At 40.4% G+C, this 136,776-nt stretch overlaps 2 protein-coding genes across 5 annotated transcripts; one reads left to right on the forward strand and one right to left on the reverse strand.

Annotated features, from left to right (window-relative positions):
* Nucleotides 1-21,304: 21,304 nt before the first annotated feature.
* Nucleotides 21,305-62,089, reverse strand: RBM17 (RNA binding motif protein 17). The gene is made up of 12 exons (XM_037065993.1): nt 61,904-62,089; nt 48,286-48,423; nt 43,165-43,281; nt 35,692-35,858; nt 33,687-33,784; nt 30,426-30,482; nt 28,636-28,777; nt 25,064-25,215; nt 24,016-24,089; nt 23,461-23,559; nt 21,709-21,781; nt 21,305-21,583 (listed from the first exon to the last, which is right to left on the reverse strand). The coding sequence occupies exons 2-12, from the start codon at nt 48,406-48,408 to the stop codon at nt 21,480-21,482; spliced, it is 1,206 nt and encodes a 401-aa protein (XP_036921888.1). The 5' UTR covers nt 48,409-48,423; nt 61,904-62,089; the 3' UTR covers nt 21,305-21,479.
* Nucleotides 62,090-77,342: 15,253 nt separating this feature from the next.
* Nucleotides 77,343-135,829, forward strand: PRPF18 (pre-mRNA processing factor 18). 4 transcript variants are annotated; one of them, XM_037065994.1, is made up of 11 exons: nt 77,345-77,516; nt 100,891-100,968; nt 101,084-101,110; nt 103,642-103,746; nt 107,764-107,877; nt 114,665-114,811; nt 116,454-116,522; nt 117,966-118,106; nt 119,672-119,743; nt 122,545-122,700; nt 135,222-135,829. In XM_037065994.1, exons 1-11 carry the CDS (start codon nt 77,451-77,453, stop codon nt 135,300-135,302), a joined length of 1,056 nt encoding a protein of 351 aa, XP_036921889.1. In that variant the 5' UTR covers nt 77,345-77,450; the 3' UTR covers nt 135,303-135,829. The 4 variants fall into 4 exon arrangements, with proteins under 4 accessions (XP_036921892.1, XP_036921891.1, XP_036921889.1 ...); XM_037065997.1 differs by lacking the exon at nt 119,672-119,743 and having other exon boundaries at nt 77,343-77,516; nt 117,966-118,111; nt 135,222-135,306; XM_037065996.1 differs by lacking the exon at nt 116,454-116,522 and having other exon boundaries at nt 77,344-77,516.
* The last annotated feature ends 947 nt before the right edge of the window (nt 135,830-136,776 follow it).

A 136,776-nucleotide genomic window follows, 5' to 3' on the forward strand; every position in this document is an offset into this window, starting at 1 on the left:
GCACACTCGTGTGCAGTGGGACAAAACACGCGGGCCCTGGTGACGGTGGCAGCTGCGGCACCTGTAGCTGCGGCGGCAGAAGGTGGCAGACAGGTCGCCATTGCTCCTCTTTGACCCCGCCCCCACATACAGTATCACAACCTAGCCATGTGGGTTGCCCCACCCTGGCAGACACCTAAGGCTCCGATCCTTCTATGTAACAGGCACAAACAGCCCAAAAGATGGCGCAAGAAGAACTCAAAGTCCCAGAGCCGATAACTCTAAGCAACCAAGAGATTGCCAGCCTCTCAGATGCACAGTTCAAGACACTGTTTATCAGGATGTTCACAGAACTGGTTGATTATAGTCATAAATTAGAGGAACATATGAAGGCTAAACTAATTGAAATGAAGAGATATGCACAGGGAACCAATAGTGATGGAAAGGAAACTGGGACTCAAATCAATGGAATGGATCAGAAGGAAGAATGAAACATCCAACCAGAAAGGAATGAAGAAATGAGAATTCAAAAAAATGAGGAGAGGATTAGGAACCTCCAGGACATCTTTAAACGTTCCAACATCCAAATTATAAGGGTACTAGAAGGGGGAAAGAAACAGCCACAAGTGGAAAACTTATTTGAACAAATAATAAAGGAGAACTTCCCCAGTCTGGCAAAGGAAATAGACTTCCAGGAAATCCAGGAAGCTCAGAGAGTCCCAGAGAAGTTGGACTCAAGAAGGAACACACCAAGGCACATCATCATTACATTAGCCAAGATTAAAATGAAGGAGAGAATCCTAGAAGCAGCAAGAGATAAGGGGACAGTCACCTACAAAGGAGTACCCATCAGACTGTCAGCGGATTTCTCAAAAGAGACCTTACAGGCAAGAAGGGGCTGGAAAGAAGTATTCCAAGTCATGAAATCCAAAGACCTACAGCCAAGATTGCTTTATCCAGCAAAACTTTCATTTAGAATGGAAGGACAGATAAAGTGCTTCTCAGATAAGGTCAAGTTCAAGGAGTTCATCATCACCAAGCCCTTATTATATGAAATGCTAAAGGGACTTATATAAGAAAAAGAAGATGAAAAATATGAACAGTGAAAGGACAGCAAACACACAGTTATTAACAACCACACCTAAAACAAAAGCAAACCAAGAGGACAGCTAGATCAGGAGTGGAACCATAGAAATGAAGAACACATGGAGGGTTAGAAACAGGGGGGTGGGAGGAGGAGAAGGGGGGAGAAGGCACAGAAAATAGCATAGATGGTAGGTAGAAAATAGATAGGGGGAGGGCAAGAATAGTAGGTGAAATATATAATCTAAAGAACTTCAGACACGTGGTTATAAACTAAGGGGGGCAGAATGGTGGGGGAGGGAGGGTGCGGGTTGAAGGGATTGAATGGGGGAATAGAACAACTGTAATGGTATAATCAATAAAAATATATATATATAAAAAGAAGAGAAAATATTTTCAAGACATTAGAAAATCACTTAACAGGATTGGCAACTTTTGGAGATTTATTTAAGGAACTACTTTCATTGTATAGTGTGGGGAAAAATAAAACAAGCCACCTGACTCGGCAACATTTCTGCTTGCCTACCTAAAATCCATTCACTCTGTTTTTTACAGGAAAATAAATTCTAAGTTTTAGCAAGACACAAAACTATCTGAAAAAAAAGCTACAAACCCAGCTGGCTACGCATTTGACAAAGTTCTGTACAATGCAATGTAAGTAGAAATACTATATTACAGCATTAAATAATAGCTGAAATATGCCTTGTAAACACTCCTTCCACCCTTCTTTGTCCTTCTAGTAGGTGGAAGGCAGGGGGTAGATAAGACACTCGGAAATTAAGCAGCCTTCGCAGACCATAAAACAGACGGCTCTGCTAAGGATGTCAGAGCAAGTGGACAGCGTCTGTGTTCCTGGTATTTTCCCCCGCCACATCTGGACTGCTTATCTTGGAACTTTCATATGAGAGATAAAAACACTCAACCTTATTTAAGCTACTCTGTGAGGCTGAAGATTGTACCCCCCAAACTTTTTACCATTCTGGAACCTTGGAATGTGGTCTTATTAGGAAATAGTGTCTTTGCAGATGTAATTAGTCAGGGTGAGTCATACTGGGTTTCGTGTGGGTCCTGAATCCAATATGACCAGTGTTCTCATAAGAAAAAAAGGTGGGGGAGAGGGAGAGAGGACACTGAGACAGAACACCAGGTGACAACTGGAGTGATATACCTATGAGCCAAATAATGCCGGCAACCACCAGAAGCTTAGGAAGAGGCAAGAAAGCATCATCTCCTAGTTTGAGCCTTCAGAGAGCATGGCCCTGCCAACACCTTGATTTCAGACTTGTAGCTTCCAGGACTGTGAGAAAATTCATTTTTTCGTTTAAAGCCTCCTGATTTGTGGTAATTTGCCATGGCAACCCCAGGAAACAGTTACCGCTACTGTTATGTTTTGTTGTCTTTGTTGTAAGAGGCCTAACCTAACCCTTATATATTAACTGTGCAGAATGCACTGTTTTTCCCACTTGACTCTAATGTCATTGCTCACTCAGGAACTGGAAACTTTGCTGGCAAATGGCTGATTTTTTCCACTGATTTATGGGAAATAATGAGTTTCATTACCAGGTCCACTCTGACTCTGCCCCAAACCTTCCTCTCTTCAGCCGCCATTGAGAATCAGCAGTGTTCTCTGTGACCGCCTTTCTTCACAACTTGATAAAAATGCAACATAAGGAGGGCAGAGCAGGAAAACTGATAAATAGGATTACTCAGAGCTTACTTTGTAATACAGAGGTTCCCTTTCATTCTTGTTCTGTCTTCCCTCACCACCCTCCTCCCCTGACTACCCCCTGACCCATCCATTCCTAGCAAGGAACCTTTGGCCCATCCCAGAAACAAATCTCAACGTACTAGCTGGGGAGTATATTTTAGACCTGAGTAAAGTAGCTATGGCCTATACTACATAATACGGCCTATACTACAACAATTACCACCAGTTTTAGTGGAGTAACTGCCGTGTCAAGTTAACTAGGTAAGAGGTGCTTTCAAGGCGACTAACAAGACCCTTGCCCTTCACTTCTCCTCGTGATGTGAAGGCCAAGTGCCAACCTAAAGAGCAAGCACCAGCTTTGCTGACAGTCTGATCCATCAATGCCTCCTGGATGTAGCAACAACGAACTTATGAGAATGTTACATTTCTCCTTTTCCAAAGCTGTATGACTCCACTCCTCTCTCAATTTTCATTTACATGAATGCCTCAGATGATCCGCTGCCACACTTCAAATGTCTCCTTAGGTACAGAAATCCTTTTTTAGCCATGACAGAGGTTATTAAGAGAGGCTGCAAAATTGTTTTTTAAATAAAATCAAAAGTTTCCTTTGAGTTCACTGTTACATAGTATTAGTTCTCTTAAAATATCACACACCTTGTCCTGGCTGTTGTAGCTTGAGTGCCAGCCTGCAAACACAAAGGTTGCTGGTTTGATTCCCAGTCAGGGCACATGCCTGGGTTGCAGGCCAGGTCCCCAGTTCGGGGCATGTTGCATATAGATATTTCTTTCCCTATTTCTCCCTCCTTTCCCCTTTCTCTGAAAAAAGTTTTAAAAAATCTTTTTCAAAGGTTTTTTAAAAAAGTCACAAGGCTTAACTTACTGGTTTAAAAAAGGTCAAGAATGGGGGGTGTTGGGGGTGAAGGTATTGAGCAAAATAGGGAAAAGGACCATGAACACAGACAACAGTGTGGTGGTTGTGTTGGGGGATGGGCGGTCCAGGCAGAAGAAAGTATAAGGAGGATAAATGGTAATGGAAAAAATACAATTTAAAAAGGTCAAAAGAAATTATTTGTCCAAAAGCCACACCAAAAATGTTCAGAGCTCACAGAAGTTGTCATTCACTCACTTAATAGATATCTGAGAACCTACTATGTGCCAGCTGGTACTGGGCATATTGGTAGGATAAACTTTCTGCACTGCAAACGTATGGTCTGGCGGGATACAGACTTGCAACCACACAATTTCCACAGTGTGGCAAGTGCTATGATGTAGGCTGACAAGGGGTGTGATGGGAACAGAGCCCACACCTAGAGTGGAGTATACTTACATGTATATGTGTAGACATACGTTGGTATATATGCAGGCAGACAGACACAGGTGATCGTAGGCGTTAATACCCTCAGCACTAAAAACCTGAAGAATACGCAGAAGTTGGCTATGGTGAGGTGGAACAAGTGCCTTGAAGCCACATGAGGAGGAACTACAAGAAGTTCTGCATGACTGCCCTGGAACAGGCATGGGGGGTGAATGGCGAGAGGTGAGGAAAAGTACCCAGGGCATGAGATCAGGGGCTTTGCAGGGCAGATGAAGGAAAATCAGGGCAGCTCCGAGTTTGAGGACACCTTCTCACCTAAGGGGTAAAGTCTAGGCCTCAGTCTGAAATCAGGGAGTTAAAAAGGTTTGCTGAATTAAATTGGTGGAGGGACCCAAGCTCACCTCCCAAACACCAGCTGAGGGATGTAGCCTTTTTTGGACAGCTGGTGTCCAACTAAAACCTGTGGGTCTCCTTCCAAGGAGAGGCTGTGAGTGGATATCGGGGTAAGCAACCAGCTATCTTCCGTAGTCAGTGTGGTTTCTCTGATTCTTTTGTTGTTGTTTATTTTGGCCACATACAGTCATACCTCAGTACTCACCAGCTTCAGAACTTGTCAAACCCTAAAATCATTGCATTTTAAAAATTTCTTAAGAAGATTTTATTTATTTTATTTTTAGAGAGGGGAAGGGAGGGAGGAGAGGGAGAGAGACATCAATGTGTGGTTGCCTCCCTCTCCCCCTACTGGGGACCTGGCCCACACCCCAGGCACATGCCCTGACTGGCAATTGAACCGGCAACCCTTTGGTTCACAGGCCAGCACTCAATCCACTGAGCCATACCAGCCAAGGCTGTGATCATCACATTTTGACAAGAAAAAAATGTTTCATCCTTGCTCAGTACTTGTCAGTTTCAGCACTCCTCACAAGTTGTGGAATGAACTAACGATGAGTACCAATGTACCACTGTATATGTTTCAAGTGCTTAGACAACTGCTCATACATAGTAGCTATTTGATAAATATTTGTTGAAATAATTTTTAAAAAACTCATTAATATCCTCAAAGACATAAGTATAGGAACAAAAAGACCAGGATGCCATGTTAAAAAAAGACTGCAAGGAAGCAAGGAAAGAAAGAAGGAGGGAAAAAGAGAGGGAGAAAGGGAAGGATGGAGGGAGGGGACCATCCAATTAAGAGTTTAAGGCAATATTTGATTAATTGGAGTTTCAGAAAAAGAAAACAAAAACTAAATTATGAAACAATAATAATACTCAATAAAACATAATACAAGATTAATTTCCCAGATTTTAAAGACACAAGTCTCTAGATTGAAAAGGGCCAACTACATCATGACATTTTTGAGCATTGGGAATAAAGAAATGATCCCAAATATTTCCAGAGATAAAAGAACTAAACTAAAATGGAGTTCCGATGGAACATCAGTTTAAAACCCAGCCTCTTATATAGAAATTAGAGATGAGAATAGAATAAAAACATTTTCAGACATATGAGAAACAACCCAATTCTCATGAAGTTCCCAGGGAGGGTGGATGTATTTTTTTAATGCAAGAACAAAGAAGACAGGAGACTCTAAAACAAGGGACCCAACACTGGAACACAGTCCAGAAAAGTCTCAGGATGGCGATGTGCAGCAGACCTGGAAAGTGACCAGTGCAGACTGGGACAGAAGGCCAGGGCACTCTGGAGGGAGAGGTCTGCAGGGGAACGCAAAGCTGGGGGACTAACTGATAATTGTAATGTGTTACCTGGATCATAAGAGAATCATATTTGTGTACTAGTAAGTTAGCAGTGACTATTGCTTTACCAAAAAATTTTGACATAAGCATTATTAAAACTGAGGAGGAGGAATGGGACTTGAAGAATTGGGAATGGGACATGAATAAATCCTCCTCACTCCTGTAACAGACAACCATTAGGAAACTGTTTTGAAATAATAAATCAAGAAATAGAATTAGGAGCAATGGAGTAGCAATGGGGCAATAATGCCATACAAAGACTGTTACAGGAGTTCAATGTGTTTTCCTTCGGGAAACAGAACTAGTGTGGGGTGGAAGGCTGTTGTAATTTGCTACGAGTCTCTGAGCACTTATTTGACTTTATAATTATGTGCATATACTACTCTGACAAAAATTAAAGCCTGAAAATAGGAATTATAGCTCTAAACTTGCTTTTTGACCCAAATTTTGGTAATGATTATGTAAAAATCCTTTTAGAATGACTCCACAGAGCAGGCCCCTCATAAAATACCCACACCCATGCTCATCTAGGATGGGTTAGTGACTGGCCACCAGTTTACTTCTGAAGTGATGTAGCATCGGTATGGTTTTGTTTTCTCTTTCTTAATCATGACCCTATAAACAGTGTTGCAAACAACTGCAAAGTGTCCTCGCTGGCTTAAGATTTTTTTTTGCCAAATTATCAGACTTTGGTTCTATTTGTTCCTTCTGTTTTTCCAAGATGAATCAGTATAAAATTCCCTTATCAACTCCATTATTTTGGACCCATTTCCTCCCACATGTAAGTTCTGGAGTGCAAAGGCACACACCTGCCTCACACGCTCTGTTACAAACCCGTCCTTATCAGAAACTGGAAACTTCAGGTGCTCACTGCTTAGTCAGGACACCTAAGCGGTGGGAGAAAAGTACAGCAAGTACAGCAGGCAGAGGGTAACGGTAGGGAGGAAGGGGTGTTTTTAATATCGTGTAAGAGAGCAGAGGAGGGGAAAAGGTGGCTGCTAAAGGAAAAACCCAGCTGTTACCAAATCCGGAAGTAGCTAGTATCCTGAAACACATTAAAAAATATCTTCAGGCCATATAACTTTTAAAGGGACAATAATGTAACAACACAGTTGTTCTTTGTAATCATACTTTTATAAACCCAAGGCATTCTACATGTAAAATGTTTCCCTAACCTTTCCCTTTTTCACACTTACAAAATAAAGTTTGTTTTAGGTTACTTTTAAAACTAAATATATTTTGTGGCTGTCTAGATGATAACAGAAACAAAGGAAACTTACTAAATAGCATTTCACAGAAGGAGATACAATGAAGGAAGATACTATGAAAGGAGAGGAAATTATCAAAGAGATATTGTGAAAAGTTTCTGGGATATGAATTCAAACAACGTGAATTTCCAGATTGAAAAAGCCCGACCCCAGTGCCTGGCATCATAAATTAACAATGTTCACCAAGACAGAGAATCATGAAACTTGAGAAAGATGGTTCTAAAACCTCACAGAGAGAAGAAAAACAGCTAATAAAGGAGGGTATTGATTTTCTAAACAGCAATGGTATAGGAATAGGACAATGTAGCAATACCTTCAAAATTCTGGGGGAAAATGGGTTTTAACCAAGAATTCCATATTTAGTCCAATTATCAATTAACTATGATGACAGAATTAAGATGCTTTTAGATGCACAGCTTCAAAACAAAAGTATCTCTCATGTGTCTTTTTTCAGGAAACTACCAGAGGGTAAGTTTCACCAAAAATAGAGAGGAAATTAAAAAGAAATGAAGACATAGGATGCAGTGCACAGGGTCCAACACGAGAGGGAATTTTAACAATCCACTCACGTCTACAAAATGGGAAGTTCAGCCTCTGAACACTTCTTCCTACCCCTCTCTATTCATTCTTTCAAGTCAGTCAGAAATCAACATTAGAAAACAAATTAGTATTTATATTATTACATTTTATTTATTTATTTATTTATTTAAAAATATATTGTATTGATTGTACCATTACAGTTGTTCTATTCCCTGCTTCATTCCCCTCCACCCTGCACACTGCCTCCCCCACCATTCTCCCCTTTAGAATGTTGGAATGTTTATGACCACATGTCTCAAGTTCTTTAGATTCTATATTTCCCCTACTATTCTTGCCCTCCCCCCATCTATTTTCTACCTACTGTCTATGCTACTTATTCTCTGTACCTTCTCCCCCCTTCTCCTCTTCCCACTCCCCTGTTGTTAACCCTCCATGTGTTCTTCATTTCTATGGTTCCACTCCTGATCTAGCTGTCCTCTTGGTTTGCTTTTGTTTTAGGTGTGATTGTTAATAACTGTGAGTTTTTTGTCCTTTCACTGTTCATGTTTTTATCTTCTTTTTCTTATATAAGTCCCTTTAACATTTCATAGAATAAGGGCTTGGTGATGATGAACTCCTAGAATTTGACCTTATCTGAGAAGCACTTTATCTGTCTTTCCATTCTAAATGAAAGCTTTGCTGGATAAAGCAATCTTGGCTGCAGGTCTTTGGACTTCATGACTTGGAATACTTCTTTCCAGCTCCTTCTCGCCTGTAAGGTCTCTTTTGAGAAGTCAGCTGACAGTCTGATGAGCACTCCTTTGTAGGTGACTGTCCCCTTATCTCTTGCTGCTTCTAGGATTCTCTCCCTCATTTTAATCTTGGCTAATGTAATGATGATGTGCCTTGGTGTGTTCCTTCTTGAGTCCAACTTCTTTGGCACTCTCTGAGCTTCCTGGATTTCCTGGAAGTCTACTTCCTTTGCCAGACTGGGGAAGTTCTCCTTTATTATTTGTTCAAATAAGTTTTCCACTCATGTCTGTTTCTTTTCCCCTTCTAGTACCCCTATAATTCGGATGTTGGAACGTTTAAAGATGTCCTGGAGGTTCCTAAGCCTCTCCTCATTTTTTTTTGAATTCTTGTTTCTTCATACTTGTCTGTTTGGTCATTTCTTCCTTCCTTCTGGTCCACCCCCTTGATTTGAGTTCCAGTTTCCTTTCCATCACTATTGGTTCCCTGTGCATTTCCCTTCATTTCAATTAGTTTAGCCTTCATTTGTTCCTCTAATTTGTGACTAAAATCAAGCAGTTCTGTGAGCATCCTGATCACCAGTGTTTTAAACTGTGCATTTGAGAGGTTCGCTATTTCTTTTTCGCTTAGAGTTATCGGCTCTGGGGCTTTGAGTTCTTCTTGAACCATATTTTGGACTGTTTGTGCCTGTTACATATGAGGACTGGAGCCCTAGGTGTTCACCAGGGTGGGGCAACTCAGTCGCTGGGTTGCGACGCTATATGTGGGGGCGGTTCAAAGGAAAGCAATGGCAGTCCTCTCTGCCGCCTCCTGCCGCTGTGGCCCGCGCAGTGTCCCACTGCACGCCAATGTGCGACCACGGTCAGCCTGCCCTGCACTCTCACTGGGTCCGCCTGATGCTACCCTAGTTGCCTGGGCACCTGGGGTCAGGAGATCCTTCCTGCCCGTCCCTGCTCCGCTGCTGGCTCTGCCCCTCTTACCGGTCCAGTTGAAAGGTTCATTGTTGTTGGACTTCCATATAGTTCAATTTTCTGTTCTTTGGCTGCATCTTTGTTTACTAAACCTTTGTTGTATTCAAACTTAGTTGTGAGAGAAGGCACAGTGTTTCCACCTATGCCTCTATCTTGGCCAAAGTCCCTATATTATTACATTTTATATATTATTCTCAGCTGAACCAGTTGTAGCATATATCATTGTTTTCATAATACAACTTTTCTTGGAATTGTTTTTTTTTTTAATTTCTCACCTAAGGGTAAGTTTATTGATTTGGGAGAGAGGAAGGAAGGGAGGAAGGAAGAGAGAAAGAGAGGGAGGGAGGGAGGGAGGGAAACACCCATCGGTTATCCCATGTACACACCCTGAAGGAGGATCAAACCCATGACATTTAGGTGTATGGGATGATGCCCCAACCAAATGAAACATCCAGCTAGGGCTCCTGAAATGAAGTCAAGTTTTACTGGAATTGAGTCAAAGCACGTAATAAACTCTTTCCCCCTGTGGAGACATCCCTCTGAGGGCCCTCATCTTCCTGCTCCCATATGGACTGAGTTCTCCAGGCCTTTTGCACAGCTACTGGACCACAACTTCTTCTCACCATCTATCTTGGGAATTACTTTTCCCACATTCCTGTATTGGGTGCTCTATTTGCCGTGATTGATGTCATATTTTACTGGATTTACTCCTTGAATTGTAGTGGTTGAAGAATGAATGGAAATTAAGGTGGCAGACATGACCAAATTCAGAGCATTCTTGGACACCTGTTTAGGAAGGATGATGATTGGGGGCAGTGGTGGGAGGGGGAAAGTAGCCTTAGGAAGGCATGTTTAGACCACCATGGACTTAGAGACCATGGGCAATCCAGCTAAAACAGTTCAAAGGAATTACTGTGAGAGTAGAGCAGAGGGCTATTGTTTTCTACTACAAGGCTTGTGGTGCCAGTGAGCCTGGCATGAGTAGCAGTCACTAGGTGCAACATAACTGTTGGAGAATAGGAGGGAAGAACTAATTCTCCAGGCATAGGGCAGAACATGAGAAAAAATAATCACCTGCCAATGTTTCTACCTGCTGGAACATAGGGTAAAGGTGGGGTGGGATAAGAGTGAGCTCAGGGAAGGTGACAACTCCCCAGCCTATTAGCTTATGAAGCCTGGACTTGGCTACGGAGAAGGACTGAACGACTCTTTTCGATGGGAGTAACTTGAACAGCTGAGGCATTACACTGGCAGCTAAGAGGGGTGCTGGGTTAGTGCAGGAGACTAGTCGGAGACCACAGTCTGTTCTAGGCAAGAGATGATGAGGGTCAGAGATCAAGGAACTTTTGGTTAATATGGAAGATTTAAAAAAAAAAAAAACAAGAACAAACAGGCCTTAATTCAGATTGGGTTGGGTTATAAGGGAGAGGAATCAATGATGATTCCTAGGTTTCTCACTTAGGTGATTGTTTCCAAATTAGAGAATTTAGCAGGAGGTTTGAGAAGGGAAGAGCAAGTGCACTTTGGGATGTTTGAGATAGGAGGGGAATACCTAATAGGCATTTGCATACAGACACCAAGCTTTTTAACGAGGCTGCAATGAAAATGTGTGTTAGTCACAGCAGAAAGTAAAGGCCAAGAGAGTAGGTCAACTCACGTAGGAAGGAAGTGGAAGGTGAGGCAAAGGGAAACACTGACAGGGAGAGTGGTCACAGGCCTCAGGAAAGGAGTGGTTACTGATGTCAAATGCCATAAAAAATGAAGAGAACTGAATGGATACTGTTAGATGTGGGTCGTGATGATCTTCAACAATGAGGCCTGGTGAAAGCAGAGGTCTAACTTGTAGTCTGTGACAATCGCCATTGCTGAGGCGTGGGGTGAATCTGAGGGGTGATCGAAAGTAAGGAGGTGGTTGTAGTACAGGTGAGTCTTTGAGAAGCCTGGAGGTGACAAGATAGAGTAGGGACACGGGGAGTAGGGGATGGAGCTAAAAATTCAAGGGTTTGACTTTTCTCCCCTAAAGAAGGAAAAAAGTTGAGAGTGTTTAAATGCTTCTGAAAAGCAGCAGTACGGGGAGATTCGAAAATATGGGAGAGGTAAATAAAACTGAACAGTTTTACCATACGCTCCAGCAATCACATTTCTGGACATTTACCAAACTAATACACAAATTGACATCCACAAAAACCTACACACACATTTACAGCAGCTTTGCTCATAATTGCCCCAAACTGGAAGTGACCAAGATATCTTTCAATAGGGAAATGAATAAACCATGGCACATCCAGAAAACAGAGTATTAGTCATCAATAAAAACAAGCCAGCAAGCCACAAAAAGATGTGGGTGACTCTAAAAAGCACAAGGATAAGTGAAGGAAGCCAGTTTGGAAAGGCTGTGTACTGTGTAATACCAATTATACAACATTCTGGAAAAGGCAAAACTGTAGAGTAGTTGGGAGGGGAAATTTTGGTTGTTTTTTTTTAAATTTTATTAAATGTATTTTATTGATTATGCCATTAGAGTTGTTCTATTTCCCCCTTTCATTCCCTTCCACCCTGCACACCCCTACCGCACCATTCCACCCCCCTTTTGTTTATGTCCATGTGTCACAAGTTCTTTAGATTCTGTATTTCCCATACTATTCTTGCCCTCCCCCTGTCTATTTTCTACCTACTGTCTATGCTACTTATTCTCTGTGCCTTATCCCCCCTTCTCCTCCTCCCACTCCCCTGTTGTTAACCCTCCATGTGATCTCCATTTCTATGGTTTCGCTCCTGGTCTAGCTGTCCTCTTAGTTTGCTTTCGTTTTAGGTATAGTTGTTAATAACTGTGAGTTTTTTGTCCTTTCATTGTTCATATTTTTATCTTCTTTTTCTTAGATAAGTCCCTTTAACATTTCATAGAATAAGGGCTTGGTGATGATGAACTCCTTGAATTTGACCTTATCTGGGAAGCACTTTATCTGCCCCTCTATTCTAAATGAAAGCTTTGCTGGATAGAGCAATCTTGGGTGCAGGTCCTTGCCTTTCATGACTTGGAATACTTCTTTCCAGCCCCTTCTTGCCTGTAAGGTATCTTTTGAGAAGTCAGCTGACAGTCTGATGGGTACTCCTTTGTAGGTGACTGTCCCCTTATCTCTTGCTGCTTCTAGGATTCTCTCCTTCATTTTAATCTTGGCTAATGTAATGATGATGTGCCTTGGTGTGTTCCTTCTTGAGTCCAACTTCTTTGGGACTCTCTGAGCTTCCTGGATTTCCTGGAAGTCTATTTCCTTTGCCAGACTGGGGAAGTTCTCCTTTATTATTTGTTCAAATAAGTTTTCCACTTGTGGCTGTTCCTCTTCCCCTTCTGGTACCCCTATAATTCGGATGTTGGAATGTTTAAAGATGTCCTGGAGGTTCCTAATCCTCTCCTCATTTTTTTTGAATTCTTGCTTCTTCATACTTTTCTGTTTGGTCATTTCTTCCTTCCTTCTGGTCCACCCCCTTGATTTGAGTTCCAGTTTCCTTTCCATCACTATTGGTTCCCTGTGCATTTCCCTTCATTTCAATTAGTTTAGCCTTCATTTGTTCCTCTAATTTGTGACTAAAATCAAGCAGTTCTGTGAGCATCCTGATCACCAGTGTTTTGAACTGTGCATCTGAGAGTTTGGCTATCTCTTGGTTGCTTAGAATTATTGGCTCTGGGGCTTTGAGTTCTTCTTGAGCCATAATGTTTTGGTCTGTTCGCACCTGTTACATATGAGGGGCTGAGCCTTAGGTGTTCACCAGGGTGGGGCAACCCACATGGCTGGGTTGTGACACTGTATGTGGGGGTGGGGTCAGAGAGGGGCAATGGCATTTGTTCCACTCTGTGAGATTTCTGTCCCCTCTGCTGCTTCGCACAAGCAAATCGGGCCCTTCTGGTGCTGATTCCCAGGTGTGTGGTCTTGTGTACCCTCCAGGACCCTGTGGGTCTCTCCAATGAATTCTCTGTGAGCCTGGGAGCGTCTCCCGGGAAAGTCTTTCCAGTTGGTGCTTTCAGGCTCTAATTCCCATTGCTGGGGCCCTAGCCTGAGCGATCTGTCTTACTGTTCGCTCCTTTGCTTGGTATATCTGCACTAGAATGTGTGACCAGGGCCAGCCAGTGGCCCTAGGCCCTCAGTAGGTCTGCCTGTTGCCACCCCATGTCTGGGATCCACCAACCACCTTCGCCTCTGCTCCTTGGTCGGTAGGGAAAGATCTTTCCTGCCCGACGCCCCCCCCACCCCCCCACCCCCGCTCCGACACTGACTCCGCCCCTCTTACTGGTCTGGCTGAATGGTTCGTTGTTGTCAGACTTCCATACAGTTCAATTTTCTGTGTTTTGGCTGCATTTTTGTTACTAAAACTTTGTCGTCTTTCACTGTGGTTGTGCGAGGAGGCACAGTGTTTCCTCCTACGCCTCCATCTTGGCCAGAAGTGGGAGGGGGAAATTTGGATACAGCACAGGGGATGTTTTTTAGGACAGTGAAACCATTCTGTATGATACAGTTATGGTGAATGCAAGATATTAAAGCATTAGTCAAACCCCATAAAACTTTACAGCTAAGAGTAAACCTTAATGTATACACAATTTAAAAAACTCATTTGGGAAGTTGGGGGATCCCAGGTGGAAATGCAGAATGTGACAAATAATGCTAAATGGTACAAACACATAACCTTACTGAAGGCTGGGATGGGGGAATAGAGTTGACTAAGGAGCTCTGGAAACGAGTGAAGTCTGGCCGACTGTAATGGTATGATGAACTGTACATAAGCGCTGTACTCAGGTTGTTGCCCACAAGGATATGGATTAACAACTCTGAAAGTGCTATGTAAGTATGTACGTACATATGTATTGGAATTGAACGATAAATAAAGGTGAGAGATGGGTTTCTCTGTTGGAGTGGGAAGTTACACATGAGCAAGGGGGAGGGGGCAAGATCATTCATGTAGTAAGAAATCAAATTTGGAAGCATCTGTATGAACTCATGTTTACCTTAGTATAATAGATGGTTACATATACACCGGTTATTCTACTTATGCGTATTTCTTTGCTGTATTAGCTGAGTCTAGAAGCAACAATACCCCCATGGCAATGGGCACACCTAATCCCAGATCTTGGTTCCTAATACCATTCTTCAGCCTCGAAGAAAATCTCATTCTGGGACTGGGACTGGAAACAGACAAGAGGAACCTGGGGTATCTTATAGTTCCAGATAGTGAGGAAGAGCTAAGAACAAAAAACCACCACCAAACATCACACAGCAAGGGGGAATGTTAAAAGCCAAAGGGATTCAGGTGCATACTGAAAAGGCTTCCAGTAGCCAGAGCTGAAACAATTATTTTAAGTATACTTTATTAATTATGCTATTAAAAGTTGGGGAAAATGTCCCAATTTTTCTCCCCTTTATTCCCCCTCCACCCTGTACCTCCCACCCTCTGGTATCCCTCCCACCTTAGTTCAGGCCCATGAATTTTATGTTCCTTGGCTTCTCTATTTCCTATACTATTCTTAACCTCTCCATCTATTTTATGCCTACCAATTATGCTTATTCCCTGTACCTCTCTCCCCCATTTCTTCCCCTTCCTCCAATAATCCTCCATGTGATCTCCATTTCTGTGACTCTGCTTCTGTTCTTATTGCTTCATTTGTGTTTTAGGTTCAGTTGTTGATAGTTATGAGTTTGCTGTCATTGTACTGTTCATCGTTTTTGATCTTCTTGGATAAGTTCCTCCTGTGCACTGTCTGCGGGGGAGGGGTCAGAGAGAAAACAATGTGGCTTGTTGGCTCTGCTCTAGCCCCGCTTTCCAAGGAACTCTCCCATGAGACTGGGTGTTTCTCCTGTCTTTGCAACCCCCACAGTATTTACAGCTAGAAGTTTTGGGTCTTTAGTTTCCTGGTCAGCTGGTCCCACCTGGCCTGCATGGCCCTGCCACCTTGCAGCGGCTCCTCTCTGCCCGGCTGCCCATCTCTGGCACTCCTACCGGTCTGGATGAATGTTTAACTCCCTGGTTGTCGGAGTTCCATGCAGTTTGAATTTGTGGCAGTTTATGGTTTTTCAATTGGTTGTTATCCTTCTCTTGGTTGTGCAAGAAGGTGATGCATTCCTACCAGTGCCTCCCCTCTTGGCTGAAACTCCAAAGCTGGAACAACTTGAACCAGAAAATAAAGCAACATTGGATTATAACCTGGAGTATAAGACGAATATCCATAAATTCACACTGATGGAAATAAATGGTTGTATAAAAAAACAAATGGGGGGAAATATACAAACTTTCCATGTAGTTCAGATTATTTACGTAGCTACACCACCTTAAGGAGTAGCCCACTCCTAAAGTGTGAGTTGCACATAGTAACATTCTTCCAAAAAGTAGAGAATGTAAAGAAAAAGTAACCTCACAGTAGAGCAACTCGAGAAATACTGCTCAGTCAACTGACCAATGTAAACAGCCATAGTGTAAGTCATGTTTATAGTGCACATTCACCTTGATTTTACGTGAGCAGAGTGGCACTTCTCCTCTGTGGTCTCCTCTCACAAGAAACAGAGTAACCCCCCAAAACATTATCCTGGTCTAACCACGAGAAAAACATCTGACAGACAACCCCAGTTAAGGGGCATTTTATTTGCTATCAAAAGAAGGAAGTATAAGAAACCATTGTAGCCAAGAGGAGCCTAAGTAAGACTAAATGGAATGCAGCATCCTGAATGGGATCCTAACTCAGAAAAAGAACTCGAGGTAGGGACTAAGATATGTACCATATATATTCTATATGACTATGTAATACAGCAATATTGGTTCATTAATTGTGGCAGATGTACCACACTAATGAAAGATACTAGTAATAGGAGACATTTGATATAAGGGAACTGTACTATTGTCACAACAATCCTTTATAGCTGAAACAGTTTATTTAAAGGAATATGGTAGAAGAGAGAGAGAGCTGGGACCAAATCAGAACTAGCCCAGTGTTCAAAGGCCACAAGGCAGCCATCCATCCTTTGTCCTTCCCTTGCACTTCTGCCTGAAAAGCCCTTCTCCTGCCTGTCTACCTGGTAATCCCCTTCTTCCTTCAAGACCTAGCACAGCCCTGGCTGGTGTGGCTCAGTGGATTGAATGCCAGCCTTGGAACCAACGGGTTGCCAGTTCAATTCCCAGTCAGGGCACATGCCTAGGGTGCAGGCCAGGTCCCCAATAGGGGGCTTGGGAGAGGCAAGCACACATTGATGTTTCTCTCCCTCTCTAAAAATAAATAAATACAATCTTAAAAAAAAATAAAGAATACCTGGCACAAATCACCTCTTCTTTACTGCCATCTCAGACTTGACCAGTCCTAACAAATCTGCTGAGTCATATGTAAGCTCTCAGTACTTTATACATAATCATCAAACTTACTGCCAATTTTTTGTGTATCAGATGCTATGACCAGAGACAAAAACTATGTCATTTACCCCAGAGCCCAGTCACACATCTTGCCTTGTTTTAGCAGGATTTACCTTGTACTGTTTTGCTTTTGTATGTTTCTGAAATGAACTACAAACTCTGAAACCAAGGACAAATACCTTATTCATTTTTCATTCCCAGTACTAAAAATAATACTTATACATAGTACATGACAAAGAAATGCTTGTTGAATCCACTGAAAAACTGAATTCTCTTTCAGTTTATGTAGGAACTACTTGTAGTAGTAGTAGTAGTCGTCCCTACTACTTAAAAGCAAACTATGAGAAAATAGTCTGCAAGGTTTTACACTAATAGGTAATTTTTAATTATGTGCAAAAAAACCCTGCCCTGGCCCCCAGCTTCTGAATATATTATATATGTTTTTGAAGTCGGCTGACTGTACCAGCAAGAGGTAAATTTGCCTTCAAGCCAAAGAAACCACCAGGCAACAGCAGTTTCTCCACTCAGAGGAGTCACACCTTGGGCATGGGAGCGCCTCACTGATGTGACCGGGCCTTTCTTCCTGCTCTCCTTGGCACGTTGGCTAATCACCTGAAGTTCACTAAAAGGCTGCCATGGCTTGGCTGGGCAAGTAAAAAGCACCTGTAGAACTATGTAAATATAAACTACATCGCCACTTATATCTCACTGACCCCAAATGACACACAGCCACCCCTATCTCCACATTAAGAATTTTCCAGCTGTTAAAACAAGAGGCATACAATACAAAGGAGTTTGGGAAAGGGAATTGGGATGGGCGGTAGGTATTTGCCACACAAACAACCTCCCTGGCTCTCCCCAAAGTATGCCTTGTTCTCCCCACACTTACACTGTAAGAGCACTGACCCTCAATCTAAAAAAGATGACTTTTCAAGACTCTTCCAGTTATGATCCCAGTCCAAAATCTGAGTGAAATGCGGTTTTCTTTGAGGTCCACATGTGGCCCTACCTGGTGCAGACCTACAGCTAAGAAGCCAAGAAAACAATCGGGATGCTGCACACTCCATGCTCAAGTCAACACAAACATCTCAATAACGTGGTCTTTGAGCTGAGCATTTTGTCTTGTAGCAGCTGGTCTCTGGGGCTGTCTCCAGTCCCTTCTCCCTACCTTACTGGCAGCTATTATCTTAGGGCAATCCAAAGCCACCATGTGAAGTGGGAAAACAGCATCTTTAATTCCATTTTTACAAGACTACAATCTCTAATCTCAACTCCTACTGAGGCCGCTGGTGGGCCCCTCGGTTGAGTCTCAGCGAAGGTAGGTTTTCCCAAATCAGCAGGACTAAGCCTTGCAACTTTTCACCCACTGAGACTTCTGGCTGCAAGCAGAGAAAGCTTCTCTTAGCAAGGCTGTTTTCTTCCCTCTGCTTTCAAGCCAGGTTCCTTAAGTCTGACTTAATTGCTCTTTTACAGGACTTGGCAGGTTGCATTTTTTCAATACTTCTGTGATACTGCTTCCTGTGTATGAGTTGTTTAATCCTCCTAATATTCCTAAAAAGTAGGTATGATTAGCATTTTCATTTTTAACTGAGGCACCTGGCCACACAGCATGTCAGCAGAACCAGGGTTTGAACACATGCAGTCCGACACCCACACACCTGAGAAGTGACCAAACACATGCTACCATCCTGCAGTTCCCCCACCATTTCTCTTAACACCAGTCTGGTCTGTACCGAGGTCCAGTAACAACTGTACAAAATGTTTTGCTAACAATTAACTAGCTTCGCCAACTAACCTAAAATAGTGGGTTCCCTTGTTCTACCTCTCCATGTTCTAGGATTTGTCATTTACAATTCCAGTATCAACTTGTTTATCAGTCCGCTGTTTCTAGTTGCAAATGAGAAAACTCACTCTGGCCTATTTAAACTAAAAAGGAATTTACCACGCCCCACCCAAAACAAACAAACAAACTAGTCAACAGAATCTCCAGAGAGGCCCCAGTCTTATCTGGAGGTTTTATATAAAGCAAAAAACCCCTCCCAAATCACATCCAGAAACTGCTCCAAAAACTGCCCTGCCACACACGTGGCCCCACCACACGGTTATGGAATGACAAGGTCTCTGCTACCACCACCCAAAGGCTAGACAACACTGTGACTGCCACAGATCCTGTATGAGCTCTGCTCCACGCTAAAGCCTTGGGGTGGCACATCTTAGGTAAAGAGCCCAGGCTGGGATGCCTGCCTTAGCTGCAAGACAGACTGGGAGTTTCTAATCTGCTTTAGGGGGAGGGGTGAATGCAGGAAACTCCCCAAACACAGGAAGGGCTTTCAGAAGATCACAGGTAGGCCAGGAGGGCCAAATGTCTACAGAACCTTTAATTCTTATTTATATTGCAATTTTTTACATTGAAGTTAAATTTGAATTTTAGTTAATATTAACAATTAATTTAAAATTTCTCAAGCACTATCTTGCAGGAGATGAAAAAGTAATAACTAAAGACTGGGGAGAAAGCTATTCACCAAGTTGTGTCCATGCTACTAAAAATTAAAGTAGTGTTAAGTAACTTGCATTTCTCTGGTTGTGATCATGAGAATGTAGGGAAAGGCCACCTAAACGCAAATAAATGATGTTATTATGCAGCAAAATAATTATAAGGCAGACATCACAGGCTGTTTGGAACTTATACTTTAAGAGTATTAGAGGTTATAATACAAATTAAACTAAACCAGCATAATACCCAGAATAAGCACATTTAGTTGGTAGTAAGTCCATAGGTAGACCTACGCAAGTTTCAGGGCTGCAGATGACTCTTAGTCCTGCAAAATGTTCAATTATGTACATTATGTACTAATGTACATAAAATTATGTACATTGATCTTTTACATTAAAATCTTTAACCCATTGACTTTAAAAAATAATCTTTAACCTAAACTTATTTTACAAAATATGTGTACTTGAATCACAAAAACCAAGTCTCAATTAAATTTTACTCAGTAAAATAACACCACAAAAGAGAAAATGTATTCTTTTATTTAGTTACGTTAAATAAAAACATGAGAAAACTCTTTTTTAAAAAGTCAGAGTATTCCCTGGGCCCCCAAACCAAGTCCATGGACGTGAAGAAATGTCGAGTGCTTTCCTTTCCTGAAGGGGCGCAATGCACTTTCCAGTCACAACAACCTAAGGAGACATGGGTCCATGTCCTTCAGTTGCCACCTCAGGAAAATCAAATGCAATATTCCCGCAAGCAAGGAACAGAACACAGACACATGTATATTCTGGAAACACTTCCTGCTCTGGCAATGAATCCCAGTACCACATGTTCACATTTTCTTTTTTGTGGCTCTGCTAAAATTTGAAGCCACAGACATGACTGTGCTTCAAGGGTACAATTTTTCATAATTCTGAAAATATGCTAGTTGGCAGTACAGTTTAAGTAGCTAATGCAGCTGAATTTTATAAATTTTAGAATTACATATAAGAATTAACACTCTTGCTCTGGCTGCTACAGATCAGTGGACTGAGCGCTGGCCTGAGACCTAAAAGGTCGCAGGTTCAATTCCTAGTCAGGGCACATGCCTGGGTTGTGGGCCAGGCCCCCAGTTGGCGCCATGCCAGAGGCAACTGATAAATGTTTCTTTTCCTTTCTTTCTCCCTCCCTTCCCCTGTAAATAAAAAAAAGGGTTAAAAAAAACACTCTTGCAAATTTTGCCAGTAGAAATGTGACCCCAAGGAACCACCATTCCCACAACATTACGGGCATACACATTTACAATGTACCTGTGAGTACATTGTACATTGAATTAACATTTTGAATTAACTTGTCATTTCTGATCTATGGCAAAGACTATGTTTGAATATCTAAAAACAAATGATAGATTCATGACTTCTATACCCTAAATCCACCACAAATCCTAGAGTCTGACTTAGCTTAATTGAAATGATTCATCCAAACAGGCATGGTTAAGTTCACAATTCTTCAACCATTGCTCACATTGTAAATAATTCTTTCTATGACTAACGTCAATAAGAAGAATTTCTCTGTTAGAGAAAGCAGGTATTTTCACCCTTGGCAGACTGCCAAGATGATACTTTATTATAGAATTATTGAAGCTAGAATAACTCGGTTTTATTAAAATGATTAAAAAAAAGGAAGACAACTTAATGCAATCCCTTATCCCGAAACTTTCTAGATTTTAATTTTTTTTTAGTGCAAGAAATACTGTATCTCTGAAGACTTGAGAATTGTCATGAAATCCTAGCAAAACAAAATTAATTACCTCAGAAGTGGTAATAAAAAAGAGAAACAGCTCTGGCTGGTGTGGCTCCATGGACTGAGTGCCAGCCTGCAAACCAAAGGGTTGCCGGTTCCATTCCCAGTCAGGGCACACGCCTGGGTTCTGGGCCAGGTCCCCAGTTAGGGGCATGTGAGAGGCAACCAAATCAATCACACACCAATGTTTTTCTCTCTCTCTCTGTCCCTCCCTTCCCCTCTCTCTAATGGTAAATAAATAAATAAAATCTTTAAAAGAAAAACAAAGGAGAAACAACCAGAGAGGCACACAGATTTGTTTTTTAAAAGGATTTTTATACTATATTAAAAAACCACAAAATAAAAAAGGGATTCATCAACATATATCTTAGCAGTCCTTCCAAGAATCTCTGCACCCAACAGCCACGCAAGCTGGCTGTCGCCTTCTTCTTGTCTGCTCAGTGTGCAGCTTGTGCTCTGGTCCTTAAAATCAAACTTGTTCGGCCAAATCCAAGACCCTGAATTTATCCAAATTGTAGAAACAAGCTTTTACCACCCGTCCACCAAAATACCTCCCATTCAGATCAACAACAGCTAAAAGGCAAACAAAAAGACAGTCAGTTAATACAAGTTCCTGTAAAACATTACAAGAATGTTTTAATTGTAACAAGATAACAAATTCAACTTTTTAATTTTTTATACTTAGTTGTACAACTTACCTTTAATTGCTGATTCAACCCGCTCAAATTCCAAAAATATTCGTACTGCTTCATCATCAGGGGCACCAGGAATCTGGAAAGAAAACAGTATAATAGGAAAAGTTATTATTTGAGATGTCACTCACGTGATTTCTGTTAAGTGTTCCAATTGTCATCATATACAAAAAAGTAGTAGTCAAATACCAAGGAAATGGCCATCAAACATTTCCTAAACAGCTGTTTACAACAGGCACAGTGTTAGGTGTTGGGAATGCACAACTAAGCAAAGCAGTGTAGGGAACCACTTCACAAGCCGTGGAAATGTAGCTCAGCACCCACATGGAAAACCAGTGGGGAGTGAGTTGGCGCGCAGGACCACACCCACGGATCAGTTCTCCTGTGGGAAATCAGGCCTGCATTATAACTAGGCTGCTTTGTTACTTGCTCTTGCTAAAGCTCCCTCACCCTGAGTTCAGGCAGAAAAAGCTTACTGCCTATCCTTAAAATAACTTCCTGAAGTTAAGGAATTTGTGCTAAATCTGTGCTAATTCTCCCAAGGACTGAAGTGCATGTAACCAGGCCTGTTATTCTTAACATTCCCCTGCATTTGCAACATTTTTCTTTGTTAATCTGTAAGAAGTAATCAGTAACATCCCTTCCACTCCTATCTATAAAGTAATTACCTAAAGTAAACCTAAGTATAATGAATGAAAACCTTCTCTGATGTATGCTATTAAAAAGCCAATAAAAGCTTGTCAAGGCAAGGGTCAGCGTGCTCTTCTCTTGAGAGAGTGGCCGTGCCATCCTTTTTCCTCCACAGCACCTGGTAGTCGATGTGAATTTATCTCATCTCATCCATAATGCCTCAGACACTGCGGGTTGGTGTCCACCTCAAAGCAGTCTGACCTTGTGGAAGATCTATGACAGCTGACACATTATGTGGTAAATAAACAGCAATATGATACAGAAGGGAAGCACAGGAGAGAGCAGAAATTTAAGATAAAAAGTGTTGCATTCTTTTTGTCTCTCATAATAGGCTGAATTCCTTTGCTGTGCTTTCTATGCCTTGAAGAATATGGCCCCATCCCATCTACGTAAGCATGCCTCTGATTAATCCCAAACATGCCCAACCATCCCATTTTGTACCCTTTGTCAGTCTCTCAGAAGCTGCGACCCTAATCTGGGTATTTTTTCCTCCTATCTAGATGCTACCCAGTCATTTCAATGCTTAGCTCCGTTTGATAGTCACCAAGCCTTCCCCCCGCCTTTTTTTTTGTTGACCTAATCCTTTTCTCAACTCCAGTGCTTAGAGTCAATACTACTGAGTCTAGCAACAAAATAGTGTCTGGTTTCTTCATGTACTTGTTTTGCTATGTCATCTGAACATATCACTGAGAACACAGAACATTCCAAATGTTCTCAACACACTACTGGATATGTGGAAGGCACTAAATATATACTTGTAAATGAGTGAAACCAAAAGCATGTCAAAGTAACTAAGTTATTGAGCCTATTATTTATTATCAAAGTCTTTAATCACCAAACTAAACCTTAAGCATACATTTTTTATTTCTTCTCCAAATAAAATTTGAAGTCTTTCTTGTCTTTATGTTTAAAATTATCACAACCAAGTAAGAGAAATATAACTAACACCTGTCACCTTCCATAGTAAGACACTGTTATTTCAGCATGGCACACCTGTCTCTTTGTAGAAAATGTTTTATAAGCTGTCAATCACAACACGTTATAAATATCAAAAGAAAAGCCTCTTACTTCAAATATCACACATTTTCCAACTTTGCCATATTTCTCACATTCTTCCTTGGTTTCAACTTCCAAGTCTTCATCTACCTCTCCTGCACCAACCATGTTCTATAAACAAAAATAAATAAATTCAAGTATCAAGTGTAATTTATAAATACATAGATAAGATGTATAAATAACTTTATGATAGCAAATGTTCTCCATTCCAAATAAAACAATGTTTATCCTTGTAGTACCCCCAAATGCTATTTCTTAAAAAGAAAAGAGAATAAAAATACACACTAAGCTTCACAGTTACAAGAGCAGTTATGCAAGCATCAAAATGCATAAACTAAACTAAGCGTCTAACAATTTCAAATATTTTAAAGTAATTATTGTAACTAAACATTAGTAAAAATATCACATATATGGAGTCTATCCAAAAGTACTGTTTGCCAAAGTGTTATTTTCTGTTTTCTTTACCCATTATGGTCTCAGTGGTGCTGAATACATGCAGGGATAGGTTAGGGTAGAGTGACACACAAATCAAGGTGGGCAAACAGATTTCTTCCTTCTGCTTCTTACCCTTAGTAGGACCACTTTAGTAGGACACTTAAGTATTTCGGTTAATGGATTTGAGTCTGACTTCTTGGCTGCATCTGTTGGCAAGCAAATCATCAGATGTAGACGTGTTAGAGCACTGAGTCGAAGTTACAATGAATAATTTAATTTCAGTAGCAACCCCCTGATATTCTAGAGTTATCTACAAGCACCTACAGCTGAGCAAAAATGTAGCCTTATCTGTAATGAAAGCATTCGCTCTGCTTTGGCATACCGTATTTTTGGACTATTAAGACATAGCCCCCCAAATTTGGGGGGGAAATGTGGGTGTGTCTTATAGTTCGAATGTAGCTTACCTGGCTAGTAAATGTAGTTTACATTTATACTGGTGAAATATTGTGCTATTTATGTTATTAAATATATTACATTTTTTTGCTTCAAAATTTTTTTCCTATTTTCTTCCTCTAAAACCTAGGTGTGTCTTATAGTCCTAAAATGGTAGGCTTTTACTATAATGTCTGGAAGTTGTTAGCTTCCTGGTTACCTACAATTTTCACTTAGTTCACTTCTTAGGGTTGACAGAGCACATCCGTCCCATTAGCCAGCCACTGGCTGCTGACTGCAGATACTCCCCACAAATCAGGGCGACTCTTTGCTGACTGACTGCTTCCTAATGCTGTGTACTGACAGAACGAAAACAAAACACTAACGAGCCATCTTCTACCAATAAGAACCCTTATAGGATGGAAATATAGCAGATATTATCACTGATAAACTTGTATGTGGTTCTGTCTTTCACGCTATAAAAACATAACTGATCTTATCAATGTAGTAAGATTCTTTGCCTAGTAGAATTAAACATGAACTTATTTTCTTAAGTACTGTTTATTTTCTGGGAAAGTCACTGTCTTTCTTTCCTATGGGCCGTCCTAGCTCTACATCTGTTCTGAATAAAGATGAGGCACAACACAGAACTGAAATGTATCCAATGAGGAATTCTCTTATTCTACTCAAGAGAGGGCCATTCCTCTTCCTCTGGACTGCATTTCCCCTGCTTCTCAGGAAGACCCACCTTTCTCTGTGGCTTCGCCCACGATGATCTTGCCTCCTCGCTTGCTCGTCTTCTCCACTGACAGTGCTGTGCTCAGCCCTTGCTCATGCTTCCCAAGACCCTGGCCTTCCCGGAAGCCATACTTCTGCATGATTTTATGTGCTACTGTGCCACTGGCAGGAAGAAAAAGAGGAAGTCATTTATACTTGAAGTCATCAGCTAAAGCATAAATTGGACTTTATATTGTAACATTCTTCTACTTTGGGGAGAAGAGAAATTCTATAAAGGCTTCAATGAGGTCACATATAATTAACAATGAGCCATTAGATGAAGTTATGTGGATGTTCAGGATGAAAGAAATATGAAAAACTAATGCCGAAACCCTGGACATCTTGAGATTATCTCTTAGGCAAGGAAAATATTAAGTTTCCCTAACAAAATTTCCCTAGTACTCGTTAGGAAACAGTAGAGCTTTTCTAACAGTAGACCAGTGTGTTCTAGTATCTGAATTGCAGTACATCTTCAATTACAGTTTATATTTAATATTATTTCGTATTAGTTTCAGGCATACAGCACGGTGATTAGACAGTAACATTCTTTACTGAGTGTCTCCCTGAAAATTTCCAGGACCCACCTGGCAATATACACAGTTATTACAGTATTATTGACTATACTTTCTGTGCTACACTTTACACGCCCATGGCTCTTTCATAACTACCAATCCGTATTTCTCAATCCCTTTACCTTTTTCACCCCGCCCCCCAGACCCTCTCCCCTCTGGTACCATCAATCTGTTCCCTATATCTATGAGTCTGTTTGGTTTGTTTCCTTGTTTATATTGTTCTTTTGATTCCATGCACTGGTCAACCACTGTTTGTTTTTAAATGTGCCTGTCAAGGAAGTGCAGAGTCCCAAACAAGTTTCACCCGAAGAGGCCCAGCCCACACCAAAACATACCATCATTAAAACACCAAAGGTTAAAGACAAAGAATCTCAAAAGTAGCAAGAGAAAAGCAGATATGTACAAGGGAGCTGCCACAAGACTATCAGCTGATTTTTTTCAACAGAAACTACACAGGCCAGAAGGGATTGGCAAGAAATACTCAAAGTGATAAAAAACAATGACCCATAATCAAGACTGCTCTACCCAACAAAGCTATCATTTAGAACCAAAGGACAAATTAAGGGCTTCCCAGACAAGAAAAAGCTAAGGGAGTTCATCACCACCAAACCAGTATTACAAGAAATGTTGAAGGGCCTTTTTTAAGAAGAAAAATAAAAAGTATGAATAATAAAGTGGCAATAAACACATATCTATCAACAATGGATACTTTAAATGAAATGATTTAAATGATGAAATGATTTACTTTAAATGATGAAATCTTGCTATTTGCAACAGTGTACATGGATCTATGGGGAACTGTGCTGAGTGAAGTAAGTCAGAAAGAGGAAAACAAATGCTGTATGATTTCACTTGGATGTAGACTCAAAAAATAAATACACACATAAATAAACAAGCAGAACAGAAACAGACTCATAAATAAAGAGAACATTTTGATGGTTGCCAGATGGCAGGAGGATTGGGGAGATGCGTAAAAAAGCGAAGGGGTGAAGAAGTAGAAACTGGTACTTACAGAATAGTCCTGTGGATGGATGTAAAGCACAGCACAAGGAATATAGTGAACAATGCTGTAGTAACTATGTATGGTGCCAGATGGGGATCAGATTTATCAGGGTGGTCATTTAGTAAGTTATATAATGTCTAATCACTGGGGTGCATACCTGCAACTAATGTAATATTGTATGTCAACTGTAATAGAAAAATAAAAATTTAATAAAGACCGTCTTTTCCTAAATGGTACAGTAGTTTCCAATGAAAGCCTTTACAAATAAAGAGCTCCCAGAGATCATCGTTTAACTGATGGGAAAATAAAGAAACTGAGGCCCAGATTAGCTGACAAGCTTAAAGCTGATTAGAAACAAAAACAAACACAACCATTAGAAATTATTTCTGTAGGTGTTAATGGCAGAATCAAAACCGGAACCCACAACTCTTAATTCTCAGTTCATTGCTTTGTCTAATACCATAACTTTCCTCTTTAAAAAAATTATTTTTATTTATTGATTTTTAGAGAGAAAGAGATACATCAATTTGTTGTTCCACTTATTCACAAATTCATTGGTTGCTTCTTGTGTGTGCCATGACCAGGGATTGAACCCACAACCATGGTTCACAGGGACAATGCTCTAACCAGCTGAGCTACCTACCCAGCCAGGCCCGGGAGGTGCCTCACAAGTCTCCAGGGTGACCCCTAGCAACCACTGCTATCTAAGGCTTGAGCCACAAAACCCTGCTTCAACTAGAACTGTACTCACTTCACGTTTTGTGATTTTCTTAAAAATTTCATTTGAAGCTGTTCTAGGGCTAAAGGCTGAAAACTGCTGAAAGGCACCACACTGCATCTTCCTTAAGTATAAGTTAAAGATTGAATTCCTGTTCAAAAGGGGATTTAGCAAAAAAGCCAATTTTTATCATGAGCAAGAAAAAAACCAACCCAGTTGCATGTCTGTTCATCCTCTAGCATACACCATAGGGTGGTCCAATAAACCTTTCTGCAGCGACAGGGGTGCTCTCTCTCTCTCTACTGCCCAGTACCGTAGCTGTTTAGCCTTGTGTGGTTATCAAGCATTTGAGATGAGACTAGTACAATTGAAGGACTACATTTTAAGTTGTATTCATATGGTAGAGAACAATACAGGTCTTGGGGATGGCTACCAAGGTCAGAAATTCAAAATCCTCTTACACTGCAGGAACCCCAGCCATCTACTCTGACTCTTGACAAGTCACCTCTTGAGGGCTCTAAGAATCAAAGCATACAAACACAGGCAAGGGCAGATCGGTATAATTACTACGGACATAGCATTTCTGTCATAGGCAGTGTCCTTTTAAAGGACACAGAACAAAGGCCTCACTATAACGCTTCATTTGATAGTACCTCACTGCATGAAAGAAACACAGAAACAACATAAAACATGCTTTTAACCAAAATGCATGGCAAATCCAATGGTGTTTAAAAAGAAATTACACCAGCCCCCCCCAAAAGGTCAATGCTAAAAAAGATTTTTACATGTAGGTAAATAAATACTCTAATTTAGTTTAAATGACTGTTTTTAAACTAAAGGTGTAGAACCATGACCTTAAAGCAAATGGCTCATTTTATCAAGAAATAAAGAAGTCATTCACCCTTTGGACATAGTATAAGTCAGCTGTAATTTACATGAGCTATTTTATTTGCAAATGTCATGAAAATAAACGTAAATAATGATCAGAAATGGTTCCTATCTAGGGAATATAATGTGCAACAATGAAATCATCTAAAACTTACATTAGAAGGCTCTGTTTATATCCTCCATGTGACTCAAGCACGGATTCTCAAGAATGCTGTACGTGACCGACACACCAAGCACCTCCCTACAAACCAGAGAACGCCCTCACTACCAAACAAGCTGCGTCTACTGAGAGCGCTGCCTAACTCCACACTGAGTCTCACCCTTCTTATACCTGCTGAGACAATAGCACTGGGAACCATTACCCCATGTTGGCGAGGAAGGAGTTGCCAGGGCCCGGTGGAGATCTGGGTCTGTCCTGTTCCTCATACATGGGGGGAGGGATGGCAGCTTTGGAAGACTGTGAGCGAGGTCTTGAATCCTCTTCATAAGGAAATTCTCGGGGTACTGTTAGATAAAAATGAAATAAGTTTACTGAAATACTACAAAAAATTCCACATTGCACTGCATAAAATCAGTTCTTTTAATTAATTTAATTAACATTTTTAGTTTACTATATGGAGTAAGAAAAACATTTTACAGCCTCTACAAGACTTTTTAAAGTCACAGAGGTATGTCACAATTTTTAAAATTTTAGCTTTGTTACAACTGTTTATCTTCTCAAATGTCCCTTTGTATTTTACTGAAATGTTATCCTTTAAAAGTGCTCTTAAATGACAATTTTTGTCTGAATCCTTAAGATTTCTGTATGTTCCAGATAGATCCAATCAAACTGCCTTTCCATTCCCATAGCCTCTTGTATACCTGTTTTAGAACTCTAAGCTTACTACTTCATTAGCCTAGCACAGAATAAAGGTCTTTGAGGATATGGACCATATACCAGAGATTTTCAGCCCTAGCTACATAGTAGAATCAACAAGAACACTTTAAAAAAAATCCAGATGCCCTAGCCAGGTAGCCCAATTGGTTAGAGCATCTTCCTGATACACCAAGGTTGCTGGTTCAATCCCCAGTCAGGGCACATACAAGAATCAACCAATTAATGTGTAAATAAGTGGAACAACAGCAACAAGGGATGTTTCTCTTGCTACAAAAAATTATATATTAATTTAAAAATCTACACGCTTGGGCCCCACTTCCAGAAACTGGTTTCAGTTGGGTCAATTGGGTTTATAGTTTGCCAGGTGTTTTCATACAAAGTATACTTAACAATACTTTCTGAGTTATCTTTTTTAAAAAGATAAAACAAATAGTGTAACAGCTATTAAAAAGCACTAGGGATGATTGTATTTTCTTGGGATTGTTTAGGTATGGTCCAACTCAGAGGACGGGAAAATGACCTAGAATGATAGGATATATCAAAGTTCAATTCTGGTCCCCAAATTATAGAATAGATCGCTGGGAAGAGAAACAGTGGGTGGGTGTGTTCTAGCAATGGAAGCAAAGGCACACAAACTGTGCACTGAAATCGAAATAAATGGCACAAAAATCTAATCAAGAAGGCACTGCCACCTTGTGGAAGGTAATACATTTTACAGCCTCTAAACTACTGAGTACACAAATTGAAAATTGAGGAACTATTGTTTGTTTTAACCTAATTCCAAATATGATATGTTGGAGCAAACAAAATAAATTTTAAAATTTTATAAAAGAATCTCACTGTATAAAAATCCAAGTCTCAGAGACTGGCATTACAACTTCTAGCATACAAGGGGTGGAAGGGAGCAGCAGCCTCAAGGACCCATGCGGGGTCTCAGGGTTAGGACCAGAGGACAGCTTTGCTCATGTGGCCATCAGAAGCTAAGATTGAAGCCCTGGCTGGTGTAGCTCAGTGGATTGAGCGTGGGCCTGCGAACCAGAGGATTGAGGTTCAATTCCCAGTCAGGGCACATGCCTGGGTTGCAAGCCAGTTCCCTGCAGGCCAACTCCCAGCAGGGGACCCATGAAAGGCAACCATACATTATGTTTCTCTCCCTCTCCTTCCCCTCTAAAGATAAATAAATAAATAAAATCTTAAAAAAAAAAAAAAAGAAGCTAAGATTGCCCAAAGCAAGACTTTTACCAACATAAAAGAGAGGAAACACCAGATACATACACTCTTTGTCTTTCTCTACAAGAGAAGTGGGTGGTGCAATGGCGGCTCCGCCCATACCTGCAAAAACATAAATTCCAGTGTTAAAGGGACATTGTAGTTGCCAGAGTCTCCAGGACTGTGACACAACCCCCTCCCCGAAAGAAAGGAAGGAAGGAAGGAAGGGAAGGAGGAAGGAGGGAGGGAAGGAGAGAGGGAGGGAGGGGGAGACAGGGAGGGAGGGAGGGGGAGACAGGGAGAGAGGGAGGGGGAGACAGGGAGGGAGGGAGGGGGAGACAGGGAGGGAGAGGGGGAGACAGGGAGGGAGAGAAAGACCTGCTACTTCATCCCTCCAGCTAACATCTAAAGAATTTAGTATCTGAATCTAGGATTAAAAATGTAGAAAACTGGGAAAAGCCAGACAAACATAATTATGTTTTTCACAGCAGGCATTCAAGATCTCCAGAATGTAGTAAATAAATGAATTTTAAGATGAAATAACTTAAGCCAGAGAATTAGCAGTTACAAAAAAATAGTAACACAACTGTTTACTAAGAGCCTGTTAACCACCGGGTTCTTTCACAACATCTTACTTTTACTCTTAATAAACCTTTAAAGTAGGTATTTCTGTGTCCATTTTTCAGAGGAGAGTTAGTGGGCAGAGAGAATAAAACACAGCACCCAGTGACGCAAGCTTTACCCCACAATATTCCACACTCCCTTCCAGGATGCAAACTGCTGGGACGAAACACCTACTTGAACATGTGGGCACTTCTACTTTCTATACAGCTTGTTTTGTGTTGTTACCATTCCTATTCATGTTTCCTGGACAAAGAATAGTGAGCAAAAACAAACCAAAGTGACTCCACTCGCTATCCAACACAGATAGAGAACACGGATGGACAATATAAAAAAATTTTCATTAGGTATAACTTAATCACCCAAAAAATAGTCCAAAAAATAATAAAATGTAAATAAATAACAACCAAACACTGACTACAAAGCTAGTGCTACACCACATGAAATGTTTCACTAAAGAAATTCCTCCAAAGCCGAGTACAACACATCATGATGAACAAATCTGGAACAGACAAATACTTAAGGAGAAATAGGAAAAGAGATTTCTTATATTTCTTTTGAAATACCTCCTATTATTTTTCAGTCTTATCACTAAGACCTGAGTGATCACTGACTGATTCTGAGATTAGCTCTAATGAGTTCAATACAAAAAATTCAGGGTGGGCCCTGGCTGGTGTGGCTCAGTGCACTGAGGACCAGCCTGTGAACCAAAGAGTCACAGGTTTGATTCCCAGTGAGGGCACATGCCTGGGTTGTGGGCCAGGTCCCTAGTAGGAGGCACACAAGAGGCAGCCACACATTGATGTTTCTCTCCTCTCTCTCCCTTCCTTTCTCTCACTCTAAAAATAAATAAAAAATACTTTTAAAAACTCAGGGTGATTACTTAAAATTTGCTACTGATCAGGTTCAGATATAAGTATCATCTGCTATCAGCAGTATACATAGCGGGCATAATGCCATTACTTCCCTAATATTCAATGTATAGTTCCTGTTAATGTTCAACAAAATGAATGGCTTTCAGAGAGAAGGCCTACCTCCTTACGAAAAGGGCAGCCAATTTGTAAGCTGAAATAATGAGACCAATAATTATTCAACCTATATACTGCATTCCAAAAAGTTAACAAAAACCAAACATTTGTTGATTAATGAGATAATGGATATAAAAAGTTTAACATTAGTATCTGAAGCGTTGAGCACACTCAAATGGTAACTTTCCTCCCATTGGAAAAACAATGTGGTGCACAACAATATCAAGTATGTACCCAGTACTCTTCTGTTGTTGTTGCTGAGGTATAACTGACATCTGATACCAGTTTCAGGAGTACAAGGTAATGATTCAATACTTGTATATACGGCGGAGTGATTATTACACTCAGTAACATTTGTCACCATACTTAATTACAATTTTTTTCTTGTGATGAGAACTTCTAGGATTTACTCAGAAACTTTCAAATATGCAATACGGTACTATAAACTATAGGCAGCACGCTGGACATTACATCCTCAAGACTTACTTATTTAGTTTATAACTGGAAGCTTGTACCTTTTGACCCCCTTCACCTTTTTCTCTCACTCCCCACCCCTGGCAACCAGCAATCTGTTCTCTGTATACAGGGGCTTGATTTTCTTTGTTGTTGTTGAATATTAAGTATTCTACAAATACATTTAATCCATACCTTCATTGAAAGATAAAGAATTCTAAATTATTAAAAACTCACTCCTTTCCAACTCAATTAGTATTTTAAAATTTAAACCCTAAGACATTCCTGGCTATATATAAAATAGGGTTCATAGATACAGAAATACATTCCAGCTTCATGATAATATTATTCTCAGGTTGTATGTTAGAGATGAGTACATTACAATGAGGTTTCAGGTAGATGAAGGTCCTGAATAAGACGAACAGGGTACCTGTATCTCATGAAGTGCTTCTTCCCTCTGTGCCTCACATTTCCCACCATTAAAATGGGCATAACCACAGAGCCCACTCTGCGTTGTCGTGTGGCGTAAAGGACATAATCTACAAAAGTGCTTTAGAACAGAGCCTGGTACAGGCAAACAAGCAGAAGACTTAAATTTCTCACTTAAATCTCAACCTATTGGCCAAATTCATCAATAAATCAAGGAAATCTCAGCAATCGAAATACGACGATGCTAAAATAAGAAGCACTCAACAAACAGGGCTTAACTGTCTAGTGATCACTAAGGATTTAGCTCTTACATAATTACAACTCTGCTTGTAAAATTTTAGAGCTAAAAGGAGCCTTATGAACTAGTTCAGATTCTTGTCTTCCTGCTCTCCAAATGACATTGAGAGAAACCAACGTCCAGGAAGGCACTTGCTGCCCTCAATTTTATGCATGTCAGTGGCAAATGTTCTGGAAACAAGTGCCCTGACTCTCCTGCATTCAGTGTTTAATAGAAACGAAGCTGGACAGAGAATCAGTCACTATGATTGTGCTATAAGTAAAAAAAGTGTGCGTGTGTATTTTAAGATATGCTCAAAGTGCCCACTTAATAAATGTTAGAAAGTGGTTGGGAAGCTCAAAGAAGAATATAGGTGAAAACTTAAAATAAATTAAGGATGTATGCAAATGTGGATGGTTAGGATTCCTGAAAGAAAATTACCTAAAATTACCTAACTATGAAAAGCAAATAGTGGAAATGCACCATATTGGAAATGTAATATTTATGTTCATGCCTTACTTCTTTTTCTCCTCTCTCGCTCATAGTCTTCATCTTCATCTGAATCTGGATCTGGTCGTCTTGAAAATCCACTAGCTTCATGTCGGTCCTTACGCCTCCTGTGACAATAAAAGAACCCACGTTCATCACAGACAAGCCAATTTAGAGATGTGAAATCAAAAGACATTATTTTGACTTTCTTTTGGCTAGAAATACCCAGATCCTCCCCTTCACACTAAACTATTAATGCAAGGAGGGGTGTGCACAATCAACTGGTTAATGTCTAAAGTACCAAAAGTATGAGAAGTGAGAAAAATTCAGAAGATAAAGTGAACACATTTCATAGGTATACAAGTGCAAGTACCAAGAAAAACTCTTTTGACATTTACTGATTTCAATTTTAAAGCATATCAACATAGGTAATAGTTTAACGATTCTGATTCTCCAGAACAGTGATTTTCCACCAGAGTCCCCAAAGAGGCACCCTGTTGTGATGCACGAATGCTTAAAACATACAGTACCTGACTATTCAGTCAGGGGCACTGACCTCTTCTCCCTCAAATAAATTTAAAAAAAAAATGACAACAACCAACATAACAATAGCTGTCTGGTGTGAATGAATCAAAACTATACTTAATTTTTTGTCACATTGGCAAAAAATGAATATGCCTTAACTTCATGATAAAAATAAATGAGAAATACTGTATTAATATTTTCTAAAAGATTTAACTGATATTCAATATTTGTATTTGATTTTTTAAAAACATTTTAATTATTTATTTTTAGAGAAAGGGAAGGAGAAAAAGAGGGACAGAAACATCAATGTGTGGTTGCCTCTCACATGCCCCACCTGGGGACCTGTTCCACAACCCAGGCATTTGTCCTGACTGGGAATCAAACCGGCAACCCTTTGGTTTGCAGACTGGTGCTCAATGCACTGAGTCACACCAGCCAGGGCTGATTTTTTTTAAAAGAGAGAGAAGGGAAGGGAGAGGGAGAGTGACAAAGGGACAGAGACATGTACCCGCTGCTCCACTCATTCATGCATTTACCAGTTGATTCCTGCATGTGTCCTGACTAGGAATCAAACCCATAATCTTGGAGCATCAGAACAAAGCTCCAACCAAGCTACCCAGCCAGGAAAATATTCAATGCTTTTAAAAGAAAAAATACAAACAAATCCTTGTTACCCATATTTAAAAAAACACAAATAAAAGATACATACGTCTTAAAAAATTCCATCTTGCTTTAAAATAGTTAAAGAATAACAAATTAAGTATTTTTTTTAAAGATTTTATTTATTTATCTTCAGAGAGGAAGGAGAGAGGGAGAGAAATATCAATGTATGGTTGCCTTTCATGTGTCCCCTGCTGGGAGTTGGCCTGCAGGGAACCAGCCTGCAACCCAGGCATGTGCCCTGGCTGGGAATCGAACTGCGATCCTCTGGTTCGCAGGCCTGTGCTCAATCCACTGAGCTACACCAGCCAGGGCACAAATTAAGTATTTTGAAGTTATGATTATAGAAGAGTCATAGCATAGGAAAGAAACTATTGTTTAACACTAGGATTCTAAGGTACTTTTCTAACAACTCACCCAAAATATATACTTGAAATTTTTTGCACCTATACAGGAAATTTGCTCGAGAGTTTGTTTTCATGCTGGGATGTAACAACTAAAAACTTTTTAAAACAGTTTGATTCTTTCTGATGAGTGCTCAGATCAACCACAAAAACTAACTTCAGCCTTATGGACAGCACTGAAGTTCACTCATTAACATCTTCATAAATACAGGGCCTGGCACAAATGACGCCTCTTTTTTTATTACAAAATCGTAAGCATGTAACTGTGTAACATAACTACATCATACTAGAGCACACCATATGACATTTTAGGTGAAATGTTCAAACTAAAACTATAAATTATCACACCCATGTTGTTAACCTACCAGTAATACTCAAGCAAGCCTTACTTTTGCTGGACCTGTATTTCAAATATAAAATACCCCCCAATCCAGATGAAGCCTTACTTTTCTCTCTCTTCTATTTCTTTCTGTCGTTCCAGCTCCCGCTGTCGCTGTCGTTCCTCTCTTTGGCGCTTCACCACTTTCTCATAGTCATTAGGGAACATAGGGTCATACTCATCAGCTAAGGGAATCAAAACTTCTCCTGCAGAAAATCCACTGGGTACAGGATCCTGAGGAAGATAAAAATGCCACGGTCCCATCCTCATGTCTTAAAATTTTATTCACAGAATTAAGAGAAAAGAATATGAGAGTTGGAGTGAGCCCAACGGCCATTTTTTGCCTCCTTTGTTTTATAGACAAGGGAACAAATGTCTAATAAGCAGATTTAGTGACTTGACATTGTCACACACCTCACTAGGTAGCAGCAAAACCATGACAAAGAATTTAGTTCAGTGTTAACTTCATAAATACCCTACGACATTTTCTTGAAATTCCTAAACAAACTGCCACCACCAAAAATTCTAAGCAATACATTTGATTATTTATATAGTAAACAACAAATATCTTGGTTTCTTATAGCTCCATGAAAACCAAGCCACCCACAGATAACACAACCAGCCTTGTGATCATTTAGTAGAGTAACTTTAAATTTTGATTACATGCACAGACATGACATATTAGGACTTAAAAAAGCAAAAAAGCAGCCCCCTGAGCTTTTTTTAATCCTCTGGAATGCATCCCTTCCCAGGTCAGCTGCCCTTCATGTGATGAGTCTGGCACAACGTAGATGTAATTCCCCTCACATTATCATTAATTTTTTTAAGGTCCACTAAGATCAAGTTCAGAAGATAACATTTTGCATTTCACTTCTAAACATTTAGAAACTAGGACTGCTTATTCTTTGAGAGCAAAGAGGCAGGCTTAACAAAGAAATGAGAAAAACAAAAGGCGGGACGAGCACAGCCAACCAGAAAGTACATCATTAGAAATGGGGCTTTCCCCTGGTTGGTGGTTTGATTCTACACGGCTCAGGGAGGCCCCAGTGTAATGCACGGTCTAAGTTTCCTAAACCTCCATACTTTCTTCCTCCATGTTTTCTTAGCATTTAACTCTTCCTTATTATCTGTAAAAATAAGAGGCCTTAACCGGTCTCCACAGACATCTTAAACAAGCACAACTTAGGACTAGTCACCTCTTTCAAGAAGTACACTGCTCAGTACTATCAAATGCAGAAAGGTTGTAAAATATATTTAGTTTTGATTTTTGACATGAATAAATTGACATGATATGAGCTTATGTTCAATATCAATGAATTTAAATCCAACAATTCTCGTTAAGCTTGATATTTTATAATATTAGATTGTTTCATCTAACATTATGCATTATAAAACAAACACTTTATCTTTTCCTTATAACTAAAAATCGGGAAACTCTGTAATTCAATGAATAAAAAGAAATTAGAAAAATAACTGTAGTCACCTCCCAGGTCCTATCACTGGAAAATTCACACAAATCTCTTAAAACATAGGGCCCCCAAAGGGCAGGTAATGAATTGCATTAATATTAAAGGCAATTAAAAAGTGCAAAGGCACATAAACAAGATTTCCTTTCAGTTATTATTAAGATAGGAGAGAAACTAGTAATCAGCCTTTCAATTTATGTAGTACTATTATCACAAAGTTTCTACTGAAAGAACAGTCAATATGAAATTTAAAATCAAATTATTTTTACTGTATAAGACCTACTAAGTTTAACAATGAGCCATTCTTCTCTAAATGCTATAAATAAAGCAATCTGTTGATTTAAAAAAATTAAAATGCTAATACCCCATGATGGGAAAGGTGGGTAAAACTAAAATACTCATATATTGTGGGTGATATTGTATACTAACACAAGTCTGCTGAAAACAAGCCAGCACTAAAACGAACTGGTAATAAAAATGACTGATCTCTTAATGCCACCTCAGGAAATCTATCCTAAGAAAATAATTTCATGTGCATAGAGTACTCTATGGATATGTTCATTAGAGTGTTATTTATGATGAAAACATAAAAGCAGATCTAGATGGTTCTACAGTTAGGAAACTCTTGTATAAATTACAACACACTTACTTGCTGGGAATACTTCACAAGTAAAAATTGATTATGAGGGACTTATGGCCATGATGGAGACATAGATAGACACACTTTGCCTCCTTGCACAACCGTAAGAAGGATAACAACCAATCTAAAAAAAAAAAAAAGAACTGCCAGAAAATTGAACTATATGGAAGTCCAACAAGCAAGGATTTTAAGAGGAATCATTCACCCACACAGGTAGGAGAGGAGGAGACTGGGAAGAAGGGTGGAGAGGACACAGTGTGGTACACCAAGGCAGTGGAAGCCGGCAGAATGGGCGGTCCCACATTCACAAGCAGCTATAAAAACTGGGAGGAACCACCTGGAAGCAAGCAACCCCAGCCCCAGCCCAGACCTCGAAGCCCATGGTTCCAGCGTTGGAAAATAAAGCCTCATAACCTCTGGCTGTAAAAACCAGTGGGGGTTGCAGCACTGCAAGAAACTGCCAATCTCACAGGATAGTCCATTTGAGGGGCCCACTGGGTCCTAGAACATATACAAGCCTACCCACTGGGGTAATCAGCACTTGCTACTCACTTAAGGGAAGTGGGGGAAGTGACTGGAAACAGGGCAAGAGTCAGAAAGTGGAATTGTTCTCTCTATGACCCTCCCTCACATAAAGGGTCACAAGAGGCTAAGCTGGTTGCCCAACTCTGGCAAGTACCTAAGGCTCTGCCCCTTATAAGAGGTGCACCAACACAGGGAGTAAATGCAGCTGTTAATACACAGAAACACAGTGAGGCTGCCAAACTGAGAAGACAAAGAAATATGGCCTAAATGAAAGAACAGATCAAAATTTCAGAAAAAGAACTAAGCAACATGGAGATACCCAACCTATCAGATGCAGAGTTCAAAACACTGGTGACGAGGATGCTCACAGAAATCATTGAGCATGGCTGCAAAATAAAGAAAGAAGTAAAGGTAATACAAAGTGAAATAAAAATACACAGGGAACCAACAGTGACAGGATGAAAAGCAGGACTCAGATCAACAATTTGGAACAAAAGGAAGAAACAAACAATCACCAGAACAGAAAGAAGAAACAAGAAATCAAAAAAATGAGGAGAGGCTTAGGAACCTCTAGAACAACTTTAAACTTACCAACATCCAAATAACAGGGGTGCCAGAAGTAGAAGAGAAAGAGCAAGAAATTGACAATTTTTTTTGAAAAATTAATGAAAGAAAACTTCCCAAACTGGTGAAGAAAAGAGACATACAAGCCCAGAAAGCTCACAGTCCCCAAAAAGTAGGACTCAAAGAGGGCACATCATGACATATCATAATGAAAATGCCAAAGGTGAAAGATGGAGAATCTTAAAAGCAGCAAGAGAAAAGAAGAGTTACGTAAAGAGGAGTTCCCATAAGACTATCAGCTAAGTCTTCAAAAGAAACCTCACAGGCACAAAGGGGCTGGAAAGAAGTATTCAAAGTCATGAAAGGTAAGGACCTACATTCAAGATTATCCAGCAAAGCTATAATTTAAATGGGGAGGCAGATAAGTGCTTCCCAGATAAGGTAAAGCTAAAGGAGTTCATCATCACCAAGCCCTTATTATATGAAATGTTAAAGAGACTTATCTGAGAAAAAGATGATGATCAAAACTATGAACAGTAAAATGACAATAAACTCACAACTATCAACAAATGAACCAAAATAAAATAAAATAAAGCAAACAACTAGAACATGAACAGAATCACAGAAATGGAGATCACATGGAAGGTTATCAGCAGGGAGGGGGAAAAGGGAGAATGTGGGAAAAGGTACAGGGAATAAGAAGCATATTGGGACTTCCGCCAAGATGGAGGCATAGGTGGAAACACCGTGCCTTCTCCCACAACCAAGTTTGAATACAACAAAGGTTTGGAGAACAAAGACACAGCCAAAAAACACAAAATTGAATTATATGGAAGTCCAACAACAACGAACCGTTCAACCGGGACCGGTAAGAGGGGCAGAGCCAGCAGCTGGAGCAGGGTCGGGCAGGAAAGATCCCCCAATCCAGGCTCGGATACAGTCAGGGTGCGGGACACACTGACCGAGGTCACACATTCAGGCACAGAGAGACAGACCATGCAGGCCTCAGTGGGCGAATCTAGTGGCGGAGGGCTGACAGCGGTGGCACATTCGCGTGCAGTGGGACAAAACGCACGGGGCCCGGTGACAGTGGCAGCTGCGGCCGCAGCAGCAGGAGGCAGCAGATGGGACCGCCATTGCTCCTCTTTGATCCCGCCCCCACATACAGTGTCACAACCCAGCAACTGAGTTGCCCCTTCCTGGTGAACACCTAGGGCTCCAGTCCTCATATGTAACAGGCACAAACAGTCCAAAATATGGTTCAAGAAGAACTCAAAGCCCCAGAGCCAATAACTCTAAGCGAAAAAGAAATAGTGAACCTCTCAAATGTACAGTTTAAAACACTGGTGATCAGGATACTCACAGAACTGCTTGATTTTAGTCACAAATTAGAGGAACAAATGAAGGCTAAAATAATTGAAATGAAGGGAGATGTCCAGGAAACCAATAGTGATGGAAAGGAAACTGGGACTCAAATCAATGGAATGGACCAGAAGGAAGAATGAAACATCCGACCAGAAAGGAATGAAGAAATGAGAATTCAAAAAAATGAGGAGAGGATTAGGAACCTCCAGGACATCTTTAAACGTTCCAACATCCGGATTATAGGGGTACCAGAACGGGGAAAGAAACAGCCACAAGTGGAAAACTTATTTGAACAAATAATAAAGGAGAACTTCCCCAGTCTGGCAAAGGAAATAGACTTCCAGGAAATCCAAGAAGCTCAGAGAGTGCCAAAGAAGTTGGACCCAAGGAGGAACACACCAAGGCACATCATAATTACATTACCCAAGATGAAAATGAAGGAGAGAATCCTAGAAGCAGCAAGGGATAAGGGGACAGTCACCTACAAAGGAGTACCCATCAGACTGTCAGTGGATTTCTCAAAAGAGACCTTCTAGGCAAGAAGGGCCTGGAAAGAAGTATTCCAAGTCATGAAATCCAAAGACCTACATCCAAGATTGCTTTATCCAGCAAAGCTTTCATTTAGAACGGAAGGACTGATACAGCACTTCCCAGATAAGGTCAAGTTCAAGGAGTTCATCATCACCAAGCCCTTATTATATGAAATGCTAAAGGGACTTATATAAAAAAAAGAAGATGAAAAATATTAACAGTGAAAGGACAGAAAACTCACAGTTATTAACAACACCTAAAACAAAAGCAAACCAAGAGAACAGCTAGATCAGGAGCAGAACCATAGAAATGCATTATACACGGAAGGTTAGCAATAGGGGAGTGGGAGGAGAAGTGGGGAGAAGGTAAAGAAAATAGCATAGACAGTAGGTAGAAAATAGATGGGGGGAGGGCAAGAATAGTAGGGGAAATATAGAATCTAAAGAACTTGAGACACTTGGTTATAAACTAAGGGGGGGAGAATGGTGGGGGGGGGTGGAGGGTGAAGGGGAATGAAGGGAGGAGTAGAACAACTGTAATGGTACAATCAATAAAATATATATATTAAAAAAAAGCATAATTGGTAGGCACAATATAGACAGAGATGTTACGAATGGTACAGAAATAGAGAAGCCAGACAACTTACATGTACAACCCATGGACATGAACTAAAGGGGGTATTGCTGGAGGGAATGAGGGTACTGGGTGGGGGGGCAAAGGGGTAAAATGTGACAACTGTAATAGCATAATCAATAAAATACACTTAATAAAAAATTTGATTATGAAACTTGTAACAAGAAAAAATGCTTGATTAAATTTTGGGCAATACCACAGGTTCTAGAATCAATACACAGTAACTGGAATCTGATCCACAGAAAATGATGGATCAGCTTTTTGGTAGATGTAGTGAGAAAAAGTTATGTGGTGAGTATGTGGTAAAAAAGTTCAATGACTGAGAATCCCCCCAAAACACTTCCACTGTGGGGTGCTCTTTCCTCTACACAGCCTACTAGCCTGCAGTAGTACCAGGTCTCCCAGCCAAGAAAAAGTAAGGCTGAGAAGTAAGTGGATTCCAAACCAGGATAGTCAAAACTGTGAGGATGAGAAACAAAATAAAGAAGGGAGGGGGTATGCAGCTAAAACTGCGTCTCAGCTTGATTGGGGTCCTTTCTTTTTTTTTAAAAAGATTTTATTTATTTCTGCGAACCAGAGGATCACGGTTCGATTCCCAGTCAGGGCACACACCTGGGTTGTAGTCCAGTTCCCTGCAGGCCAACTCCCAGCAGGGGACGCACAAAAGGCAACCATACATTGATGTTTCTCTCCCTCTCTCCTTCCCCTCTAAAGATAAATAAATAATTAATTAATTAAAAAAAGATTTTATTTATTTATTTTTAGAGGGGAAGGGAAGGAGGGAGAGAAATATTAATGTATAGTTGCCTCTCATGCGCCCCCTGCTGGGAACTGGCCTGCAACCCAGGCATATGTCCTGACTGGGAATTGGAACCACGATACTCTGGTTCGCAGGTCCGCACTCAATCCACTGAGCTACACCAGCCAGGGCCATGGGGTACTTTCTAATAGTTGGTGGTCGGGGGTGCAGCTAGGAAGAGTACCTTGCTAAGAAACAGTCAGCAATAATAGCACATCCTATCTTTAACCTGTGGGTCATTTCTCATCAAGCAACTTGTGTGCCTATATAGTGCTATTTAAACTACCTCTGTGGCATTATCTGAATGACATCTATGGAGAATAAACATATACCTAGAGTGTGTGTAATTTTAAGCATAAAACTTGTTTAAGTTCATTTGCCCCTCATTAACTATGATTGCAATTATCCTTTTCCAGATTTTCCTCATTCTTACTAACCCATTTACAGAATTGTCTGTCTATTTCTTAGTTTCTAAGCTTATGTAGAATCACTGGGTTGATAAAGGGTAGGTGGTAGACTTGTCTTTACTTTTTACATTTTATTTTAACCCATGACAAAACTGAATACTATTATTTTTTACTATAAATAACCTAAATATCCAGCACTAAGGAAATTAAGTAAACACTCCCACATGAGGGAATACAGGAAGCCATTGAATACTTTTGGACACAGACTGAGAATCAATATATATTAAGCGAGACAGGCAGGTTAGAGAAGAGTAGGTAGAGGAGGCATAGGACGGGAAGCTATTCTAAAATACAAAGTTTTTAATTTCTGGGTAGAACTGAAGTCAATTATTCTCTTTTTGTGTATCTCTGATTTCTGATTTTTCTATAATGAACTATTTCATTTTAAATATCTAAATTATTTAAACTTGATAAACAAAAGTAAAAATTAAGTTGAAAGTGATACTGACCAGTCTGCAAAGGCCTACTGCGGAGACTGTGTTCAGAGACATATGCATAAAATAGGACACACAGTGAGCAGGAAAGCCACCGGGGCCAGGGGCCCGCTTACCTTTAGGCCGGCTGCCACATGAGGTGGGGTGTCCGCAATCTGCCGGTCATCTGAAGAGCCGCCACGCTTTAGGTCGATTACTGGGGCAAGGACTGTACTTTGTTTTGTTCTCTGGCTCTAAAACCAATGAAAAACAAGAAAAGTGTACTGAACCTTCAAACTAAAATCCATACTATTTTTAACAAAGCTTTTTTTCCCGGGGGGTGGGGGTCTCTGTAATGAAAGTTTCAGATTCTAGAACAAGAAAACTATAATCTTAAAATAGACTTTTACAAGGGGGACCCCCAACCCTCCCCCCGAATTATCTTCTAGAAGGTGGGCCCCTTGTAGTACAGGCTTCCCTCACTAGGTGAACCCATGTGTACCAGTGTACCAACTGGCTTCATTGTGAGAGGCTCGTTCCACTACCGTAAATTTTTTTGAACTCTTTCACTGTGGGATTTACAAGCACACCTGCCCACACCAATCTGAGTGTTCAGCAGTTCTGACCAAAAACAGCATGACCCCTGTGCCCCACTCTTCCTAGTCACCCCATTTCATCCCAAGAAATTCTGTTGTTTCCTCAGATGAAACAAGTCCTCAAAGAGTAACATTTTGCCCATATGGAAAAGATGAAACAGAAAAAGGGCAGAAGTACTAAAAGGCATCAAAACTGACAAGCTCAAAAACTGCTTTGAGCAGTGGGAAGAACATCTCCATAGGTGTTCTTCATTGAAGGGAGAGTGTTTTGAAGGCGACTTAAGTTTAAACATGTAAGCATAAATACAACACACATCTTTTATAAATAAATGTCGGTTTTGGGATCCCCTCATAATCCAATTATTAATATAAGCACATACTAGTTTCATCAGCCCATGTTCTTTTTAAATACAAATTTCCTCCACTGTAAAAGATTTATTGTAAACTTGGTCAGTTTAATTTAACTTTGCATGCAGCACCAGCTCTACAGTGGATTTTCCTTTGACCAAGAGGGCAAACGTGTAACAGCACGATACACTTGTTGACTAGGGTGGATCTTTCCTGTAAAGTGGATATTTTTTTATATGCTTAGCAAAAGTGACTTGTGGATTAGTGTTTTTCCTCCCAGAGAATATAAAATCCTGTCTTACCTCTTTTATTATGAACCTATAGAAAAATATTTTTTAAAGTAAACATGATCATTCAGATAACCTTCAGCCACGGTTAACATCTTACCATATCTGTTTTACCCTGTACCTGTACTTATACTAAACCATTTCAAAGGCATTTGAAAACACTAGGACACTTTATACTTAATCTCCTAAAATTATGGACATTCTCTTATATAACCATGACACTATTACCACACCTAATAAAATCAATTATAATTCCTTGTGTCATTTCCTATCTAGCTCATACTCAGATTTTCCAAGCTGTCCCCGAAATGTCTTCTAAATACTTGATTTTGCTTTGAACCAAGGATCCTACCAAAACTCTGCAATGCATTTGGTTTTTAAGACTTGATTTGGGAAAATCCTCCCTCTTTGTTGTCATCACCATCATCATTTTTCTCTCCATTGTTTTCCTCTGACACCATCTCATAAAATGTACATTCTACATCTGTCTGATAAATTCCTGGTGGTGTAGTTTCACTTATTCCTCTATGCCGTATAATTCCTGAAAACTGAGTTAAATCTTAATTTAGGTTAGAGTAGTGCTTTTTGGCAAGAACACGCCATAGGTGAGGTGGTGCACTTCATTTTGCGTCACCCCAGCAGGCACGCGTGGCCGGGCTGTCTGTTAGTAACGTAAGTGTGATCAGATAAGTACAGTGGTAACCACCTGATCTCTAGAAATTTAATCCCCCCTCTCTTTCAATTTAAAGTATTATACATTTGCATTGTTATCACTACAAAAGGGTCAAAATAAGCCACCATCACCCTTAAATTTAGCATCACTTATCATTTTAAGCAAACAAATTTAATCCAATCATTAAATGTACAATTCACCAAGTGAACACCAAAGTTGGAAGGACAGGGGACAGGGCATCATCAGAGTCATACATTTGATATTATATTTTACAGTGGAGATACAGATGAAACCATAATTCTACCTTTTGGTTTGTAGGCCACATTTTCTCAACCAAATACCTTTACAAACCTCGTTAAGCCAAATTTGTGCTGAGTAATTAAGTAGTAAATTAAATATCCTAGAAAAACCAATGAAATGTATCTTCACTCCCTTCAAGAAAAACACAACATTAACTTCACATGGCAATCTCAAAAAGATGTTAGAAAGTGAGCAGCAATGACTTCATAAGCAACTTTTTATTTTGACCAATTACAAAAATATCTATTTGAAATCTCAATAGATTTCCTGAAAGTAATGTATTTGGACAAGTGAAAAGTTGATAAGCATAAATTACACAGACTGAAGCAGGTAGAGAGAGGATGTCTAAGAGACTAGGAATCATATAAAAACATAATTCCTTACCAGCATCCACCTGTTTACTTTTCATGTGAGTAAAATAATGGCACAAAAAAATCAGTATGCAATCTGTAAATTTTACTTGACTTTTTAATATTTATTTTTAGAAAAATCTATTTTGTTAATTGTATTTAATACAAGCTGCCTTTTAAGTTATAGTTAATAATTATGCACTAGCTGGATAGAGAAAGTGATCCCAAAGTATTTGGCAGGAAGAAACAAATTATCTAGGATTTTAAAAGACTGGCTACAAGTAAACTGGCAATAAAAAATTATCCCAAGTAGCACTGTTTTTTTTTTTTTAAGAAAAAGATTTTATTTCTGTATTATTTTTTTCAGAGNGAAAAATCTATTTTGTTAATTGTATTTAATACAAGCTGCCTTTTAAGTTATAGTTAATAATTATGCACTAGCTGGATAGAGAAAGTGATCCCAAAGTATTTGGCAGGAAGAAACAAATTATCTAGGATTTTAAAAGACTGGCTACAAGTAAACAGGCAATAAAAAATTATCCCAAGTAGCACTGTTTTTTTTTTAAGAAAAAGATTTTATTTCTGTATTATTTTTTTCAGAGACATGGAGGGAGAAAGGGAGAGAAACATTGATGTGTGCTTGCCTCTCCTGCACCCGCTACCGGGGACCTGGCCTGCAACCCAGGCATGTGCCCTGACTGGGAATCAAACAGGAGACCCCTTTGGTTTGCAGCCTGCACTTAATCCACTGAGCCCCACCAGCCAGGGCCCCAAAAGTTTTTAATTTGTACAACTCTAGAATATTTTGACTTCTGTTTTTCTATTTTGTTTTGTTATTTTCCATTGAATTAAGACTGCCCACACATCTAACTGAGTTTATGTTAACTAAGATGAGACTTGCTCCTTGGAGCCATTCTACAAAAGAGAAGATTAGGCTTTCAAGAATAAAATACATGAAACATAAACCCTTATTTATACACCTAATGTACACATGATAAAGTCTGTGGTTCAATTTCTGGCCAGGACACATGCCTGGGTTGTGAGCCAGGTCCCCAGTCAAGGGGGGGGGGGTGCGGTGCAGGAAAGGTAACTGCACATTGATGTTTCTCTCCCTCTCTTTCTTCTTCCCTCTGTCTAAAACTAAAAAAAAAAAATTAAGAAAAGAGAAAAGATAATACCGTCTAAAAAAAATACCGTCTAATCGATATCCTCAAATGGTAAGAAACAAGTAAGTCAGGGAATAAGAAGAAAAAAGTTACATGAAACTTACAAAAAATTAAATCAATTTTAAAATTAAAAGGAAGAAAAGGCTTTGTCAATAATCTTCCTTTCACATAGGATAAAAGCTTGTTCTAAAAAGACAAAATTCCATGTCTTTAAAAAGCAATACAGCACACACAAAAATAAACCTTGTAATAATGAATGTGAAGATAAAAACTCTAACCAATTACAAAACAAAATTAAATTTTAAGACAACGCTGCTTTACCTGTGGATATCCCAATTCTAAAAACCTTTTATAATACATATGCAATCAGATGTTAGAACTTCAATAAAAGTGTCTAATAATATAGTGAAGGAAAAGAAAACTAACTCCAACTTTAAATAACTACTTATTATGGAAAATTTCAAACATAAAATTAAAGAGAATGTTAAAGAATTCTTAAGTCCCTACCACCCAGCTTAAACAACGATCCACTCACGGCCAATTTTGTTGCATGTACACCCTTATCCGCCCACCCCAGACTGGGTTATTTTGAAGGAAAGCTCAGAAATTACATCATTTTATCAGTATATGTTCCAATATATATCTCTAATGGATTTTTAAACGTTTTTCATTATAGCCTCCCCCTCAAGGAAACATTTAATAATTTTGCCCTATGCATAAAATTTCAATACCACAATATACTGTGTATCCATTTATGCACTTTATTGTGTCTATCTGTGCTTTATACATAAAAAGAGCAAGCTTATTTTCACCCCCTTCGGATCAGTATTTGCCCCACTTGGGAGCATATGGTCTCCACTGGGGGATGCATGCTGTAAAACATAAGGACCCTTAGCACAGTAAGCAATCCATAATACCACTCTCATTTCTAAAATTATTTGACAGTAACATTTTAATATCAAACACCCAGTGGGCAACTATGTTTTTCATATTTTATATGTTAAGTAAATTCAAGGATGTTGCCAATGCCCAACATGTATACAACAGGAGCAGAAACAATTATGTCCAGGCCACATTCACAACTGCTGTGAGCCCTCAATAGTGCATACACCTTATTATAGCTCTGCAATTACTCTGTAGTAATTCTTTCTCAAAGTGCTGATTCCAAACTACCTACAACTAAGCAGGAATGGTACCAGAAACAGACACCTGAGGCCCTAAGCCAGAATCAGAATTTACCAGAGTATCAGGCACATGGACACTAAAGCAATATTTTAACCAAATTATCAGTAATCATAGACATACTGAAGCTTGAATCCCTGCATCACTGTGGGAAACCAAGAGTACTGCCTTTCTCATAGGAATCCCTGCAACAGTTCTATTCCTAAGAGTTAGGAGAAGCAAAATGACCTTAAAACCCCTTAATCCTCTCTACAAAGAGCCTCTCTCTCAGCAGCAAGCTAAAACTGTTATTATTCTTAATCTAAGGAGGAACCTGCTCTGTCGACTTCAGCTTTCACACTGTGGGCTTATCTTACCTTCGCCTGAGTGAGAGCTGCCTTCTTCACCTGAAGCTGAGACTGCAGAAGTTTGAAGTTTTTGGACCAGCCCTCCGTTTTGGAGTCGCTGGTCTCCACTCCCAGGTCGTCATACAGGGACATCTTTTCAGTTTAATGCTGAAAGACAAGGCAGGGGAGGCGTGGGATTTTAAAATGCAAAATACAGTACAGATTTAAAATCTTTTCAAGTTAAAAATAACTCACTTTTAAGGAATTTTAAAGGTAAACTATATTTAAAGCAATTTCCCTAGTCCAGGAACCTCCGCTGACAGAAGCCAAAACATCTGGTATCACCAGTCAGTGCCCTTTCTAATACTCATATATTATTTTGCAAATACACTTCTAGAATAAGATCACGTGGTCAGGAATTCATGAGCAAAACTGGTCTGTTCTACAGCATACAATGAGCTATAGATGGAAGCTCTAGATTCAGGACATTGTTATTTACATACATCCAACTTAAAAAATTCCATTTGGTCTCAACAGCAAAGACTTGAAGCTTTACAGAAACACCCGATTCATTCAGCACAATTAGCTACCCTTTTGTAGCGAAAACATTGAAACATATGCCTAGAAATTTTTAAAAACCAGAAACGATCTCACAGAAATAGGTTAACCAAATGCTTCTTGAGGGGAGAGTTCAGGGTTAGATCTTAAATATCCTGACTTCCTCATGACACTGGTACAAAGAGACAACCATTCCACAGTGAATGATCAATACACAATATCCCTGCAGAACAGAGGAAGACAAGATAAGAACGAAAACAAAGTCAACAGTAGTTAACATTCACTAAAACTTAGCTGGCCTGGGTGGAGGTAAACGCAGCATCTGCTGTAGGAGTCTGGGTGGGACTTGAGGAGGGATTACAGGTAGGGATCTGGGTGGGACTTGAGGAGATAAACCTGCCCTAGGTCTCCCTGGGAGTTCACCCAGTCAGGTGAACTCCACAGCCCTTGCTCCTAAATCCCTTCTGCTAAGTTTAAAAAACCTCAACATTCTGAAACTCCTAACATGACCCACTTCTCAAAATAAAAATAAAAAAATCAATTTTTCTCACAGATGGAGGGGAAGTTATTTTTAAAAAATATTTTATTAATTTGGACTTCCGCCAAGATGGAGGCATAGACAGAAACACTGTGCCTTCTCCCACAACCAAGTTTGAATACAACAAAGGTTTGGAGAACTAGGACACACCCAAAGACCAGAAAACGGAATTATATGGAAGTCCGACAAGTATGAACTGTTCAACAGGGACGATAAGAGAGGCGGAGCCAGCAGCGGAGCAGGGTCGGGCAGGACAGATCCCCCGACCTAGGCGCGCAGGCAGCCCGGAACCAGTCAGGGTGCGGGGCAGACTGACCGCAGTCACACACTCGCGCACAGTGAGACGGACCACGCAGGCCCCACGGGGTGAGCCCAGTGGTGGAGGGCTGATGGCGGTGGCACACTCGCGTGCAGTGGAGCGAAACGCGTGGGCCTGGTGACGGTGGCGGCTGCGGCACTGGTGGGAGCCTAGGCAGCAGGCAGCAGACGGGAAGCCAGTGTCCCTCTTTGACCCCGCCCCCACATACAATGTTACAACCCAGCGACTTAGTTGCTCTGTTCTAGTGAACACTTTAGGGCTCCGATCCTGCTATGGAACAAGCACGAACAGCCCAAAAGATGGCGCAAGAAGAACTCAAAGCCCCAGAGCCAATATCTCTAAGCGACTGAGAAATTGCCACCCTCTCAGAAGCACAATTCAAGACACTATTTATCAGGATGCTCACAGAACTGCTTGATTTTAGTCACAAATTAGAGGAACAAATGAAGGCTAAAATAATTGAAATGAAGGGAGATGTCCAGGAAACCAATAGTGATGGAAAGGAAACTGGGACTCAAATCAATGGAATGGACCAGAAGGAAGAATGAAACATCCGACCAGAAAGGAATGAAGAAATGAGAATTCAAAAAAATGAGGAGAGGATTAGGAACCTCCAGGACATCTTTAAACGTTCCAACATCCGGATTATAGGGGTACCAGAACGGGGAAAGAAACAGCCACAAGTGGAAAACTTATTTGAACAAATAATAAAGGAGAACTTCCCCAGTCTGGCAAAGGAAATAGACTTCCAGGAAATCCAGGAAGCTCAGAGAGTGCCAAAGAAGTTGGACCCAAGGAGGAACACACCAAGGCACATCATAATTACATTACCCAAGATGAAAATGAAGGAGAGAATCCTAGAAGCAGCAAGAGATAAGGGGACAGTCACCTACAAAGGAGTACCCATCAGACTGTCAGCGGATTTCTCAAAAGAGACCTTACAGGCAAGAAGGGGCTGGAAAGAAGTATTCCAAGTCATGAAATCCAAAGACCTACAGCCAAGATTGCTTTATCCAGCAAAACTTTCATTTAGAATGGAAGGACAGATAAAGTGCTTCTCAGATAAGGTCAAGTTCAAGGAGTTCATCATCACCAAGCCCTTATTATATGAAATGCTAAAGGGACTTATATAAGAAAAAGAAGATGAAAAATATGAACAGTGAAAGGACAGCAAACTCACAGTTATTAACAACCACACCTAAAACAAAAGCAAACCAAGAGGACAGCTAGATCAGGAGTGGAACCATAGAAATGAAGAACACATGGAGGGTTAGCAACAGGGGAGTGGGAGGAGGAGAAGGGGGGAGAAGGTACAGAAAATAGCATAGACAGTAGGTAGAAAATAGATAGGGGGGAGGGCAAGAATAGTAGGGGAAATATAGAATCTAAAGAACTTGAGACACGTGGTTATAAACTAAGGGGGGGAGAATGGTGGGGGGGGGGGAGTGTGCGGGTGGAGGGGAATGAAGAGGGGGATAGAACAACTGTAATGGTATAATCAATAAAATATATTTTAAAAAATATTTTATTAATTTATTTTTTTGCCCTGGCTGGTGTAGCTCAGTGGATTGAGCACAGGCCTGGGAACCAGAGGACACGGTTCAATTCCCAGTCAGGGCACATGCCTGGGTTGCAGGCAGGTTCCCTGCAGGCCAAATCCCAGCAGGGGATACACGAAAGGCAACCATACATTGATGTTTCTCTCCCTCTCTCTTTCCCCTCTAAAGATAAATAAATAATAAAATCTTTAAAAAAATATTTTATTTATTTATTTCTAGAGAGAGGGGAAGGGAAGGAGAAAGAGTAGGAGAAAAACATCAATGTGTGGTTGCCTCTCATGTGTCCCCTACTGGGGACCTGGCCTGCAACCCAGGCATGTGCCCTGACTGGGAATCGAACCAGCGACCTTTTGCTTCACAGGCCCATGCTCAATCCACTGAGCTACACCAGCCAGGGCAGGAAAAACTATTTTTTGATCGAAATCTCTAAACTGCAAATAAACGCTTAGCACAGGTAGCTTCCCATTTATGGATGTATTCCAAAAGCCTGTCAGTTCCCAGGCCCAGACAGCATTTTCCCATGGAAACCATGTTATATAAAACCTGTCCCACCTTCGTCTGTGTCTCAGGAATAGGTAATATAGAAAAGAAGGAAAAGATTTCATTTCCCCCCAGGGTTACAACTGACTCAGGACAAAAGTTACTCTGTGGTACACGCTTACTTCTCTACCCTTCTCTGACTGGTATTCTAAGACCCTGCTGCTCCAGTACCTTGGCTGACCTCGGTTCCACTTTGTGTGGGGTTGGGATGGCAGGGGTGGGTATCATCTTTGCTCCCTCCAAATAGCTGTTCTGGTTTTCAGCAGTGTACCTCTCTTTGCCTGGAAGTCAGTGCCCCACTAAGCTGTGGCTGCTTCTTAACATCTGAACCCTCAGATTACCTAAAAGCTTTGTTTTGATTTCTTAATGAAAGGCCCCCAAGGTAACACAGAAGCAGAGCTGAATAAAAGCAGAGTCCAGGGTACCGGTAGCTGACTGCTCCAATGAATAACCTAAAAATCCAGGGATGCCTAAATGTTCTCCTCCTTGTTAAAGCTTCTGCAACAACTCACCAGCTCAGCTGACAGCAGCCCGGACAATTTCCTAGACGGCATCTCTAACAGGAAATGTCCACTGCCTTCAGTGCAAGACAAAGTGAACATTTTACTCAGGAACTTGGCAAGGCCTTGTCCCGTTAAGCTTGAGTCATTGAAGCTAAATGAAGAAAGAATAATGAACTCCACTTCTTAATAAAATATGGCTGAAATACAACCTTGTCTTCAAAGGTACAGAGGGAACCCCCTGGAGTCTACTTCCTTCGTATCTGGCATTCAAAACTAACCACTTTTACTTTTTTAAAAGATTTTGTTTATTCACTTATTTTTAGAGAGGGGACAGGAATGAGGAAGTGAGAGACAGAAACATCAATGTGTGGTTGCCTCTTGTGCACCCCCCACCAAGGACCTGGCCTGCAACCTAGGCATGTACCCTCACTGAGAATGGCCTGCAACCTAGGCATGTAACCTCACCAAACCCTCTGGTCACAGGCTGGCGCTCAACGCACTGCACCACACCAGCCAGGGCCAAAATTAATCATTCTTATCTAAATTAAAATTGAGACAGGAGAACCCAATAACAACAATAATAATAGCCATGAGCTCCCTGTAACATGGCCTGATAAATAACAGTAAGCCCAGTCAACATGGCAGTGTAGGCAGATATGGTTTGCCTGTTCGAAAAACCACATCAAAATTGCAATTATAGTGTAGAATAACTAAGAATAACAAATAACAATCACTCAGAACTGTCGGAAATTAATTTAATGGAAGTCTGACAACTATGGAATTGAAGAAACCACATCCATTCCAACTGGTTGGAGGGGCACACATGCAAAATGGGCTGGTCCCACATCCATGTGTGGTGTATAAAAATTCGGAAGGCATATCTCAGGAGCAAGGAGTCCCAACCCCACACCAGGCCCCCTCCCCAGGATTCCAGTGCCCTGAAGATAAGTCCCCACAACTGGCTACAAATCAGCAGGGACTGACTTTGTGGACGAAACTACTGGAGACCCAAGCAGTTCCTTTGAAAGAACCCACACACAAACTCACCTACTCAGACTCACTCTCTCTGAGCTCCAACCCTGGGGTAACAGCTTGAAAGGCACCTGGAGAAACTGAAGTGACCAGCATCAAAGAGTGGACAGGCCACTGACCTCCCCCCCCTCCCCCCACAGAGCCATGGAGCCCTGAAGCTGGTGTTAGATCTGAGACCTCATCAACCTGGCTAATAATACCGTTTGACCAGCCCTGAAGATCCCCAGAGACTCTGCCCCACCCAATTTACTGGCCCACCAAAGCTGCTTTTCCATATGAACGGCTGGTCTTGGCTCATACTGCACAACTTCCTAAATCCTCTCAACAATTGACAGCTGGCTTCACTGAGTGCCAGGCCTGGCACTAACAGCCCACAGTCAGTCTAGATTCACAGCTTGGTTTTGCCTGAGAATATCCAAGCCCAGCACAAGTAGCAGCTATCTCAGATTGCTTTATTGCTTAGGCAGGGTGACCCCCCAGAAAAACACAGGTGAGGGCTGACCTTGGCTGCACCACCTGGGAAAACCCAGGGCCAGTGCACCCAGTGGACAGCTACTGACCTCATCGGAGCACCATCACCCTGACTCTGCACTGCTGATCCTCCAAGGAGAGTAGAGATTGGTAGTCAGGGGTCACAGCCAATCTTGCAGGTGGATGGCCTGGGTAAATCCTCCCATTGGTCTGCCAACAGCAACCAAGGATCAACTACAAGAGGAGGGTGTACTCAGCCCACATAGGAGCACACCTTGAGTACCCGGCTTGGGTGACAGGGGAGGCTGTGCCACTGGACCCTACAGGACACCTACTACAGTAAGACACACTACCAGGACACGGAGGCAAAGCAGCTCTACCTAATAAACAGAAAGGGAGGCTGCCAAAATGAGGGGAAAGGAACATGGCCCAAGTGAAGAACATATCAAAACTCCAGAGGAAGAGCTAAACAAAATGGAGATAAGCAATCTATCAGATGCAGAGCTGGAAGCACTGGTAATAAGGATGCCCAAGGAACTTGGTGAGGACATCAACAGCATAAAAAAGATCCAGTTAGAAATGAAGGATACACTAATGGAAATAATGAACTATTTACGGGGAAACAACAGTAGAGTGAATAAAGCCGAGAATCAAAATCATGATTTGGAACACAAGGAAGAAAAAAACAACCAATCAGAACAAGAAAAAAAACAAAGAATCTATAAAAATGAGAATAGTATAAACAGCCTCTGGGACAACTTTTGCAACTTTTGCATTGGAGGCTAGTGGGAGAAGAGAAAGAGCAAGAAATTGGAAATCTATTTGGAAAAATGATGACAGAAAACTTGCCTAATTTGGTGAAGAAAATAGACATGCAAGTCCAGGAAGCACAGAGTCCAAAACAAGATAGATGCAAGGGGGCCCACTCTAAGACACATCATAATTAAAATTCCAAAGCTTAAAGATAAAGAGAGCATCTTTAAAGCAGAAAGAGAAAAGAAGTTAGTTACCTACAGGGGCGTTCCCATAAGACTGTCAGCTTATTTCTCATGAGAAACTTTACAGGCCAGAAGGGATTCACAAGAAACATTCAAAGTCATGAAAAGCAGGGACCTCAAGATTGCTCTACCCAGCAAAGCTATTATTCAGTCTGAAGGGCAGATAAAGAGCTTCCCAGACAAGGAAAAACTAAAGGAGTTCATCATCACCAAACCATTATTATATGAAATGTTAAAGGGATTAATTTAAGAAAAAGAAGATCAAAACTATAAACAGTAAAACGGCAAAGTATACCAATCTATCAACAATTGAATCTAAAAAACAAACTAAGCAAACACGAATAGAAACAGACGCCCTGGCTGGTGTAGCTCAGTGAACTGAGCGCAGGCCTGCAAACCACAAGAATAGAGACAGAATCATGGATAGAGAGCATTTTGTTGGTTGCCAGAGGAGAACAGGGTGTAGGGGAATGGGTGAAGAGGTGAGGGGATTAAGAAATCGAAGTAGGTAGTTACAGAATAGCCATGGGGATATAAAGCACAGCATAGGAAATGGAGTAGCCAAAGAACTTATGGTCATGAACAATGGTGGGGGGATGCCTGAGTGAGTGAGGAGTGTGCTGGGTAAAAGGGGGCAAAGGGAGTAAAATTAGGACAACTGTATTAGCATAATCAATAAAATTTAAAAATAAAAGAAAATTAGATATCTTTAAACTTTAAATTTAATCTGAGAAACTTAAACAGAGCAACAGCAAGAAAAACAATTCTGAATGTCCAGCTTAGTACTGTGGTTCTCAAAAAGAGTACTTCAGAAATGACTATGCATCTTTCAGCTATCTTAGTTTAATTTTTTGAGCCCTCTTCATCCAGTCATCAAATCAAAACCTAGTAAAAACTATGGATTCATTTGTTCCATCTTTCTTTAGTCTTAGAAAGGCAACAGAAGACTAGCACAGACCGGGAAACAAATATAAATGAAGCTTTCTGGGAAATTAAAAATATAGAGATAAATGATCAAAATGTGCTTGCAACCCAAACTCCACTTTATTCCTTCCAATAGCTCCTCATAAAAAACTTGAGAACCTCATCAAAGAAGGTATTTAGAAATGTTAGTGCCAATGGAAACAGGTTAACCAAATGCCCACTACCACAAAAGACTAGCTTATTCATTTTTGTACCTCCAATTTCTGGCACAGAGTAGGTATTTAACAAACATACATTGAAATATTAGTAGTCAGATAAAGTCTATTTAGCCACATGAATTAGCAGTGAAACTCCACTATGCCCACAACTTTCCCCAGAAAAATTAGGCAAAAGGTTCTGAAGATAGGTGGTGGGAATGGTTGCACAATGTGAATGCACTTAATACCACTGTACTATGCACTTAAATGCGGTGAAAATGGCAAGTTTTAGGGTATGGGTATTTTACTACAATTTAAAAAAGAACAATGGACACAGACAACAGTGTGGTGATTACAGGTTGGGGGGGGATGGGTGGGTCAAGGTGGAAAGGGGAGATAAATGATAGTGAAAAAAATACAATGAAAAAATGTTACAACAACAACAACAACATTACTTCTGGCCAGGATGGAGGCATAGGTAGACACACTGTGCATCCTCGCACAACCAAAATTAAGGACAATAAAAATTTAGAAACAAACAAAAAACCCCCACAACCATAACTGACAGAAAATTGAACTGTACGTCCGACAACCATTCATCCAGACCGGTAAGAGGGGTGGAGTTGGCGGCCAGCAGACCCTGGGCACGGGGTGGCAATGGGCAAACCCAGTGCAGCGCACAAGGTGGCTGGCCGACTGTGGTCACACATCCATATGCAGATTAACCAGGTGAAAATGGGCAGCGAGACAGACTGCGCAACCCAGGGCCCCAGCGCTGGGAAATAAAGCCTAAAAGCACCGATTGAAAACACTTGTGGGGGCTGACGTGCCGGGAGAGACTTCCAGCCTCACAGGAGAGTTCATCAGAGAGACCCACAGGGTCCTAAAACATACAAGCCCACCCACCTGGGAACCAGCACCAGAAGGGACTAATTTGCTTGTGGGAAGCAGCAGAGGGAACCAAAATCTGAGAGAAGGGGAACAAGTGCCATTGCTCCCTCTCTGATCCCACCCCCACATACAGTGTCATAACCCGGCCATGTGGGTTGCCCTGCCCTGGTGAACACCTAAGGCTCCGCCCCTCATACATAACAGGCGCAAACACACCAAAACATTATGGCTCAAGAAGAACAGCTCAAAGCCCCTGAGCCAATATATCTAAGCGGCCAAGAGACAGACAACCTACCAGATGCACAGTTCAAAGCACTGGTGATCAGGATACTCACAGAATTAGTTGAATTTGGTCACAAATTAGATGAAAAAATGAAGGCTACACTAAGTGAAATGAAGGAAAATGCACAGGGAACCAACAGTGATGGGAATAAAACTGGGACTCAAATCAATGGAGTGCACCAGAAGGAAGAAACGACCAAAAAGAAAAGAATGAAGAAACAAGAATTTAAAAAAATGAGGAGAGGCTTAGGAACCTCCAGAACATCTTTAAACGTTCCAGTATCTGAATTATAGGGGTACCAGAAGGGGAAGAGGAAGAGCAACAAATGAAAAACTTATTTGAACAAATAATAAAAGAGAACTTTTCTATTTCCTGGCAAAGGAAATAGACTTCCAAGAAGTCCATGAAGCTCAGAAAGTCCCAAAGAAGTTGGACCCAAGGAGGAACACACCAAGGCACATCATAATTACATTAGCCAAGATGAAAATGAAGGAGAGAATCCTAGAAGCAGCAAGAGATAAGGGGACAGTCACCTACAAAGGAGTGCTCATCAGACTGTCAGCTGACTTCTCAAAAGAGACCTTACTGGCAAGAAGGGGCTGGAAAGAAGTATTCCAAGTAGTGAAAGGCAAGGACCTGCATCCAAGATTGCTCTATCCAGCAAAGCTTTCATTTAGAATGGAAGGGCAGATAAAGTGCTTCTCAGGTAAGGTCAAGTTAAAGGAGTTCATCATCACCAAGCCCTTATTATATGAAATGTTAAAGGGACTTATCTAAGAAAAATGTGAACAGTAAAAAAATACAAACAGTAAAAAGATAAAAAATACGAACAGTAAAAAGATAGCAAACTCACAGTTATTAACAACCACACCTAAACCAAAAGCAAACTAAGCAAATAACTAGAACAGGAACAGAACCACAAAAATGGAGATCACATAGCAGGTTAGCAACTGGGGAGTGGGAGGAGGAGATGGGGGAAAACGGTATAGAGAATAAGTAGCATAGATGGTAGGTAGAAAATAGACGGGGAGGGCAAGAATATTACGGGAAATGTAGAAGTTAAAGAACTTATGACACATGGACATGAACTAAAGGGGGCGAAAATGTGGATGGGATGGGGTGTGGAAGGGAATGAAGGGGAGGGGAAATGGGATGGACAACTATAATAGCATAAGCAATAAAATATATTTTTTAAAAAAGAACAGGTAAAATGGAGGGAAGAGGCAGCACTAGGAGGGGGGGGTGTGAGGTTACAGGCTGCTGTTTAATCAACTCTCACACATTTCCTGATCTGGAAGACACGTCTCATAGAAATATTTCCTCAAATTTGGGGGTTAAAAAAAATCGAGCTGTGTAGAGGATCTCTGCCTCAAACACAGTTCTTCCCATTAAGAATACAATATTTAACAAAGACTTCAGGGCTGAATAAATGAGGTTTCATGAGACCATACTCCCTCGGATTCCACTTCTAAACTGAAGATGGTTTGTTGACAACTCCACTTGATTTGCCTTATCTGCAAGCCTCACAAATCATTATACCACAAAATCTTACGTTAAAGTCCCTTCTATCCTCAAAACCTCCAAATACACTTTAAATACTAGAAACTGATGTCATCTTAGCATCATCTGCTCGTTTCTGCAACAAAGTGCTTCTAAATCAGATCTCTGCATCATAATAAATGCAGAAGAGCTTTCTTGTTTTTACTGAACTTCAAACCCACAGGACTGCATTAGTTAGAGCAACAGCACATTCATCATCCATCCTCACATGTATGGCCTGCTTTTAATTAACTACTACAGTCTACAAGCATCAGTGCCTTCACCCAAAACAAGAGTCAGGATTCAGACAAGAACCTATATGCAATCTATGTGAACCGCCCCCTTCTCCCCACCCTCATCCCATTCCAGTGACTTCCCCTGGCCCAGGGTGAGCAGCAACCTGAAACCCATTCACATGAATTTTTTATTTTCTTCCTTTTGTATAATTTTTTACATGGTTTTAGCCTATCTATTCCTTAAAAGGTGTGTATACTTTTTTATCTGTTTAAAGGACTTATAAAAATACCATAGTTGATTCATTCATTCTCCCCACTGCTACCACTAAATGTAACAAATGCATCGACAGCCAGGACGTGAATTTCATTCATGCTGGGATGTTAGTTAGATGATATAACACATTTTTGTCATGAAGCCTTATGCCAGGTAGTAAAAAGAGGTACTTTCTAACATTTGGATATACCTCGAGAAGTCAAGATCAAATGCAAATACAAACAGCTGACTTTTATAACTTAAAATACCTGCTATTTACTTCTTTTTTTATTGTAACACCACCTTTTGATCAACACATCTTTCATATATGTTCCATTTAAGAAGAAACACAGTAAACATGATTAGCTAGAAGAACGATGATTTTTCAAGATTCTATCTAAGCTGGCAAAGAATGTTTTCTAAACATGCCCACTGGCAGAAAACAAAATGTGGAAGCAATCGTCTTAGATGTGTCCTACCTACTCATCATTCAAATGCATCTCTGAAGCCTTTGGTGACTACTACTCACACATAAAACTGTCGTCAATTTGTTTCCCCTGAACACAGCTGAACCAGGGCAACTTTTACTCGTTATGCCCCCTATAGGTTGACATATAGGTCCCTTACTATACCATAAGCTCCTTAAGTATGGCTTGTTTCTGCCTTCGTCGTCCTTGTATCTCTTGCTTAGCACCATGCTTTGAACATTGTGAGTGCTTTATAAATATTTTCTAAATATATCAGTGAATGGATAGAAAATTAACATGCACCTATTTAAATCACATTATTAAAAATCAGTAAGATCTGCAGACCTCCCTTTTAAAGATATTAACTTATGGTAACTGGGATTTGATATGACTATGGTAAATTTTAAATAGCATACTATAATTAAAAGAACGAGAAGTACTACAACCATACAATTAATGCCAACGTCTGAGGCCTGAGCACCTCAAGAAACAAGCTTGGTAGGAGGCTTTCATATTACTAAACAGGTATTTGTGCGCCATGAGGTGAAAATGAAGCCTAAAGAACATGGGAAATTTGTACTGATGGAAAGGAACAGGACGGATACTATGAGGGGCAGTGCACATTGACGTCCACAAAAATTATGGGTAACACAAGGCATGCTACATGGATAAGATTTACAATGACTTTTTAAAGGATAATTTTCAATTTCCCTATACCTCAACTCTGACACACTTGTCACAGATTAGCATTTTCCTCAGTGCTCGCAGACTGGATTATCACCAAGATACCATAGGCTGGAGTGTATTCCAAACAAAGTCCATAAGAGTCACCTGTAATTTAGATACGTTAACAGAAAGTCCTTCACGATTTCCTATTACAAAGACTTGAGGGATTACTCGCCCCTGACCTGTTCCATGAGGACAATTGAAAATAAAACAGGTAAAAAGAAATCCACTTTGTAAGGTTATATCTGGGAACTCACAACAATTCTCCCCCAATTCTTATTTCCCATAAAGGCTATCTTAGACATTCCAGAACTCCACAATTAGAACAGCTCTTCACTGTTAACACTTCTACTCACACCAGGTTATATTTTTGTCTGTCTGAAAACCTATTCTAAACAGTACAGCATGCAGCAAATTTCTTAATAAAATTCTAAAAATAAAACGCCCTCCATTTAAGTCCCCAATTTAATTTACTACTCCATATTGCTGAGCATTCTTAAAATTAGAGTCAAAAGCCTTGTCTGCAGCCTTTACCCATAAAAATGTGGAAACTGAGCTTCATCCTATAAAAACGCCACCTGCTGCTGGGAGATACAGTCCTCCTCTATCCCTTACCCAGAATATATTTTTCATCCATTCCCCTGGTTCTAGCAATGAATTTCCTCAATGGCTCTCCTTTACCGACTGCTCAAAAAACCTTTGGATCTGACCTACCCTTCTCTGCCTTACCTGAGGTTTCAGAATGCGCTATGGTTCTCCGGGTCGCCGAGGCTACCTTTACACTTCTTTCCCCATGGGGACCCTTTCCCTTTCTCGCACATCTAACAGAACACCTCTAAAAATCCACTGCAAGCGCCACTCCCTCTTGGAAGCCTTTCCAGACCCCACCGTAGCCCTTGGATCAACCCAGGCATAGGTTTTTAAGATTGTTCCCTAGAGATCAAACTCCCGAGAGCAGGGGTAGAATCTTACTCATCTCGCATCTGCCGCTCATTACATACGGTCTGGGCCACAGGTGACTGTCAAAAATGCTTGAAGACTGAACACCAGAGCTAAAGCACCGCTTTAAAAGGACAAGGAGCAACATCGGAGGCAGGATTTCCTTCACCTGTCCACGTAACCCCCTCCTCTTCGAGAAACGACCACTTCTGGTGTTCTGTGGCTCACGAAGGAAATAGCTTCTCTCTTCTCCACTCCCTGGGTCTCTCAGGAGTGCAAGTGTGCTGGGCCACAGGTGACAGGGGCCTGCCTACCGGGGTCCAGGGACCAGCAACTTTCCAAAACAAGACCAATGGAGGAGGGTAAAGAAAAACGTCCTCGGGTCCAAAAGAGACGGTAAGAGACAAACGGGAAAAGGAAGAACGAAGAGTGGAAGAGTTCGAGGCCCTGGTGACCCGAGGCAAATAAAGGAAAGTGTCGGCGGGGCGCAAAGGGAAACACAGAGGGCCGCCGGGGCGGGACCCGAGGCCGGCCCCGGGCCCGCCTGTTGCCCAAGGACACCGGCAGCTCGAGAGACCGGCCCCGGATCTCCCGCCCCATTGCCGTGCGGCCTAAAGCCACGACCTCGCATCCAAAGCCCCCCGGGGACCCACTCCAGGCCGGGACGCCACTTACCCGGGCCGCCGGGCCGACTGTACCCATGAGCCGCGGCGGCGCACCAAGGCCAAGACGCCGCGGGAGGAACGGCCAGGTCCTCTCGGCGTTAGCCTGTGACCGCGCAGCTCACTACCGGCGCCAAACACTACGCGGAGGCCGCAAGGTCCGAGCCGCCGCGGAGTAAGAGAAAGCGTGCGGCTGGGAGAGAGAGGCTCACTGGCGCCTCAGTCGCCTCCCCGCGAGGCCCCCTGCCGGCGGGAGGACCTCACTGCACCTCGCCTCCGCCAGCGTGCTTCTCTACCGCCAAGAGGTGTCGCAGTGGTGTAAGTTTGTGAAATTTCACACTTAGGAAAGTTCCCAATGACCACAGATGGTAAGAAGGACAAATGGTCCAAAGCTGTAAAGATGGTTTTTGGCAGCCAACTGTGTACTGTCAAGTGCTTACTAATAGGAGAGAAGGGGAGAATCCCTCTGAGCCCTTCGCTGTCAAAACCATTCATGTACATGCACAACGCTGAACATTAATCACCATAGGCGAGATGAGTGCAAAACGCTGCAAAAGAAATGGCAACGAGCACGAAAGTAAAGGTATGACTAAGGAAACAGTACATATGGAATTAAGGTTACATACATGTTATAAGGCCTCACAATTTTAAAACAACATAACCAAAATTGGGAGGAAAAGAGAAAATCGGATTCTGTGTAAATATAATTTTCATATATATATAATGGTGTATTTTAGGTAAAATCTTTCAAACTGATAAATCAAATAGTAGGTACTTAAGTAAGTATATATCTCAGGACAAAGGAACATAGAAAGAATACAACCAACTAAAGCCTGGTGATTAAGAAAAGGGGAAAAGAAAGAAATATAGTAAGGAGTCAATGGAGAATCTAAAATAATAGAAGATTAAGGACAACAGCTAACATAATTAGTATGCTAATCCAGAACAAAAATACAAAGCTTTAAAAGTTTCAAAACATATACACACTACTCTAACAAATCAAGTAAAACCATGTACCAAACTATTTGAAAAAAAATCCCAACACAGAAAGCATAACAAAACCATATGACAGAACTAAGATCAAACATCATAATAAATAAACATGAATGAGCTAAATAAACCCATTTAAAATACACAGTTTCAGACTGGATCACAAACCATAACACAACTCTGTGTTGTGTACAAGAAAAACACGAAACAGAATGATTTTGAAAAGATATACCAGGAATATGCAAACATAAAGAAATCAGGGATCGCAAAATTCCTGTTACACAGGGTTGATTTTATGGCAGCAAGTATGGAAAGAGATTAAGAAGGGCATTTCATAATCACCAGAGGTACAATTCACAGGAAAGAAGACATAAGAATATCTATGCACCAAAGAACATAGTTTCATTATCCATAGCAAAGATTACAGGAGATATAAAGAGAACATATAGATAGGAATAATTGATATAGTCCTTGCCAGATTAAGAACACAGGAGATAAAGGAGGGTAGAGAAGACCTACAAATATAAGTAATATGGTAGATTTGATACATCAAATTTTGAACCCTGATGCGGAGATCACATCTACATTTTAAGTGTCCTCAGAACACTCTCAACTATTTGCCATATTTTAAGCCACAGAGAAAATCTTAATATATTCCAATAAGTAGAACCATATAGATAACATTTGATCACAATTTTTAAAAAACTAGAAATTAATGACAAAACAAAATAAAATATTCCTACTCCTTAGAAGTTTTTAATTAGTGTAACATTTGGATCAAAAAAAAATAAACAAGATAAGTAATACATAGAAAAGTATGAAAATGAAAATAACATACAAACCCATGTAATGGTGCTAAAATAGTATTAAAACTTTTGTTTTTAAATGAATATTAGTCAAAAAGATATAATAAACTAAATTAATTAAGATGTTAGAATTAGGACAAAATAAACCTTTTAAAAACAGAAGGATGTATTTAATAAATATAAAATACTAAACTGATGATGAATATAACAGAAAAGTGTAGAATTAAAACAGTAAATACAAGAACTGATTGTTTGAAAATAAGTAGGTGAGCTGCCAACTAAACAAGACAGATGGGAGAAAGCACAAATATACAAAATGTGAAATGAGGAAAATTAACTCAAGATGCAGAGGAAAGTATAACTAAAGAGATGACTCTGTCCAGTTTTGTCAAATAAGTTAGAAAATCTGAATGAAATAATTTTAGGACAATATCATTCCTCAGAAGAAACTTTAAAAGAGTTACAAAATTGAAACAGACCAACTGACACAGGATAAATAGGGAAGAAGGGCAAAGAGCTACTCTCCAAAATAGCGCCGAGCCCAGATGTTTCCACAAGGGCATTTACAAGACCTATACTGCCAGTGAATTCTGATGTGTTGTTTCAGAGCCTAGAGAAAGAAGGAAAGCTTCATATTTCTTGTGTGGAGCTAGCTCAGGAGTGAAACCCAACAAATATAGCCCAGAGAAAACAATCAGCCATTGTCACTTATGACTCTCAGTCCAAAAATCCTAGATAAGATATTAGTACGGCATTGGGACAGAAATCCTCAGTCCTAGAATAGGTTGTTTCCAGACCTTGGGAGTCAGCCCCCTCCTGCCCACCCCATGTGAAGGGGAACATTCTAGCAGTAAGACCACAGGCTTGGGACTCAAGTGCTCAGGCTAAGCTTTCAGGAAGACTTAAAATGTGATTAGCGAAAAAGGATAGGGAGAGTCCTTCTGGAGAGAGGTGCATTTGTTGAACATTTGAGAAAGAAAATGAATTTACCGAGTGCCTCATAGAGTTTCTGGCCCTGGGCCTGGGTAGCAAAGACAGCACACGTCTGCACTGGGTCTCCCACCCTCTGATCAAAGCACAGGTCGGGGGGCAAAAGCGCAGACTCTGTGACCTGGGGCCTTGGGGGCGCTCCACGTGGAATCTGCTGTCTACCAAGCCTTGCTCACGTGCTGGAGGTCTCCAGGTTGCAGGCTGTTTCCCACCACTGCCCTCCTTCTGGCTGGAGTTTTGTACATTCCCAAATCATTAAGTCACACATTGACAGACAACGTTTTTATTTACACACCACAGATACAGTCACCTCCATTGTTTGGGGGTTTTATAGTTTCTCAGGAGGAAATGATGTTTCCCACTCATTTCTGAGTACATTAGAAACATCATTCTTACTTCCACTTCCTGTCCAAGGTAACCAATTACTTTTATTTTAGCAACTGAGAATCTGAAGCTTAATGAGATGGGGGACCATAACCCAGTCCACACAGTTAGAAAGAAGGATGAAAAAATTATGGAGATTCAGAAGAGGAACAAGACACGAGGCACTGTGGACCAGTCCAGGTTGGAGAGCAAACGTATCTAGTGACACCCAACGATACAAGATGTATGGCGTTCCTCCAGGAGTGCTCAGCAGGGAGGGAGGAGGGCAAAAACAGATGTCAAAAACTAGAAATTCCATTAGTCAAAAACTAGAAATTAGCAAGGCAGGTGTTCTGGGAGGAAAGGAGATGAGGGAGGGGCTTAGGCTGGCAGGAAGGGGCTGGAATGAAACTTGATAGCATGCAGGACAGACACTGGGGGAGGACCAGGAGGGGTGAAAATAAGCAAATGTGTGGGTGCACTAGAAGGAAAATATGTAAGACCAAAAATTCACAAGCAGACTAAACAGTCAGTAATGACAGTGAAATTCAATTATTTTGGGTGATAATTGATATGAAAGACTCCATTTTTGTTTCCAAAATATGTAACTATATGCAGAGAAAGCATCTAAGGAATATTTGCCAATATGGTTTTTCTCTAGGTAGGTGGAAAATAGCAGTTCTGCATTTATATTTTTGCTTATTTGTACTGTATTTTTCCCCAGTAATTTAAAAATATATGTAGAATTTTCTGAAATCGTTAAGAAATTTTAACTCACTTTCTATCCATTGATGCCTGTTCTCCTTGTTTGATGAGATTTTCTACAAATTTGGAATTGTTTTGACTGTTTGAAAACTAATTTCAATGAAAAAATTACATTTTTAAAAACATAATTGCTGTGCATTTTTTTTACTTTGATGTGGATATGGTCCAGTTGCCGAGTTTGCATATGCACACACCTAAAATGGTCAATAAAGTTGTAAAATGTTTTCTTCACTTCCCAGTGACATTCCCGTTTTTCCAGCAGGGAGATTCAGACCTTGATCTGAGAGAGATGACTCCGAGGGGTCTGTTATCGTTTCCATTGTGTAGTTTGGTGCCATCCCCAGAGCGTGTGGGCAAAAGCAAGTTTTACTTCAGAACTTTGATGGTGAGTACAGCTTTGAGTGACAACCTCAATGTGGTCCTTGATGTGCAATCCAGTCATCAGAGCCAAATCAGTGGCTTACGTGGCAGGATTGGGAAATGACTTTACCTGTGATGAGTGGGTTTTGAGGGATTAGTAACCCTCTCCACTTACACTCTCTCCCTCCGTGGAACAAAAGCGTTGCAGGGAGTAGTGGTGACAGTGGAGCACAGAGGCTGAGCTTTCATAGAAACTTCAAGTGCAGAGCTCCTTACATGCATTTTTCTTATTCTCAATTTCCAGAAAGTAAACTACAGTGTAGAGAGCTGTTCCTGCTGTAGTCTGAGTCTGCTGTCTAGTTTTCCACTGAGGCCGGGGAGTGGTATAAACTCTTAGTCAGCCACACAGAGTCACGTGCTCCATCACAACATTCCGGTCAAGATGGATCAACCATACGACCTCGGTGGTCCCATGAGATTATAACGAGGCTGAAAAAGTCCTGTTGTCTAGTGACATTGTAACCTCCCTTACACGGTAGCCCAGTGCGCTGCTCAGGTGTGTGTGGTGATGCCAGTGTAAGTGAAACTACTGCACTACTCATTGTATAAAATAATAGCCAATAATATTTTATAGTTTAATAGCCACTTATGGTGTTAGATGGTACTTGAATTATTGGGGGATCTGTTTGTAGATTACATAATTATCTAACCATTAAGCTGTACTCCTGAAACTAATACAAAATAATATTGAATGTCAACTATAATTGAAAACATTAAATAATAATAATATAGCACATGCAATTACTTTATCCTATAGTACATAATATCAATACTTGATTAGAAAATAAATAACTATATTACTGGTTTATATATTTACTCTACTATACCTTTTATTAGTTTAGTGTGCTCTTTGTCCTTGTAAGAAAATTTGCCATAAAGCACCAGCCTCAAACATCTTTCATTTACCATGTCTCTTGATTGCTTCATTTTTTAGTTGCGTTTGATCTCATTTTCTTCTTCTTCTTTTTTTGTTGTGTATGTTATTAATTATGCTGTTACAGTTGTCCCATCTGTTCCTCTTTGCCGACTTCCACCTGATACCCCAGTTCCCTCCAGCGATCCAGTCCCCTTAGTTCATGTCCATGGGTCCTACATATATGTGCGTTGGCTTCTCCATTTTCCATCTTATTCTTAACCTCCTTCTGTCTTTCCCCCCATTTATTACCCCCTTCACTCCCTTTTTTATTTCCCTCTCTGTTCCTCTCCACCTCGCACCCCTCCTGCCATCCACATTCCCCCCTTTAGTTTTTGTCCATGGGTCATACATATAAGTTCTTTGGCTTCTCCATTTCCTATACTGTTCTTAACCCCTCCTATCTATTTTGTACTTACTATTTATGCTTCTTAATCCCTGTACCTTTTCCCTCATTCTCCCTCCAGCCCCTCTTCCCTGATAACCCTCCAGGTGATCTCCATTTCTGTGGTTCTGTTCCTATTCTAGTTGTTTGCTTAATTTGTTTTTTTGTTTTTGTTTTTTAGGTTTGGTAGTTTATAGTTGTGAGTTTGTTGTTATCTTACTGTTCATAGTTTCTTATCTTATTCTTTTCCTTAGATAAGTCCCTTTAACATTTCATATAATAAGGGCTTGGTGGATGATGCACTCCTTTAACTTGACATTATCTGGGAAGCATTCTGCCCTTCCATTCTAAATGATAGAATATCACCTCTCCTTGTCTTTCTTCTTGTTTTTCATCTTGGGTAACGTAATTATAATGTGCCTTGGTGTGTTCCTCCTTGGGTCCAACTTCTTTTGGATTCTCTGAGCTTCCTTGACTTTCTGGAAGTCTATTTCTTTTTCCAGATTGGGGAAGTTCTCCTTCATTATTTTTTCAAAAAGTTTTTCATTTCTTGCTCTTCCTTTTCTCCTTCTGGCACCCTTATGATTCAGGTGTTGGAACACTTAAAGTCATCCCAGAAGTTCCTAAACCTCTCCTCATATTTCTGAATTCTTGTTTCTTCATGCTGTTCTAGTTGAATGTTTATCTCTTCCTTATGGTCCAAACCATGGATTTGAGTCCCAGTTTTCTTCCCATCACTGTTGGCTCCTTGTGCATTTTCTTTTATTTCACTTTTCATAGACTTTACCTTTTCCTGTATTTTGAACTGTGCATCTGGTAGGTTGGCTATCTCTTCATTGCTTAGTTATATATATATATATTTGGAGCTTTGATCTGTTCCTTTATTTGGGCCATTTTTTTTTGTATTGCATGTCTGTTCCCTCTGTCTTTTTTGTACCTACCAACTATGCTTCTTATTCTCTGTACTTTTTCCTCCATTCTTCCCCTTTCCCCTCCCCACTGATAACCCGCCATGTGATCTCCATTTTTATGATTCTGTTCTTATTTCAGTTGTTTGATTTTGTTTTTTTTTTTAGGTTGAGTTATTGGTTATTGTCAGTTTGTTGTCATTTTACTATTCATAGTTTTGATCTTCTTCTTTTTCTTGTTTTAGGTATAGTTGTTCATAACTTTGAGTTTGCTGCCCTTTCACTGTTCATATTTTTTATCTTCTTTTTCTTAAATAAGTCCCTTTAACATTTCATAAAATAAGGGTATGGTGATGATGAACTCCTTTAACTTGACCTTATCTTGGAAGCACTTTATCTGCCCTTCCATTCTAAATGATAGCTTTGCTGGATAGAGTAATCTAGGTTGTAGGTTCCTGTTTTTCATGAGTTTGAAAACTTCTTTCCAGTCCCTTGTAGCCTGCAAGATTTTTTTTTTTTTTTGGAAATCAGCTGATAGTCTTATGGGAACTCTTTTATAGGTAACTCTCTTCTTTTCTCCTGCTGCTTTTAAGATTTTCTCTTTATCTTTCACCTTTGGCATTTTCATTGTGATCCACCTTGGTGTGGCCCACTTTAGGTCCAACATTTTTGGGACTCTCTGAGCTCCTGGGCTTGTATGTCTATTTCCTCCACCACATTGGGGAAGTTTTCTTTCATAGTTTTTTTCAAGTAAGTTTTCAGTTTCTTGCTGCTCCTCTTCTCCTTCTAAGCACCCTTATGATTTAGAACATTTAAAGTTGTCCCAGAGGTTTCTGAGCCTCACCTCATTTTTCTAAATTCTTGTTTATTTTTTCTGTTCCAGTGAATGATTATTTCTTCCTTTTGTTCCAAATTATTGATGTGAATCTGACTTCCTTCTCCTTGCTGTTGGTTCCCTGTATATTTTTCTTTATTTCACTTTGTACACTCTTCACTTTATTTTGTGACCATACTCAGTCATTTCTGTGGGCATCCTGATCAGCAGTATTTTGAACTCTGCATCTCATAGGCTGGGTATCTTTGTGTTACTTAGTTCTTTTTCTGGAGCTTTGGAATGTTGTTTCATTTGGACCATATTTTTTTGTCTCCTCAATTTGTTGGTGTAATAAGTGGCAGAACCTTATGTATTCTGTCATGTAATAAGTGGCAGAACCTTATGTATTCACCAGGGTGGACAATCACTTTATTGCCTTGTGGTACTGTATGTGGGGTAGGCACAGACAGGCACAATTCCACTTGATTGGCTCTATTTCCATTTTCAGTCACTCCCCCTACATCCCCAAAGTGGTTGGCGCCCTTCTGGCTGCTGCCCTGGTGCTGATTCTTTAAGTAGGTGGACTTCTATATGTTCTAGGTCCCTGTGGGCCCCTGAAATGGACTCTCCTGAGAGACCAGCAGTTTCTTCTGCTGCCACAACCCCTACTGATTTTTATAGCCAGAGGGTATGAGGCTTTATCCTCCTGCAGCTGGAACCCTGGGCTGCGGGGTCTGACCTGGAGCTAGGATTGTTCACTCCTCAGGTGTCCATCCCAGGCAAATGTGTGACCACACATTCTGTGGGCTGCTGCCACCTTGACGTATGACCTGTCTGCTCCTGTCTCCCCACTCTGCCCCTCCTAACCATCTGGGTAGGAGAGGCAGAAGAAAATGAATGTTTCTTCTTTAACTTCTTGGTCGTCAGACTTCCATACAGTTCATTTTTTTCTAGCAGTTCTTGTTTTTATTTTTAGATTGGTTGTTGTCCGTCTTATAGTTGTGCAAGGAGGTGAAGTGTATCTATCTACACCTCCACCTTGGCTGAATCTCATAAGATTTTGTGCAGTATCATGCTCTATAGGCTTGTAGCCTAGGAACAATGGACTATACCATATGTCCTGGGTGTGTGGTAGGCCATGCCCTCTAGATTTTTGTACAGTCTGTGAAATTGGCAACATTTCATTTCTCAGAACGTATCCTTGTCATTATGTGGTACATAATTGTTTATGTATTTTTTCACTGGTTTCCTTTTTCATTTTATTAACAGTTTTAAAAAATTTTTATTTATTCATTTTTAAAGAGAGGGGAAGAGAAGGAGAAAGAGAGGGAGAGAAATGTCAGTGTGTGGTTGCCTCTCATGTGCTCCATACTGGAGATCTGGCCTGCAACCCAGGCATGTGCCCTAACTGGGAATAGAACTGGTGACCCTTTGTTTTGCAGCCCATGCTCAATCCACTGAGCCACACCAGTCAGGGCTACTTACATTTTTATATACAGAAATTTTAACTCTCATGTGTCAGTGCTACTGTTTTCCAACTTTATGTAATGCTTAGAAAGTTTTTCCATTCTAAGACCATACAAAGTCACTTAGAACTATGACTACTACAACGTAAAATTCTTCCCAGTTTTATTGATATAATTGACATACAACACTGTATTAGTCCAAGGTGTACAACATAATGATTTTTTTAAAAGATTTTATTTATTTTATCTTTAGAGGGGAAGGGAAGGAGAGGAGAGAAATATCAATGTATGGTTGCCTCTCGTGAGTCCCCTGCTGGGAACTGGCCTGCAACCCAGGCATCTGCCCTAACTGGGAATCGAACCTCGATGATGTGGTTCGCAGGCCTGCGGTACAACATGATTTGATAAATGTACATACTGTGAAGTGATTCCCACAAGTCAGTTAACATCCATTATGCCAGTTATAATACTTTTTTTCTAATGAGAACTTCTACCAATTTTCTTTCTTGTTTTTTTTAAAGCTATTTCCAAATAAAGTAAGCCCTCACTTATAACTGATCAGTTCTGCAACTTTAAGCAAAGTGACATATAATGAAACCAACTTTACCATAGGCTAATTAACATAAGAGCTAACTTCCTATGGCAACACATCCACGTTGTAATGGAATGGTGAATAAAAGGACGTTACATGAGAACCTGCTGTATGCTGTACAGTAGGGGTAATTACAGTTGCCACGCTGTACATTACCTCCCTAGGACTTGCTTATCTTTTTTATTTAAGATTTTTATTTATTTTTAGATAAGCGTGGGAGGGAGAGAAAGAGACAGGGAGAGGAACATCAGTGTGTGGTAGGACTTGCTTATCTTAGAGCTGGAAGTCTGGACCTCTTGATCACCTTCTCCCATTTTGCCCATTCTCACACCCCCGTCTCTGGCCATCATCACTCTGTCCTCGGTATCTGTGAGTTCAGTTTGTCTCTTCAGACCCCACGTGTAAGTGAGATAGTGCAGTATTTGTCTTTCTCCACCTGACATGCCTCACTTGGCAAAATGCCATGAAGATCCATCCATGTTGTTGCAAAAGGCAGAATTTCCTTCTTTTTATGGCTTAATAATATTCCATATATTATATGTATGTGTGTATCTCATGCTCTTTCTCAACTCATTCATCAATGAACACAATTTATTTCCCATGTTTTGGCTCTTATAAATAAAGCACTAAAGTCAGAAAGGGTAAAGAAATTACAAGTAGGTCATGACAGATTTCACTGAAATAATTCCAAATGAGAGGAGCATAACAATGTGTTGTTTAGTACTAATATTTTAGATTTGGGAACAATTCACTTGTTACTAGGAATATACTGACATTTGCACAAATATCCAAACTAAATATAAACTTAGAGTACTTGTTTGCCTGGTGTCATATTTTTTAAAAAAATTCCTATGTATATGCATACCTTGGCCAAAAATACAATAAGGTAAGTTTTTTAAAAAGATTTTATTTATTCATTTTTAGAGAGGGGGAAGAGAAAGAAAGAAATATCAATGTGGGGTTGCCTCTCATGTACCCCCCAGGGGGGACCTGACCTGCAACCCAGGCATGTGCCCTGACTGGGAATCAAACTGGTGACCCTTTGGTTTGCAGACCTGCGCTCAATCCACTGAGCTACATCAGCCAGGGCAATAAGGTGAGTTTCAATTCCAATGATCCATAGAAGGAATTTTGGAGATTTCAAGTATCATTTATAATGGCTAAAAGGGGAAAACTCCTATAAACTGGTACATATGTGAATTCTACTGAATTACACACTTTGAGATAGTAACTTTTATGGTTTTTAGTTCCATATCCATTTTTTAAAAAGGCAGAGTCAAAAGCCCTGAGCCACCTTCTTTGTTCACGTTTTGCATGTATATCTACGGTGGGGGAAAGGAGAAAGAAAGAAATGCCATTTTGTTTGTATTAATTGACACATATGGTCAAAATAATAGGAAAATGTAAATTTCATTTCGAAAGCATAGTTTGTTAAACCACCAAATAAGAGAATGCTTAGATCCACAAAACTAATGCAAACACAAGTATTTCCATAATGCCATTTTTCTAAACATCTGGTACTAAGTAAATGTCTATAAGATTTGTTAATATCTACAGTACACACATATGAACAGTACAGTAAAATAAAATTGCGTTTGTTTGGTTTTTTTAAGTGCTGCTGAGACTCAGTTCTGAGGCCCTGGCTTGAGGCTGGCCAGTTCCCTTAAACAGCCGAGGAAGTCTATACCCCGGCCCCTTTCCTTAGGGTCTTTCCCACTCCGGGCCACTAGGCACTGCCCTCGTGGCCCTGGAGCTGGTACCACATGACCAGGGACAAAACTCCTAAGCCCCCAGCTCAAGGAAATATTTTCAAATTAGCCTAACCTGCCCTGATCTGTGTGGGTCAGTTGGTTGAGTGTCACCCCACAAAACAAAAGATCCCTGGTTTGGTTCACAGTTACGCACACACCTGAGTTGTGGTCCATCCCCAGTTAGGGCATGTGTGAGAGGCAACTGATTGGTGCTTCTCTCTCTCTCTTCATCCCTCCCTCTTAGCTCTGAAAATGAATAAATAAAATCTTAAACAAAATTTAAATTAGCCAGACTACACTGAACTCATGAAACTTAGGTCCCATTCCCATACATAAGATATCCCCTAGGGTTGCAGCTTGCTGGTGGCCTGGTCCCAGGTGTAACCCTGGGTGGCCTGGCCAAGAGGCCCTCTCTGGTTGGGAGCCATCCGTAACTAGCTGTTCTGCCTTGCTTTAGCCAAGTGTCAGTGTGTTGTGTCTGCTACTAAAGGAATCCTCTGATCTTATCCAATAATATAGTTGCTGCTAGAATCTAGAGCAACATGTTAGCAGGGGAACACACAGCAGCTGTGACCTTCTACTAAGCTCCTGGGGGAAGCACACTCCTCTGTGGTACCTCACAGTTAGAGAAAAGCAAAAGCACACACTTAGAGAAGCTTACGATTATGGTGAGATTTTCCACTCATTCATGCAACAAGTATTTAGTGAGCACCTGCTGTGTACCCAGAAACAAGGTGCCTGCTTGCCTACCAAGAGTCTATATTCCATAAGGGATGACATCAGAAAAAAATTGCACATTATAAAAAAAGTAAGTGAACAAAAGAGATCATCAGAGTGATATTCCTAGGAAATAATGTTGAAAAGAGTCACTGAGGGCAGGGTCAAGGAAAGGGTCTTTGAGGCACCATCTGAAGGAGGACCTGAAGGGGAGAGTGGACTACTCCAGGCAGAAATGATAGCAAGAAGGAAGGCCTATCAGGCAGGAAAGGGTGTGGTATGTTTAAGAAGCCACAGGAGACCGGCCTGGCTGGAGTGCAGCAATGGAGAGAGTCCTGCCGCTCTGGCAGGACAGCAGGACCCAGGTCACCAGGGGCCACGATCATGAAAATGTCACAGTGAACATGGCCATACCCCCACCTCCTGCAACACACACACTTGTTTTTAAAAAGAGCTTTATTCAACATCACTGGCATGTAAAAAATGCATATACTTAAGGTATATAACTTAATATTTTGATATATGTATACACTGTGTCAAGATCACTATAATTAACCTAATTAACATGCATCACCTCTGTAGAGTTACCACCTTTTCTGTGTATGTGCACATACACTTTTAGGATTTGTAAGTGTCGGTGTGCTAGGAGTAATGATTGCAGCTCAATTCCTTGAATGCCAGGCTGACTCCATAGTTTTGGGTGTAAATCAAGTCACTAAAAGGAAGGGTTGCTGCAGTTTAACATTATGATCACCGCCAACGAACACGGGCAGGATGAAACCTGTTTGATTGTCCTACCACATCACCCCGTCCAAGTGTTATCATGAAAGAGGAATGCCGTTTAAAAAAGAAAGGAAGGGAGGAAGGAAGGAAGGGAGGGAGGGAGGGAGGAAGGGAGGGAGGGAGGAAGGAGGGAAAACTAATCACAACCACCAGAACCACTGCCATGGAACCACCACTCTGTCAATAAAATGGAAAAGAAAAGTATGTCTTTCTTCCTCCATAATGAGGACATCCGAAGTGCAAATCATTCATAACTTAAAAACCCATTTAAAATTAATTAGAAACTATTTTGAGTATCCATTAGTTATTCCAGATTACCTAGGGGAGCAATGAAATATATGCTAATAAATTAGTTTCATGGCAGTTCCTACAGTTAGCAACTGCATGTCAGAGTTTAATGCTGTTGAATGCTTTGAATTCCTCTCTTTTAGCGTTAAATTATTTTTCAGATTCTAATACGCCATTATGTTTTAGGATTTCCTGTTTAATTTTTTTCTTAGCCTACCATTTAAGACTGATCATTATTGGCCCCTATCAACCCTTATTTACTTCAGTGAGACTGCATATATGAGAATTTCACAGTCCTGAGTGTGGCTTTTTCCTGTCTTCCCCTCCATTCTCAGCTTTCGCTTCTCACTGCCGTCATAGGGTGTCTACAGAAGTTCCTCCAGGGCCTTTCAAATTTCATGTGTTAACTTAATTTAACAACACACCCTGAATGCCAAGTATTGAAAAGAACAACGCTAAGCGTAGCCTAGGGATACGGAGCAGCAGTTTTCAACGGGTGCAGCACAGCACACTGGTGCACCACAAGAATTTTTACAACATGCAGCACCTGACTATTTAATCAGGCCACTGACCTCTTTTATCTTAGACTGTCAAATAAAACAGAAAACCCAACAAGAGCCAACACCACAATAGTGTTTGGTGTGAATGAATCAAAATTATACCTATTTTTTTGTCAGATGGGCAAAAAGTATAATATTTTTCTGGTTTGTGCAGAACTTTAGTAATTAGTTTATGTGTGCCATGAGATACAAAAGGTTGAAAATCACCAACAAGGAGACAAGAAGACAAGGGCAGTGAGTAAAAGCAGAGTTGGAAGGAAGGACCCGGTTCAGGGTCCGGTGGAGAGCTCCAGAGAGGCCGGACCTTGAACTAGGGAAAGATTTGAATAGTCGGGGTCAGTTGGAGGAGTCTGCAGGTGGGAGGGGTGGTGAGAGCCACAGCAGCAGATAAGAGGGTCAATATAATCATACCTTACGTGAGGGCTGTACCTTGTAGTTCAGAAGAAGCTTTCACATCTGACATCTCAAGATTTTTACAGTATTCCTGTGAGGTAGTTAAGCGTGGGAATGCTGTATTTACTTCCAAAACAACTTAAATGGATGTAGTTGCTTCACTTTACAGGGAATTTAATAGGCTAGCTATGAACACTACCCTTTTGTATATTAATGAGCTGGTAGTATTGTTCATGTCTCTCACTCTATCTAGTACCTTAATTTTGGCAAGTAGGTAACTTCAGAAAGTCTGATATGAACTTCTGGTATAAAAAGTAAGGAGACGGCACTTTTAAAAGTAATTGAGGTGTTCTGCGAGGAAGTTTTTGGATCTGAACTAGTAGGTACAAGCCGGTACGAAACGTCGTTACAAATGAAGCATGTCCACCTGCTTCAGAAAAATGGCCTTTCAGTCCACTTGCAGAAGCGGGAGGCACAGGCGCACTGCCGGAGGGCGCCACCAGGGGCCGCTAATCCACAGCGCCTTTGTCCACAACAGGTACACTGGGCGCTCTGTTTCTCCTGCCGCTCACCTCAGCTTCCGCCGGAAGCGCCTCGGTCATTGTGATCCGCCAGTATTTGTGCTCGCAGCTTAAGTGGTTTAGCTGCGCCTGCTGGTTGAGGGTTTGCTGTTGGAACCTGAGAGGGAAACTAGCTTAAAGCAGGGCGACATGGACGTTCTGAAGTCGGAGATCCTCCGAAAGCGGCAGCTGGTGGAGGACCGGAACCTTTTGGTGGTGAGGAGTCTGTGGTCACGGGCGCGGGGTTGTCTAGTGGTCGGCGAGAGGGAAGGCTGGGGGCAAGTTGACCGGTACTGACAGGCCTCCGGCGGGGGTGGGGCTTAACCAGAGGGGCTCTCGCCTACCGTGGAGCGGCCCCTACAGGTCCACCAATGATCCTTTTTATTCCNTCAATATAATCATACCTTACGTGAGGGCTGTACCTTGTAGTTCAGAAGAAGCTTTCACATCTGACATCTCAAGATTTTTACAGTATTCCTGTGAGGTAGTTAAGCGTGGGAATGCTATATTTACTTCCAAAACAACTTAAATGGATGTAGTTGCTTCACTTTACAGGGAATTTAATAGGCTAGCTATGAACACTACCCTTTTGTATATTAATGAGCTGGTAGTATTGTTCGTGTCTCTCACTCTATCTAGTACCTTAATTTTGGCAAGTAGGTAACTTCAGAAAGTCTGATATGAACTTCTGGTATAAAAAGTAAGGAGACGGCACTTTTAAAAGTAATTGAGGTGTTCTGCGAGGAAGTTTTTGGATCTGAACTAGTAGGTACAAGCCGGTACGAAACGTCGTTACAAATGAAGCATGTCCACCTGCTTCAGAAAACTGGACTTTCAGTCCACTTGCAGAAACGGGAGGCACAGGCGCACTGCCGGAGGGCGCCACCAGGGGTCGCTAATCCACAGCGCCTTTGTCCACAACAGGTACACTGGGCGCTCTGTTTCTCCTGCCGCTCACCTCAGCTTCCGCCGGAAGCGCCTCTGTCATTGTGATCCGCCAGTATTTGTGCTCGCAGCTTCAGTGGTTTAGCTGCGCCTGCTGGGTGAGGGTTTGCTGTTGGACCCTGAGAGGGAAACTAGCTTAAAGCAGGGCGACATGGACGTTCTGAAGTCGGAGATCCTCCGAAAGCGGCAGCTGGTGGAGGACCGGAACCTCTTGGTGGTGAGGAGTCTGTGGTCACGGGCGCGGGGTTGTCTAGTGGTCGGGAGAGGGAAGGCTGGGGGCAAGTTGACCAGTACTGACAGGCCTCCGGCGGGGTGGGGCTTAACCAGAGGGGCCCTCGCCTACTTGAGCGGCCCCTACAGATCCACCAATGATCCTTTTTATTCCAGAGCTTTAGGGAGCGGGTAGGGGAGGTCCAGAAAAGCCAAGATTTTGGCAAAATTTTGCGTAGCTGCCCTCTCGCAGTTTCCGTAACTGCCCCTTATACAGAATTCTGCCCCAATTCTTGTGGTCGTTACGTTTGTGGTTTTACTAAGGGTTTGTACCCAGCTGAAGCAGAGAGGAAAGGCCGATTTAGGATTAGTATTTAATTTTGATTTCTTGCTACTGGTAAACATTCTTTTAAAATTACATTCCCTCTCTCCTCCTCAACACACATAGGAAAGTCTGTTGGTCAGCTCTTCACTGATAGGAACGCTAAAACTGTGTTGGAAAAGCGGAGAAAAGGAGAAATAATTGCGTGCTTTAGGAACTTCTAGGTTGATCTCCATTACTTTATTGCGTAACAATAACCTTAGACGACCGGTTCTCAAAGCTTTTGCTGTGAGGACCCCACTAACGCTTCCAAATTCCAGGGGATCCCAAAGGGCTTTATGTGTTTATCAGTATTTACTGTGTTAGAACTTAATGCTGAGGATCTTTAAAAATGTTTATATATTGTACTAATTCATTGATTACTTTACAGTATCGGCTCACTGAATTATGCCCATCTTCCAAATGTGGATATATTTCAGTCCACCATGTTTTTAAAATTTCATGTAATATCACGAGTAACTTTATGGAAAGTATCTTTAAGTATCAAGACACCGTCAAGCTCAGTGGGGAGCCAGATCTAAGATCGCCACAATTTAATTTTCACTTGAAAGCTGGCATTTTAGCATAGACAGCAAGTGCTATCAATTGTTTCCTCTAAGTGACAAGTTCACCTTGTTCACTTTTGGGAAGTCTAAGCCTTAATAACTATAGTGTGTAGGTATTCTTTGATGTAAAAGTAATAATCCATGAAAAAAGCTGCCAGTTTAGCTTGTAATTTAATCGCACAAGTGCTTTCCTTCCAGTCAGTCATCATACTTTGGTATAAATGAGAAGTGCTGTGTGAATGCTCGCCAAGGCTCAGGAGACTTACCCTTGCTTTTCACCCTTAGTATTAAAGTCCAAGAGCGTACAGACAAATAGTACCTTAGCGCTGAAAAGATGTTTGATCTTACAGACCCTGGCAAAGGATCTCAAGGATCCTGGGTGTCTTGGGACCACACTTTGAGAACATTTGCTCAGGTCTTTGGATGTGATGTAAGATTAATGTCTATGATGTAGTGTGAGTGAGTTGGGATAATTTGGTGGATGGTTGATTTCATAATCAATGAAACTTACAAAAATTAGCAAATTGGAGCTCATTACATAGAATATTATTTAGCAGATAAAGGGGGAAAGTGTGTTCATAGCTTAATATTTTATCTCTGCTTCAGGGACCCTTTTTCTTCAGATGAGTGATTTGAGATTATTTGATAAGGTAATGTAGGTGTTGGAATGCGTAGTTGGTGTTAGGAGGGCCAGGATGTAGAAATCTAAATACCTTAGAGGGAAAATTGAATTGTGGAAAGCTGAGCTCTCTCCACGTCTCTCCAAAGTCACGTAATGTGTGACTTTGCATAATTATGTAGGCGAGTGCTCTTGAATGTGCTTCACTTTATTGTGCTTCACAGATACCACATTTTTTACGAATTTAAGGCAAGACCCTCCACCAGCAGAAAAGTTATAACTTGCTTTATTGAGACACTCACTTTTTTGCGATGGTCTGGAGCAAACAGGCAGTATTTCCACCTGTATAGGAGAATATGAGTCACTGGACATCTTTTGTTTTTGTATGCGTGGGGATGCAGTGTTTTGATTTACAGCGGTATAAGAGCAGTTGCTTTATTAGACCTTTATCTTTCTGCATCATAGTGTTAATAACTCAGTAACTTTCATACTTTTTCACTGCTGTAGCCACAGGAAGAAATAAATTTTAATACTGTGTCCTAACATTTATATGAAAATAGTTTCATGAAACAGTTCTTCCTTACCTATGTTATTCTTCCATTTGTTTTATTATTTAATCAATTTTGTTTAAATGCTGGTTGCAGATCCCTGAATTGTTTTCATTGCCGTATCTTTAGCTGGGAAACCCCCTATTTCTGTTGTATATTGTTCTTCCAGAAGAGTGTCCTCATCCTGGCAATTTCAAGCAGTTTCCCAGCTTTTAATCGTTAGTCTGATCGTTGAAATAGTAAGTACCTTGTGAGTGCCCCTTTGTGAAACTGAGGAAGCTGCTAAGAGAAGCCTCCTAACACCTGTACTGAAACGTTCTGCCTGGTGTAACTGTGAGGTACTAAAATGCCAATGCAAATGTTGTCGCAAATGGCGATATGTCATTTCTTTTTATGGCTAAGGAGTATTCCATTGTATTTATGTCCCACATCTTTATCCAGGCAGCCAGTGAAGGACACCAGTTGTTTCCATGTCTTGGCTATTCTGAATAATTGTTGTAGTGAACATAGGGGTGCATATATTTTTGTGAATAAATGTTTTCAAAATTTTCAGGTAGATACCCAGGAGAGGGACTGCTGGATCATATGTTAACTCTATTGTTAATTTTTCAAGGAGCCTCTGTGCTGTTTTCCCTAGTGGCCATACCCATTTACATTCCTACCAGCAGTGAATGAGGGTTCCTTTTCTCCATAACCTCTCCAACACTTGTTATTATTTGTCTTGTTAGTACTACCTATTCTAACAATGGTGGAACCTCATTGTAGTTTTGGATTGCAGTTCCCTAATAGCTAGTGAAATTGAGCATCTTGTCACATATCTGTTGATCATTTGTTATGTCTTCTTGGGAGAAGAGTCTGGTCTATTCATGCTCTCTGACCATTTTTTAAATGAGTAGTTTGTTTGGTGTTCAGCTGTATGAGTTCCTTATATATTTTAGACATTAACCCCCTGTCAGAGCTGTTGTTTGTAAATGTCTTCTCGCATTCAGTGGTTCCCTTTTTGTTTTGTTGGCAGTTTATTTTGCTCTGCAGCTTTTTAGTGTGAAATAGTCCCATCATTTATTTTTGGCCTTATTTCCCTTGCCTTTGGAGTCAGTCATAAAATTTTCTCTTCTATGTAATTTATTGTTTCAGGTTTTATAGATAGGTCTTTGATCCAGGTGATAGAAGCTTTGCCAGGAGGCATTCACAAGCTAAGCAGTTGCTGTTTCAAGTATCACAAGTAGAACCTGAGACACCACTTAAAAGGACCAAAGATGTACTAAAGGACCAGCTCTTCTGGAACAGCAAGCCCTAAGGCACAAGTATTTTTACAGCTGCAGTTAGATAATGAAAACAATTTACTTATCTTTATGCATTTCAAATTGTGTCACAGGTGTTGGTATACTTTACCTCTAAACAGTTTGGTGTGTATATCATTAACTAGTGTTTAGCGTTTACACTTTTTTTGTGTGTATGCAAAAAATTTACAATGAAGTACAGAAATCATAAATGAGCCATTAATTAATTTTGACAGATGCAGCTGTCTGTGCAAACTCAGTCTGCATCGAGTATATTGCAGTATACTACCCGCTACCACCTTCTATCAGTCCCTGCCCCCACTACTCTCAGAAGCAACCACTGTTCTGAGTTCTTTCTGCTGCATTTAGTTTTGTCTGCTGTAGAACCTCATATAAATGGGATCATACCATGTACTTTTATGTGCCACTTTGTTTAATCAGAATAGTGTTTTGAGTTTTCTTCATATTGTATGCATCAGTTTTTTATTTTTATTGTCTAGTAGTATCTGTTGTGTTTAAATATCCAATTTGTTCATCTATTCTACTGATCTGATGGGGTGTTAGAATCAACCTGCCGTGAGCCTTTTTGTACAAGTCTTAGATTTTTTACCTCTTTTGGGAAAATGCCAGGGAGTGGAATTGAGAGGTTATAGAATACTTACATGTTTAGTTTTATAAAAAGCAAGCGGATCCTTTCCCAAAGTGGTTGGACTGTGTTACATATTCACCACTAAAGCAAGAGAGTTCAGATGCCCTACATTGTTTTAAAGATTTGTCAGTCTTTTTAATTCCAGCCATGCTGGTAGATGTGTTGATACCTCATTCTGGTTTTAATTCTCATCTCCCTCATTGTTAATGACGTTGAGTACTTTTCATGTGTTTTTTAAACCATCTTTTGTTAGGTGCCTGTTAAAATTGCTTGCATATTTTTCAGTTTGGTTGGGTTTTTTTCTTCTTGATTTGGAGGAATTCTTTCTATGTTATGGATACCAGTCCTTTGCCGGGTATATGTTTTATGAATATTTTCTCCCAGACTGTAGGTTTTCTGTGCATTTTCTTAGAGGAAATGCTTTTAATTTTGATAAAGCTCAGTTTGTCAATTTTTTTATGGTTAGTATTGTCTGTGTTCTCTCTGGGAATATAAAATAGTATAACCTATTGGAGAACAGATTGGCAGTGTCTTAAAATACAAACATCACCTGCTTTATGGATAAGCCATTCAGCTTCTTAACACTTACTCAGAAGAGTAACATATTCTCTTATATTGTCTTCCAAAATCTTTATGGTTTTATATGAAGAGGTCTTAAAATTTTTAATCAGTATTTTTTCATGAGAAGAGGTAGGCATGTGGCTTATTGTTTTCTTTGTGGATACCCAGTTGTTTGAGCACCTTTTAGTGAACGCTTTTCTTTCCTCTTTGGCTACTTTTGGTGCCATCAAAAAACAATGCAGCTGAGTGCTGGCTTCGGCAGCACATATACTAAAAAAACAGTGCAGCTGACCTTTGAACAGTGTGAAGGGTAGGGGCACTGACCTTCCACGTATTAAAAAGTTATTGTATCACTTTTGACTCCCCCAAAAGTTGAATATTAATAGCTCACTGTTGACTGGAAGCCTTGCCAATAATATAAACTGCCCACTGATACATATTTTGTATGTTATATGTGTGATATACTGTATTCTTACTATAGAGTAAGCTAGAGAACAGAAAATGTTACTAAGAGAATTACAAGGAAGAGAAAATACATTTACAGTGTTTATTTTAAAAATCCAAATAAGTGGACCCACACAATTCAGACCCGTGTTGTTCAAGAATCGACTGTAATTGCTTGTGTGGCTGCATTCTGGGTGCTTCAGCCTGTTCCTGTAGCCTACTCGTTGAGCCCTCTGCCGGTGCCACACCAGCCTGATTGCTGTAGTGTTATTGTGAGTTAGGCAATATAAATGCTACCACCACAACTAGTTTTTCTTTATTTATTGTCTTTTTCTCCTCTTCCTCCTGATTCTCTTATTCTTCTTTGTGATACTTTATTTTTATAGTGGCTTTACTAAGGTACAATTGACATTCAGTAAACTGCACATATTTAAAGTGCAATTTGGTGAGTTTTGATACAGGTATACACTTGTGCAAGTGTTTCCACAATAGAGTGGGTGAGCCTGTCCACCTCACTTGAGTTTCGTTTTGACCCTTTGCCATCCATCTTTTCTTACTGTGTCTGCACCCCACCTCCACCCTGTTCATAGGTGATCACTAATCTGCTTCCTATCACTTCAAATTGGTCTTCATATCCTAGACTTTTGTGTAAACATACTGATTCAGTATGTTCTTTTTTTCATTTAGCTTGATCATTCTGAGATTCATTCATGTGGTTGTATGTTTCAAAAAATCGCTATTTTTGTTACGGAGCGGTCTTCTACCCTTGTGTGGGTTTGGACTATTACAGTAAAGCTGCTGTGAACACTGGTGTGCAGGTTTTTGTGTAGACATATTTTTTCTCTCATGTCAGTGCTTAGGAGTGGAATGAATGTTTGGATCTTACAGTAAGTTCATGTCTGACTTTATCTTCTGAAAGAGTTTTTGTAAAATTGGTGTTATTTCTGTTTATATGATCAAATGCTATGTATTTTATATTGCATGTAATTATGTAAATGTTATTTATTTTATCATAAATAGTATTTACATAAATACGTGGTACATAGTATTTACATAAGTACATAGCATTCACTCATGCTGGTGACTGCATTCAACCTACGCAGGGTAGATTTTGATGTAGTTTTCTACTTGGGATGACATCACTGAAAAAAACATTGTCTAGCTAACAGTATTCGTTGACACTTGACAGTGTTTTTACTTTGAAAAGCATTGTGTCTTTTTAAATTTTATTTGTTGTGTGCGCTACCGTTTGGCTTGCTAATTCAGACTCTTTAAGACTTATTTTTATTCTTCAGCAGATATCGACCCTGCCACATGGTTTGTGGTATCCCGAGTGCTGCCTTGCTCTGCATGTCTAGGTCATGTTTGTCAGCTCTTCAGTGACTTTCTGCAGAGCTCTGATGATGTTTGCATTCTACTTATGTAGACAAAAGCCTTAACATCACAGAAGAAATGGTTTAAATAGTGAATTGTTGACAATTATGGTTGATTTGTTTTTAAATTTTGATTTTCCTCTATTATTGTTGGCAGACATTTTAGGTCATATGGTAGAAAGGTTTCTGTATTTAAGAGTTAGTGACCTTTCCTTTCATAATCCAGAAAGTACATCTTGGACAGAGTCCAAGAATAACATACATAAAGAGCCATGTTTAGGTTCAGTCTTTAAAAGGAGAAGCACTGTTTATGTATACCCTTTGCAAATTGTTTAAAAAATATTCCAGGATGAAAGGCCCATTGGAAATGGTAGGTGTTTTAGGAGAGAATCCAGANTTTAAGAGTTAGTGACCTTTCCTTTCATAATCCAGAAAGTACATCTTGGACAGAGTCCAAGAATAACATACATAAAGAGCCATGTTTAGGTTCAGTCTTTAAAAGGAGAAGTCTTTAAATAGGAGAAGTCTTTAAATAGGAGAAGCACTGTTTATGTATACCCTTTGCAAATTGTTTAAAAAATATTCCAGGATGAAAGGCCCATTGGAAATGGTAGGTGTTTTAGGAGAGAATCCAGAGAAATTTAACCTTCAGTTAATATGCTGTCTTAAAATGCATACCAGCCACTTACATGTTCCTTGACTTGACCCTCCCCCTTCTTTGCCCTGTTATGTCCATTTTGCCTCCCTTCTGGCCACCGTTGGTTCTTTATTTCTAAGTCTCTGGTTCTCTTTTGCTCATTTGTTTGCTTTGTTGATTAGGTTTCACTTACAGGTGAGATCGTACTGTATTAGTCTTTTATCGCCTGGCTTATTTCACTTACCATAATGCTCTCCGGTTCCATCCATGTTGTCATGAAGGGTAGGAGTTCCTTCTTTCTTTCTGCTGCATAGTATTCCGTTGGGTAAATGTAGCACAGTTTTTGATCCACTCATTTACTGATGGGCACTTAGGGTACTTGCAGCGCTTGGCTATTGTAAATAATGCTGCTATGACATTGGGGTGCATAGGTTCTTTTGAATTGGTGTTTCAGGATTCTGAGGTATAGTCCTAGCAGTGAGATTATTGGATCAAAGGCAGTTTCATCTTTAGTATTTTGAGTAAATTTCATACTGTTTTTCAAAGTGGCTGCACCAGTTTGCTCCCACCAACAGTGTACCAGGGTTCCCTTTTCTCCACAACCTCTCTAGCAATAGTTGTTTGTTCATTTATTAATGATGGCTATTCTGACAAGTGTGAAGTGGTATCTCATTGTGGTTTTAATTTATACTTCTCTAATGACTAGTGATGTTGAGCATTTTTTCTTGTGTCTCTGAGACCTCTGTATGTCCTCCCTGGAGAATTGTCTGTTCAGGTCCTTGGCCTATTTTTTAATTGGATTGCTTATTTTCCTTGTGTGGAGTTGTGTGAGTTCTTTATATATTTTGGAGAACAAACCCTATTCCAGGTATCATCGGCAAACATTTTTCCCATGAGGTTGGTTCCCCTTCCATTTTGCTGATGTTTTCTTTATCTGTGCAGAAGCTTTTTAGTTTGATATAGTCTCATTTGTTTATTTTTTTATGTCCTTTGTTCTAGGGGTCATAGTGGTGAAAATATTACTGTATGGGATATCTGAAATTTTCCTGCCTGTGTTTTCATCTAGGATTTTTCTGGTGTCATGCCTTATATTTAAGTCTTATAATCATGTTAAGTTTATTTTTGTGTATGGTGTAAGTTGGTGGTCTAGTTTCATTTTTTTGCATGTCTTTTTCTAGATCTCCCACCACCATTTATTGAAGAGGCTATTTTTACTCCATTTTATGTTCCTGCCCCCTTTGTCAAATATTAACTGACCGTATTGACATGGGTTTATTTCTGGGCTCTCTACTCTATTCCATTAGTCTTTGTGTCTGTTCTTACATGAGTACCAGACTGTTTTGATGACAGTGGCCTTGTAATATAGTTTGATATCAGCTATTGTGATCCCTCCTATTTTGTAATTTTTTTCTCAAAATTGCTGAGGCTTGGGGTGATTTATGGTTCCATATAAATTTTTGAAGTATTTGCTCTGTGTCTGTGAAATATGCCATTGGTACTTTAATAGGTATTGCATTGAATCTGTAAATTGCTTTGGGTAGTATGGACATTTTGATGATGTTATTTCTTCCAATCAGTGAACACAGTATGTGCTTCCATTTATTTGTGTCTTTCTTAATTTCTTTTTTCAGTGTTGTGTAGTTTTTTGAGTACAGGTCTTTTACCTCCTTGGTTCATTTTATGCCTTAGTATTTTATTTTTCTTGTTGCTCTAGTAAATGGGGTTTCTCCCCTATAATTTCTGTTTCTGATATTTCATTGTTGGTGTACCAAAATGCCTTCGATTTCTGAATGTTGACTTTGTACCATGCTGGTTTGCCAAATTCATTTATTAGGTCGAGTAGATTTTTGGTGGAGTCTATAGGGTTTTCTATACACTGTCATGTCATGTACAAATAGTTATATCTTTATTGCCTCCTTCCCAACTTGGAAGCCTTTTATTTCTTTTTCCTGTTTCATTGCTATGGCTAGGACTACCAATACTATGTTGAATAGAATTGTTGAAAGTGGACACCCTTGTCTTGTGCCTAATCTTAGGGGGAAAGCTTTTAGTTTTTGCCTTTTGAGTATGATGTTGGCTGTAGGTTTCTCATATGTGGCTTTTATTTTGCTTAGGCATGCCCTCTGTTCCCACTTTGCTGAGTGTTTTTATTGTAGTTGGATGCTATACTTTATCAAATGCTTTTTCTGAATCTGTTGATAAGATTATGTGATTTTTGTTTTTTGTATTGTTTATGTGGTGCATTGCATTTATTGATTTGTGTATATTGTACCATCCTTGCATCCCTGGGATGAGTCCCACTTGATCATGGTGTATGATCTTCTTAATGTATTGCTGGATCTGGTTTTCCAATATTTTGTTGAGGATTTTAACATCTATATTCATCAAGAATATTGGCCTTTAGTTTTCTTTCTTTCTTGTGTGTTTATCTGGTTTTGTAATTAGGATAATTTTGGTCTCATAAAAAGAGTTTGGGAGTCTTCCTTCTTCTTGGATTTTTTGGAATAGTTTGGGAGGAATCAAACTATTTGAGAGGAATCAGGGTTAGCTCTTCCCTAAATATTTGATAAAATTCTCTTGTGAAGCCATCTGGCCCAAAGGTTTTGTGAACCAGGAGTGTTTTGATTACTACTTCAACGTCACTAGCTGTTACCAGTCTATTCAGGCTTTCTGCTGCTTCTTGACTAAGTTTTAGAGGATTATATGTTTCTAGATATTTGTCCATTTCACCCAGGTTTTCACAGTTTTTGGCATATAGTTGTTCATAGTAATTTCTTACAATCATTTTTATTTCTGTGGCATTGGTTGTAGTTTTGCCTCTTTTTGTTTCTGATGTTATATATTTGGGTCCTCTCTTTTTTCTTCCTGTGTCTGGTTAAAGCCTTGTCAATTTTGTTTATCTTTTCAAAGAACCAATTCCTGGATTTATTGTTTCTTTGAATTGTTCTTTTAGTCTCTAGGTCATTTAATTCTGTATTGATATTTTTTTCCTTATACTGGCTCTGGGTTTGCCTGTTATTGTTTCTCTAGTTTTTGTAGATGTAGGGTTAGGTTATTTATTTGAAAAATTTCTGTGCTTTTTAGGTATGCCTCTATTGCTATGAACCTCCCTCTCAGGACTGCCTTTGCTGTGTCTCATAGGTTTTTTGTTGTGGTGTGTTCATTGTCATTTGTTTCCAGAAACTTTTTTATTTCTTCCTTGATCACATTGTTTACCTATTCATTGTGCATTAACAGTCTCCACAAATTTGAGTGTTTTCGAGTTTTTTCCTTGAGGCTGGTTTCTAGTTTCATACCATTGTGATCCAAGAAAATGCTTGATATGATTTCAGTTTTCTTGAATTTGTTAAGACTTGTTTTGTGTTTTATCATGTAGACTGTCTTTGAAAATATTCCATGTGTATTTGAAAAGAATGTATATTTTGCTTCTTTGGAGTGAAAGTTTCCATATATATCAGTTGAGCCCATTTGATCTAGTGTGTCATTCAGTGCCTTAGTGTCCTTGTTCATTACTTGTTTGGAAGATCTGTCCATTGTTGACAGTGGGGGTGTTAAAATCCCCTACTTTGTGTTGCTGTCAGTATCTTTTTTGATGTCCTCCAAGATTTCCCTATATATTTGAATTGCTCTTATGTTGGGTGCATATATGTTTCCAATGTTTATAGCTTCCTCATGGATTCTTCCCTTCAGAATTATGAAGTGACCTTCTTTGTCTCTTTTTATGGGCTTTTTAAAAAAATCTGTTTTGTCTAAGTATTGCTACCCTAGCTTTTTTTTCCTGTCCATTTGCTTTTAATTTTTTTCCAATCCTCCACTTTCGGTCTGTGTAGGTCTTTTGTTCTGAGTTAGGTGTTTTGTAGACAGCATGTATGTGGGTCATATTTTCTTATCCATTCAGCTGTCCGGTGTCTTTTGATTGCAGCATTTATCCATTTAAATTTAGGGTTATTGGTAGGTACTTATTTTTCCTCTCTGCACTGTGTTCCTCTCTCGCTCTCTTCCTTCATCATCTTAAAACATTCCCTTTAGTTTGTATTGCAGTGCTAGTATGGTGCAGGTGTACTATTTTAACCTTTTTTTATCTGGGAAACTTCTTATTTAGCCTTCCATTTTAAATGACAGCATTGCTGGGTAGAGTAGCCTTGGTTATAGGCCTTTGGATATCATTACTTGGAATATTTCTTGCTATTCCCTTGTGGCTTGTGTTTCTGTGGAGAAATCAGCTGCTAGCCTTATCAGAGTTCCCATATATGTTACTATCTGCTTCTCCATTGCTGCCTTTAAGATTCTCTCTTTCTGTTTAAAGTTCGGCATTTTAATTATGATGTGTCTTGCAGTGGGTCTCTTTGGGTTCATCTTGATTGGGACCCTCTTCGCTTACTGAACTTGCATGGTTTTTCCCCTCTCCAGGTTAGGGTAGTTTTCTCTCATTACTTTTGGAAACAGGTTTTCTATCCCTTGTTCCCTTTTCTTCTCCTTCTGGTATTCCTATGATGTGAATATTGTTATGTTTAATGTTGAAGTTTCCTTAAACTATCCTCCTACTTTTTGAGTCTCTCTTTGTTTTGTTGCTCTACCTGGGTATTTCTTTCTACCCTGCCTTCCAGTTCGCTGATTCGGTGCTATGTTGCATCCAACCTGCTTGTAATTCCTTCTAGTGTATATTTTTATTTCAGATATTGTATTCATTTTTCCCTGGCTCTTGTTTATAGTTTCTGTTTCCTTTTTCATGCTGTTGTAGTTCTCTGTCAGTTCCTTGAGCATCCTTATAACCATTTTTTTGAATCCTATGTTTGATAGATTGCTTGCTTCAATTTCATTTGGCTCTTTTACTGTGGATTCTCCCCTTCCTTTCAATTGGGGTTTCTTTCATTGTCTCCCGATTTTAGGTGACTCTTTTTATTTGTTTTTGTGTCTCAGGGTGTTCTGCTTCGCCTGCCTGTCTTTGTGGGGTAGGCTTTGTGTGGTAGGCATTTTGTGGGACTTGGGTACAGTTCTTTGATTTCCTTGTCTGGATGCTTCAGGGTTGCCCTTTCTTCATTTGTGTGTGCTCTCTTGTTGTGCTACAGCTTTACTTGTCGGTGGCTTCTTTGTTGGTGGGTTCTCCCCTCCAGCAGGCTTACTGGTAGTTACAACTCTCACCTTGTCTTGTATGTTGTTGTGCAGATTAATGAAGAAGTTGGTTAATGAAGCAGTATTACCAGACAAACCTACGCCAGCAAAAAGAACTCTCCTACCACATCAGCAATCTCAACCACAATTGAGCAAAGATTAATAAAGGTGAAGAGAGATTAAGAATATTATAAAATACGACAAAGGGAATATGAGATGTGACTACAGGAGGGGAAAATATTTTGGGATAGGAAGAGGGAGGAGACTTGATAAGAGTAGGGATAGAGTTGAGGTGAAGAGAGGGAGAGAAACAAATTCAAAACATAAGTAAAATACAGTAAGGCGATGAGAAATAAGGGGTGAAAAAAGGGAAGAATATACTATGAGGTTTGAAGTAAAATGAAAGAGGTGTTGGCCCAATGGGAGCAAAAGTGCCGAAAAACCACAGCAGCGTTGATAGCAACGATAGCTGAATGAAGTTTAATAAAGGTGGTATGGGAATAAGAGTATTGTATAAAAGAGAAAAGTGAATATGAGAGGTCTACAGCAAAGAAAAATGCTTTTGAGAGGATGGGGGAAGCAAACTAATAAGAGTAAGTAGTATAGCCCAGGCTGAGAAAGGGGAAAGGAAAAAAAATGAAATAAAATTTCCCACTCAACTGATCACGGGGAGGGGGAAGGCAAAATGGAGTAAGACAGGGAGAGAGTATCATCTGGGATTCAGAGTATAAATGAATGATGGGCAAATAGGAATTCCGTTGAAGAAGTACAGCAATAACTGTGGTATTTAACCCAACTAGCCACTCTTTATAAAGGTGGAAAGGAAATAAGACTCTTGTAAGGGGAAAAGAATGTGAGCTGACCTAAGAAAGAGGAGCGCCTCTGTGAGGTTAGGTGGAGTAGAAACAGTGAGACTACGGGGTAGGAACATGGCATCGTGTGAGAGAAAATGAAGTTTACAACAACCGTAGGGAAGGTCAGGGAGATGGCAAAGTGGATTAAGACCAGGGAAGGGTGCTCTGTGGGCTTTGGAATAACAATATGGTGAAAAATGTATAGAATCTAAATAAAAAGACCAAGAATAGAGAGTTATTTGGAATACAAGTGAAGTCAAAGAAGAAAAATTAAAATGCTATATGAAAGGGAGCAAAACCCCCAAAAAACTCAGAAAAGAGGAAAGAGAAATAAGAAAACATGCAAATTCTGATGAAGAGCAAGGTGAAATTTGTCCCAGCTCTTGGTGTTTGCCTTCTGACTTCTTTCTGGATTCGTTTCTGGTTTTCTCTCAGCCCCAGGTCTGGCATGGGTCCTCCAACTTCTGGCAACACTGCCTATGTTTCCTTCCCCGGCCTCTAGAGGGTGCTTCTCTTGTGATGGAGAGGGTGAGGTCTCTGTGTCTCACTCACCTGGAAGGCACTGTTCAGTCTCCTGGGAAAATTGTGGGTGTATTCCTCCTGCCCCAGTCCTCCCATCTTAATCTGTCCCAGTTTATTTCCAGTAAGATACAGTTTCTGCTTAAATAGCTGTCTGTTTCACATGGGGCAGGGGGCAATCTGTGTTAGAGTGTCAGCTCCCTCCTGCTTGGCATAGTCTGCAGCTGTGTGTGCAAGCTAAGTCTGGGCACAGCCCTTAATCCAAGCCCTTTTTGTACCCTTTCTTAATTTCCTGTTTTGACAGCCTCAGTGAAATAGGGCCCCAGGACCCAGTGCACTTTGTTTCCCTGTGGGAAATTCAAAAGGCGGTGGTGGTGGTTGGGGGGGGGGGGCGGTGGCCAGGAAGCCCCCTGCTGGTTGTTAAACCTGCCCAGTGGTGGGTGGGGATGGGCTTAATTTTTCCTTTATTCTTGGTTCCACCAAGGAAGGGGGCTCAGTCTGTCCTACAGTAATTGCAGGTGTACACTCTCCAGCCCACTGTCCTCAGAGCACACTGCGGCCTGCACTTTGCTCTGTGCTCTCTTCCTGGTACCCTGAGTGGGAACAGATCACACCCGCAGTCCTCCTTCCTTGTTAGCCAGGCAGCAGCGTGTGCACACATGCCTGCAGACCAACCCAGCATGCCTCAGTTCCCTTTTTGAAAAAAGTCTCTGGGCGCCGCTGCCACCCCTGGCCACTGCCCAGTTCTCCATGCTCTGGCAAGTCATTTCTATCTCAGACATGGCCATTTGCAGCCCTCTTCTTTCCCCAGCTCCAGGTGCCACCAGAATCCCCTCACTCTCTGGTCCTGTGCCAGCAGGCAGCCATGCCCCAGCTTGGGTGCGCCACCAGCCCCATAGTTGGTAACTCTATAGAGGTGGTACGTGTTAATTAGGTTGATTATAATGATCTTGACACAGTGTATACATATATCAAAATGTTAAGTTATACACCTTAAGTATATGCAATTTTTATATGCCAGTGATGTTTAATAAAGCTCTTTTTAAAAACAAGTGTGTGTGTTGCAGGAGGTGGGGGTATGGCCATGTTCACTGTGACATTTTCATGATCGTGGCCCCTGGTGACCTGGGTCCTGCTGTCCTGCCAGAGCGGCAGGGCTCTCTCCATTGCTGCACTCCAGCCAGGCCGGTCTCCTGTGGCTTCTTAAACACACCACGCCCTTTCCTGCCTGATAGGCCTTCCTTCTTGCTATCATTTCTGCCTGGAATAGTCCACTCTCCCCTTCAGGTCCTCCTTCAGATGGTGCCTCAAAGACCCTTTCCTTGACCCTGCCCTCAGTGACTGTTTTCAACATTATTTCCTAGGAATATTACTCTGTAATGATCTCTTTTGTTCACTTACTTTTTTTATAATGTGCAATTTTTTTCTGATGTCATCCCTTATGGAATATAGGCTCTTGGTAGGCAAGCAGGCACCTTGTTTCTGGGTACACAGCAGGTGCTCACTAAATACTTGTTGCATGAATGAGTGGAAAATCTCACCATAATGGTAAGCTTCTCTAAGTGTGTGCTTTTGCTTTTCTCTAACTGTGAGGTACCACAGAGGAGTGTGCTTCCCTCAGGAGCTTAGTAGAAGGTCACAGCTGCTGTGTGTTCCCCTGCTAACATGTTGCTCTAAACTCTAGCAGGAACTGTACTGTTTGGTAAGATTTGAAGACTCCTTTAGTAACAGACACTACACACTGACACTTGACTGGCGGAAAGGCAGAACAACTTACTGATGGCTCCCAACCAGAGAGGGCCTCTAGGCAGGGCCACCCAGGGTTACACCTGGGACCAGGCCACCAGCAAGCTGCAACCCCAGGGGCATGTTACCACTTTGGGGGATGACACTAAACCAGCTGACCCACACAGATCAGGGCAGGTTGGACTAATTTGAAAATATTTCCTTGAGCTGGGGGCTTAGGAGTTTTGTCCCTGGTCATGTGGTACCAGCTCCAGGGCCACGAGGGCAGTGCCTAGTGGCCCGGAGTGGGAAAGACCCTAAGGAAAGGGGCCAGGGTATAGACTTCCTCGGCTGTGTTTAAGGGAACTGGCCAGCCTCAAGCCAGGGCCTCAGAACTGAGTCTCAGCAGCACTTAAAAAAACCAAACAAAAGCAATTTTATTTTACTGTACTGTTCATATGTGTGTACTGTAGATATTATCAAATCTTATAGACATTTACTTAGTACCAGATGTTTAGAAAAATGGCATTATGGAAATACTTGTGTTTGCATTAGTTTTATGGATCTAAGCATTCTCTTATTTGGTGGTTTAACAAACTATGCTTTCTAAATGAAATTTACATTTTCCTATTATTTTGACCATATGTGTCAATTAATACAAACAAAATAGCATTTCTTTCTTTCTCCTTTCCCCCACCGTAGATATACATGCAAAACGTGAACAAAGAAGGTGGCTCAGGGCTTTTGACTCTGCCTTTTTAAAAAATGGATATGGAACTAAAACCCGTAAAAGTTAGTATTTCAAAGTGTATAATTCAGTAGAATTCATATATGTACCAGTTAATAGGTGTTTCCACCTTTTAGCTATTATAAATAACACTTGAAATCTCCCAAATTTCTTCTTTGGGTCATTGGCATTGAAACTCACCTTACTGTATTTTTTGCCAAGGTACGCTTATATAGGTATTTTTTAAAAACATGACACCAGGCACACAAGTAATATAAGTTTATATTTAGTTTGTATATTTGTGTAAATGTCAGTATATTCCTAGTAACAAGTGAATTGTTCCCAAATCTAAAATATTAGTACTAAACAATACATTGTTATGCTCCTCTCATTTGGAATTATTTCAGTGAAATCTATCATGACTGATAACAACTTCACTTTTTCTGACTTTAGTGCTTTATTTATAAGAGCCAAGACATGGGAAATAAATTGTGTTCATTGATGAATAAGTTGAGAAAGAGCATGGGATTCACACATACATATAATATATGGAATATTATTAAGCCATAAAAAGAAGGAAATTCTGCCTTTTGCAACAACAGGGATGGATCTTCATGGCATTTTGCCAAGTGAGGCATGTCAGGTGGAGAAAGACAAATACTGCATTATCTCACTTACACGTGGGGTCTGAAGAGACAAACTGAACTCACAGATACAGAGGACAGAGTGATGATGGCCAGAGACGGGGGTGTGAGAATGGGCAAAATGGGAGAAGGCGATCAAGAGGTCCAGACTTCCAGCTCTAAGATAAGCAAGTCCTACCACACACTGATGTTCCTCTCCCTGTCTCTTTCTCTCCCTCCCACGCTTATCTAAAAATAAATAAAAATCTTAAATAAAAAAGATAAGCAAGTCCTAGGGATGTAATGTACAGCGTGGCAACTGTAATTAACCCTACTGTACAGCCTACAGCAGGTTCTCATGTAACGTCCTTTTATTCACTATTCCATTACAATGTGGATGAGTTGCCATAGGAAGTTAGCTCTTATGTTAATTAGCCTATGGTAAAGTTGGTTTCATTAAATGTCACTTTGCTTAAAGTTGCAGAACTGATTAGTTATAAGTGAGGGCTTACTTTATTTGGAAATAGCTTTAAAAAAAAAAGAAAATGAGAAAGAAATTGCTAAGACAGCCAATCGTAAAAGTTCTCATTACAAAAAAAAGTACTCTGACTCTGGCATAATGGATGTTAACTGACTTGTGGGAATCACTTCACAGTATGTACATTTATCAAATCATGTTGTACACCTTAGACTAATACAGTGTTGTATGTCAATTATATCAATAAAACTGGGACGAACTTTACGTTGTAGTAGTCATAGTTCTAAGTGACTTTGTATGGTCTTAGAATGGAAAAACTTTCTAAGCATTACATAAAGTTGGAAAGCAGTAGCACTGACACGTGAGAATTAAAATTTTTGTATATAAAAATGTAAGTACAATTAAAAAGGAAATTACTAGAAAAATACATGTACAGTTGTGTACCACTTAATGACAAGGATACATTCTGAGAAATGAGTTGTTGTTAATTTTGTCATCAGAACATCACAGAGTGTACTCACAAAAATCTAAGTGGTAGAGCCTAGAACATGCACACCCAGGGTATGTGGTGTAGTCTATTGCTCCTAGGCTACAAGCCTCTAGAGCAGCTGTCCCCAACCCCCATTATCAGTCTGAGGCTTGTTAGATACCAGGCCATGGGTGAAGTTTGGATGAGTTCCCCTACCACCACTCCCTCAGTCCACAGCAGGAGGTGAGCAGCTGGCAAGCAAGAGAAGCTTGCATGAGCTCCACCTTCTGTCTCCCCATGCCCTGCTGTCTCCCCACCGCCCCTGCTTCGTTGAAAAATTGTTTTCCATGAAACTAGTCCCTTGTGCCAGAAAGGTTGGAACTGCTGCTGTAGAGCATGTTACTGTACAGAACGTCATGAGATTAAATAAAGTACAATAAAACAGGATGTAATCAAGAGACACCATAAACGGGAGATGTGTGATGCTGCCGCTTTACAACTTTTTTGTAAGTAGAGTACACTCCATTGTAACAATGAAAAGTATAGTAGAGTAAATACATCAGCCAGTACTATAGTTATGTATTACCACTATCAAGTGTTGATATCATGTACTATAGGTAATATTATGTGCTCTACTTAATTTCTAAAATTTTTTGATTTTAGTCGACAGTATTATTTTAGTCGACAGTATTAATTCCAGGTGTACAGCTTAGTGGTTAGATAACTATGTAATCTATAAAGTGATCCCCAGATAATCCAAGACCCACCTGACACTATACGTAGTTGTGAAAATATTATTGGATATTATTTTATACAATGAGCAGTGCAGTAGTTTTGCTTACAACGGCATCACCACACACACCTCAGTAGCGCACTGGGCTACCGTGTAAGGGAGGTTACGATGTCACTAGACAACAGGACTTTTTCAGTCTTGTTATAATCTCATGGGACTACCAAGGTCATATGGTTGATCCATCTTGACCGGAATGTTGTGATGGAGCACGTGACTATGTGGCTGACTAAGAGTTTATACCACCACTCTCCGGCCTCGGTGGGAAACTAGACAGCAGAGTTGGACTACAGCAGGAACAGCTCTCTATGCTGTAGTTTACTTTCTGGAAACTGAGAATAAGGAAAATGCATGTAAGGAGCTCAGTGTGGCTCTGCACTTGAAGTTTCCAGTAAAAATGGTTTTATTCACTACTTGTGTGTATGTGTATGCACATGCACGAGTGCATCTGCACAAACCAGCTCTCCCAGTTTGCCCAGCATCCCAGGAAACTGCTCTGTTGGCAGATCGGGATGGCTGGTCACCCCCCTGTGAACATGCACAGCAAAGGACCTGGAAGAGTGGGCACCAGGGCTTTAACAGGACTTGATTCTCAGAAGGAGTTGTTACAGGTTCTTCTAATTTAATCTGTTATGCTTAGTTGTTTACTCTAATGGTTTTCCATAAATGTATGTGTTGGTTTTAGGATCAGAAGAAAACCAAAACCATAGTTCTTCCAAACTGACATTTTTAAACACTTGAGTACAGCCTCTAGAGCTATTAATAGCTGTGAAACTGTGAAATGATTTCCAAAGTATACACTGAGTCAAATGTTAGCATGGAAAACACAGTATCAGTGGTTTAATAAAAGGCACGTTATGCAGTGTATTAGTGTACATACAGTGTTTTTAGTGCTAATTGTCTGAGTGTCAGTTTCACGTTCACAGTAACACTTGTCTTGTTGGGTACTCAGGGATCAATGGGATGATCTGTGTTACAATCCCCAGCACTGGGTCAGCACTAGTCTTCCTCTGCTGTTCTATGAAAGCTCGACCTCTGTGCTCCACTGTCACCTCTACTCTCTGCAACACTTTTGCTCCACGGAAGGAGAGAGTGTAAGTTGAGAGGGTTACTAATCCCTCAGAACCCACTCATCACAGTAAAGTCATTTCCCGATCCTGCCATGTAAGCCATTGGATTCAGCTTTAATGGCTGGATCACACTTTGAGGACCACATTCAGGTTGTCAGTCAAAGCTGTACTCACCATCAAAGTCCTGAAGTAAAACTTGCTTTGCCCACCCAAGCTGCTTTTCCTTATTGAATGACTAGACTAGTCTTGGCTCATGCTTCACAACTTCCTTAATCTTGTCAAGCAAGCAACAGTGGCCTTAGGGAACCCCAGGCCCAGAACTAGCAGCAGCCTGCCTAGATTCACAGCTTGGCTCTGGCTAGAAATCTCCAAGCCCAGCATAAGTAGCAGCCATCTCAGATTGCTTTATACCTCAGGCATGGTGGCCCCAGGCCAAACATGTGGGGGCTGACTTTGGCCTGCACCACCCTGGAAACCCCAGGGCCAGCACATGCAGTGGACAGCTATAGACCATGTCTGAGTACCAGCACCCTGTTCCTGCACAGCTGATCCTCCACTGGGGGTGGAGTTGGTGATAAGTGGTCATGACCAGTCCTTGCAGCTGGTTGCCCTAGGTAAATCCCTCCCATTCATCAGGGAACAGCAACCAAGGTTCAACTACCAGAGGAGTGTGTATGCATCCCACACAAAGGGCAGACCTCTAGTACCCAGCTTGGGTGATAGGGCAGGCTGTGCCACTGGGACCTACAGGACACCTACTACATTAGGCCATCCTACCAAGATGGATTCATAGCAACTCTACCTAACAGATAGAAACAAACACAGGGAGGCTGCTCTAGTGAGGAGACAAAGAAACATGGCCCACATGAAGAACCAGTCCTCTACAGAAAAAGAGCTAAACAAAATGGAGATAAGCAATCCATCAGATGCAGAGTTCAAAACAGTGGTTATAAGGATGCCTAGGGATCTTAGTGAAGAACTCAACAGCATAAAAAAGATCAAGTTCACAGTGATAGATACATGTTTCCTACTATTCTAATCTTCATTAGAAAAATGGAATTTTATCTTAGGTGGTAAATACTGTCATTGTTCTTCTGGAAGTGACAGGCTTGCTTTGTTCAGTTTTGAGATTGTTCAGGGTGCAAGCCCTAGGACTCAATTGCACAAGTGTGGTTTTTTTTAGACAGGGATCCCACTTCATTATGTAGCAGAAGTGCTTTGTATGTTTCATTTTTTATTTCGTCATACCAAATATTTAAAGACTCTATACTCAGGGGTCAAGATTTGGTAAAACTGTACTCTATCAAGACAAGAGAAACCAGCTTGTGTATTTTCCTGCAAGTGCATGGCGCTGAGGAGCACAGTGACCACCGCTGCACAAATGATGTACTGAGCCTTCATTCAGGCTCAGATTCAGGTAGTTTTCCTCACCATTGCTTTAGTGCCATTAGTGCAAGTGTGTGCCAGTTGAAAAGAAGCACATAACATTGTTATTAGTGTTACTATGAAAATGAATTTGACCTTGGCAGAATCCATGAAGAGGTCTAAGAACCCTCAGAAGTCCATGAACCTCATTTTGAGAATTGTTATTCGAGGCTTAAGATTTTGTCAGGTATATTCAATGAAATTGAGACAGGGAAGTAAAAGATATCATAGTTATAGATCACACCATGGACTGTGGCCTGGGCAGTTTTTTTACTTACTTTCTATCTATCTGCTCTTTCTGAGAAGACACTGTATGTGTTTGTCAACTTATTTATTTGACACATGACAACTACCTGATACATAGGCAAAAGGATCAATTTATGATGCTGAAGTAACATTTTGGGGGTGAAGAACTGTAGCTTGGACTGCTGGACAGTACAGAGGATTTAAGGACCAGAGTGCTAGTCCTGCCTCTGTTACTCACCAGGCTTGCGAAGTTCTGGGCATGTCACCCGACCTTTCTAGTCCTTAGGCTTCTCACCTCTACAGTGGGGTGAGTATTATGTGCTCCCACCTTTCTCAGGGTAGTTTTGATATTCAGGTGCTACCATCAGTTCCTTACCCCTGGTAACAGCTTCTTCACCTTTCCATCTCTTAAACTGTGCTTGGTGTGTGGTGGATGTTTATCGAGTTAATGAGTTAACTTTAAAAAATTTAATTATGAAAGTTTTAAACATACACAAAACCCCGAATTGTGTAAGGAGCCCCTGTCTACCCCTAATATATTTGTAACTCTAGAAAATCGGAATGTTCTCATGTAAACAAAATGACACCCAACAAAATTAAACTTTGGTTCTTAAGGTTATGATATAGTCCTTTCATATTTGGTTATGTTCAATTGAATTGAAATACAGATGTATATATATATATATATATATATATATATATATATATATATATATATATATGTATGTGTTTACAGTTTCTTAGCTCAAATCAGATCCACACAAAGTGCAGTCTTTGCATTTGTTTGTTATGACTCTAGTTTTCTTTTAATTCAGAACATTTTTATTCCCCCAGCTTTCCCCCTTTTTGATGCCATTGACTGGTTGGAGAAACTGGGGCTAGTTTTGTAAAATTTTCCAGTGTTTGTTTCCCAGTAGCGTTACTTAGCTTATTCCTTTATTTCCTGTGTTTCTGGTAAACTGGAAGTTAGACCTAAGTGTTTGATTCAATTCATAGTTACCTTTTGGCAAGCATGCTGTATCAGCGGTGCTATGTACTTCCTACATGTCACATAGGAGGTACATGATGTTTTCTCGATGCCTGGCTTGATCAGTGGGTTCAAGTACAGGTAGCGTGGTCTTCCCTTTGCTCGCCATGAACCTCAAGTAATGGTCCTAGCATCCATTGGCAGTCATTGCCCAAGTGAACGAACTTTGGACCCTGAGGTGCTAAATACTTGAGTAGAGGTGGTATTGATGTACTATTATGATTACTACTAGTAAGTAGGGCACTGTCTTTATTTGAGCAAAGTCATCAATGAAATAAGAGCTGTACATAGTACCAAGCCTCCAAATTAAGGGCTGTAGATATAATAGCAAGGAGAATTTTATTTATGGAATAGAAAGAACTAACTTTCCCCCCCTCATCACTAAGTAGTGATGTAGTAGTAGTAGTCTAAGTAGACTTAGAGCTTGTCTCTTAACATCAAGTCACATTAAAACAAATGCCTTTAAACTGTCTTTAGTTTGTTTTCTTTATCCTCACCTGAAGACATTTTCATTGCTTTTAGAGAGAGAAAGGAAATGAAAGAGAGTTTAGAGAGAGGGGTAGGGGGAGAGAAAGAGGGGGAGAGGAACATTGATATGAGAGAGACACATTGACTGGTTGCCTCTTGTACAACTCAACTGGGAATCGAACCTGTGGCCTTTCGGTTTTGGGAAGTACACCCAACCAATTGAGCCACACCTCTTTTTAATAAAAAGACTCTCAGAAACCTTCTATATCTAGATTACTTTGAGACTTGATTGATACAATTTTCAGAATTAATAAAATAGTTAGTTGATACAGTAAGATTCCAGATGGTGAACAGCACGAGGCACACTCTTAGAGCTTTCTTGATAGTGAGATTTAAGGTATTGGCTATAGATACCATAATTTTTGTTTCTTCACTTCTGTTAGACATAAATAATTAAAGCATTCTGGTTTATGTGGTTCATAAAAAATTCACTTTTACGGATTATTATTGAACTCAAATGTTGGGAAATTAAATCAAAACAGTGTGCCCATTTGGAGAATATTGTTGGTTACTTTTTTTTGCTGTTGGGTTTGTCTGTTAAAATGATACTGCAAGAAGATGTATAATACTTCAAATTTAGACTAGGGATCAAGGACAGGTGGCAGGCTCAGGAAATCAATATGCTCTCTAAGGAACCAAAAATACTTTGCCAATTTCTTGAAAAAATGCAGGATTGTTTTCAAGTTCTTGACTAAGGGACATGAAATTTTATTCAAGGATATATTATTAACTTTTTTCATTCTTCAATAGGAAAATAAAAAATATTTCAAGCGTAGTGAACTTGCAAAAAAAGAAGAGGAAGCGTATTTTGAAAGATGTGGCTATAAGGTAGGAATTCCTGCTTTTATGTTAAATTGTCTATTTCTAAGTTTAAATTTGTACATCTGTTGTTAAAGTGACAAAATTATTGATCTCTGTTCAATTTATCAATGTTATACATTAGCCTGTAAGTGAGAAGCCATCTGGAGAGGTATGAGTTCTGGGTTGTTGTTATTTTTCTTTTTTAACTTGAGTTCAGGAAAACGCATGCATGACTTTTGGCTTGGAATGGTTTGGCCTTCTGTGGGCAGCATGGGTTGGCCTGAGATGAGAGCCTGATTTTCATTTTTTTAAATTGAGTCTTGGATCTAATGCTTCCTCATTTTCATTTCCCTACCACTCCTCTCCTTACCTCTCCCAATAAAAGTCAATTTTTAAAGGGCTAAAAACATTTTATTCCTTCAACAACCATGGTATTAGCAGTGGTATTTTCCCTGATTCCTCTTGAATATTTAAGCCAATGACTTTACGTTTGCATTGTTAACAGTTCCTTTTGGCTCTAAGTACCCCTGCCTGAAGTATAGTTCCATGTAATGTTTATATTCTTTTTCGTAATAAGAAACCACATTTCAAATATTATCCAGTCTTTTGGATAGAAAACGTAATACTGAAATATTTGTTAGAAACCAATGAGTTGTCTGCAAGACGGTATTTTAAAAGCATAACTGAAAGTATCTTTGCGATTACCTAGTTGAATAATGTATTTGGTTTTTTATTGGGAGGGGTTAATGGTTATGAGGTGAAGATACAGTTAAATTATTTTTAAAAGACTATCTTTTTTAGTAATTGTTTTCATCAAATTTCAGAGACTCTCTAAAATAACTTTGCCAAATCATAAATGTGAAGTCAACTTTTTGCTTGTGAAACACCAATTTAAAACAGCCCTTTTGTGCATGTCATGTTGAAAGTTCTGGCAATACGTTCTCTGGCGTAGCATCTCTAGAGGGAAGCATGCATGATGCGGTGGTTTGTGTATGCATTCGGCTTTATGTTGTAGTGCTGGGCAAGGGCAGGTTTAAAAAATGTTGTATTTCTGATAGGTTTCTAAAATATGAAAGTTTATGTTGGTATTTTGATATTTTCCATGAATATATTCATTTCATTTACTTCTAATTTAGGAGATTAGAATATGTTTTATGTAAGTAACCACCGAATAATATTCAGAAAGAAGAATTCTCATGTTGTGCTTGCCTGGTATTGTCTAACTTCCAACTCGATTTGGAATAAGAATCACCCTGGGTTTAGTCTGCTGACTTGTTGCTTTCCCAAATCTTTAAATTTGAGCCTTTCAACTTTTTCATAAGGTAGGAAAATACTTTTTTAAATGGTGACATTTTTGCTTCGTGTAGGTTGTTGCCTCAGTGATGTGGTGGTACTTTCTTGCTTACATATTGGAAAGCACTGGAACAAAACAATTACCGTAAAGGTATTGCTTGTCCTGTTGAATCCAGCTGCCAGTCAATAATTAAAACTTCTTTTCATCCTAAGATTTTTGGAGAAATAACCTGTTTTTATGCTTAAAAAGGAGAGCACAGGTTACTCTTTCTAAAACATTTCTAATAGTTCCTTCTTGGTAGTAATGGAAATAGAGCCTGTATTGCTTTTTATTCTTTTATAGAAACAAGCTTCCATTTTTTAAGGCTTGTTGCTGACTTGGTTTGTAAAAATAGGAAAGATAGTTTTTTAAATCTCTATTTTCTTTTACACTATTAATACTGATAACCCTAACTGTTAAAATATAGAGTCCTCAGTTATGTAATTTTAACCATACAGCCTTTCTTAGTTGAATGTGAGTTTTTCTTTGAGGTTGATCTTTTGTGTTTTTTTTATCTTACTTCCTTTGGCATTTTACATTTGTCTGTTGGTCACTTGGGAAACTGTTTCAATATCGTTTTACAGAGCATGCAGTGGAGCTTATAAATTGCTGAACTCGGTTTTCCCAAACTGTGACTTGGGTGACAGATTCAAGGAAATATGTGGAGAGACATTTTTCTTTGCTGGTTCATATCAATAATTATGTCCACACTTTTCTTTGTGTGGTGTTAGTAGAGATGCATTGTTTTTCATTATTCTCTCACAAAGATTGTAGCTCTGTTTGTGGGCAAGGTCCAGATAGCATTGGAAATTCTTCTACATGTCCAACAGTGATTTTTGTGCAATTGGAATGATACCTTTCAAAAATTAAGCGAGGAAAAAGCTGGGTCTTGAGGCTTCACTGGTTTCTGTTGGAAAGCAGTTGTTCTTTGACCTTCACTTTGAACCCAGAGCAAGGAGCAGAGAACCCTGTAAGATGATTTTCTGAAAGAGGAGAGAAGCAGGTTGGTTGTTTTTCGAGAAAAGAGTAAATTCCTTAGAGTTGAGGGAGAAAGTAAGTCTAAATTTCAGCTCTTGTAAGGTTCTGATTTTGGAGACTATTATACTTATGTCACTCTTTGTAGCAAGAATGCTGTCTCCAATGTGCATGCTTTCTATTTATGCTGAATTGAATTGGACAAGTTTGATAAGCTCTTAAAAGCTGCTCATTTATTATGAGCTCTTTCCTTGAAGGAATGTTTAGAAGACCTTGAATACTTAAAACATATTTAACTTCCATGAACAGCTAAGCTAATAGAATGATAAATATTAACTATGTTTTAAAAGCTGAATTTCATTTCTTCTTTTTTTTTTTTTTTGCTATTATAGATACAGCCAAAAGAGGAGGACCAGAAACCATCAACTTCATCGAATCCAGTATTAGAACTTGAACTGGCAGAGGAAAAGTTACCCATGACTCTTTCTAGGCAAGAGGTAAGCTTATGTAGAATGTTTCATGAAAAAAAGAAAACTGCACAGCCTTTGCATTTATCTCTAGTTCTATCCAGTAGTTTTGTGTGATCATGTCCCATAGAAATGACTTACGGAACTCAGTTATTGTGCAGCTAGCCAGCTTTCTTCATGAAGTTCTAAATTATCTGCTTTTCTTAATACCGTTATATTAAACTTTTAAAAATATCTATCTTTCTAAACTTTAAAAACTAAGCAGATTGATTTAAATGTGTATATACTAAATATATTATTTGTCTAAATTATTTTAAATAATTTTCTATTTTGTAACTTACTTTCTCTTAATATATCTTTCAAAGGTAAAATGCAGAGCATTTTAGAAGCCAGTTCTTTACTGATGGTCATTCAGATTGCTTCAGCCTTTCCCTATTCCTATTACAAATCACAATAAGAGGAATATCCTTCTATAGATGCGGGTCATGCATAATAACGTTAATGTATGATTATTTTCATTGGAAATTTTTCTACAAGTATGATTTCTAGAGGGTATGTATGAAAGATTTAAGTCTCAAAATTTCTAAGACTTTTTATATATACATACTAGAGGGCTCTATATCAGTTACACTGGTTTATATTCCTATCTGTGGTGTTGCCCATATCCTGGGCAATATCAGCTATTATTTTCTTTAGAAATTTTTTAAATAAGATATTTATGTGAGCCCTGGTCGGGAGACTCAGTTGGTTGGAGTGTCATCCTGTACACCAGAAAGGTTTGCAGGTTTGATTCCCAGTCAGGGTTAGATCCCTGGTTGGGGTGTGGCAACCAGGTGATGTCTGTCTGTCTCTCTGTCTCTCAAATCAGTGAAAACCAATCAATTAGTATAAAAGAAAATCAGTAAACATATCCTCAGATGAGGATACTTATGTGATACAAAGGATTCAAACTATTCAGAGGTTACAAAACAAAAATGAGGTTTGGACAAGAGGAAACTCACAGAGGAAAGGATGGTGGACTCTGGAAGTTGTCCTGTGAAATTACAGGAAAGTATTTGAATACTGAGCCTGAAGAGAGGAATATTAGAGACTTTTAAAGCATCCATTGACAGCAGCTCTAGTTTTTTTAAAAAAATTTTAAATGTATTTTATTGATTATGTTATTATAGTTGTCACATTTTTCCCTCCCCCTTTATTACCCTCTGCCCTGTACCCCTACTCTTACCAGCATTCCCCTACCTTAGTTTATGTCCATGGCTTATGGCATATATACACACACACACACACACACACACACACATATTCTTTGATATCTCTATTTCCTATACTCTTCTTAACCTCCCCCTGTCTGTTTTATACCTACCATTTGTGCTTTTTATTCCCTGTACCTTTTACCCCATTCTCCCTCTTCCTTTCTCCGCTGATAACCCTCCATTTGATCTCTATTTGTGTGAATCTGTCCCTGTTCTAATTGTTTGCTTAGTTTGTTTTTGCTTTTGTTTTTGTTCTTTTAGGTTCAGTTGTTGATAGTCATGAGTTTATTGTCATTTTACTGTTTGTATTTTTTATCTTCTTTTTCTTAGCTAAGTCCCTTTAACGTTTCATATAATAAGGGCTTGGTGATGATGAATTCCTTTAACTTGACCTTTATCTGAGAAGCACTTTATCTGCCCTTCCATTCAAAATAAAGGATTTGCTGGATAGAGCAATCTTGGATGTAGGTCCTTGCCTTTCATGACTTGGAATACTTCTTTCCAGCCCCTTCCTGCCTGTAAGGTCTCTTTTGAAAAATCAGCTGATAGTCTTATCGGAACTCCTTTGTAGGTACCTGTCTCCTTTTCTCTTGCTGCTTTTAACATTCTCTCCTTATCTTAAATCTTGGGTAATGTGATTATGATGTGCCTTGGTGTGTTCCTCCTTGGGTCCAACCTCTTTGGGACTCTCTGGGCTTCCTGGACTTCCTAGAAGTCTTATTTCCTTTGCCAGATTGAGGAAGTTTTCCTTTGTTATTTTTTCAAATAAATTTTCAATTTCTCGTTCTTCCTCTTCTCCTTCTGGCACCCCTATGATTTGGATGTTGGAACATTTAAAATTTTCCCAGGGGTTCCAACGCCTCTGCTCCTTTTTTTTTTTTTTTTAATTCTTATTTCTTTATTCTGTTCTGGTCAAATGTTTATTTCTTCCTTCTGCTCCAAACCATTGTTTTGAGTCCTGATTTCCTTCCCTTCAAAGTTGGTTCCTTGTATATATTTTTTATTCACTTTGCATAGTCTTCACTTTTTCCTCTAATTTGGGACCATATTCAACCATTTCTGTGAGCATCCTGATTACCAGTATTTTGATCTTTGCATCTGATAGGTTGGCTCTCCTCACCACTTGGTTCTTTTTCTGGAGCTTTGGCCTGCTTTTTCATTTGTGCCATATTTCTTTGTCTTGGTGCACCTCTTATGTTGTAAGGGGCGGAACCATAGATATTCGCCAGGGCGGGGCAACCCACATTGCTGTATTGTGGTGCTGTCTGTAGGGGAGGTGCCTGAAAGGGAACAATGCCACTTGGCCAGCTCTTTGCCCACTTTCAGTCGCTTCCTTTGCTACCCACAAGCAAATTGGGTCCTTTTGGTGCTGATTCCCAGGTGGGTGGGTTGTGTACATTCTAGGACCCTGTTGATTTCTCCAGCAAATTCTCCCGTGAATCTGGGAGTTTCTCCTGCCGCCTCAACCCCCACAGATTTTTATAGCTAGAGCTTTTGTACTTTATTTCCCTGTGCTGGATCCCTGCATTGTGCAGTCTGTCTCGCTCCCCAGTTGTTCCTCCTGGTTTATCCTTGTGAATTTGGGACTGCACAGGTTTATCAGCCACCGACTTGCCTTCCCTGCTCAGATATCCACTGCCTCCCCCATCTGGTCCTCCAGCCACTGCCTTGCCTTGAGTCCTCCCCATCCCAGCTGCCCACTTCCACCCCTCCTGCTGGTCTGGATGAATGTTTCTTTGTTAACTCCTTGGTTGTCAGACTTCTACACAGTTGGATTTTCTGGCAGTTCTGTTTATTTTTTGTTTTTAAATTTGTTGTTGTCCTTCTTTTGGTTATGCCAGGAAGGAAAGTGTGTCTGCCTATGCCTCCATCTTGGCCAGAAATCTTCCAACTCTAGTTTCAAAAAGGAATTATTTTCTATGCTTTCATAAATTAGAGCTAAGATAATGGGGTATAAATTTAAGAGAGATAGATTTTAATTTATTTTGAGAAGTAAAACGTATCCAAAAATTGAGTGTGCTGTTTCATGAAGAAATGTGTAATACCTATCACTTGTCAGACAGGGACCAGACAGAGGTGTTTTTGAGGTCATTTCTGCATTGATTAGAGAAAGCAATAGACCCCTTAATTTTCTTTTTAATACAAGTTTCAGTTAATCCATTGTAAGCCCTAGTTACAGTTTCTTAATGTGTTCTCAGCCAAAGCTCTTGGTACCTAGAAAAAAAATTTGAACCAACTTTTAATTAGAATTTTTGTACCTCCTTTTCATGGAATATAGTGTGCACATAGTATATAAAACACATATGTCCAATATAATGGATAATTTTAAAACAAACACTCAAATAACCATCACCCAAGTCAAGAAATTGAGTATTATCAGCACCTCAGAAGTCTTGCACATGCTGCATCTTGATTTTACTCACTGACTCTATGGAGGGCAAGTGTTTGGTTTGAATGTAGTATTGCAGCTGACCTTGGCTATGGCCATTGAGTAATCACCTGGCTCCAAACTGTATTTTCCTTCTCTCTATAAATATCATCACTCGCTCCCATCTTAGTATTTTTCTTATATGTTCTACATAGATTGGTACCTTCCTGAAATATCCAAAGGACCTAAACTATTAGGGCCATTGAAGGTGTGACAATGAGTTAGTATGTTTGTTGATGGAAAATTAAAGGGAAAACAAACACAACTTTTTCATTGACATTTTAAACTAAGTGTTTGGTCTCCTAAAATAGGAATTGCTATTACTAATAACATAAGGAATTACTACTGTGTGTGTGTGTTTAATAGGTTATCAGAAGACTGAGAGAAAGAGGAGAACCAATCCGACTATTTGGAGAAACTGATTATGATGCTTTTCAACGTTTAAGAAAAATAGAGATCCTCACACCAGAAGTTAACAAGGTAAGAAGACAGAACAAAGCTGGAAGAATATCACTGTGGCACATAAACTAGAATAGTATGAAGTCCGATGGTGTTTGACCAATTGTATCATTGCAGGGAAAAATGGAAAAAGTTCCCAGATTACTTACTGCTCGTGATGTAATTTAAAAAAAATTTTTTTAAGCCCATATTCCAAGCATACTGTTCTGTGCATTTTGACAACTATGCATAAGTTTGTAACCATTACCCTTGTGAAGATACAGAGCAGTTTCATCATCCAAGAAAGTTCCCCGGTGCCCCTTCTGTCCCATCCCGTATTCCTCCTTTTCTGCTCCTGAGTAACCACCTTTTTAAATTCTGTTGCCATAGATTAATTTTACTTGTTCGACTTTTTCTTATAGATGATATCATAGTGTCTGGCTTGTTTTGATTGGCATAATGTTTTTTAGATTCATCCATGGTATTGCAGATATCAGTACCTGATGGTAGTCAGTCATAGGAACATACCACCATGTTTTCAGCCTTCGGCTGTTATGAATAAAGCTGCTGTGAATAAAAATTCTTCCCCCAAGAATTTTGTTTGAACTTATATTATTTCTCTTGGGTAAATATCTGAGAGTGGACTTGCTGAGCAGTATGCTCAGAGTGAATGTATGCTTAACTTTTTANAAAGTTCCCCGGTGCCCCTTCTGTCCCATCCCGTATTCCTCCTTTTCTGCTCCTGAGTAACCACCTTTTTAAATTCTGTTGCCATAGATTAATTTTACTTGTTCGACTTTTTCTTATAGATGATATCATAGTGTCTGGCTTGTGTTGATTGGCATAATGTTTTTTAGATTCATCCATGGTATTGCAGATATCAGTACCTGATGGTAGTCAGTCATAGGAACATACCACCATATGTTTTCAGCCTTCGGCTGTTATGAATAAAGCTGCTGTGAATAAAAATTCTTCCCCCAAGAATTTTGTTTGAACTTATGTTATTTCTCTTGGGTAAATATCTGAGAGTGGACTTGCTGAGCAGTATGCTCAGAGTGAATGTATGCTTAACTTTTTAAGAAATGCCAAATATTTTCAGATGGCAACAGCATTTATTATTGTCAGTCATTTAAATTTTAACCATTTTCTTGTTGTGTAATAGCGTGTCATTGTGCTTCTATTCGCATTTTCCAGATAATGAAAGATCGTAAGCATTTTTATTGTGGATTTGCTGGCTGTACTTTTCTCTGTGTAGCATGTGTTTAAGTCTTCATGATTTAATTGGATTGTCTTTTTGAATTATAGGAGTTCATATATTCTAAGTATAAGTCCTTTGTGAGATACACACAAATATATTTTGTGACTATTTTCTCCTGCTCTATGCTTTACTGATTCTCTCATTGGTGTCTTTTGTTGTAGGGGGCGGTGAATTTTAAATTTTGATGAAGTCTACTTTATCAGGATTGGGTTTTATTGTTCTTGCTTTCAGTGTTTTGCCCAAGAAATCTTTTCATATCCTAACTAAGATCTTGAAAAGATATTCTTGTGTATTTTCTTCTAAAAGCTAGTCAGTTTTAGCTTTTACATTTAGGGCTCTGGTATTGTTCTGTGGCTCAGCTTATGGTTTGTTTTGGTGACTCTTCCTCGGGCTCTTGAAAAGAGTATGCTCTATGCTTTGGACAGATGTCATTTACAGTAGTGTTGTTTGGATATCTGTGGCCTTATTCACTTAGCCACTTGTTCTATCATATTTACTTGGACACAGGTGTGGGTATCTGTGGCTGTGTAATGAACCTCCAAAACTTAGTAGCCTAAAACAGTTATTATTATAAAATCTTCCCAGTCATCTATGACTAACAGACCATTTTGAAACCTAGTAAGATAATTTATTATTACCTCTCACAGTTCTGTGGTTTGAATGAGCTAAGCTGGGCAATGTTTGCCTTGGGATCTTGCAGTCAGGTGAATGGCTAAGGTCATCTGAAAGCTTCACTGGACCAGTCTTCGAGTTTAGTGTAATATCTTGAAGGTCCATCTGTGTTGTAGCATGTGTCAGATTTTTCTTCTTTTTTTTAAGGCTGAAATATATTCCATTGTATGTACAAACCCCAGTTTATCTCTTCATCCTAGATGGACATTTGAGTTGTTCTTTCCCTTTGTCTCTTGTGAATAAAGTTGATGAACATGGGTGTACAAATACCGGTTGTAGTCCCCCCTTTCACTTTTTTTGTGTGTATATCCAGAAGTGGAATTGCTGAATCATTTGTTATTCTATGTTTAACTTCTTCCCCCAAAGCATAAATGAATTAAAATTTTTTTCATTTATATAGTGAATATAACATACTTGTATGTTATATAATAATTATAACATATAATTAATATAAGCAACCATTTGCTTTTCTTTATTTTTAATCCTTTGTAACACTTTCTTAACCTAAATTCTTGGGAAGAGCTGGAGGTTTTTATAATGCTTCATTTTACCAACATTTATTTCTCTTCTATATCCTAAATCACTGTCTTTATTAAAAAATAGAGTGAAATACTGCTGTTAACTACTAAGTTTTTATCTTATTTATTTTTTTACTACTCATGCTTTATTATGTTAAAATCTTTTACCTTCTACTATTAACTGACTACAGCCTGCTCTAATCTTGTTCAGGCCTGTGTCAGATAATACATGCTTTCTTATTTGTACATTCTTAAAAATTTATGTATAATTGACATGTAACATTATATTAGTTTCAGGTGTACATCATAATTCACTATTTGTATATATTGCAAAGGGATCACCACTGAAAATACAGTTAACACCCTTCACCATATATAGTTATAAAATGTTTTTCTTGTGATGGGAACTTTTAAGTGTTGCTCTCTTAGCACCTTTTGAATATGCAGTACAAAAGTATAGTCACCACGATGAACATCACATCCTCATGTGTTATTTTTTTATGACCGGGACAGTCTGTTTTAAGTTGATAGCAGCTTAAGTTTGAACACATTCTAAAGTTCTATATTTTTACTTTACCTGTCCAGGTTTTATGGTTTTTTTAAAACTATATTTTCTTGATTATGCTGTTACTGTTATCTGAATTTTTCCCCTTTGCCCCCTTCTTCTCAGTACCCACTATTGCCTCAGGCAATCTCCCACCTGAGTACGTGTCCATGGGTCATGCATATAAGTTCTTTGGCTTCTCCATTTCCTATACTGTATTTTATATCCCTGTGGCTATTCTGTAGCTACCAATTTGTATTTCTTAATCCTTGTACCTTTCCCCTCATTGTCCCTCTTCCCCCTCTCAAATGATAACACTCCAAATGATCTCCTTATCTGTGGTTCTGTTTCTTTTCTGCTTGCTTGCATTGTTGTTTTTTAGACTCAGTTGTTGATAGTTGTGAATATATTGCCATTTTAATGTTCTTAGTTCTGATCTTCTTTTTGTTAGATAAGTGCCTTTATTGTTTACAGGCTGGCATTCAATCCACTGAGTCACACCAGCCAGGGCTAGATAAGTCCTTTTAAAATTCGTATAATAATGACTTGGTGATGGTGAACTCCTTTAGTTTGACCTTGTATGGGAAGCACTTTATCCGCCCTTCCATTCTAAATGATAGCTTTCCTGGGTAGGGTAATCTTGGATGTACATCCTTGATATTCATCAGAGTGAATACTTACAGTCCTTTCTAGTCTGCAAAGTTTTTTTTTTTTTGAGAAATCAGAAAACAGTTATAGAACTGCTTTGTAGGTAACTCTCTGCTTTCTCTTGCTCCTTTGAAGATTCTCTCTTTATCTTTAACCTTTGGCATTTTAATTATGATGTGTCTTGGTGTGGTTCTCTTTGGGTCCAACTTCTGTGGGACTCTCTGTGCTTCTTGGACTTTTATGTCCATTTCCTTCTCAAAATTAGGGAATTTTTCTTTCATTATTTTTTCAAATAAGTTTTAAATTTCTCGCTCTTTCTTATTTCCTTTCGGCACCCCAATGATTTTGAAGGTTGGTGCATTTGAAGTTTGTTCAAGAGGCTCCTCAGCCTATCTTTGTTTTTTTTTAAATTCTGTTTTCTTCCTGCTGTTCTGATTGTATGTTTTTTCTTCCTTATGTTCCCAGTCATTGATTTTTTTGTTGGATTCATCCCCTCCACTGTTAGTTCCCTGTCAATTTTTCTTTATTTTACTTAGTGTAACCTTCATTTTTGCCTGGGTCTTTTTTATACTGTTGAAGTACCCAGTGAGTTCCTTCAGCATCCTAATAACTGGTATTTTGAACTCTGCACCTGATAGATTGTTTATCTCCATTTCATTTAGTTCTTTTTCTGGAGTTTTGTTCCATTTTTTCATTTGGACCATATTTCTTTGTCTCCTCATTTTGGCAGCCTCCCTGTTTTTGTTGCTATGTATTAGGTAGAGCTGCTTTGACTTCCTGTCTTAATAGAGTGAACTATTGTAGAAAAGCACACCAGTAAAGTGGGTGAGGTGGAACCCTAGGTAATCGCCAGGGTGGGACACTCCATGTGAACTAGGTTGATGGAGTCTCAGATACTGTGTCATACTCTTGGCTCAGAACGGTGACAGTGCCGCTCTGTGGCCTCTGGTGGTTTGTTTGGGAGGATGCTGTCTCCCGGCACTCGTCCTGATGCCAGACACTTCATTTTTTCCCTGCATGCTACTGGTGCCCTTCCAGCTATTGACCTGGTGCTGAAGGCCAGGGGGAGTGAGTCTGCATAAGTTTTAAGTACTTTGTAGGTCCTTTAAAAAGAAAACTCCTGCCCTGCTGCTGGTGTGGCTCACTGGATTGAGTGCTGGACAGTGAATCAAAGATTCCCAGTCAGGGCACATGGCTGGGGTGCAGAACAGGTCCCCAGTAGGGGGCACTTGAGAGGCAACCACACATTGAAAAACAGATTGATATTTTTCTCCCTCTGTTTCTCACTCCCTTCTCTCTAAAAAATCATTTTTTAAAAAAGAGACTCTTGAGAATCTCACAAGTTTATTCTGCTGCCCCAACTGTCACTGTTTTTTATAGCCAGAAGTTATGGGGGACATATCATCCTGTCACAGGGGTGGGCTGTGGTGGTCTGGTGTTGAGCTGCGATCCTACTCAGGCATCCCTCTTGATTTTTATCCACCACATGTGGGTGTGGGACCGCCCATTCCATGTTTGTTACCCTCTCCACACATCTGTGCGTCGCTGCCCCTCCTATCTGTCTGGATGAATGTGGCTTCTTGGTTGTCTGACTTCCATACAGATTGGTTTTCTGACAATTTGGGGTGATACTTGTTTTGTAATGTAGTTGTAATTATTGCTATGGTTGTGTGAGGAGGTGAGCCATGTACACATATACCTCCATCTTGATCAGTAGTTGTCGTATGTTTTTGATGTCACATTTCACATCTTTTTCTCTTCTGTATCCCTTAACTAATTATTGTAGTTATACTTGTTTTTACTACTTTTGTCTTAACCTCCATACTAGCTCTGTGCATGATTAATTCACTACATTTACTCTATATGTTCCTTTAACTGTGAGATTTATACTTTTCTATAGTTTTCTTCCTTTAACATTTCTTTAATGGTGGTGAACTCCTTTAGCTTTTGCTTGTCTGGAAAACTATCTTTCCTTCAATTCTGAATTACAACGTTGCCAGGTAGAGTATTGTTGATTGGAAGTCTTCTTCTTCTAGCACTCTGAATACATTGTGTCACACTCCCTTCTGGCCTGCAACGTTCCTACATGTGGCTTCATTGTACAGTATGCAACATGTTTTTTTTTTCTTGCTCCTTTAAAAAATTTCTCCTTGAAACTTTTGAAAAAGTCTTGAACTTTTCGTATTTTCTTATAACGTGTCTTGGTGTGGTATATTTAACTTACTGAGGTATCGCCAACAGTTTCCAGAGTAGCTCCACCATTTTACATTCCCAGCAGTGCACAAGGGTTCCATTTCTCCATACCCTATCCACCAGTTGTTATTTTCTAGGTTTTTGTTTTGTTTTGTTTTTGCAAATAGCCATTCTTGTGTGTGAACTGATTATTTCATTGTGGATTGGATTTCTTGTGTATACTTACTAGTTATGTTGAGCATCTTTTCATTTGCTTATTGGCCATTTGCATGTCTCATTCTGTTCAAGTCCTTTGCCCATTTTGAATCATGTGGGTGGATTTTTATGTATTCTGGATATCAGTCTTTATCAGCTACGTGACTTACAAGCATTTTCTCCCTTTCTGTGGGTTATCTTTTCACTGTGTTGATAGTGTCTTTGATGCATAAAAGTTTTTCATTTTGATGAAGTTCGACTTACCCGTTTTTGTTGTTGTTGCCTGTGCTTGTGGTATTCTATGCAAGAAATCATTCCCAAATCGAATGTCATGAAGCTTTTCCCTTATGTTTTCTTCTAAGAGTTTTATTGTTTTAGGCTTATGTTTAGCTCTTTGATCCCTTTGGAGTTAATTTTTGTATATGGTATAACAAAAAGAGCCAGACACTATAACAAAACAAGCCAGACACTATACAAAACAAGCCAGCTCATGCCATTTTTATTAGTCACAAACTGGATAGTAATGCAGTGTGGAATTTGCTGGTGTTAAAAACGTATTGATAGCCTGGGATATAGACAGACACTGATTTTATACAATGGACATTGCTGAATGTTTGGGAATTCAGAATGGTCTTCAGGTGGTTCTCCATGGTGGGTACATCTGGGAGGTGGCAAGTACAGTGTTTACCTACTCTGCTATCTTGACTGGTCGTTTGAGTTGAATGATACGTACGATTCCTGAAAAATCAAGTGTAATATGAGTGACATTTAATACTGGGTATAACTTTTCACTTTTCTCAGGGATTGAGAAATGATCTGAAAGCAGCGTTGGATAAGATTGATCAGCAATACCTCAATGAACTTGTGGGTGGCCAGGAACCTGGAGAGGAAGACACACAGAATGATTTGAAAGTTCATGAAGAAAACACCACAATAGAAGAGTTAGAGGTAATATCTACACCCACCTTACCTTATTCCCTGTCACACCTCTTATTCACTGCAGCAAATGGTTGAGTTCATGAGATCACTCAGTGTGGAACACACTGCTGTCTTTGATCATTACTAAGGCCCTTCTATCATTTCATGCTTTCGTCTATTAACGTCCTTCTTTCTTATTGTCCACTCACATTCATTCCCCTACTTCCTGCCTTCAAAAGTAGTCATTCTGATATATTTGATATGAATTGTTTTGTTTGTTGGTGGTCTTCTAAAACTAGTAGTGTTTTGGGAGTCTGAGTTTTTGATTTCCATAAATGGGGTTCTGTGAAATTCTTTCTGTTTTTGACTTTTCCTTTTTATACTTTGAACTGTGTGTTTAATATCCATCCTTGATGCCTATGTACATCTAAACCTTTGATTGTAACTGCTGAGTAATACCTCATACCCTGTGGTGTTCCCTGATGTTTACTTCTGTTCTCCCGTAGTGATGGGTGAGTAGGTGGCTCCAGCTCCTGTCACCACAAATAGCTCTGTGGACTCAGAAGTGGGATTGCTGGGTTTACATATATTTAACTTGTCTAAGTACAGTCAAACCTCAGTTCTCGAATGTGTTGGTTCTTGAAAATTTTGGTTCTTGAACAAGTTCACAAAATAAATATCTTGGCTATCTAACAAAATCTTGATTGTCTAACAAAACTTCGGGTCTCAATTCTCTACCTGATGACCCTTTCATGCTGATCCCTGTATGATTGATCAGTCATGCTTCTCTCAGGCAACAGAGAAAGGAAATTTGCTTGTCAGGCAGATCATTTCTCACACAGTTTTACGGAGGGAATTAAGTTCGAGAACCAGGTTCTGTTGTACCAGTAAGCTGCTCTCCGGATGGCTGTGCCAGTCTGCACCCCACCAGCAGGGTGTGTCTCACACCCTGCTCTCTGTCAGCACTGGGCAGTCCTGTGCTCTCTCATTGTTGTCAGTGTGTTGAATGTGAAGTGATACATGTTATCTCAGTTAAAGAACAGTGCCGTATTATCTAAATGTCTAGCTCAAGCAAATGATACAGCTTAGTTAAAAGCTCTTAATATAATGTAAACTGTTAGTTTTTCTTTTCCCTTCAGTCCTTGCTCTTGCACATGCTGACACCGTCATTGAGGAGGATGTCCTCTTAATCGTACCCCCCACCCCAACACCTGTCTATGGGCCGTAAATTTTATATTGGGATAATTGCTGCGTGCAACCATCTCTAGGTTTTCTTTTTCCCTCTAACAAGTTTATTGAGAAATCCACCTGTCCTATGATTTACCAGTTTGAAGTGTACAGTTCAGTGGTCTTTATATACTCACAGGGTGGTACAAGTACCATCTCACTCCAGTTTCAGAACAGCTGTTCCCCTGAGACAGACTCTCCTGTGCATTCATGGGCACGCCCCTTACCCTCTTTTCTGTCTTTTGATTCATAAAAGATAACATGCTTTCACAGTTTAAATGGCAAGTTAGCGTTTTTTAAAAAAACTTATCTGGATATTCCATCAGGTTTTTAAATAACAGTTGGACTGTCTGTTTAATAAAGAGCCATGTTTAGACTGGTGTTGATAACACATCTGTTCAGTTGTTGGTTTTCACTCATGAGCAGGAGCTTTGTTTTTTCTCAGGCTCTGGGAGAATCTTTGGGAAAAGGTGATGATCATAAAGACATGGACATCATTACCAAATTCCTTAAGGTATGTGCTTTTAAGTTTAGAAAAGAGGGCATTTTCATTGGTTAATAACTTTTTATAGTTTTACATTGCCAAGGGTTAAATTAACAACTGGGAAGGGAAAGCTCAATAAACATTTCTGGCATGTGCACTGTTTATGATTTTGCTATGCACTTGGACATAGAGGTTAATCAGAGACAGTGTGTATTTATGTTTCTCTGGCACTTTTTAAAAAGCTGGCTTATTAATGTAAACATAAAGAATAGAATTACAGCAGTGGATAGAACAAGAAGGATGGGGAGCTCTACATTTTTTGGAAGCACTTGAGGAAGGACTACAATGAGAAGAGAGTTCTAGAAGCTTTTATGGGAGGTGTGACTGTAAGGAAAGTAAGGAGGGAGGAGGACATTGGCAGTGAAAAGAGCAAACACATGAGTAACCTTTTAGAGACTGTTCATTTTCCCAGTTCCTCAGACAGCTCTTTATTCTTGCTGTGGTTTGCTCATTCCATCTTCCTTCTCAGCATACTGTCTTTAGTAGTTCAGCATTTATTAAAAAAAATTTTGTGTTCAGTCCTGCAAAGTGAAAGGTTGCCCATCTGATTCCTGGTTAGGGCACATGTTGGGGTTCCTGGTTTGGGTGTGTCTTACAGGCAAGCGATTGATGTTTCTCTCTTACATCAATATTGCTCTCCTCTTTCTGCCTTCTTTCCCTCTCACTAAAAATAAATAAATTAGTAAGAATATTGTTTAAGAGGTTCTGAATCTATTGAGGAAATGATGTGGAACTAGATAGGGTATGAAACTATTTACTATGAACCGGGATTTTAGAACGGCAGCGCCTCCTTATATAGGAGTGCGCAGGAAGGCCAGCAGTTGGGTGTGCTCTCCTCAGCCTGCGCTGTTACCTGCCTCTAGGGGGCGCTTGCCGTTGTCATACAGGTCAAGCCAGCGGGCACTGTGGTTATTGGGGGAGAGTGTGGGTTATAGGTTCTTTTTTTTTCTGTTCTGTTCTCTTTTATGGGAATTTTTAATTAAATTATTGTCTCTCCTGCAAAAGTAGAAAGTCCACATGGTACGACACCGTACTTGGGGGATTTATTAACTCTCAAAGCCTACATGGTGCGATGGCTGATACTCTGGGTGGGGCAGATTTCATGTGATAGAAATATAAGTAAAGGTTTATTTCTGTCAAATACTTGTTCATGTAATTGGGCAATTCTTTTGGGGGGAAATGGGTTATCTTTGAAGTAGGAATATATATATATATGGCGGAGAGGTTTGTGAATTGCCAAAGGTGCTACTTTAAAACGTATGTGACAGAATCAGCAGATACAGTTCATTAATTATTTGTGGATGATAATGTTAAGTCAAGGTATTTAAAGATGGTACTACACTGCTTTATGTGTTAGTGAACAGTTCGGCCACTCGGTAGCACTGAGTCTAAATTTACCCATTCTTTCCACAGTTCCTCCTTGGTGTTTGGGCTAAAGAACTGAATGCCAGAGAAGACTATGTGAAGCGCAGTGTGCAGGGTAAACTGAACAGTGCTACGCAGAAACAGACCGAGTCCTATCTCAGACCCCTTTTCAGAAAGCTACGGAAAAGGGTGAGGAATCTCAAAAAATGCTTTTCTTAACTGATTTTTAAAAAATAGCATATAACCCTGACAGGTTGTACAGAGCAGTTGTACAGGCATTGTCCTGCAAAATGAAGATCAGTTCAATTCCAGACCAGGGCATGTACCTGGCTTGCAGGTTCAGTCCCTGGTTGGGGTGTGTATGAGAGGCAACCAGTCAATATTCTTATCCCTCCCTTTCTCCTTCCCTTCCCCTTCTCTAAGATGAAATGAAGTCTTTTTTTTAATCTTCACTGTATTTTTTTACATTACCTTTTAGTCCCCATATACACCCCCTTCCCCCAGTAATCACCATGCTGTTGTCCATGAGTCCTTTTTCTTTTTTTGTTCAATCTCTCCACCCCCTAAAATCTTCCTCAAATACCTGTCATCCTGCCCTCCATTATGAGTTTGTCTGCATTTTCCTTGTCAGTTCAGTTTGTTGACTAGATTCCTTATATGAGTGAAATCATGGTATTTGTCTTTCTCTGACTGGCTCATTTCACTTAGCACAATGTTCTTCAGGTCCATCTATACTGTCGCAAAGGGCAACATTTTCTTTTTTATACCCAAATAGTATTCCATTGTGGAAATATCCCATAGTTGTTTTATCATCTATTAATGGACACTTTATGTCCATTAATGGGCTGCTTCCATATCTTGGTGATTATAAATAATGCTGCATTGAACATAGTGGTGATTATGTTCTTTCAAATTAGTGTTTGGGTTCCTTTGGATATATTTCTGGAAGTGGGATCGCTGGGTCAAAAGGCAGATCCATTTTTAATTTTTGCGGTATTTCTGTACTGCTTTCTACCCTGGTTGAGCCAGTCTGCAGTCCCAGCAACAGTGCAAAAGTATTCCCCTTTCTCCACATCCTTACTAGCACTGGTTTGTTGTTTTATTGATGATAGGCATTCTGACAGGTGTAAGATGATATCTCATTGTGGTTTTAATTTGCATTTCTCTCATGAGTGACATTGAGCATCTTTTCATATGTCTATTGGCTATCTGTATGTCCTCTTTGGAGAAGTGTCTATTCAGGTCCTTTGTCTGTTTTTCAACTGGGTTGTTTGATTGAACAGATACATAGAGATAAATGAAACTAGACCACTTTCTTACATTACACACAAGAATAAATTCAAAATGGATCAAAGATTTAAATGTTAGATCCGAAACCATAGAAATCGTGGAAGAAAACTTAGGCAACCAAATCTCGGACATGACCCACAGCAATTTTTTTATTGGATACATCTTCCCAGGCAAGGGAAACAGAAGAAAAAAAAAACAAATGAGTTTACATCAAACTAACTAAAAAGTTTTTGCACAGCAACGGAATATGTTCTCCACAGAATGGGAGAACATATTTGCTGAGATATCTGATAAGGAGTTAATATTCAAAATTTACAAAGTACTTAAAAAATTCAACACCAGAAAAAACAACCCAATTAAGAAATAAAATTAAAAAAAATAGAACATATGACACTAGAATAAATTCACTTTGTAACTACATACAATAGCTTCCAAAATTAATTTTGTTCTTTTTTCTTTTCCAGAATCTTCCTGCTGATATTAAAGAATCTATAACAGATATTATTAAATTCATGTTGCAGAGAGAGTATGTGAAGGTACGTTGCCATGGCGTGCTTTGGAATTACGGTTACGAGCATATCTGGGTTGTGCACATAGTATGTTTATTTCAGGAGGGAATGTTTATCACATAGGAGATTTAAGAATAAATGTAAAATTAAATAGAACAAATGTAATGGCATAATCGATAAAATATATTTTTTTAAAAGAATAAATGTAAAATTAATGATTTCTTTAAAAACACCTTTTATTTTCCTAATGTATTAACATCTTAATTTTGGGCAATTTATGTTAAACTTTCAGACCACACTGTATTTTTTAGTCATTTTTAAGGCAGATATAAGGATTCTTCAGATCACATACTCGGTATGGGTAAGGTGCATTCCATGCCTGGGAATGAGTTTCAAAATTTGCAGATTGTTGGTTACAGCTCAGGGCAAATTTTTCCACAGAAACAATGTTGTGAAGATACAAATATGTACTACTCATAGCTAAAGGATTATACTAATGACAGAGTGGAATCTGACCGCCCTTTGTACTTGTTTCTATGAGAATGTGTCCCATGGCAGCCTGCCAGCGCCCACCTCTCCCATTTCAGGACCGCAGCAGTCTCAGACCCCTTGTTGGGGAAGACTTGCCCCTGGCTCCCTCCTGAATGGGCCCTGGGAGGCGGTGGCGGAGGGGGCGGGGGAAGAGCTCCGGTGCCCACGCTCGGCTGGGATAGAGTTTAGAAAGGGGAGAGTGGGGGGCTGTCCGTTGGTGGAGCTTAACGAGAAGAGAAGGGCCTGGTGCACCAGCGGTGGAGACTGGAAATGGGACGCTGCTCGCTGCTCGGTGGGCCGTAAGCTGGGGGTGAGGAGCGGGGCTTCTGGTGGCTGTGCCTCCCGTGAGAGTGGCGGTGGGGAGTATCGGTGCAGCGGTTCCCGTGCAGCAGTTCCGGGTCAGTAGGCAGGGCCCCGACAGAAGGGCGGGAACGCCATTGCTTCTCCCTGTGCTCTGCGTGTCTGTGCTCAGAAGGGGCCGCTGGCCTTCCTGGGCTACTGGGTGGGCTCCTTGATCAGAGCCTCATGAGGCTAAAGTATTGTTTTTACTCTCTCTGCATGGGAGCCAGTTAGTTTTATCAAGGAAGATGTTTTTGTTTTTATGGCTATAAATTCCATTTTTGGATAGTTTCTGTTAGCTGCATGTTGCTTACCAAGGACAGCATTGGAATGGATGGATAAGTGATTCACTGCATCCCATCACTGCACAAGAACTCAGGTCACCTGCCTTTCCTCTTGTTACGTTTCTCATCCTCATATATGAGAATCAGGTGAAGGTTTATGATGTATAAACTGCACAAAGAACCAAGAAACTTTAATAACCTATTTGACAGTTTTTTTTGAAAATTTAGGAATCTGAATATTGGAAACTTTATCAGTTAATATCCAGTGTTCAAGTTACATACATGGGGATCAGTGATAAAAATATGTGTATGGCCCTGGCTGGTGTGGCTCAGTGCATTGAATGGCGGCTGGCGAACCAAAGTGTCACCAGTTTGATTCCTAGTCAGGGCAAGTGCCTGGGTTTCAGGCCAGGTCCCCAATAGGGGGTGCCTGAGAGGTAACCACACATTGATGTTTCTCTCTCTTTCCCTTCCCCTTTTAAAAAGTAAAGTAAATAAAATTTTAAAAGAAAGTGTATAAGCCCTTTCAAAATTAAGCTTTACAAAAATTCACAGCAAATTCAAATTTATCTTTAGGGACAAAACTATCTTTCAGTTAACCAATTTGTAATACCTGATATTTTTAAAGTCAGTTCTGCATATCAAACACATTGGTGTTTGATTTTTTAATTTTTATTTAAAATTTTTTTTAAAGATTGATTTATTTCTAGAGAGAAGGGAAGGGAGGGAGAAAGAGAAGGAGAGAAACATTAATATGTGATTGCCTCTTGCCTGCCCCTAACTGGGGTCCTGGCCCACAATGAAGGCATGTGCCCTCATTGGGAACCAAACCAGTGACCCTTTTGTTTGCAGGCCTGTGCTCAGTGTACTGAGCCACACCAGCCAGGGCAGGTGTTTGACTTTTTAAATGAAAATCTATTTGAGACTTGGGCATATAAGCTTCTCTGAAACTCTCAAGGTCTTTTAGAATTTCCTTGTTGTTCTGTTTTCTTTGCAAGTCACTAGGCTTACTTTAGAAAAAGAGCCATCTGTCTTCATTGGTTTCTGTCTTTACATTTTATAGCTTTTACAATAATTTAAGGTTCTAAGAGGATGGGAGGTTTGTGGGCCAGGGTGAAGCGATCCTACGCTTTAGCTGATTCAAGGGCCAGTATTCTCTGTTTACACCCCTGCCGTGGGCCCTATGTGTGGCCCCAGCGTGCAGAGCCCCCGCTGCTGTCAGAGGTCTGACTACTGTGCAGGGAGCGGCACCGTTTCAGGTTGGACTGTGAGGAACTAGTCAGCCCGTGTTCTGTGTGACCACCTGTGGGGAAGACCGGGTGGAAAGGGGATCCAAACTCGAGTGTCCCGTCAGTACATCAGATTACCTGCCTGGTGATTCCAGATCAAAATGCAGTAACACTCAGTGCACAGAGGCTGCCGAGGAATGTTTGTCTTTTTACTCACAAGGTTAGCTTTGGTTTCAGTTTTTCCATGGACATTTGTGGTCTGGGCAGGGCAGTCAGTCATCCCATATTTTAACTCCTTTTGTTTGAATAAGGGGAATGGTAATATTTTCAGCATGCTTAAGAGATGGCCGAAAAGTCATAAAAAGCTGTGCAATATTTGAAGTAAAAATGTGGACCAACACAATATTTTCTGCTCTTCTGATCTCTTCTTAATTTTTCTTTTTAGGCTAATGATGCTTATCTTCAGATGGCCATTGGAAATGCCCCTTGGCCCATTGGTGTCACTATGGTTGGTATTCATGCCAGAACTGGTAGGGAAAAGATTTTCTCCAAGCATGTTGCACATGTTTTAAATGATGAAACACAGAGAAAGTATATTCAGGTAAGCAGTTTGGAGGGAAAGGCATTTCTCTGGAGTTTAACATTCTCCAATTCCAAAACTATGTATTTTGAGAGCAAAAGAACTATAACAAAAAGGACATACCATGATAGGATGTAAGTCCAGTTCTTTAAGACATCTTCACCAAATAAAATGAAAACTTTTTAAGTTTCACATATCAGCGATCCAGACATCTTTGGCACCAAGGCTGGTTTGGTGGAAGACAGTTTTCCTACGGGGCGGGGTGGGGTAGGGAGGGGAAGGGGGTGTAGGAGGAGACAGGAGGTGGAGCTCAGGCTGTAATGCAGTTGGAAGCTTAGCTCTCTGGCCTGCTGCTTCCCTCCTGCTGTTCGGCCAGTTCCTAACAGGCCATGGGCCATTACCAGCCTGGGGACTAGGGACTGCTTCTATATGCAAGCCGGGTTGAAGGGTTTACCTTAGCATTAAAATAAGACTCTAACAGTTTGCTTTGGGTGTTTACTGAAGAACAGCAAATTCAGAATTTTTGCAGTAAATCTTGCTTTGTTGCTTTTAAGGTAGGTTGAACATTTACTAGGATAAAAGGAATAGTAAACATTTGGCTTTAATGAAGATAATTTTTAAAATTTCATTAAAAAATATTAAAAACCATGTTTCCATCACCATTTATCCCCCACGCCCTGTAGCCATCACCACACTGTTTTCCTTGTCCATGAGTTTTTTCCTTTTTGCTCAGTCCCTCCACCCGCCACGCCCACCAGCATCACCCCAGAGCTGCCGAGTTGCTCTCTGTGTCTGTCTCTGTTTGGCTTGTTAGTTCACTTTGAACATAATTTTTAAGTAACTTGTAACAAGACTTCTCTACATGAATAGCTCAAAAGTGTTTATAGTTTATTTTTTAGTTGTATATACCTCGCATGAAATCGTGTGCAGTATTTGGTTAAATTTTTATCCTTAGTGGGAAAAATGAACTCTCTTCTTAGCTTTTGCCAAATTGTGTAGAATTTCAGGTTGTATCTGTGTAATGACTTTTGCTGGATGTTAATTCTAAAGGTAGAAGATGACATTCTGAAAGTTTACTTAAAATTTAAAATTCATTTAAAATGTATAAAGCGCCTACAGATTTTCTGCAAGAGAAAATTACCACACCATAATCATGAATTACTTTTTCGATTGTATTTCAGTTCCAGGCGATCAATGTTCATTTGTGTTAGGCTTTCTTCACATGTATTGACATTTTAAAAAATGATTGCAACTGGATTCCCTGTTATAAACTGTAGAATTAATAGAGTTCAGATACACTTATGGAAACTTAAGGACATTCCCATTTTTTAAAATAACCACCAGTGACTGTATGAAAGGCAAAAAGTTTTTATGGCGGGAAGGAGTTGTTTGGCTTTAACAATAGGAAACAATTTCCAATCATTAAATTTGCTTAGTGTGTTTGGGGAAGCCTTAGTCAGAGATGTAGTGTGCACAGGAGTCATGAAATTGGGTAAAATGTCTTAGTTAAAGAGTATTCCTTTTTAAAATAATGATAGCTCCCCATTAAATGATTTTTTAAAAGGTACACCAGTGCTCATTTTTAAAGCTTTTTGGTTTATATTGGAAGCTACAAAGTCACCTATCTCTCCTTAGTAGTTCATCCCTTTTAACTGTTACCCTCTCATTTAAAAAAAAATATGTTTTTTTTTTAAAGATCATTCTTTTTTTTTTTTAATTTATTTATTTATTTATCTTTAGAGGGGAAGGAGAGAGGGAGAGAAACATCAATGTATGGTTGCCTTTTGTGCATCCCCTGCTGGTAGTTAGCCTGCAAGGAACCGGTTTGCAACCCAGGCATGTGCCCTGACTGGGAATCGAACCGCGATTGTCTGGTTTGCAGGCCCGTGCTCAATCCACTGAGCTATGCCAGCCAGGGCTTGTTTTATTCCACTGAGATGATGAGGGAAAATCGGTGACCAGACAGTGTCTGGGCTTTGGGAAGGGGTCAGACCCAGACCCAGTCACAGTTTGGGGGGGGCAAATGTGGGCATGACAGCACAATCGGGTGACTCCCAGCTTGTGAGTGAGGGAAGCCGTGGCGTGCTGAACAGGAGTCCACGTCGGCTCTGGTGCACACTGGTGACATACGCCTTAGGTTCTTAGAGTCCACAGTGCTGTCCTGTTGAACGTTTTAGTGGCCGATTCAGGTGGTCACACAGAGAGGTGCGGTGATCAGACTTGGACAACAGGAAACCAGAAGGGGGACAGTGTGAGATAAGGTAGAAAAGAGACTGGCGTTGTAGAAGGTCTTGACAGACTGTAGAAAGGACAGATAAATATAAACCTTTTTTTAATAAACCTTTTTTTAAAGGTTTCATTTATTTATTTTTAGAGAGAGAAAGGGAGAGAGAGAAACATCACGTGGTAGCCTCTCGCACGCACCCGTACCAGGTACAAAACCCACAACCCAGGCACGTGCCCTGACTGGGAATCAGACCTGCAACCTTTGGCTTTGCTGGATGATGCCCCCTCAGCTGAGCCTGACTGGTCAGGGAAAGGAAGGACAGATTCTTCAAACAGAACATTTAGCTAGGATGACCATAAAGGAATTTGGATCCAACAGCCTGGTTGCTTGAGCATACCTCTGAGCAATGTATAAGAGAACAAAATGAGGGAATGCAGTGGATTGTGAGGGTGATAAAATTATAGTGACATGATACGGTCACTGGAAAGTCACAGGATAGCTTAAACTATATTACTAGACATGATAATTTTGTGTTGGTTGCACAAGGCAAGTTCACCGTTAGACCCCTAGTGTCCAGAACGTCCTACACGTAAGGTGGGCACTCAGTGGATATTTGCTGATCAAATCGAGTGAATATTCTGTAGGACAATAGAGTCCTTGAGAAAGGAAACTCTTTGTGGAGATGTGGGCGAAAGAGGTATAGATAATGGGAGAGCTTTTTGGTGGAGGAGGGAGTGAATTTGTCCTATATGGTCGTGGGCCAGTTCATGTACAGGAAGACAGACTTCTAATCAGTGTCAGGAGATGCTTTTTGTAAAACATTTAATTTTGAAATACAGGCTCACAGAGGTTGCAAAGATAGTACAAAGAAGCTTCTGACCAGACAGAATTACCCGAGGTAGGAATAGGGCCGCTCTGGAAGAGATGGGGGAGGTCCCTGCCACTCTGTCGGCAAGCTTCGAGTTCCCTGTGCCCTTCCTGGTCCTTCTGGCCCTCAGGTTGCTCTGGTTCTTTTCTGTCATTGTCCTAGAGGCCGCTGCTAACACCTGAGGTTGTGGACTTGCATGCCCTGGACAGCCAGGTAACAAGTGAGCTGTGCGTGGAGGAACACCTGACTTTTGTGTTCCCACTTTTCCTGCGGGCGCTCCCAGCAGCAGTGTTAGTTTCTGCTCAGCGCTGCTGTGAGAAAAGTGGGCGGTGCCGGCACCAAGTGAGTGTCAGCCGGTGCTGGGGCTGGTGGTGTCGGGGTCACTGCGGCTCCTTGTTTCCTTATAGGAATGTGGGTCCAGTGTTGCTCCATCTCTCTGTATTTATTTATTATTTTGGTATGAGCAGCCAAAATCATTATTTCTTTTACATGTAGACACTCCTATTTTTAAAATATCAGCACCAAATATTAAAAAGTTAACATTGTTTAAGGCCAAATAAAATTCCAATTTGTGATCTGTGTCATTAAAAATCAAGGCAATGTTGCCAATGTTCCCATGTTAGAGTTATATCAAATTCTTAGTTACTTTAACTGAGTAATTTCCTAAGCTGTCCTGTGAATCTCCTTGTTAGTTTAGTATTTAGGTGAGGTTGATTTGAACTGCCCTAAAAAAAGGGACAGTTTAAAGATGTCACTTGAAGTTTAAGTCTGGTGTTGGCAAACCTTTCGTTAAAGGATCACAGGCCTCTGTCACAACCACCCACCCTTGCAGCTGCAGTGTGGCTGCTGCCTGTGGCTGTGTCCCCCAACACCCCCTTTATAACCAAGGCCGGTGGCCTGTGGCCATAGTTTGCTGACCCCTGGTAAATGCATAAACCTAAATCTTTTCTACATTAAGATATTTGCTGTGGAGGTACTTGCAAGTCATTTAATGGGGTAATTGTTTCTTTTAAAATTGACATACAACATACCAACAGAGTGTAGTGTGTGAAGTGTGCTGATCTTAATTGTGGAGCTCAGCGGTAGAGAGCGGGGGTCAGGGGTGAGAAATATTGGTGTGAGAGAGAAACATCGATCAGTTGCCTCTTGCACACTCCCTGTCTGGAGCAGGACCTGCAATCTAGGTATGCACCCAGACCAGAATTGAACCTATGACCTTTTGGTTTACAGGACAATGTTCCCACCAAGTGAGCCATGCTGGGCAGGGCACAATGATTCCTGGTATTTGTAATATGTATCAAGATGTAAAACAAGATCTAGTCATTAAAAATCAAGGCAATGTTGCTAATGTTCCCATGTTAGAGTTATATCAAATTCTTAGTTACTTTAACTGAGTAATTTCCTAGCAGTATTGAGTAACATTCCTAGCAGTACTCCAGAAGTTTCCTGGATGGCATTTCCCAGTGCAAATCCTCCTGTCAGCAGAGGTAACCACTGTTCTGATTCGTGTCATTTTTAGTTAATTTTATTTGTTCTTGGCCATCATTTCAATGGAATCTTACAACGTGTGGAGTGGTTATTTGTTTTATTTTAAAATACTGGTGAGAAATATCTGTTTCATGAAGTATGGTAGAAGATAATTCAAGGAGTTAATTTCACTCTAATATGATTTTATTCTTTGGTTTTATGCAAAACTTTAGAATTTAAGCTGTGGAAAGTTGTTAGAAGTGTTCCCTTCCTCCCCCAAATGAAATACACTTCATGGAGGGTTTTCACACTGTGCAGATCAAAGAAAAGTTTTGCAGCCTATTAGGTGGCCTCTAATCTAAGAGCGAGCCTTAGATTTGGCTGGTTTCGCTGAATGGATTGAGCACTGGTCTGTGAACCAAAATGTTGCTGGTTAGATTCCTGGTCAGGGCACATGCCTCGGTTGCAGGTCAGTTCCCTGGTCGGGGGCATGTGAGGGACAACCTATTGATATATCTCTCACACATCTATGTTTCTCTCCCTCTCCCTTCTAAAAAATAAAAACAAAAATAAAATTTAAAAAATTTAAGGGTCAGATTTAAATTGATGGTAATAAGTTCAAGGGCTGTGTTCTTCAAAATACAGATGTAGCTTTTGGTCCAAATTTGGAGATAAAGCTTCTTTTAATACAGATTTCAGGAAGCTTTTGATTATTTAAAGACTTTGTAATTCAGTCATGTGAAGACCCCTCTGGGAAAGGTTCACGTCTCGGGTGTCTTTATATGTTGGTGAAAAAGAGGAGGACGAAATGGTGAAATTAACATGAAATGGCCGTTTGCCTCTCCACGCGACCCTCTCCAGCCTTCTTTCCTTTGTCCCGTGTCCCAGAACAGAAGCCTGGCTTTATGAACAACATGGACAGGCTCCCTTGCCCTCTGGTTTCTGACTGGGGCAGGCAGTGAGAGGAGCTGGAAGGCATTTGTAGGAAGAAGAATGAGTTTGGGGTATCCATTTCCCTGGGTTCCTGCCTGTGGAGTCATCATGCTTGCACTCTCTGCCCAAGGTCGTATCTTCTCTCAGTGCTGGTCTCCATGCAGTCACCTCCAGGGGCTTTAGTAAGCACTCTCCTCTCCTGCCACGTGAGGACTCAGGCTGGCCACGACCTCCCAGTATTGTCAGCTCTGGGCTGCTGTACTCTCTCAGTGTCCCAAGTCCTGCCCGCTCCTTTGTCAAGTCCTTGGAACTGCCCCCGTGACATTAAGCAGTGTGAGTGTGCCCCCTGTTTTCTTGGCGATACCCTCCCTGCTCTGTGTAGACTAACTGACCTGTGTGCTGTATTTACCGCACAGATCTTGGGGACCAGAAGATTAAGAGTAATCTTCATTCCCAGTAATCTCGCTTCACCTTGCACTGTTACAGGAGGCAGAATGCCCTGTGTTATTTTTCTGTGGCACGCTGTTTGTAAATTCCCTAGTAAAGACATCACTCCAGCATCTTATACCAGATATCTCAATTCATGTTTCAGGTTTTGGCATATTTCACCTATACTAGCATTTGCCAGATTTGTTCATGGAACATTTACAAATCTATAATGTATTCATGTATTTCCAAATGGTGTACCAGAAACATTCACTGTTGCAATGAGTGGTCACAGCTTGGTCCACATGTTGAATACACAACGTCACGGTTGGTCGGTAAACACTCCCATGTGTCACATCATACACCATCCCTTGTGGGTTATGTGGCTTCCTGCTACTTCCTGGCATGCTTGGCTCTGATAAACCATTTCTTAAAGACAAGTTATGGTGGTTTAATAGAGCTTTGGCAGCTTACTGACAGCACTGTTTAAACAGCCAGATGGAACATGTCACTCAGCTTCTCTCTTACTCTTCAGCTTCTGAGGCTGTACCGCTAAATGGGCCTGTGCTTTCATCTTCAAGCTTTTGTTCTTACAATGTAGACTTGTGACAGGAACAGAAATAATGGCTTTAATAAAGTGTCTCTTTTATACTTCAATAAAAATTTCCTTAAAAACAAACAAAAGTCTTTTCCAAGTTCTATTAATTAATGATAATTTAGGAAAGAAAAGGGAAAGCACATGTCCCTGCTGTTCCAGCCTGTTGTGCCAGTGGGATATTGCTCCCACCTGCAGTCACCTTTAAAAGAAAATGCCCGAAAGAAAAGATTCCACATGGAGTTATTGTCCATGAGCACAAAAAAGGATGGGTGAAGGAAGAAGGCGTGAAAATCAGGTTTAACAGAGTCTGGTCACGAAGACCTGGAGGATTACTTAAAAAAACAGCTTTGCTTGTTTCTGATCACTTCAAAGCCCACATTATACAAGTGCAAAAGCAATCGCAACGGACGTGAAACCCAACCTGCTGTGATACCGGGTGGGCAGCCAGCCAACCGCGGCCTCTGACGTGTCAGTAGACAAGTCCTTTAAGGCCCTAGTGAAGAAGGAGTGGACGTTGTGGATGCAGCCAGCTGGAAATGATGTAACACCTACCGGCAGGATCAAGAAACCGTCCATCACCCAAGTCCGTGATTGGATCCTAAGATCGTGGAACAGTGTCAAGAAGAAAACGATTGTGAAATTATTTAAAAAATGCAGCGTCAGCAGTGCTGTGGACGGAACTGAGGACCACAGTGGAAGTTACCGGAATGAGGACAGTCACTCTTGATAAGACACTGGTAATGTGGAAATTGAAGATGATACTTCTGAATTGACCGTGACTAAGAGCTTTTTGGCCTTCTGTGATGCACAGGTGTCGTAAATTTGTTACCGGTACATAAAATTTCTTGTACCTGGTATCCCTTGTTGTGTTTTGTAATTATTTGTCATATAAAATTTCTTATGCCACAGTGTGCTCAAAAATAAATACTAAAATTCTTATATAACAAAAAACCCAAATATCTAAATATAAATAAATAGTTGAATTAAAAAATTAAAACGAAAGATGTTTTTCCTGAAAGTTTGGGCCAAAAACATGTATTATACACAGGAGTGCATTATACACAGCAAAATACGGTACTTTCTGAGGGGTCCACATCGCTCAGGAAGGGGTGATGTCATAGCAGAGCAGGAGACTTAAGTGCAAGTCTATGTGCTGACCGTGAGGCTTCCAGTTCCTGTTCTCCACCAGCTGCTCTGATGCTGACAGCGGGCTTTTAACCCTAGTCAGGAAATTGGAGCTTGGTCTCTGTGAACCGATCCAGGAGAAAAGACCTACAATCACTACCACTTAGTATTACCCAGTGACAGAACTGGCTTGCTGCCCTAGTATCCGAAGATGAGGTTCCACTGACGAGGCCTCCTCATTCAGGGGGTTCCCTTTAGCCATTTAGAGCCCTACTCAGTAACATGAATGTTCACCTGGGACCCTCAGAGATTTAGAGAAAGTTTCCAACATAAAAGACAGAGGCCAAAACAAACGGAAAAGGAGGGGCTCAGGGAGAAGGTTACAGAATAGGGAAGAGAAAACAGCCTCAGTTAAAAACTGAACAGCCTTAGATGAAGTCACAGCTGTGAAATAAGAACAATACACTATGAAGAGAGAGCAGAGGGTGAAAATGAGCTCTTAGAACTTAAACATTGTGGCAGAAATGTAAAGATTAAATAAAACAAGATAAAGTTGAGGAAATCTTGGCCATGTGAAAGATAAAAGAATGAGGGAATCAAAGAAGATTTTAAATGCTTCTGGAGGAATGAAACAAGGCATCTATAATGGCTCAGGGATTGAAATGCCGTCACACTTCTCACTAAGAGTACTGGAAGCCAGGAGACAGTGGAGCAATGCCTCCATAATAGTAAAGGAGATAATTTTGAATGGATTCCCTTTCCATCTGAACTAACAGTCAAGTGTGCATATAGGCTCAAGGCATCTCCAGACAGTGAAGTCTCAAAATGTGCCCTCTCACGTACCCATCTCGGGAATCGCCACAGTGACAGCTAGCACTTCTGTGATGCCATCTGTGTGCTTCACTTCACCAGTTTAGAGCAACAGCGTGAGGATATTACGATTTCTCTGTTTGACAAGTGGGGAAACCGAGGCACAGTGAATTAAGTTCTCAAGGCCACACAGCTAGGAAGTGGCAAGGTTGGGATTTGAACCTGGCCTGTCTTAACTCCACTACGTGATACTGCCTCTACTTCAGGATGTATTCCCCATGTGAAGGAAACAAACAAAAAAGCTTTGGGAGGTGAGATCCAGCCCAGGAGCAGGAAAAAGGAGCTCCCAGGCTGAAGGAGAAGGGATGCTCTCAGATGGCAGCAGTATACAAGGAGGTCCGGAATCCAGCCGGCCTGGATTGGCACAGGCAGGCAGAGGGCTCCAGGAAGAAAAAAGGTGGGCACAGACCAGTACCGATGTGTTTGGTCACACTGACAGTTTCTCACAATGAGAGTGAAAGGTGGTGTCTGCATGGAAGAGCACAAAGATGGGGAAGAACACCTGTGCAAAGAGAGGTTGGCGTCACACACTGTGTGGTTCCGTTTGAAGAGTATCTGTGTGGATGTTGTAAGGTACACGCTCAATACTGTGTTCCCTAAGCATTGTGATTGGGAGGGTGGGGAAAGTGTGTTCAGGTGTGTGCGTGCTTATGTGCAGCCAGTGGGCGTGATGTAGAGAATTAAATCCTCAGCTTTCATGGTTGGAAGTCAGTAGGTTAAAAAATCAGTCAATCACAATAAAACAAGCAGTTTCAGCATAGTATTTGGAAATAGGGCAGTAAATACCAGAAGAAACACTTAAGAAATTTGGAAGGTTGCCTCTGGGGCACTGTAATGAGGGATTGGAAAGGGTGGGGCACAGGACTACTCTTGTCTGACGGAAGAGCTATGTGCTTTCTTTTTCATAACAACACACAACACATGGAATTATTCTCGACTATTCTCCATAGTTCAGCCCCTATCCTATCTGTTCCAAACCTTGCTGGCTCTCTATTTGAAGTAGGTCTGAAATCCTATCCCTTCTCACCACCTCCACTGCTGACACCTGGGTCCAGATGCCACCTCTGTCATCTGCAGTGTCTCCACTGTGGCCTCTGCGCTCCTGTGACCACCTCTGCCCTTTCAGTTGGGCATCTGCGCAGCACCCAGAGTGATCTAGTGAAGTCACAGACCTGTTTCTGTCTCTCTCTTGCCCAGAGCCCCACAGTGGTCCCCTAGTTCTCCTGGAGCAAGCCAAGGCCTTTCAGTCATGCCCCTCACCTCCACACCACCCTTCCCTGCTTTACACTTGTCCATAGTGCTTACTGTGATTTAACGTGTGAGGTGTGTTACATACTTGTTTTGTTTCTTGTCTGACTGCCCTTATTAGAACATAACCTTACTTCTGGTGGGGAGTTTTTGTTTTGTTCTCAGCTGTATTCCCAGAGCCCGGGAGAGTGCTTGGCACATAATAGGCCCTGAGTAAAGATTTAACAAATAAGTATTTTTCTATTATAAAAATAAAAACTATGCAAAAATACCACCAGTGTTTAAGAAGCTCTTTGCAATGAGTTAAACAGCTCTCTGCCTCACTAGTCTAAGCATCACAGACCATTTGACAGTGAAATCCTGAGGACCCAGTTGAAAAGGTTGCTTTCCATTTGGAAAATAACCCCATGCTGTCATGAAATTGGCCCTTTAAGTTAAAAATCTGTGCTGTGTACGATCAGTCCTCACTGCAAAATTTATCGTACTGTAAACTTCTTATGGCTTGGACTACTGATTTCCGAACTTTTGGCAGTTACCATCTCAGACAAGGTACTAGCATTGGTTTTTAAATCAGATTCTGCTTGGTGTGGGTACATCAACCCCACAGATACCTTCTTTAAGGGGCAAGTTCCTAAGATTTCAGTTCTTGTCAGGAAAGTCACCTCCATCAGTCTTAAGCCCCGTTTGTCTCTTATTTGCTCATCCTAATTCTTGCCATGTTCTGTTGTTGCTAAAGCTATTTGTATTTCATCAAGGTGTTTTCTTTCTCCTATTCGCCTCTCTTCTCACCTGTTTCTTATGAATTGTTTTCATTTTGGGCTTCACAGTTGTTTGAATACTTAGGTAATTACAGAGTCATTAAGAGTACATACCTGGTGGTGTTTCAGGTGGGTACCTGTTACATCTGCCAACATTTCCAGGCGGTTCCTTACCTCTCCTCCTCCGGCTCCCGGGGCGGCTCTTCTGTTGTCGCACTGGGCAGGCGTAGCCACGTGCCCTGCTTTCCCACTAAGGCACGAGGCTCTTTTAAGAGATGATATTTCATGGTATCATTTTGAGGAAATAAAACAAATTTGGGGAAATAGCAGCTAAGAACCAGGCTGGATTCTGTGTGCGCAATTTCATGTTCAGTGTCCAGTACGGGCCTGCAGTTGGTCAACCACTGCGCTCTGGTAGGATTCCGTTCTTGTCAGTGTGATGGGAATTGGGTGATTGTCATTTTTGTGAACTCTGGCTCAGAAACCTTAAAATAATTTTTGTCACAAATGACATTGGAGGTGATTAAAATGAAGCACTGCTGTTCTTGGTGGGTGTTATGTTTAATGACTAATCCATATAGCTGTAGATACGTAGATTTTTGTAAGACTTTTGACAGCCTCTCCTTGTAAACAAGGACACCTGTAGGCTGGTAGATAATACAGTTAACAGTACTTACTGCTGGTTGCAGAACTCTTCCCCGCAGTGTTCCGGAGAGACCTAGAGCAGCCTGATGCAGGTTTCTGCCCTGGTCTCTGGCCTGTTTGTGAATTTGGATGATGACTTAGAGGTGCGTTTGCTCACCAGTGGGTGAGAAAGCTAAGAGGAATACTTGAAAACAAAATGCCAGCTAAGGGTTTTAAAAGATCACAGACGTAAGGATGAGTTGCAAGAGACTTGAAGAATTATCAGAGTGATAGTTTTTGTCATTAGGTAAAAGTACGCTGTCAAGTTAAAGACTAGGTAATTGGCCTAGCTGCAGGAGATAGAAAGGCCTTGAAACTTGTGAGGCCATGGGAATTCGTAGTGTGCACTGTGGTTGTCCAGAAAGAGCTGAAGGCCTCGGCTACACGGGTGGCAAAGGTCCGGAACAAAGGCAGTGCAGCCGCACCACACTGAGTTCGGCAGGACCAGCCAGGTCACATTCGGAACATAGCACGCAGTGTCAGGATGTTCAGATGCTTTCATTATGTAGCATTTTGTGTGTCCAGAGACATGTGCAAGTTATGAAGTAAACGAAACAGGTATCTAAAGGTCTTAATTGTGCCTTAAGAAGTAGAGCATTTTGAAAAGCATGCATCTGTATTTTCCTTCTCCACCCCAGAAGTAACCATTGTCTTGAATCTGTCACTTCCTTGCTTTTTCAAAAATAGTTCTGCCATGTTATATGTGTGTTTCTGAGCAATATATTATTTTTGAACTTGTTTTTGAATTTTATTAAAATGCCGTTACATTGTTGTACAACCTTTGCCACTTGCTGTTTACGTTCGGCATTGTTTCGAAGAATCAAGTACATCAGTTGTTCTCAACCAGAGTCCCCACCTGGGCCATAGAACACACAGTGATCCGAGTACCTGTACTGTCATGTTTCCCTGGGACGTATACAGGAGAGGTGCTGTCTCGTCACGTAGAGTGGATGCTCGAGACTAGGCAGTGGGCTTACTGCTCTGCTGGACCAACTCTGCTGAGTTGTTAGGTGCCTAGTTAATCATTGTGACTGCTGTGGAGTGCTCTGTCCGTGAGCATACATATGGATGCTCATTCTCAGTCCTCCTGTGATGAACGTCTGGGTTGTTTCCCAGTCTGCTGCTGCTGTTGTTACTGTGACCAGTTGTGCTGTGACCACTTTGTCATGTCTCTGGGTGCACACAAAGAAACGTTTCACTAAGCGTACATCTGAGTGGTGCTTCTGGGGACTGCCACATTTTATTGGGACATTGGTAAACTGCAGTGAATACAGAGGAGGGTAAGTAGGAAAAGTCCCAAGGTATCATAACCAACCTTTATTTTCCTTATTTTCTCAGGGATTGAAGAGGTTAATGACCATTTGCCAGAAGCACTTTCCTACAGATCCCTCAAAATGTGTGGAGTACAATGCTCTCTGAAACCTGTGTATAGTGTGTGGATACTGCGAGCAACTTCAGGGAGCATGGTACGGACTTCTGGAACTTCCAGCAGGAACCAGGGAAGGAGGAAAATGGATTTTCTAGACTCTGGGTTCTCCCTAATGAAGCTCTTGGTTTTAAGAAGTGTCTTGGTGCTCACATCACACCTGACTGCAAACTGACTTCTGTCTTGCTGATGTTTTAAATAGTTGAAAAACTAAGTTCAAAAAGACTCTCTCCCTAATTTAAATGTGCAGACGGCGGTCACAGAAGGGGGTTTGAAATGACTCTTCCCCTTGAGACCTGGAAGTTGCAGTTTGATGATTGAAAGGGTACATTTGAGAGTGAACTTCACTGTTTCTGTAAAATATGGTGCTTTCACACTGGCCTATAAGTCATATTTTCAGAAAGTATTTTTACGTATCTCCACAAAAATAGGGAACCATTTAACAAAACTTTATAGTCCTTAAATGTTGCTGAACGTTTGCCATCCCGATAGAGAATTTGAATGTAAATTTTATGGTTGACTCAAGTGTTATTTTTCTTGCATTTCAAAACTTGCTTTTATCGTCCAAGAAGTGGAAAGTTTTGTCTCTGTTATCTCTTGGGACAGAGAACTGACAGGAATAGGAGTCTGAGAAACAAAGACGGTATGTTATAGCAACAGAAGTTCAAATTCAGTAGTCTCAGCACATGCAGGTGGGGAAGTGGCGCGTCAAGCCAGCCAAGGGTGGGGGCATTTTGATGCTGCTGGTCCTTCCCAGACTAGGACTGCCTGCAAGTTTCGTCCTCCTCAGACTGTGGTGGACTGCTCTTCCCAGCTCCATCCCTCCAATCAGAAGAGAGGTGCTGTTACCCTCATCACTGCTGGATGCCGCAGTAGGCCCTAGGTGTGTTTTCCACAAAGCAGGACTTCTGAATCTTGTGTTGTCACACCCGGGGAACTGTGACCAATCACTGCACTTTAGGCGCTGAGAGGACTCGGTTAATAAGAGAAGTGGGTAAAGAGAGTGTTTGTCCCCTGTCCATGCACCAGGGGCGGTACAGGTGGTGGTGAGAGCGCGGCTCTGTCCGAGGTCAGAACCTCCAGCGTCAAATTTCAACTCTCCACCTCCTGACTGTACGGCCATGAGTAACTTAATCTTCCTGAGCCTCAGTTCCCTTGTCTGCAGATAGTAGTCACGGCAGTCCATACCTGCTAGTGTCATTGTTGTGTTTAGCCCGCTGACTGGCACATAAGAGCTCAGTGGCTATGGGTTGTTGTGTCCTTGTTATCCGAGTGTCTCCGGAGTAGCTGTCAGGAGCCCTGTGGTCAGGGGCAGTGTGTGCTCATGAACTGATGACAACCATGGCGGCGTCCGCAGCAGCGGTAGTAGTGAGACACTCACTGAGCGTTTACTACAGGCAGGTCCAACTGGCTCCCACTTTCCAAGTTTACGAGGGTGGAGGATGTGGGCAGCTGATGAGGCAGATG

This window comes from Sturnira hondurensis, unplaced genomic scaffold, assembly GCF_014824575.4.
Source record: "Sturnira hondurensis isolate 20B ecotype Veracruz unplaced genomic scaffold, ASM1482457v3 Scaffold0016284, whole genome shotgun sequence".
Classification (NCBI taxonomy): domain Eukaryota; kingdom Metazoa; phylum Chordata; class Mammalia; order Chiroptera; family Phyllostomidae; genus Sturnira; species Sturnira hondurensis.

Bases quoted from the DNA above. Each gene is read 5' to 3' on its own strand.
- RBM17 (XM_037065993.1), bottom strand. From the start codon at position 48,408: ATGTCCCTGTATGACGACCTGGGAGTGGAGACCAGCGACTCCAAAACG. The intron at 30,483-33,686 runs GTAAGGCATGAA...ATGTTTTTGCAG, and splicing joins GCGAGAGAGGAGAAAAAGAA to GTATGGGCGGAGCCGCCATT. The intron at 21,782-23,460 runs GTAAGAGGCTTT...TTTTCTTTCCAG, and splicing joins GAAAATGTGTGATATTTGAA to ATTCCTGGTGCCCCTGATGA.
- PRPF18 (XM_037065994.1), top strand. From the start codon at position 77,451: ATGGACGTTCTGAAGTCGGAGATCCTCCGAAAGCGGCAGCTGGTGGAG. The intron at 101,111-103,641 runs GTATGAGTTCTG...TTGCTATTATAG, and splicing joins GTGAGAAGCCATCTGGAGAG to ATACAGCCAAAAGAGGAGGA. The intron at 103,747-107,763 runs GTAAGCTTATGT...TGTGTTTAATAG, and splicing joins TGACTCTTTCTAGGCAAGAG to GTTATCAGAAGACTGAGAGA.